This window comes from Euprymna scolopes, chromosome 6 (assembly GCF_053919585.1).
Source record: "Euprymna scolopes isolate OS-2025 chromosome 6, ASM5391958v1, whole genome shotgun sequence".
NCBI lineage: Eukaryota > Metazoa > Mollusca > Cephalopoda > Sepiida > Sepiolidae > Euprymna > Euprymna scolopes.
In genome coordinates this window covers 148,409,975-148,550,455 of record NC_136487.1, presented here as the reverse complement: position 1 = coordinate 148,550,455, position 140,481 = coordinate 148,409,975, and the positions used below count along the sequence as shown (strand labels likewise).

Here is a 140,481-nt window from a genome sequence, read left to right as displayed (position 1 = left end):
TAACCAACTAAAGGCCTATAAAAAAACGGTCCATTAAAAAAAATCCAATAATGTGAGGCTCCTGGCGTCACTCTGCGACTTTTAGTTTCGGACAAGATAGAGTTTGAATATGTCGAAACAGACAAACAGACATATCGCCTTTATATATATATATATATATATATATATATATATATATATATATATATATATATATGACTAGTTCATATAATCACATAAATTAATATACGAAAATATAATTTTATGCGTAAATTTTCAGCGTTTATTTCAACAGTGCTCAATACATAGGTAGAGGTAGATAGTAAGTTATAAAAATATATATGGCAATTAAGCTTCACAGAATATTCCGCCTTTCATTCTTGTGAGAATTCGTCAAGCTTATGCCTGAGGGATTCTCATGGGAGACAGAAGCCTGACGAATTCCCACAAGAATGAAACGTGGAATATTCCGTGTAGCTTAATTGCCATATATATTTTGATAACTTACTATATATATATAGGGGGAACCCCCCCCTCCAAAAAAAATAACTAGAGGCTGTAGAACGGAGAAAAAAGGCCAAAGACCCTAGTGTTTTGATGTGATGTTTTGAATATAATAAACTTGTTATGACCAAAGTTTCATTTAATCCAGATAAAACACTAATAAACGGGGCCTAATTAGAGTTGGGGCCCGTTTTTTTTTGGTCACCCTGTATATATATATATATATATATATATATATATATATATATATATATATGTATATGTATATATATATATATACTCGGGTTTTTTTATATTCAAAAGTAATGGACTAATGAATTCAACGAGGTTGTTAGATAGTGCTCAATAAAAAGAGCTGATAATACTTGTTTATTGTTATATAAACATGCTCACATCCTGCTGCTACAAATAGCCACTTGTTTCAATCAAACAACAGATATCATCAGGCAGCGACTTGACTATTCAAAAGTTCAATGAATAATGGATTTTTATTTTAGGTAGGAACTCTTTCAAAGTTGGAGTTAAAAATCTTAAAACACAGAACTTTAATTATAAAATGTAAAGAGGGAGGGGCAATTTAAATAAAGTTAAAAGATTACAATGGAGAGAGAGTGATTGAAAAGAAAAAAAAGGAATAGAGAAAGAAATAGAGAAAGAAAATAAAGAGAAAAAAATATATATATACATATATACACATATACATATATATATACATATATATATATATATATATATATATATATATATATATATATATATTAAACACACTGTTATAAAGATATCCACACACATAAACACCAGAGACGATCAATAGACGTTATACGCACATTCAAGGAACTAGACGATCACATGTTATAACAAATATATGTGTGTGGATATCTTTATAACAGTGTGTTTAACACTGTGGACATTGACAACTTAGACAGACAATCTTTAACAAAGGGGCAGATAGCATTGTCGATTGGATGACCAACAAAAAAAAAAAACACATATCTTCACAAAGTTTCTTTCGTGTTTCTTGATATTAAAGATGCCTTTCATTCGAATAGTGAAATGCAAAGACGTGAATTATATTTAGATATAATCATTTATTTTCATGCTGGGTCCCTTCTAGGAGTTTGTGTACACGTTGTACGTCTACATTTTCCTATTTCGCCTTTTTGACTTTCATAGGCGTCAAGTCCAAAACGTTCCTTTAACGCGTTGAGTACCAAACTAATCTCCCTAAGCGTACCTTTAAATTATCTCGTTGCGTCATTAACTCCACGTGACCAAAGACACAATTCGGATGATCCACCTTCGTCAGATATTTTTGTTTATGTTAGTAATGAAAACTAATATCTCTTTTCGCCAAGTAAACATTTTTGGGAACTATTTTGGCCTAAATAACTTTAGCTTTAAGAATCTTGCGCCTTGATAACATTCACTCTGTTTATATTTTTATAAATATCAATGACAATCATAATTATAATTGTCCACTTGATTTGAACTTGGATTTGTTCGGTTCAACTACGTAACAATATCAAGGTCAGAAATTGTGCTCCTCCCCAGACGTGGCCACAGAATTCCACCTTAGGGTGTATTTGATAGATAGATAATTGCGTCAGTATTAAGTATTATGGAGCGATACAGTGACCCAACCGCTTTTCCAGCAACTTAAGTGATAAATTTTATGTAAGTCTTTCTTTTATGTTTAAAGTGAAGGTCAATCCAAGAAGCACGTTAAAGCAAGATGCTTCTCCAAGTGAGAAACATTCATTTCAATACGGGTAAAGTAACGATCCGAACGTTAATGGTGAGATAAGCTGGGTTTGGGCTGTATTAAAAAGTACCCAGCCAACTTTTCATCGTAGAACTACTATTCCATGTTGGATCAGAGAGAAACAGGAAACATTTTTGATAATTAATGCACTTCGAGTGGTTGCCAAATATGGTTGTGTCACCTGCATAAATACAAACGAATGATCCTAAAATGTGACTCGTAAGATTAATGTAGAAGGTCGGAAAAAAGAATTGGACACAAAATAGATCCTAAGGACACACCGACGTTGATGGTATCTGCTTTAGGTTTCTGATGATTTACGAATTATTTTATAGGCCTGTCTGTTTGAAAATATTTAATAATTGAATACGTTTCCGGATATACCATAGCTAGCTTTTGAAACAAATTTCTCTGCCACCAACTGCACAAAGACCTGTGATATGTCAAGGGATATTTTGACCGTTATTCAAACACATGAGTGATCAGTAGGGCTGTGACAACAGCATATTCTTTTCATTGTTTTGACTCTTGAGTATATATTCTCACAATGTTCACGGCGTTCACAACGTAGTTTATTACTTAAGTTGCTGGAAAACCTATTGTTTTACTGTAAAAAAAAAAAAGATAAATATAAAGATTAGACATTTTATAAGAAAATAATGAATCATAAAATAAATTATTTTATTCTTTTTTGTGTCTCAAAATCAATTTCTACACGTTTTTCCCCAAACTCTAGTTAAATACGTTTCTACATGTCCTCAAACAAGACCGGAACATTGTCACAGTTTGGTAAGGTGATCTGCCGTCGTAAATCGAATTTTCGACGGTAAGCGCGCAGATTGAATGACCTTTTACCTTTTATTTGAATTCCTTTTACTTTTTTATAAGTTTTTTGCGTGCTGATTCGCACACGTGTGTTTGTCCCCTTCCATCCGAAAGGTGAGCTGTACTTTCAAACGTCACAGCAGGTTCTCCGATTCCCTACATGAATAATGCAACGTTAAATGTCGCCTTCATCGTTCTGCTAGCATAGTATTATATGGAAAAAGTACCCTCCAAAGCGTTCTATAACATCAACACACACACACACACACACACACACACACACACACACACACACACACACACACACACACACATATATATATATATATATATATATATATATATAGTAAGTTATAATATATATATAAATACTCAGTGTAGCTTAATCGCCATATATATTTTATAACTTTCTAACTAGCTCTACCTACGTATTGAGCACTGTTGAAGGAAATACTTAAATTTGACGCATAAATTTATACTTTCGTATATTAATTTTATGTGAGTAAACGAAGTAGTTATATATATATATATATATATATATATATATATATATATATATATATTGAGTAAAATAATTGATAATTTATAATTAAAATAAAAAATAAAAAATCGGTTTCACAAGGAAGAACAAACAAAATCAATAAATTGTACGATCGTTTCGGAAACGATGTTTTTATTGAGACAGACAATAAATCTTGGGCACTGATTTTATCATTTGATTTTATGCGGAGACTTTGTTTTATAAAATCAAATGATAAAATCAGTGTCCAAGAGTTAATGTCTGTCTCAATAAAAACATCGTTTCTGAAACGATCGTACAATTTATTGATTTTGTTTGTTCTTCCTTGTGAAACCGATTTTTAATTTTATTTATAAATTATCAATCATTTTACTCAATATAAAAATAGCTCTAGGATATCAATGCCTATCGAGCTTATTATATATCTACATTACAACGAACAATGTTTTCTTTTAATTATAGTAATGCATTTACTAATAGATTAAAATAAACTCCGCTATTTAGACTGTTGTTCTAATCCCCTTAATGTATATTATATATATATATATATATATATATATATATATATATATATATATATATATATATACGAATATTAGCTGAAGAGAGCTTGATAAGGATACCTTAAACGGGCCTTATTATCGGGCTTGAAACCGACGGTACCAATGATCTGTCTCAACTAACAACTTTCTGTACACAATATATATATATATATATATATATATATATATATATATATATATATAGTGACACACATAAGTATCGAATACATGATTTTTTTTCTGTTATACGAGGTGCCCTCCATAAGTTTCCACACCTTTTGGTATGGACACTTTTATAGATAGTACACACATGGAACTCTAGTGCCCTTCGAAGTAATCTCCTCCGGCTGCAATGCACTTTTTGTACCATTCAAACAACTTATGAATAGCCTCATGAGAATTCTCTTGTGTGAACGTGTCAAGTACCATTATCACAGTTTCTTTTTATCTCCTCAATTGTCTCATAACTACATATTCTAAGGTCTTCTTTGAGCTTAGGGAAAAACCAAAAGTCAAAGGGAGCAAAATCTAGACAATGATGAGGATGAGGAATTGTCTGTGACAAGGATGGAGTTGTGGATTGGCGCATTCGTGCAAATCTTCCACATATGCAGTTCCTCACGAATAATTGTGTACAGTTCCCACACTGACATCAAACTGTGCACTTATTGTCTCTATAAACACACGACGGTCCTTATCCATGAAATTCTTTATTTGGCCAATCAACTCTCATCATCCTTCTCCGACGCCTTACCTTCCTTTACTGCCTTCTGCCACCAAAAAACTAATGATCAATTCATACAAGATTGTTCAAAAGCAGTCTGAAACATTCCATACGTTTCTGTCTCATTTTTCCAAGTTAAAAACATAATATTATTGCATATCGTTCTTCTAAAGTGCCCTCACGCCCAGAAAGCATTTTTGAAATTCACCAACTTTAGTAGGATGTATTTTAATTCCTTCTGTAGCTGTTCATTTGAACCTGAAACAATACAAATTGGTCAGTCATCTCATAAGGTGTATAACAATAACAAACCGAATTTCTAAAAGTCTACGACAATTTTAAGCCTGTACAAAATGTCTCGAAACTTATTTAAGGCACCTACTTTATGTTCACCATTTTGTCCGGATATTAGTGTCATCATCATTATACTGTATGAATCTGAAGATTCTATAATTGGCATTGGTTTCCCCGATATTTTGTACTCAGAATTTTTTTTTTTCCAGAATGATATCGGGTGCTCACGGGAAAACATGCCAAGATTGCCAACATTTTAAGTGAAAGTGATTTTTATAGGACGAGTTGGATTCGAACTTGGAACAGATACGTCGTCAGCTAGTTTCGGGAACCACTAGACAACCATCACTTGTTATTTTATAAACAATATCTTGTAAAGCTGTTTGTGTAAAGAAAATGAAAAAACTCATCGTTGAATTCATTGTTTTTATATTAAAGTTAAAAATTAAGGTCTGCAAAAGTATTGGATATATCAGTTTGTACCATCATTCTTTTTCATCCTCTTTGATCGTCCCCTGCCACTAAATTCAAGCGGAGTCGTTATAGACTCATCAATGTGTATACACCATTTCACGCGCTATCCGTTGTTTCTAGAGACAGAAGTGGTTGCTAATATATAATAATATAATTCTCACCTGTCTGTTTAAATGTATGTATGTATGCCTAAACCTTTCGATTTTCACAGGATTTGTATCGTTTTGAAGCTCGACCTTTCGGACGACAAATATCGAAAATTTGGCCAAAAACATTAATTCTTTCACCCGCAACTGGGCACTTTTCTACGGGGAGGGGGTCGCTTTTTTTTCGCCGATATTTTCGAAAGTCATTCTCTCTTTTCGATTGACTAGCTTTAATTTAAACCTTCCTCCACTTCCGGCTTGGCGATGGACGCAGCGGCAAAAACATCACCTTCTTTTCCTCCTTCGCGGTACGGGTTTGAGCCTGCCTGTCTAGTACCTCCTCCAAACACCCGGGCAACGCCGAGCACCCAGGCTAGTATATAAATATACATTAAATTCGTGTGAAAAGTGATCCTCGCACCAATCGCCATAAATTATGATTTTCGCAAACGTTGACCTCGTCTTTTTTACTTCTTTCTCTTTTAATGGAAGAGCGGAGATGCGGTGGACAAAGAGGGAGACGTTACTCACCTCTGATACCGTGCTTGTTCACGTCGTTGACGGGAGTATTTATGTCGTTGTTGACTGTGCGTAATGTATATATATGTATGAATGTATGTATGTATGTATGTATGTATGTATGTATGTGTGTGGGTGCGTAAAGGTGTGTGTATGCGTGCGCCTTTACATCTATATGCTTATATCAATTGCTCTGTTTGGCATATCACCACTCTTTTGGAGCCCGCTTCTTAAGTAGGGATATACGAATTTTTATGCTTGGCCCCTAAAATCAACAGAGATTAGACTATTCCTATAATGACCTATTCCATATTGATTGCGATGTAATGCTGATTTTGTGCAGTCCTAGGTGGTCCACCCTCCTAGGCTTTGTTTTTCTCTCTTTGAGAAGTGGTTAGTTTGTCGCTGATCACCTGAGGCGCCCTTACTGGGAAATGCCGACAGGACTTCTCAGGCACTTTTTGCAGGTCAGGGTGCCTCTCCCTGACTTCCCAACCCAATGACAGTTTTTGGTGTCACAGTTTTTTTCAGTTAGACAGAACTAAATACCATAAAGTAGGGACATATGAGTTTCTATGCTAAAAGAAAAGGTAAAACAAGTAAAAAAAACAAAAAACAACCAAAATGAAAAGAAGATAGGAGAACAATGACTATACTTTCTTTTCTTTTTTATAGAATAATTGATTATGGATAATTTCGAACAAAAATATATTTGTGGAAGTTACTCCAGACAGTGCATGAAGCCACTTGATGTAGTGAGGTGAAAAAAACGAAAGATAATTTGAATCAGATACTCGTCTAACTGCAACAACTACTAACAACTTTTCTTATCTCTCTATGCCTAAAACTAAAACTACTCGTCTGTCGAACACAATACCGCGGGGTTGTTTCCCCGCTGACTATAACATGGCCGTTTTCAGGTTTAATGTGAGCAATTCATTGTTTAGTTGTTCTCTTTAATAGACAAGCATTTCTCAAGTTCCATCAATACCGATAATCACGCTGAGGTCTAACCTAACACTTATTAACCATTGTGCACGAGTGCCTTTCGGCCTAGGTAAGAGGTGACCTCTCTACTAAAAAAAAATGTTGCATAATAACAAAAAGGGAGAAGGCAGAATCCTTTCAAAAGTAAGTAGTCTTTTATCAAACGGTGATATAAATCCAGATATCGCAGTACTGCCCCACGAAAAACTGTCAAATCTCGCTTGCACTATTATAGAGGTTTTAATTGTTAAATAATCATTTGAGATGCACTTCTCACGTTGTAAGGTGAGCAACCAGTTCTATCTGAAGAAAATATTTTATTCTGAATAAATGTGAGAGCAAAGCGAGTTGGAAGACAGAAGAATCGGTACAATGATAGTGCGCCTCGAAAATCAGTGACGCGCTCAATTGCCAAACGATAACGTATGACCGATTTGTGATGTGTGAATCTCGAATTGGGCTCTCTTCTTAAATAAGAAGCTACGAATGAAACCCCTGGAAATTCGCATACTAGATTCGAGTGATGGCCATGGTGATGATGACGACAACGACGACGATGATGATAATGATGACTATGATCATCACGATGATGACGATGATAATGATAATGATGGCGATGACGACGGTGACGAGTATCATGATGATGACCAGATTTGTTAGGAGTTCAAATAAGCAAACAATGACAAAGACATGTGGCCGAGACCACGTAAAAAACCATTATCGAAGTTAAAAATGGGTTTATCGAATGCAATCGACAGCACAAATCATCAGAACAAACTTAACCAAGTTTAATTAATAAATCTAAAAGAAAAAAAACCCTGATTTCTTTTTTTCTACTGTGCAATCTAGCGAAAAATAGCAGCAGCACGCTGAACGTACAAGGGGAGTCTGTTTTATCGGACTGCAGTGGGGGAGTTTGTTCCAGACTCGTACTCTTTTCTTCCCTCCACTCGATTCACGACTACCGTGCTCTCAACTTCTGTTCTTATTTTTACTGTCGAAATTCGCTCGTGCACGTCATTTTATAGATGGAAACAAACGCTACCGGACGTATACTCCAGCCAACAGGAGATCGCCTCATACGCTTCTACTCGTTTCTATTGGTCAATTGTCAATCTTACGTAAGTATCCCCCGTGGGTAATTTCCAATCGAGGAATTTCTCATGCCGATGCGACTGGTGACCTAGGGGCCATCGTCACTGAAAGCCAAACCCAAACAATATTTCCGATATATTCACCAGTATATTATTGATCCATTGGCAAAACGGTATTTGTATTAAATTTTTATCAAATAACATCCATCCAGCTCAAATTATTTTCCCTTGTTTTCAGTTCAGTCATCAACCAACAAGGTTGATCCAGCAAGGCAATCGGAAATTACCCGGTATTCTTCACATAATGAAAATCATAACTAAGCTCTGTTATAACAATTATTACTGTTAAATCCGCTTTCACAGGGGTTGGGTCACATACACGCGCCCCCCATATATATATATATATATATATATATATATATATATATATATATATATATATATATATATATTCGCGCATATTTTATTGAAGAGGATCTTCGTTCTTCTTTTTATGATCTTTCTTTCGAATTTTTCTTGTTTTCGTACAAGTATTTTTGTTGTGGAATCCAAAGTTCTTATAAAGTTCCCTAGTTTACCGAACGTTTTCGGTCTCAATATACCATCGTCAGGGTTGTTCTTCCTGTGCATCCTACTTATTGATTGATTTGTTCTCTGTCGTTTTACTGTTTTTATAACTAATTTACTATTAAAAGTAAGGCAGATGTATATCCAGGGACTTGCAGAGAGGGTCCGAAGAAGAAAGACGTCTGAACTCTGTTGATAAAATGAACATCACGAGAAATACAGGAATTGTATATCGTCGTTGTCCTTCAGCGTAAAACAAAGGTGCTCAAGTGAAAAAGTAGTGTTTTGGTAGCGCGCAGGCCTATAATACATTCCTCTGAAAAGGGCACTTTTAAAACAGGAGTAAAAGGAACGGATGCTTGGACACCCCTAGCACCCTCTCTGCAAGTCCCTGGATATACATCTGCCTTACTTTTAATGCTAGGTTTATTTATGGTGTCTTTTAGATTTAATAAAAACCCTTTAAAATTTGCTGACGAGGAGACCTTGTTTATTAAAAAACTATATGTAATAATTATTGTCCGTAACTTGATGTCTACCACAATAAAAACACGGTTTTCCGAAACGATCGTACAGATAATTGATTTTGTTGTTGTTCCTTCTTGTGAAACTGATTTTTAATTTTTAAATTATCAATCACATTACTTAATATATATATAATATATATATATATAGATATATAAATCTCTCTATCTACCTACCTATCTATGTATGTATCTATCTTTAAGAAACTAGAATAAACTAATTCATAGCACAACTAATCACCCTGAAATATAAACAAAAATGAGCAGTGCTGTTTGTGTCACTTGCTTTAAAATCTCGGACTAAACACACACATACACACACACACACACACACACACACACATATATATATATATATATATATATATATATATATATATATATATATATATATAAGAAATCAGAATAAACTATTTTGTGGTAAAACCAAACCAGTAAACTAATCACCTTAGAATATAAACAAAAAACGAACAGTGCCGTTTGTGTCACTTGCTTTAAAATATAAGGAAAACTAAATCCCCTAACCCATTTCGACCATCACGCCCAATCCAATGATCTACTGTGCATCGAGAAGTGTCAGCGTTGTATGTAATTTGTTCCTTTCTTGATATCCACGTGTCTTCGTTAGCCACAATGAAAAGATGTCAGCTTCAATCGCCACCATAATATATTGATACTTGTTTGTAACGTGACAGTTGCCAGTATTTTTTATCGTGTTTTCTTTTGTCTTTTTTTTTTTTGTGTGAGCCTGAAAAGGGTTAGTTTTTCAGCAGACGATATATAAACCAGCCTCGTTATCAGATCGGAGCTTTATCCACCCACTCCCCGTAATTTTAACACTCTCTCGAACATTGGAACAGAGTAAAAAAAAAAAAAAAAAAATGGCTCCCATACGGAGACCGTCAGTCAAAAGATGACCTTTAGTTTGAATGAAATATTAGCAACTACCTATAGCTATCTGGCGTTCTCCGGGATGTTTTATTTCTATATTGCTCTCCCTATTTTTATTTAACGTTTATTTGTTTATGTTTGTTTGTTTGCTTCAAAATATTATACATATATATATATATATATATATATATATATATATATATATATATATATATATATTAACCTTTTTTCACTTCAAAGAAGGCATAAATCTACGTGAACATAAGGGGCTACTATTTGGAATAGTGCCTAACAGAGAATTATGTGGAGTTAAGCAGCGAGATGTCTGTTTACATTCCATATAAACTTCTGCAAGAAAGCAGGGAACAGGGTGGGAATTCTAACAGTCTTACAGTTTGAATGAAAATCAATTAGATTATAGGGTTTGGCATCTAGAGACCTCAACGGTGAAAAGCTGAGATTTTAGTGCTAGTTGGGGTTTTCGCGAGTATTGACGTCCACAGGACACAATTCTACGATTCATCACAGCGCATTCCATTAAAGTACTTATAATACAGCACAGGGATGCAACATTGCTGAGATGGGGTAGCGGTTGGAGGTTGGCCGATACTGCAGAGCCTGTTAAATTTGAAACACTGTTTTGGACTCATTCTAAGAGGGAGAGACTAGAGGTAGATATGCCAGTCCAAATAGGCAATAATACTCTATAGATGGGTGAATTGTGGCTTTGCAAAGATATAGGGTACACTCTGCTATGAGTGATTTTCTAGCATGGTAGAGGGAGTCCAGCTTCTTTACAGCAGCTTTGGCAATGTCCTCAGTGTATCGGTTTTAATTTAGATTTCATATGAATGCTAAGCCGACAAGCTTGAAGGATGATCTTTCAGATGAGGTGTTATCTGTCATGGCAATCGGAGTTTAAGAAAAAAAAATTGTGGGTGTGTTATTGTAAAACGAAAAAAGGTTTTTTTTAATTTAAATTGCTCCAGACAAGGCATGAAGCAACTTGATGTAAGCAACTAAAGAAATAGTAAAGTTCTGGATTTTTAGACGAGGGCTGATTGCTTATATTACTTGTATTGCTCGGACTATTGTTCTCATCTTGAATGTTATTTGTGCAAAGTTTCAGCCGGCTTGTCCTTCGACTGTCATTAGACATCCTTTCTCCTTTCTTTTTCAAACAACGACCGACATGCCTGATGACGGTCGAAGGACAATCTGACAAAAATATTGCACTAATAACACTCAAGATGAAAAAAAAATGATCCGATCAATATAAGTAATATAAAGAAATACTACTTTAAGGTCAAAAACTTGCGAGAGATGAGTGTTAGATGGAACAGATCCTGAGCCAAAAAAAAAAACGTTTTTTTTTATATAGAAACATCGCGTACGGCATATGAGGACTAAAGGACAAAATAAGGGATACAATAGTTATGAGACTGTCAGATGTAAACCCGAATATACTTTCTACTCTTTTTCTTTAAAAGTTATGTTTCAATAACACACATAGACCCAATGATTGTTAATGTGCTTTATGTTAGAAAAAACATCTCGTTGTAAATTCTTACTAGGAACGTTGTGGGTGTTTATTTATTTTTTATTTATTTATTATTTATCTTTTGGATGATGATGATGATTAAGGATTTAACTCTCGAGTATATCTATATATTAATACGATAGCGTGTGTGTTCTTTTGTGTGTCACGCTTACATCCGAGTCGTTTAATAGTTATGATCTTCTATTTTTTGTCATAAATGATTTTACCAAGAATTCTTCATGAGTTTTGTTTTCGGTTTCGACTATATTTGATGGCACTTAAATCATTTATTCTTTTTATAAATAATTTTATCAAGAATTATTCATACGTTTTTGTTTCGGTTTGTATTATGGCCGAAGGAACTAAAGTTATATATATATATATATATATATATATATATATATATATATATATATATATATATATATATATATATATATATATATATATAAGCTTAAGCCTGAAGATTCCTAGAGTGGATGAAACGCGGAATATTCAGTGTAGCTTAATCGCCATATATATTTTATAACTATATATATATATATATATATATATATATATATATATATATATGTATGATGATTGCAACGTCTTGTCAGACGAGTGCCAATCCCACAGACATTTAAAACCCATGAGCGCAAATGCCTGAGGGAGTATCTATACAAAGATGATGTTACAGAGTCTTAGCTTTGTACGACAGCTAAGTCTCTCTCTCTCTCTCGGTTCAAAATGTTGAGATCCAGCAACAAGCAAGAGCAAGATACCCCACAACAAATTAAACTGCAGACCAGCTTAATGCGGGTACTGGTCTCCCGCTTTATGGTTTTTTAAATCAGAGATTTGCTTCTCCTAGAAAGGTTGCCTTCACTACGGCTTACGGGAGCCCTCTCCACGCCAATACACATATACACACACACAAATATACACGGTGCTAGTTGGCCGTTGACCCAGAAAAAGAGTTCATTCGCCCTTTAGAAGGTCTTGTTTTTAATCCTCCAGGGAGACTAGCCGCCCTCCTCACCAAAGAAGTCTGGTGGGGGAACCAGTTTAGTCGCCGGTGACCCGACCATGAGGCAGGTAGTACTGGGTTACATGGTACCAGTAGCATATGACATGACCTGACACAAAAATATAATATATATGTATATATATATATACATATATAAATATAATATATATGTATATATACACATATATATACATATATATATATACATACATATATATATATATACATATATATATATACATATATATATACATATATATATACACACATATATATATATACATATATATACATATATATACATATATATATACATATATATAGGCGGCAAAACGAAAGCTGCACTTGTAATTAGAATATTTAAATTTAAAGTAAAACATGAACAGGTAAAATTATAGATGAATAAAAGACGAATCAAACAGTTGCATTAAATTTAGCTTAAATTTGCAGTTTTTGAAAAGATTACAAGTGCGGAATTTCGGTTTCGATTCAAGCTAATGCACCCAAGTTATATGGATATGTTTTTGTATTTTTGAAGTCACAACTTTATAACATATAAAAATCGATAGAAAATTAACTCTATAATAATATATACGAAATCTGCAAGAATTAAAATATCATATTTAAGCGTACTTTACGACCGGGCTTTACCGAGCGTTCGTGCTAGCTTAGATAAATACTTTTGCAGTTTTCACAAAAAACCTGCAATAATATCAGAGCGTCTCCATTTACACTGAACATCTACAGAATGCTAACATCAATATATTACATATGAATGAGTCCCCTGTGGAATTTTCACAGGTCCCGCTAGTATCAATTAATACCTTATATGTTTTTAGATAGATAGTTCTCGGTTGATTTACTGTGTCTAACTGTGTGGGATATATACTCAAGAGTCAAAACGATGAAAACAATATTCTTTTGTCATGGCCCTAATAATGATGTACCTATTTACAATGCCTCCCCACGGGACAGAGTTAGACACCAGCCCTAATAATGATGTAGATGATAGAATTTCATAAGGAAAATCATTTACTTTCGTAATGACCAAAATGCAGTCTACATCTGCTGCTGAAAAAAAATGCTAATATAAGCAACAATAATAACATATAATAGTCTCTATCCCCCCTCTCTCTCTTTCTCTCTCTCCCCCTCTCTCTGTCGATTGATATGAAATTCAATATCAAACTCTAAGTTACAAATACAGTGAACTTGTTGCTTTTTATTATATCTAAATTGCTATTCTGTCAGTAAACGCTTCCGTTAAATTTATTTCGATATTTCAACTTCTACAGCAATTCAGTCTCATAGGGACTGCCAAAACACCACAGAATTACCAAATCCTATATGTAACACGATGTAACTTTATTATAAATTAATATTATCAGTATAACTTTTGTACCATTTAAAAGAAGAAGGACAAAATAAACCAGTAATAATTTTTAAAAATTTTTTTCATCGAACGGAAATAATGAAATTGCGAGACGAAAATCGTGTTTACATAATTGGCGCTTTAAAATAACGTTCCCATGTAGTAGACATTCCGAACGTGAAAACATACCCGTGTTTAATAAATCTAGCAAAAATCAACTAATGGCTAGATTTTCGTGAAATTTTCGATACTTATCCATTTTAGAATTAAATTACATATAAAATGCAGTTTCTGTAAAATATATGATGGGAAATATTTTTTTAGTGCGTGTTCCCCCACCCTATTTATTTTTTTCAAAATTCGAACAAAATAGATTTAAATCTATTGAAATTTCTATTTATTATGAAACATAAGTTTAAATAAGTAAAAATATTTATTTTTTAAAAGTTTAAATACACGTATTGGGCAAAAATTTACCTTGAAGTTGCAATTAAAAAAATGATATAAATTTAATATTATTGTTTTTTTTTTTATAGCGTTTTTTTAATTAATATATACTATAATCAGTTGAGCTCTCAAGAAAAAGAAACTTCGTAAACATTAATTAATTTTTAAAAGATTAAAACAATGAAAATTCCGTTATTTTAAAATGTTCCGTTACAACAAAGATCTTTAATTAATTGTGTTTAAACTTTTATTTTAAATATTAAGTTTTAATATAAACATGGCTCTTGTCAGCTATTTTATCGCCAGATTAAAACCGATTTGAAAATATTATTGCACAAATATTAAGCATTTTGTAGCCCCCCCCCCCCGACTCATATTTTGTTCGTCTCTTTTTACCGAACAAAATATGGAAGCCCGTAGGTAACCAAAAGGACATTCAGTAAAACCGTATTTCATATTTAATATACAAATGTTTATAAGATTATTAATTGTTAAAATGTGTAAATCTTAAAACCTAACAAAATTATAACAAAGATTAATTATTAATTGCAGTTTGAAGAAGATAAACAAAGGTTTTAAAAAAAGCATTAAGTCGCTTCTGCTTTTCCATGGTTCGTATAGTTAACACAAGGCTGACGTCACGGGAACATGCGCTCTGTTTTTCACATTGTTTTGAGGATACTTACAGTCTCACAACTTTTCTATAATTAGCTATACGATGAAGCGACGGTCAATGGCATCGTTGCTACCGAAAGAAGGCCAGCGAACTGACATGACGCATGAAGTAGCGGCATCATGGCAAAGGAGTTTTTTTTTTACCATCGTAATATTTTACCTAAACATTTTATCTCGTGCATGTTTGTCTTGTCTTTTTTTTTTTTTTTGCGTTATTTTCATTTTTCGACAGAGAGTGATAAAGTAAATAATTTTTCTAAATGCATTTAATTAAAACTTTCAATAATCTCATGACCTTAATTTAATATCATTATCAACAAGGAAAGTTGAAAGTGTCAAGTTATTCTTTTAGTTTTTAAAATTCTAAAACAAATAATTTTTAAATAGCAATTTCTTTCAGTCTGTCCTCTTAATCTAATATATAAAAGGCTATATGTGTGTCTGTCTGTCCGTCTGTCTCCTCATTTTACAAACTCTATCTCTTCCGAAACCAAACGCCGTAAAGCGGCGCTAGCGACGTCAACAGATTGGACTTTTATGGACCTTTCTTATATGGGTCGTTAACCGGTTAAAATAGTTTTTAAAGGATGAAAAGTGGGCCAAAATAATAAAAAAAATATCGTTATACATGCAGTACATTCATTATAGTTTATCCTTAATTTTTAATTAGTTCATGTGCGTTGGTTCAGTGGTAACATAACCAGCTTTGAATGTTAGTTTTTCTTTAGGTTTCGATTCCAGCTGAGGCATCAAAATACTTTTTTTTACTTTTGAAATCACGACTCTATAATAATATATACGAAATCTTGATAAAAATAATATTATACCTAAGCATATTTTACGACCCGACAAAGCCAGGCGCACCTCCTACCCTCCAGCAAGTAATTAATAAACCTTTTAAGTTAGTGTTTTGAAATATTTTTTATTTATATTTTATTTATTTAAATAGTTTTATTTTTTTCGAGATCGCGTATTTTTTAAAACGAGTAAACAACCTTTAATCGATAGGTACAAGCAATGGTTTGCCTCAATCAGGCTTAAGATAATAGTTTTATTTCTTAATTGGAATTCATTATTAAGATGAGTATTATTTATATTATTTATGCTGAGAATGCATTTAAGAGATTCAAAGTTCCTATCTCGTTTTTCTTTATTTTCACTTTTTTTAATTATTCCATTTTCACCTCAAGCAAGACACAGTGCCACTTTTAAGTAATGGGCTACTATCGGGGACATAAGTTTCGAGGATATTATAAAGTGGGGGGTGAGCAGCAAGATATCTGTTCACATTACACTTGATGTTCTGCATGTCAGTACAGTTGGGAGAGCAGAATCCCGGAAGAGAGTTCCTGAGTTTAGCTGTTCTGGAAAAGAAACTATTGGAGTAGAAGGCTTTCTTACTCCTAGACATCTCTACTGTGTAGGAGTGGGATTTAGCTGCTTGTGGGGTTGTCGGGGGTATTTACGTCGAAGGGGCACAAGTGCTTGTAGTTCATCAGAGCATTCACCATTAAAATACTTGGGTTTAAGTTGAGTAAAGCTTGGTCTGCACAACCAAATTTCCATACCCTACAACAATTTACTCAACTAAAACCCAAGGTATAGCCTGCAATACAAAAGAACCTAACGCTCCTGAGACATATTGTAAAGACAGTAACATATGAACAATGTACATATACAACAATAAATAGTGAGGTAAAGTAAGTAATGAAAGCGAGACACTCATATGTCTGCACCGATGCTGAGCTTGTTTCCTGCTAGTCTCCAAAACATAAACAAATATGAAAACGCTCGCTAGCGAAGTATGAAAATGTCACAGTAACAACAAAGTTAACCTACAAAACCAATATAACATTCTTCCCTCCTAGAAAGAAAATGATAGCACTGTAGGTATGCGCTGACACAGCAGACCTTAGACAAACTAGAACAGAATTAATAATATACACAAACACATGTATACATCACCCCTCCTCTCAGCCAAAGACATCTATACACCTGATTTAGTCCCAGCCATAGCGTATAGGAGGTTTTGAGATACGAGTAGATTTCCTTGCTTCACATGGAGTGTCATTTTCACACTTCAAGTGTTGTACCTCCTCAGCAGCAGTCTCCTCCTGTACTGAGGCTGTCCGATCCTCTACGTTAGGTACCACAGGTGTTAGATGAGTCTGTCCAAGTTCCTTAAGGTAAGTTCCTTGAATAGTTGAGATGTCAGGACACTGGGCTAGATTACGGACAGATACCGTAGACTCTCGCCCGTCAGAGTACCTGATGGTGGCATAGGTGGGATTGCAGTCAAGAAGTTCAACCTGATCCACAAGAGGGTCATTCTTGCTGCTTCTTATAAACCGTCGCAGCAACACAGTACCAGGTGTCATTAACCAAGAGGGAAGAGAGTTTCCATGAGTCGAACGTCGTTGAAATGTAAAGAACCTTTCATGTGGCGTAGTGTTGGTAGAGGTACATAAGAGTGATCTTAAGGAGTGCAGCACATCTTGAAGAACCAGGTCCCAGTGAATATCAGGCAAGTTACGGGACTTGAGAGCTAATTTGACAGATTTCCAAACTATGCCATTATATCGTTCCACTTGAGAGTTGTCTGTGGGGTGGTATGGGGTAGTGCGACTGGTTGCAACTCCCTTTTGCGAAAGGTAGTCTTTTAGGTCCTTAGACATGAAGAAAGTCCCTTGGTCAGAATAAACGTAGTGTGGCATTCCATAAAGAGTAAAGATCTGCTCCAGACATTTTATCACTGTCGAAGTGTTCATATTAGGAGAAGGGAATGCAAAGGGGAAGCGTGAATACTCATCAACTACTGTTAGCATATAAGGGTTACGTGAAGCAGTAGGTAAGGGTCCCTTGAAGTCAATGCTGAGCCGCTCCATCGGTTGTGTTGCTTTTATTAGCCTCCCTTCTGCAGGATTTTAAAACCGAGGTTTTAAGTCTGCACAGATCCTGCAGGAAGCACAAGTCCTCTTCTGTGGAAAAGGGGATATTTTTTGTTCTCACAAAATGCAGCAGTCTGGTTATCCCTGGATGACAAAGTCCATTATGAAGATCTGTGAGGGTTAATGATGTAAAAGCTGAACAACAAAATACTCGAGTGAGAATATCTGGCACCACATTTTCCTTCCCTGGTCGATATCTTATAGCATAACTGAAGGCTGCAAGCTCCAGTCTACATTCTTGGATCTTGCTATTCTTGATCTTGTTACGTTTTCTACAGTCAAACATGAATGCCACAGAACGTTGATCAGTCACAAGGTTGAAGTGACGACGTGCTAAGAAGTGGCTCCATTTCCTTACTGCTTCAATAATAGCAGTAGCCTCCTTTTCGACTATGTGGTAATGCAGCTCATTCCCTTGTAGTGTCCTGGACATAAAAGCAACAGGTCTGCCTCCCTGGTTGAGTACTGCAGAAACAGCAACATCAGATGCATCACACTCAACCTCAAAGGGCAAGTTTTCATCCACAGGGTGAAGAGTGGCCGCCTCTAGTTCACCTTTGAGCTCATTAAATGCTTGTAGTGCTTTTTCATCAAGTGGAAACTTTCTTACTTTCACCAACGGTTGTATTTTCTGCGAGAAGTTTTGAATCCATTTAGCATAGTAGGCAAACATTCCTAGTGTCCTTTTTAAAGATCCAGCATTTGATGGTGCTGGAAGCTCCTGTAAAGGACGAAGTCTCTCAAGATCTGGCCTTATGACTCCCTCCCCCACACAGTACCCAAGAACATTGATGGAGTTCACAGATTTTATAGTTTTTGACTCATTAAGGGTTATGTTCCTCTGACTGACAACCTTCAAAAAGCGTTGCACATTTTGGTCGTGCTCCTCTTGCTTTTGACCAGCAATAGTAATATTATCAAGGTATGGGAAGGTATCTTGCAAGTGTTCATCCTTGATTAACTTGTCCATAGCCCGCTGAAAAATGGCTACACCATTTGTGACTCCAAATGGCACCTGCAAAACTGGTATAGGCAACCATTGGCTTCAAAGGCAGTGTATTTCCTCTCGGCCTCCTTTAATGGTATCTGATGGTAAGCACTTTTCAGGTTGAAAGTAGAGAATCCACTGTATTTTGCCAAGTTGTTGACCATCTCATCAATTCTTGGAAGGGGGTACGCATCCAGTTCTGTGTACTGATTAATTGTCTGTGAGTAGTCAATACACATTCGTTTCTTGTGTCTGTGTGTGGGATCCTTCACCACTACAACTTGAGCTCGCCAAGGGGATAAACTAGTCTCAATTATGTCTTCTTTGAGTAATATGTTTACTTCTTCCCCAATAAATTCTTGGTCTTCCTTACAGAAGCATCTTGACCTGGAAGCAATCGGCTTGCAATTAGGTGATAAATTGGGAAACAGAGAGGGCTCATCTAATGGTGCTGTAGCAAGAGCACAGTATGCATTGTCTCCCTTCAAGGTCAACTCAGGCCTGGGTCCTCCATACTCAAACTTTACACTCAAATGCATCTGCTAGAAATTCTGACCAAGGATCATGTCTGAACAAAGATCTTTCATTATTCCTAGTCGTATACCTGAATAGTATTGGTTATTAGGGTTGAGTTGAAGGTCTGCTATTACAAATCCTGGAGAACTAGTTGTCAGAGATTTCTGGGCCAAAGAGATACCCCTACTGGTTTTGTGCACTTTCAGCCCTAATTCCCGGGCAATCCGCTCATCAATGTAGCTGTCCGTGCTGCAAGAATCCACGAGAGCACTCACCCTCCGACCACCAATGGTTGCCGAGGCAGCAGCCTTTGAGAGACCCTGGGGAACATTAGTGGCCAAAATATAAGAGGTGGAGCCGAAAGTGTGGCCATTAAGCCTAAGGACACCCTTGACTTGAACTCGCCCGACTTACACGCCCGGGCAAAATGCCCCTTTTTGGCACATTTGTTACAAGTAGCCTCACGTGCTGGGCAGCGATTCCGTCCATGGTAAGGACCACCACAAAAGAAGCAGTTTTTGGTATTACTACAGGTTGCAGCCACTGCTGATTTCTCAGATGCCAGCACTTCCTGAGCTCCATCCTCCTCAGTAGTAGTCGCCAAAGAACCTTCCGAGGTCCGTGAAGCAACTACAGCAGCAGTGTGAGCAGTCCATGGAGTATAGGCATCAGCATTACGCTGAGCCAGGTCTAGTGTGTAGGCTCTGTTGTAAGCAGCCTGCAGATCAAGAGTGTAACTTTCAAGGAGGCGTTGGCGTATCAGGGGTGAGGCAATGCCATTGATAAAAGCATCGCGAATTGATTCCTCACGGTACTTTTCCGCACTCACAGCCTTAAAGTTACAATCCTTGCTTAACTTACGGAGTTCTCTGAGAAACTCGTCAAGGGATTCACCCAGCTTCTGTTGTCTAGTTGCTAAGAGGTGTCTAGCAAAGATTTAATTGGTAGTTTTTACATATAATTTTTGCAGAGTAGAGATAGCAGAATCATAGTCTTCAATGTACTCAAATACATTATGGGTCACACAGTTGACCAACGTCCGGAACGTACCTGGAGCCTTGTCCCCGCACTCCTCAATGAAGTTCTTGAAGGTTCTGTACCAGTGGCGCCACTCCTTCGCCGCTGACGGAGCGCTGGGGTCGATGTCTAAGCGCGTGGGCTGGAGCACTTTCTCCATGGTTGGTCGTAAGTTGAGTAAAGCTTGGTCTGCACAACCAAGTTTCCTTACCCTACAACAATTTACAATTAATATTGAATAAAGTTAAATTTCAGTGTATAGCGTGTTCGTTATTTCTTTAAGTGTTTACAGTATCCAAAAACTTTTCAATCCTTTTTTAAAAGGCTCTCATTCATTATTGACAATCTGCCGGATCGACAGATCTCGCTTGCTTTGCCTATTTTGCATGACGTTATTTTTTCAGTTAACAGGCCTTGTCGTTCGGTAGCCTCGCTATCATCCAGATAAGTTTAAGATATAACAAGTTACAAATATAATATAACTAGCAGGCCGCCTAAGATTGCTCGATCGTAAAATCCATATAAATATGATATTTAATTCATGCAGATTTCGCATTTATTATATTTAGAACAATCATGTACTGATTGTTATATTACACTTAATATAATTAATAAAAAAAAAGGAAAGAAACTGAGACATGTGAACAATGCTTTTTTTTAAATAGTTCATTCTTGTAAATAAATAAAAAATACTCGAGCTGAGATCGAAGCCAAAACCTAAAGATAGTGAGTCAAATACGATAACCATTAGGCCAACCTACCACGTTTTAACGAAATTGTTTATATATATATATATATATATATATATATATATATATATATATATATATATAAATCTATTTACTAATGTATTAAAACTTTCAAGCTTTTGATAAATGAGAATTTTAAAGTTAGTTAAAGATAGATTTTATTCAATTGTTCAAGTATTTATAAATTGCTGCGAATTTTCCAATGCCACTAACAAATTATATTTTTCTTCTAATAAGGACTTATAATGCCTTGATATAGTTCAGAATAGGCTTCGTAGCCTCGTAGGGGATATTCTTTTTCTCTTCCCTACAACCTCTTTCTCACAGAAGAGATGTTGCGAGTTTGTCACTGCTTTATCCTTATTTTCATGGCAATTGCTCGGCTGAGCTCACAACTATGATCCCCCCTCGCCAAACTTTCACAAGAAACACTCGTCTAGCAGAAATCATTATCAATAATTCCCCCACTCTTTATCTGTGCCTAAACTTAAACGTAGATTCCACGAACAAAGCTGCTTTCTTAAAACTGCACGCCTGTGGAATTGTCTTCCGTTTTCTTGCTTTCCAGCTGACTACTATATGGTTGTCTTCAAGTTCAACGTAAACAAGGTCATGATGAGCCTTTCCACTTAAGTTAACAAATTTACCGAGTTTCCATTACTAACGATTACTTTATTGTCCAACTGATTACGGTGCACTCTTTAATCCTCATCCTAGAGTGGCCTTTGGGCCTTGATAAGTGGTGATGCCTATGTAAAAAACAGAATTAATGTCATTTTAAATCTTGACATTCTTCTGACTTATTTTGGATACGATGTCAACCTTTAGATAAAGGATTGGTTGATTGGTCAGCCTCGGTTGGGTAATTTAATGCCAAATAGGGTAATTTCGGATAAAATTTTTATGCGTACAGTTGTTTATATATTCAAGTATGTATTCACAATGTTTAGTTTGGTTGTTTATAAAAGATGTTATTTGCATTTTGGACTTATGATTTAGTGGAGATAAAAATAGCATGCATGTCTGGTTGCATTTAAATCAACATTTTCAAACAGCCTGATCTGGTAGCACCATTAAGAGAAACTGTATTTTACAACAACATATATTTTGGTACAATTTCGTACAATAAAGAGATGGGAAGGTAAAAGGAGAAGGAGAGAACTATAACAAAACACATTTATCTGTAAAAGAGTTATTTGTTATGCATGTGCCAGTTAAACAGGACGTTTAAATGGGGCAGAAGGATCGAAAGTAACAGCCTGTTTCGGGCGTAGGCTTGACTGTCATGTTTTATCTGTAGAAGCACCTGTTTACCGATGTTCGACACAGAAACTAAAACTAGCCGTAAAGTATACTGATAATTTTATCGATTTTGAAAGATTGTCCATAGTTTTTCACCGGTAATTAATCCCTATTCTAGTCATATAAATTCGTTCGGTGTACAAGTCGCGTTCGTGCTTGGCGGGACGTTTGCGTGTTCTTCAAAAGAGAATAGAAGAGAAAGGAGAATCGGATTCGGAATTCTTCTTAACAATCAGTGTTCTATTTCTTCGCCATCGGCCAATTCTCTTTTCGCCCTCTTCCCAACTGATAGCAACCTCACGTGCACGAGATAATCTGTCATGGCCATCTAGTGGGGCAGGTTATTTCAATATTCCATAGGAATCTTTCACTTAGTGATACAAGCACCAAAATTGGCACAAATGACGTTCAAAACATACATTTTCAGAAAAGAACGTCAGCAATCAGAAAATTCAAGGTGGCTTTCAGTTTCCAAGATGGCTGTAGAAGCAAACCTGGCAAATTTAAATTTTGGTGCTTGTATGACCAAGTGAAAGATTGTTTCAGCAATCTGCCACACTAATCGAACAAAAACCAACGTCGTTTTATTCTCCCACCTCGAACAAGGTTAGCGCCTCAATTTGCATTTATATTCTTATTTTTGTATCTAACAGGTTTCAGGTTCGAATGACGGTGCCGCTCTGCAAAGGACACGCGCAAACCGTTGACGCTTAGTGCTGTAGTTCACCACACCGTTATTACAGATTTCTAATTTCTTTCTATACACATTGACTTTAAATGGTTAACTTCATGAAGAGTGCTACTTTTTGTCGCGTACGGGTTGACGATTGACTATAAAACGGCTAACTACAATGTAACTGCATAAGAGTATTTTGAAACGTATTGTATTGTACTGGATCCTGGATATGACCTTAAACTATATCCGATGCTGAGGCCCCAGCTTGCGAGCTTTGGGGAGTGTGGAGCAACCCTTTAATTGTCATTGCTCCCAGGTCCACTCTGACTCGGACTGGTAGTACCTGTTAGGGTCCCAACTATGGGTTAAATAGAAACCGACTTAGAAAAAAAAAATTTAAATCAAATATACTCTATTAAAAAAATTGTCTTTCAAAATCACTTGATTCGGCATTAAATAACCTAAAAAGGGTTGATATGCCATAAAACAAAAACAACCAACTTGTATTGTACTGGGTGTATACTCCCAAGGACATTGAGGAAGACGATGTTGAAAAGGCTAACAAGTCCTTTACATGGACCACTCACTTGACAACCAGGACCATTGTACATGGTTTGGGATATATTGCATGCCAGATAAGAAGCCGTCACAACTCGACCTGGATGATCGCTATTGCAACAACAAAATATATATGACACAATATATACACGACATAAATGAATACATTTAAAAGACCCACGATTAAACAACCCTTGAACTAAGCAATCACACAACTCTGAACACCCGCATTGTGTTTTATGGATGATAAAAAAGTGTTCTTAAAGGTGTTTCATTTTTGCTTTGTTTTATAAATTTTTAAACAAATAATCACGAGACCCATGAAAATGTCAAAAGACAACAGACCTTCTGGGGGTCTTTTAAAAAGACACATTAAAACGAACAAAGACCATTGAACAAAGGAGATGGACATGTATCGGATTACACACGCGAACTTCTTATAAAACGTTTGAATGTTATATAACTATTCAACAAATAAACGATAGCAGAAAGACTGACCATAACCCTAACTTGAACCCAACGGTAATAAATCTGGAACGTGACTGACCTAATGGATACACTCGCGTTTATTGTTTTTGTTTTGTTTTTTGTTTTTTCATTTTCTTTAGTTTTAAAAGCTCAAGAGAGCTAACTCCTGCTGAAGTTAACACTTGATTTCATTAGGATTTGAATTTATATCCGAGTTCTCTTTTACGAATAAACTTGGTCCCCTTTATGTATGCTAGCTGTAGTTCTTCCAGTAAATGTTTCCTGAGATTTTATTTTCATTAGACCACTTGCTCCTATTACAACTGATATTTCTTTCTGAGATTATGTCATTTTAAAATAATATTTGATGTCCGGATATTTTCTTATCCTTTCCTTTTCAGCTCTATTAAGTCCATAGACATTTGGAGCAGTGAGATCAATAGTAAGCGCAGTTCTCTCGAGTTTGTTTCATCTCTTCTCTTCTCTTCTTCTATTCTTCTATCTATATAAATAAAATGAACTCATTTTTCCCGTCGGATTTTGACCTTAATAGGATTAAAAATCAAGATATTTCATGCAAATATAATATGCACAAACGGCAGAACAATATCTGAGGTGTGTTATAGGCTTATTATTTCTCAAATTCCTCGATAATCTTAGATTTCTATACTTTTTCTGCTGAGAAGTCACGGCCAAAATCGGTTAAGATCAATGAAAGTGGTAAAATATTTTCTCTCTAATAAATTCCTCCTCCCCCTGCCACCACTTAACACCGTTTGGGGATCGTTCACAAGGAACAGTTGAGAAGAGAACACCGGTTTGGCTTCGTAGTTCTTTCATGTGAAGTTATTTAAAATCACTAAACTAAGCTGCAGTGCTCTGTGGCGTAGTGGCTAGCGTGCTGGACAATTCACATTATATTTTCACGTTCGCGCCGACCTACCGTAGTCGTTTTTTTTTTGTTTTTTTCCTAAACAACTGGAATGGACTTTTCTTGGTGGCCGAACTGTTAACGTTGCAGATGTTTTTTTTTTTTGTTTTTTTTCACACTTTATTTTCCTACTTTTACTCATGACTCCGGGTTTGATCCTTCCTACTTACCTACCATAACATTTTTTTAAAAATCCCCCCCCGTCCCGGAAACAAACACTCGGGCAACGCCGGGTACCCCCGCTAGTATTAAATATATGTATTGATGGCCTTGTATTTTCTGTATATGCTTACCTGTATATCTTTGTCATAGAACGCTGTCGCCTTTCCGTTTGTTGTTATCGATAATGGTTCATGTCGCGAGATGTAGAATTGGTTGGGCCCTGTTCAAATCCGATCGTTATAATTTACTCATTATGTGGCAATATTGTACGTACAGATATGCGCAAATATATTGTTAAAAAAAAAAATTAAAAAAAAACGTAAGATTATTAAAGCGGAAAACAATGTTTTCTTCATAAATCAGGGTAGATTTTAGCTCGACGTGCACAGGAATTTGCGTCATGGTACACGGTAGAGAAGTGAGAAACGTATTGGTTGGTTGTTTTTGTTTTTACGGCATATCAACCCTTTTCGGGTTATTTAATGCTGAATCCAAAGATTTTGAAGAAAAATATTTTAATAGAATATATTTGTTGTTTTCAAGTCGGTTTCTATTTAACCCATAGTTGGAACCCTAACAGATACTACCACTCCGGTCAGAGTGGACCTGGGAGCAATGGTAATTAAAGGGTGGCGCCACACTCCCCAAAGCCCGCAAGCTGGTGCCTCACCACTGGATATAGTTTAAGGTCATATCCAGGACCATGAGAAACGTATTGTTTCGGTGGAGTTCGACGTAAGGTTTGTCGGGCACCTGTTCTCGATATAGTCATTACCTCCACGCTAGTTGGAAATGTAATTTGGAGTTCACCTAAGTGCACTCTCTGCAAATTGCTGTAAAATTAGATCAACTTTCAACGCAAACAATGAAAACATAGACAACGTGTATCAAAGACTACGTAGTAGCAGTAGTGCATGACAGAAAAACGGGCGGTTCATCTAGATCTGCTTGCTGAAAATTGCTATAAAAATAAATCCATCTAAAAGCATATTAAGGAGACATAGACTAACGTGTATGAAAAAGTTACGTTCTGAAGGAAATTAAGTAACAATGAAACATGGTTCTAATTCATCTAGATGTATATGTATGTATGTGTGTGTAGTTTGTGTGAAACGGCACTAACTCTATTTGGGTTTAACCGGCTTCCTTCGAAGGAGGAAGTTTCATGGGAGTGTGAAATTTACAAGTGATCCCCAGTCGCATGTATATCCCCGTTAGGGGCAGTCGCATGTATATTCCCGTTAGGGGAGATGACAACCTTAGGTTTTTGCAACTCCTGCAGGGAGGTGTCGTCGTCCTCCTATATACAGCAGCTGGAATTCCCAAATTGGTGACCCATTTTAGTAATGACCAGACCCAGCGTAGCTTAACTTTGGTGATCTGACGGGAACTGGCGTGTCAACGTGATTAGACCGTATATCTACATGTAGTTGCTTTAAATTAATGTCAAAAGTAAATTCTAGAGAAAAAAAATTGGGTTCGTTGTTGGTTTTATATTTGTTCTTTTATTCCCTCTGCAAAGAGAAATAAAAGGAAAATAAATTGGTAGGAATTACCGAGACTTAGGGTGAGTACTAGGGTAAGGTAAATTTTTGCTATTATCTTTTAAGCCAAAAATAAAAAACAGCGACTATCTAAAAAAAAACAAAAAAAAAAACAGAAATAATGGACGCCATTTTTGATAGTCTGGTGTTCGGATTAGCGAGGGAAAATTCAGGGAGAGTAAATCTTACTGTTTCCACAATTTAGAATCATACAGGTCGGTGGAATCTGAAAGTCATTCGTTTTTCGATTTCTCTGCTGTTAACTATACAGAAGTATTGCAATTTTTATGTTTGTAAACGTTTCGATTCTAGCTGATGGCACAAAAAAAAGAAGCTTTTTTATACGAAATATGAACAAATTAAAATATCATATTTAAGCGTATTTTACAACCGGGCAAAACCGAGTGCCCACCACTAGTACTTAGTATTAATAAAGATAATTTAAGACACGTGTTTTTTTTGGCTACTCCAAAAGCGAACTTTTCTGAACAGGTGGATCTTTCCCAGCAGAATTTAGAAAAGTGAAACCAGTGGCTTAAAATGTATTCATAATGAACAATTCCGGGGGCTAATCTTACAAAACTGAATAAAATCAAGTTTTTGATGTGTTTTTTTTTCTTATTAAAAAAAATGGTGGACTTAACGAAGCATAAATGAAAGTAGGAAATCATCCGGTGCCAGTCAAGTTAATTTCAAAATTTGTAGTTCTTATTTAGATTTTGTTTAGCGGAAGACGAGCTCTTGTCTTGTATAACATTTCTTTGCTTATGTAAACTTTTTTTTATTATTAATTAAAAATTGTGTATAAAAAGCGTGCGTTTTTTTTTTTCGTATTTTTACACAACGACTTGAGTGGAATTTCCGCTAGAGAAGGGGAAGAAAAAATCAGTTGGTTATATAATACGACAAACAGAACCAGATGTGTCTCTACAGAAGCGTGACGGAATGTCTCCTTTTTATAGAGGAAAGCGAGGACGGATGTTAAAGAGATACGTCTATTCAATCTGCGAATTTAGCGATGGAAAGTATATTTCAAACTATAACGTGACAGGACAATACAGAAAAGTCCCTAAAAGAGATGCTTGGAAATTTTAGAAGAACGCGAAATTTTGCGTTTGGCAGATATTTTAAGGAGAATCTTGAGGCCGTGTTTACGCAGACAAAACGAGGGTTAATAGACACAAATAATATTTAATATATTAAAACCCTACGCCAGTAAATGGAGATTATGGTAACAAGTAGAAATCTCGACGAGAGTTATAAAGTCCGTGTTAGGATGACCCGGTGATAAATAGAAATAGACTCAGCTGCAGATGGCGTGATTAAGGCGGGGGTTTAAATGTTAGAGTTCTGAACACAAACGAAGTGCCGAAATATAGGAAGTGATGACGACACGTTGTCGAGGAGAGAAACTTTTTTAAAAGTTAGTTCGATTCAGGAAGCGGAATAGACAAAATGCACTCAACAATGTCGAAATCTATACGAGTGTAATCTCGAAATTCTGCCCGTGCGTCGCATTTTTAAGATTAAGTTTAAAAAAAACAATTTAACAAGTAATTAGAATTGATTTTAGTTGAGATTTGGATAGTTTTGTTTTGTAGGCGTATATAGGCGTGTACGGGCCATCCCTATATAGAGAGTGCTACCGCCTCTCTGATAAGATATTGGTTTCGCCTTCCATTAAGAATGTATATATATCTCTCTCTTTCTCTCTGAATCAAACATTTGAAAGCCAGCACGTCTAGATTGTGATACCATGCCCGATTAGGTGTGTTCGTCTAATTAAACAGAAAAGGCCCGACATACAAACCCACTATGGGATCAGCAACCACGCACGTATGTAAAAAGGCATTTTCGTTACTTTGTACCTTGATCACTCACTGGAAAAAACAAAAAATACAACAATGCGTGCTTACGTAAATGAACTGTTTGTCCAAACATTAAAATGTTTTCAATGTTCAAATTCATTCATTTTTTTCTTTCCATGTGTGAGGAGAATGCTCCTGGGGCTTAGGATAGATGATGATGATGATGATGATGATGATGATGATGATGATGATGATATTAATAGTGTTGAATAGATCGGAAGGTTGATTTTTTTTTACTAACTGGCCTTATAATGGAAAACTCTAACACCAAATGGTCAGCTAATTGTGAGAAACGACGACTGAAAGAAAGATAGAGAAGTGTTCGTCAGAATATACCGAAAGAAAGTTACTTCACGTCCGCATGTCCAGAAAATACTCTTCCACACTTACCCTATGACCTCTCTCTCTCTCTCTCTCTCTCTCTCTCTCTCTCTATATATATATATATATATATATATATATATATATATACTAGCAAAAGTACCCATCGTTGACTGGGTTCAACAACAGCCTACAGAAAATGGACTCTGATTTATGAAAGTATGATAGCTTATGAAAAGGAAGGGTTGTAAAGAGATAGCTTCGAATTTAGGCGTATCAAAACCAAAGCAAAATATGATGAAAGTAAAAATGAAATAGATAACCCCCATAATTTATTATACCATACCTTTTCACACTCCAACACTTATCACAATGTTCTGTGGATCTATATTAAAAAAAACTTGTTAAACTTTGTGACATATTTCCATTCTATCGAGGCCAGGCGCGAACGAATACCCCATAATTTTGTTATACCATCCCTATTTTAGTTAAAACATACTTATTAAAGTATTATTATCTACATCTATATCAAAAACACTTGTAAACGATTTTTTTTTAATTTTTAAATTTTTTATTTCCATACTTTGTGGACCAGGCGCGAACACAGACCCCACAATTTTAATGAACAACCCTTCTGCCAGATCAAACATACCCATTCTTGTGTCACGATAAATCTTTTATCATTATATGTAATCAGTATTTTTAAATAGTCAACCATATAGGAGCCTATTCGTGACAGACACACACACACATTCAGCTTAATATTATATATATATATATATATATATATATATATATATATATATATATATATATATATATATATCGGATAAAATATTTATTTCCATCTATAAAATGACATCATAGAAAACCAAACACTGGGGTCAGACTCGAATCCAAAATGGCCACGCTAACGATATGTACCTCATGCATGTTTTCTGTCACTAATTACTCAGTTTCATTACAATTCGTAAATTGTTATACTTTCTCCTCTCCAATTAACTCTCCCAATTACGATATCCATAGAGGTAGTAATCGAGTAGCTCACCAACTAATTTTATAGTTTCACTACTTCTGTGATCACTGGAGCCACTATTAGTCTACGCTTATCGTGATTCACTGCAATTATTTGGTTTGACCATTACCCGCTTCCAATATTTAAACATAACGCGTTGCCTATAATTATCGCCTCCTGTTTCTTTGACATTAACATTTCCATTGGCTGAACAGAGATATTCCGTCATTTCAGCTTTCATTATTTCCCGAACACTGGAGAATGCTTCTATTGTTATATTCAATATAGCGGCTTCATTATATTCATTCAGAATATCAACCCCTTTCATTCTATCACGCTTTATTATATTTTAATCGAATCTTTAATGCAGTACCTAGCAGTCACACTACCATTTCCACAAAGGTTTTTATTACAGACACCAGTAGACAGACCGATACACACATATATATATATATATATATATATATATATATATATATATATATATATATATATTGTGACGGAACCAATAAATTGGATTACGTAATTAATTAAAAATTGAAATATTTAATTTCGGACCAACGAGAAATGTATCGTTTTTTGTTATTTTATTGTTTTATCAAAGTCAAATGAACATAGTTTCCAAGAGAGAGAGAGAGAGAGAGAGGAAGAGAGTATAGAAAAAAGAGGGAGAGGCTAAACCTAAAAAGAGAGAGAAAGAGATAAATTCAGCAATCCTATTCGTAGTTATTGATCTCTAATTATATGTGTATGTGAACGAAAGAGAGAGAGAGAGAGACAGAGAGAGAGTTTTCTATGACGTCCAAAATAAATGGTCTGATTTTTTTTAATTTCACACAAATATATTTATATGTCTGGGAGTGCTCTTAGATAGGTTTTGTATCAAGATCCTTTCCGATAAGTATCGAAAATCGATAATCGAAAAAGTCCCATTAAAAAAAGAACAGTTTGATATTAACCAATTAACTTATACAGCCTAACGTCACAAGTCCATTTGATAATTTTTATCACCTGACAGGCAGAAGAATCCGATGTACAACGTCAGCGGCGGGTGCTTTGATATGACAGAGGCACCTTCGAAATGAATGTTTCTATTTAAAACACAACTGATCGAGGATATTTGACTTTTGCATTTTATACTTTAATAGAAACCGTTACATAAGATCAAAATAATTTAATAAAATCCACAGTAGATTCTCTAATGAGCAGTGTAGAATACAATGTATGGTTGACTGCGTCATTGCAGGAAGGCATGTGAAGTTTCCTCCCGGTGAACCAGTGTAGGGCTCTGACTAGCGCAAGCGATTAATCCATTTGCTTGCAAAATGGCCGATTTCACGGCTTTCTATTAGAATAAACGTATTCTAAGTGATCATCATTCAATCCCGGGCAATGTCGAGTCTTTCGGCTAGTTTCAAATAGTTTTTCTCTCGAATTAAATGATTTTTATAGTAAACTAGCGGGGGTACTCGGCGTTGTCCGGTTGTTTGGAGGTGTGTGTGTACGGAGAGGGTTAAAGCAAAGAATAAGCGTAGTAATAACCCTGTTTAAATAAAAATAAAAAATGATCCTAAAATTCTCTACAAAATCAGCGAACAAACGTAAAAATTCTTTAAAATAAAATCGGAAAAACAAAAAGGAAAAATCAGGACAAAAAATAATGATGAACGTGTTCGGGAAAAAAAAACAGCGAAAAGCAAAAAACATAGCATAAATAACCTTTTGATTCGGTTAAGTCCATGCCAGGTGTTTTTAAGAAACTACGTAGTAAAGAAACCCCAAACCGGTGTTCTTTCGTAACTGTCTCTTGTGAGCGATCCCGCAACGGTGTAAAGTGGCGGCGGGGGAAGGAGGAATTTAGTAGAGAGAAAAGATTTTACTACCTCCATCAATTGTAACCGGTTTTGGCAGTGAACTCTCAGCAGAAAAAATATAGGAATCTAATATTATCGAGGAAGCCTATAATCGACCTATAACACACCTCAGATATCGTGCTGCAGTTTGTGTATATTACATTTGCATGAAATATCTTGATTTTTTAATCCTATTAAGGTCAAAATCAGAGGGTAAAAATGAGTTCTTTTTATATATATATTGGGACTATTGCGATATTTTATAGAAGTATTTTATTGCATATGCCAATTTTATTATGGAAATTGCTCTAGACAAGTCATGAAGCCACTTGATGTCAACAGCTTAAAATATATACAACTTTAAGGTAAAAAACCAGTGAACGATGAATGTTACATGGATAGATTCCAACCCAGTAAACAGCAATTCTTTCGTCTTGTTAAAATCATCGCTCATGGAATAGGAAGACGATGAGATCAAATCAGAGAATCGAGGGCTTGGAGGGTGCCGAAAGTAAACGCAAAGTGCACTTTCTACTTCCTTAAAACATGTATTGGTTAACGCGTTACAGTATTGTGAGTTGTTGGTTGATATTAAAATGAGCACAATTGATTTGTGGCTTAGTTCAAATATGAAAGAAAACCTGCAAATAGACAAGGCTCTTTACAGTGGTTCTCAAAGAACATTTAACATAGCGTTCGGTAAATATTGTGAGAAGAATCTTGAGACCGGTTCTGCAATGGTAAATAAACAACCCACAAAAATGATGTTCATATGTATATATATTTCTCTGCATGTGTGATGGGATTTCCCCTGGAGGTTGTTTTCGATATTTATCCACACAGCTTGTCGCTCGGATAGTGTGTTCATCCATATCTCTCGTCTCTGTTTGGCTGATACAAACGTGGTTCTGTCGGGAGTTTTCCTCCGGTCCCAAAGCTTCCAGAATCTAGGTCATTATTTAGATGGGATTTTATATTATTTGGCCGAGGTATCGTCCTGATCTTGTGCAGTGGTAAGAGGTCGATTCGCACAGGATTTTCTGCCCCACCCTTTGAGAAGATGTTAGTTTATTGCTAATTGCCCCTATCAAATGCCTAGGAAGGTTTTGAAAGCTAGAATTCTTTTTTTCTTGAGTACTAATTGTTTGACAATGTTTTCCTTTTCAAGCGACAAGTCACCAATATGGAATGCGATTTATGTAGACACCTTTGCGTCGTTGACAATAACAAAATTAACGATAAAAACATCTAGACGTGTTGTAGTTTATGTTTGAGAACCGCAAGCAATGTGAAATATGCTGGATTTTTCAAAAAATTATGTTCCAAGCGACGTGGGGACGAATGGAGCGGTAACCCCCATGAGAGAAGATTTCGTTAACAGCCTTGATTTATTTAATGACGTACCACGCCGAGGAAAATTGTGAATTTACTTGATTTTATGAGCGCCTTTCCATCATTAGCAGAGCCTGTTTCTGACCTGCCAATAACACATCTAATGAAACTTCCTGATAATTATTTATTGGTTTTAAAAAATGTTGATTAATCAATCATTCTACAGGGTGGAATAATAAAATTGTCGCACTAGAAAAGACGACATGATTCCATTTCCGTTTGATCCAAACTGGTCTTCTTTTTTGTTTGTTGCAGACCATATACTAGCTGACAAGTTCTATACAAATCCCAAGAGCGATGGGAGCCTTCTATCATGTTTTAAAGTGACACCAGCGAGATCAGAACTGCGCCGCTGCACAATTAATGCTCTCTACCGATCCAAGTTATGAAAACAGAACCATTGCCAGCATACTTAAAATAAAAATCCGGACGGTTCATGAAGATTCCGGCCACGGTTATGGTTTTTTGGTGTGATTTCAAGTGAGGGTCACATTATGTCACTTCACATATTCGAAGTTCGGCTTGAAAGCCAACATCAAAGTGTACCTGGATGTGCTGAAGAGTGTGGTGATCCCCTAAGAGCAATCAGGTGGTCGCTAGAAGACCCTGGGTTTGACAGCAGAACTCGGCGCCGATCCACAAATTCAAAGGAACCCAGGCTTCGCTTCAGAAGGAGTGCTACGATGTTGTACCCTTCTCTCACTGGCGCCTCTCTTTCCCCGATCTGAACCCGCTGGACTTCGTCGAGGACATTACTAACATGACCTCTCACAGCACCAACTCAGCCTAATTACCGCCATCCGCTCAGTATTCACCGAGCTACCGTCTGCGCTTGTGGAAAAGGAATGCTCCCAGTTCCGGACCCGTATCGAAACGGTGATTCAGGCTGAAGGCGGCTACCTTGAATAGATGTCAGAGCTATTATATAATCAAGTTACCTGATTGTTTTTTTTAATACAAGTTTTAAAATAAAGCTGTCGTGTTGTTTTCTTTAGGGCGACAAATCTATTGCTCCACTGTGCATATAATATTCTGCTTGTTCCTTCATTATTTAGTCCGTACGTTACATTTGAAAAGGGCCAAATACAAGTTTTGAAGACCAAACTGTTTTTTTTTTGTTTTTGTTTTTTTTAAGGCCAAATCTGCGAAAGTTAGCTTTAGAAACGCCAATCTGGCAAGTCTGGACAAAAATATGAGTGGTTTCCCTTTAATGTAGCCTCCTTTTCGAATATCTTTATAATAATAAATGGTAGTTGTGGTAATTTCGACGTGCAGCGCTTTTTCACCGAAGAAAGGTGTCAATAAAACGTTACGTAAAATAGGGAACATTCAAAAGAAACAGGGCAAAAAAGAACTTTGTCTGCGAATATGTACTGGACTGAAGGAACAAATTCAAAATTGCTTTTACAGTGTGACTTTATTATTTGTATTGACCTATGTAGCACAATATTTCTTTCTGGGTATTTAATAGTATTTATTAATTTATCTCATTTGGGTTAGTTTTACATTTAAACTATAAAAGATACTTTTTTCCACAAAGAAATGTTAATGAACTCATATTTGCTGCGTGTTATTGGTTATTCTGTCTGAAAGCTAATCTCAAGAAAAATATCAGCTTCATCAATGCACATTTGTTGAGTTAATATATTTCTCATTCCATGGAATTTCATGGGTTCTGATAGTTAATTATAATTTGTCGATTATTTATAAAATATTGAAATAAATAACTAAATAAAAGACGGTGTGGAAAAATCGCGTCAAAATAGACCTGGTGCAAAAATAATACTATAGCGAGGTAAAATAACATTGAACTGACAATCTATCACTTATGATTCCGAGGTAGTCGAGAGAAAATGGGTCAACGGAATTTGTTTTAGTTTTATATAAATTCAAACTTTTTTTTATTTTTTATTGTAGATTACTAGCATTATTTGTGTTGACGATGGTGAAGTGGGAGAGCATGTTTTGTTTTGGCTGATGGCACACCGCTAGAATTAACTCTCTATCTGTCCATGGAACAGAACCAACTGCTTTCAACTCAATTCAAATCTATGCTACGTAATTCGCTGTGACTTTTTTTTACAATTGATTCGCCTGTTACGTTTGATAGCGTCAGCTCACAACAAAAAGTTCAATAGCCAGGACGAATCATTCTCATTGTTTTCTTTTTCCGATTCATTCTGAATTCTCAGTTTTGGCGTGCACCCGATGTTGATTATTTAACAGATAGTATGTGAAATGAATTAAATTCATGATCCAAAAAAACTAAAAAAAAGCAAAAAAACAAAAAACAAAAGAAGCTTTGCAAATTGAACCATCAAGAAATAAAAGTGACGAATTAGCTTCTTTATCCATAGTAAACTTTAGGGCTGAATGAATATTAAAATACGAAAAAAAAACGTCAGTTTCCGTCTTATATTGAACAAACAAAAGGTGTCGTTAACATAACGAAAGTCGACGTCTGGTCTTTTGAAACAAGATAACTTCTTCATGAAACTCTACACATCTATTGGTCAATGCAGAGGTTAAAAGAGATCCCATTAATCTGCCTGCATATCATATTGTCCAAAGTGAATTTAGTCGACATCGTAGCGAAGTGTGGGCGCAACTGCAAACGGTCTATCGAGCCTCATTTAGTTAAATTACTTGTTAAGCAAACCTTATCGAAGAGATAGAGAAAGAGATAGAAACAAACTAGTGTGATATACCAGCTCCAATGTGGCAAAAATAATATATATATATATATATATATGTATATATATATATGTATATATGTAAATTATTCATTTATACTTACAGACACTTGTGTCTTATACTTACGCAATCATCAGCGTATGGTGACAATTGCTGCCGGTTATCACATTCGAACCCTTTTCTCCATTTTCTGAGACACTATCATAGAGCCATCAAACAATTGACACGTCAATGAAAGGAATTAAAAAGGATTAAACGCCGAATTCAGGCGAATACAATGACAATCTAGAGTGTTCGCACGAGCAGTAGTCGTGATAATTGCATAGTAGTCGTCATAATTCCGCGAATACAATGACAATATGCTCGAGTCAAAATCAGCTAATGTCATCGAGAATGAGACACAGGCTTTTTTTGTGTAGCTTACCTGCCATAAATATATGCTTATATTAATATTAAGCTTTACAGACGTTTAACCATGTTAATGTGTATACAAGATGTTTTAATATAGATGTATATAGATAAAATAGTAATATATATATATACGCATGTATATATATATGCGTGTGTGTGTGTGTGTGTGTGTGTGTGTGTGTGTGTGCGTGCGTTTATGGCGTTTATTGCGTGTGTCCAATTCCAATTAAAATCTGAAACCTAATCTTTTCCTTCTTGAAGAGAACCAGCCTCGAACGTATTCTTATTCTCTTCGGGCACAGAATGTTGACACAAGACTTCCGGTACGAATTTGCGTTATGGAACCACTCGAATTAATTTCAAAACTGCGTCACTGACCTGCCGATGCCGAATGTTGGGCGAAACGCCCAGACCACCCCAGCCGCCCCCATTACGCCAGAGACGCACCCCTGACCAGGATTTGAAGAAAATTCTTCAATTAAAACAGACACGAAACAGACATACTTAACCTACGTCCATACACGCTGAGCGCTTATCGCGTAAAATGATAACGTCTATTATAATGTAGTCGAGAGACAATGACTAAAAGTGTAGTATCTGTTCTGGTAATATTTTTCATCTTCTCTGCTCTCGGTTTTTAGAATGAAGCAATTATTATTTTCGTTTCAATCTAAATATCCTCACATTGAAAACCGAGAATTAACTCTTCCCTCGTGGGAAGGCAAGTTAATAAGAACGACTAAAATATTGAAATACTATTAAAAACTTAAGAGTGGACGACTGACAAATTCCCTTATTTTCAACTTAAGCGTGACAGATTAATAAAATGTGGTGCTTGAGAGGGTCATGCTATTTTTAGATAGGATTTCCAAGTTAAATTCAAAATGGTATAGTATCTTTTGTTTATTAAATTGTTAGGCGAAAGTATAGAATAGTTTAAAAAAAAGACCCTCTCCCGTATTAAGAATAGGTTTCTAAATAATAAAATTATTATTTCAGCCCGGTCCGTAAACTGCGTAAGTACCGAAAATGTAATTTCTTACTTAAGCGTGACAGACCTATTAAAATGTTATTTTAACCTTAGCCTGATAAATTCATCTAAATGTTATTTGAAACTTAAGTTTGACAGACCAATAAAATGTGATTTCAATTTTAAGCTTGACAGACCAATTAAAATGTTATTTTTAATTTAAGCATGGCACATCAACGAAAGCTTAAATGTGACAGACCAATGAAACTGAAGCGTTACATGCCAATAAAAATGTTGCTAAATGCATAAACGTGAGAGACTTCCGAAAATACGACCGACAGACAGGGATTCTAACTAAATTGCTTAGACCCATGTGAAAAAATATGCCTATTAAGTCTACACGTTTTACGATATAAACTGCTATTTTTTAATAGAAGTGTGATATATCAGCCCACATACCAGGCTATGTAAACTCTGACGGACCAAACCACTATAACCGATGTATGAGCGCATTAAAAAAGAAGCTTACTTCCGCATTTAAATCGAGGGTGGTGTGGGGCTATGATACTCCTTGCTAGAGGGTCAGGTTATCCTAAGAAAAGGGGTGTTGTTAAAGAGAGTTCAAAGAAAGAGAAGTGAAAATTGGAAGCAGTGGTGGGGGATATACACCGGTGTGAAAGAGTATTTTTTTGACAGAAACAAATTACGCCTACAGTTTTTCCCGTTATACGAACGTAGATATCATCAAACTTTTCTACGCGAAGATAAGGCAAAGAAAACTGCCCTTAAACCAAAAAAAAAAAAAAGGTAAAGTAAAATGTACTTACTATCATTCTTTTTTACCTAGTGTGTTAATACTAATCAAGACCCACAAGCAACTCCAGAATAAGGGTTAATGGGGTTGTTACTTGGTAGTAATCAGTATCGAGGATTCAACTGTGCCAAAACCAAAACGTAGATTCCATGAACAAAGCTTCTTTCTAAGAAGTGCACGCCAGTGGAACTCTCTTTCGTCTGCCTGTTTCCCACCTGAATACAACTTGGATGTTTTCAAGTCCAACATAAACAAATTCCTGATAAACCGCCCCCTTAAGTAAGACACTTTATCAAATCTTCAATACTAACGATTACTACGATACTCTCCCATTGATTACTGTACACGCAGTAACCCTTATCCCCGAGTGGCTTCCGGGCCTTGGTAAGTGGTGACTTCCATGTGAAAAAAAAAGATGGGTTGATAAGAATCTGTTGAACATTGGACTTGAAAACGACTATGCTGTAGTCAGCTAGCAAGCAGTCCCAAGGGATGCTATTCTACAGATGTTTGCTACAGAGGGTTGAAAGGTGTATGAAGGTGCTAATCAAGCTACAACTCATGAAATAGACATAAGGCAAGGAAAGTGATGGCAATAACAAAGAAGGATGACATAGATGTTCAATTAAAGACGATAGGATATCATATTCTATTGTTTACCAAGAAAAAGGTAACATATACGATAATGGATAACAGGATCAACGCAGTGGGCAGTGGAACTGGTATCTAGACGTCAGTAGGCACTGGAATTGGTAGCTGGACGTCGGTTGGCACTGGAATAGGTAGCTACACGTCAGTGGCCACTGATACGAGTAGCTAGACGTCAGTGGCCACTGATACGAGTAGCTGGACGTCAGTGGACACTGGAATAAGTAAGTGACCTTTTTTTGGTATCAGAACAGGTAGCTGGACGTCGCTTGGCATTGGAATATGTATCTAGAGGTTAATGGGCACTGGTACGGGTAGCTGGACGTTAGTGGATACTGTAATAAGTAGCTGGATGTCATTTGTTACTGAAACAGGTAGATGGACGTCAGTGGACAATGTTAGCCGTAGTTGGATGTCATTGAGCACTTATACGCGTAGTTAAATGTCAGTGGGCACTGGTATGGGTAATTGGATGTCAGTGGGCGCTGGTATGGTAACTGGATGTCAGTGGGCACTTGAATAGGTCACTGAACGTCAGTGGACATTGAAACGAGTAGCTGGACATCAGTGGGCACTGGTACGGGTAGCTTGACATCAGTGACCACTGTAATAGGTAGCCGACGTCAGTTGACACTGGAGCAGGTTGTTGGACGTCAGCGGGCACTAGAACAGATAATACGATGGGAGTGGTTAGCTGGCACATCGCTAAAAGTTCTTGAAAAAAACTTTTTTCCTGAAAGTTCCGTTCAGTTTTAAGTACACATACACAAACAGAAAACTTATTTACATTAGTGATACAGGGGGACTAGCGATTGGAGCTCAGTCGAGCATCATTAAAATAGCGAAATAGCAGAAATAGACCAACGTCTTTTCTGTGGTAAAGCGGCTACAAGTAATAAGTGATCACTTCAATTAGACTTTAAGTCGATTTTGTACTCTGTCAAGGAAGAAAAGATACCGCACTTTTCTATAGATACATTTCATCTAATGACAGGTACAATAGTCGTTCAAAAAGTAAGGCCTTCTAATTTTTAAACTAAAACCTATAACGTTGAAGTGCTATGATAACAGGAGTGATACTATCAAAACGAGCGACATTTATTTTTCTACATAGTCACCACCATTCTTAATGCACCTTTACCAGACACTTTTGATGCCTCGGTCGTAAAATACTGAATCGGATTTGTCACCTGCATCTGTCATGCAACTCTGAAATCGACGAACCAATCTCATAATTGTGCTGACATAAACTGCATCGGCATCGTAAGAATTCAAGGAGCACCGATGAGTGTTGATCGGTTCAATTTTTCTGCATGAAGGAATTCAATGACGCATCTCTGCTTCTGATGCATGTCCATGACAGTGGTTGCTTTCTTAGAGTCTCAAGCCGTCAATATCTGCAACAGAAAGATGAAACTTTTAAATTATGAATGCATAAGTTCAGTCATCATAACAATGCAATTTCAATCCCCTCGGATAGATTCGGGTGGAATAAAAAATAGGAGGTATTACTTTTGAACGATCGTTCGTCTTTTTTTTCTATTACAATCATATAGATCGATTTACGACAATATAATGTGATACAATATGTGTACAGGTGATATAATGTGTTTCTATTGTTTTTTATGTTGTTTTGTTATTTTTTGTTAATATTAATAAATAGGCAATTTTTTTGAGTTAAAATCTAGTTATTATTGCGCATGTAATCCAATGAAACATACGTGTAAACTGTAAATATGCTGTACAAATCGAATCGAACGTTTACAAAATCGAACCTAACCAACCGGAAGTACTGTCATATGTAAAAAAACTGAGCAAGGTTAAGTCTGAAACGAAATGGAAGTTTGTAAATTTCTGCCATTTCCTTAGATATGTATTCATTGTTTCCTGTCGTGCCTGTTATAGAGTGTTGAGTCATCAGCATAGATACCCATCTAAGAGGCAACGATAACCGAATCCTTAATCATAATGAGGGAATAGAATAAATAAGTTCAAATGCAAGGAGCACGTCTTTCTAAGGAGAGATAATGGCATATTCTATATTATGTCTAAGAATCTTTAAAAATACGAACAGGGTACGCAAATGATTATTTTATTTATTTATTTTTTGCAAATATTATGCGCCCTTGTCAGTAAGGAATTTGCAGTGGAGACGAGTGGAGCGATAGGCCCCAATACGCGCGACTTTCTCGCCAGCCTTAGTCTAGTAATGACGAAAACATCGTTAATTGACGTAAGTTTGATGAGAGACTCTCCATCGCCATCATTCGAGGGAACAACTCCAGCCTATTCTCGGCCTGACATGCCAACAGATTTTTATTGCTTTAATTTGCCGCGACAAACATTTAAGAAGCGTAGGTTTTGCAAAAAAACAAATTTGCTTTAACTAATGACAAGTTGCTAGCGATAGCTATGTACATATATATTATATAATTGTATGCATAAGAATCGAAGTCATAATGTGGGATATAATTAGTTTAATCTCATTTTAAGAAAATCCAGGCATATACAATCAACAGTAAGTTTTAATATGACATGGACGCCTTCGAAATGAAATTTTTCTGTCTTGAACACAACTGAACCATGATACTTGGCTTTTGCATATTAAACTTTAGTTCAACCCATTATATATACACTATTAATAAAATTCTAAATGTTTATTTACTTATATGTGTGTGTGTGTATATATATATATATATATATATATATATATATATATATATATATATATACCAACAAAACATTCGAATGGATGCACCGAATTGAATTTTTTCCCCCTGAAAGGTGTGAGTCCCTATATTTTCTTTATCTACATATGGTTCGTAACGAACAACGCCGAGTCACACAAAAAGCCCGAAATAAGGGTTTTTGGGCCGTTTCGTTTTTGTCTAAAAAGTTACCTGCCCATGTCAACGGAATTTAGCACTGTCTGTACACAGTCGCGGTAACATCTTTCGGCATACGGGCAGGACTTGTGGCGCAATGGATAACGCATCTTATACATATCAGAAGATTCCAGGTTGGAATCCTGGCAAGTTCGTAATAATTTTAACATCATTTTAGTCAATGTTTACTCACTATCCTTACCCTTAGGGTATTTTTGCTTTTTCAGTGATTTTGTTTTGTGCATATTAGAATTTCCCATTCTCCGAGTTCACAAGGTAAGCGTTGATGGCAAGACGATGTTGAGTGTACTTGGTTTTGAGTGTACTCGATTTTGTGTTTGATTCGGCGTTGTGTTGCCGACGCGGCGCAGCCGATAGTATAAAATATAATTTTATAAAACCAAAAGTAGGTACCGTGCAATGTAGACTACAATGTATTGTGAACTAAATCTGTTCGCGGATGCATGTGATATTTCCCCCCTCATGTGCACTGGAAAATAGGCAATCAATCGATCTGATTAAAAAATAAAAGGTTTCACCGATATCGGTGAAAATAAAAATATGAGAGTGTGAAAAACTATAAAACATTCGTTGATCATCATTCAATCCTGGGCAACTTAGGGTTTTTTTTTGCTAGTGTTTATATAGTTTTATGCATAGGAATCCGAGCCATAATGTGGAATACATTTAGTTTAATTATATTTTAGGCAAATCTGGTTAAAAGGTGGTGAAATACTGTGTTTAAAATGCAGATAACTCAAATTTTGTAAAATGTTAACTATTGTTATTAAATACCATGAAGCGTGTCTTGATGAGAAGTAGCTTAATTCACCGACCCCTCTCTAGGCCAGACCACAGTCGATAACCTTCTACCCGGAAGCTCGCCCTGGCTACGAACACTTGGTCGTTGGGCTCATCTGGTAACTCCTCTGCCCTAGCCGGTGACCTAATAACGGAAGTTCTTTTGACTAATGATGCAATGTTAACACAAACACCTCACATACTTTATCTCTCTTGCTTAAACATTTTTTTTGTTTCCTGAACATCATTCATGATGATCCTGTTGACGTACGTTTCTCGAATATCTAAGAATGTAAAAATTTCCTCCAAAAGGATATCGGGTACTTACGGGAAAGATCGCGTGAAGTTTGCCAACATCTCTAAGTGAAAGTGTTTCTGTGGAACGAACTAGATTCGAACTTGGCACATCGAGCTACCGTCATCTCACTGCTAAAGCTGTTGCTTTGGTTTAACACTTAGAGCCACGTATGATATTTAGATGACTGGGCGTGTAGCAATGCTGTTGGTCTATTGCGCTGAAATAGATTACAACAGCTAGATGTAAACTGAACTACCTCTACTCAAACATCCTACACCTTCATCAAGCAGTGTCTCTACAGCACTGACAGCTTACGGGACGGACCAGTAACAATATTAAACATCAATCAATAAATATTTCCTAAATATCAGTTTATTTAGTGTATTTAAATAGTTTTAGGAATATAATAGTTGCGCAACCTCCTGTTTGATTGATAATATTTATAAACCAATTAAACAAGATTCCATGAATTAAAAAATTTTTTATAAGACCCCTACAGCTAAAACGTTAGATGTTTAACATATTCTTGAATAAAATTCATGCAATGTTTTTTCATCAAAATTGAAATAAGAATTCTAGAAATAAGGTTTAGTATAATGGAGCTTAATCTTAATAAGGGTGCATAAATCATACTGTCCCCAACGGTCGTTGCCTTCACCAAACGCACATGGCCTCTTACTAGCTCGTTTCATCATTTGCTCGACACGACATACTTCGTTTCCATTAACAAGTCTAACTCCTTCCTCTGTTTTGTCTTCTAAATATATATATATATACTTTCGATAGGAAATCCTAAGTGTCCACTATTTTTCTTAACCCAGCACAAGAATAAGCCACGTTTACTTTCTCAATCATCATCCACCCTAATGCCATGGAACATTATTTCGTTAGGAATTTCAATGGATTTCCAGTCGATTTATTGTCCTCTGAGTATATTCTTCTTTATTTTTTTCGTATTGTAAACTACTTCCTAATATTTTTCGGTGTTCAAATTTGTCATTTATTACATAAATTAAAAATCAATAAATTATACATTCATATTAAATGCATTGCAAATAATCATACATTCATATATAAATTTTTCAAAAAAATCACAAACGAACAAAAACATGAATAATAAAACCAAACAATTGGTTTACCTACGAAGGGAAATCACAAGAACGAGTTATACTTTCTCACCGTCAAACACATATTGGAGTACCCCTAACAAATTTATATAAAAAACGATTATTCCTGATGGACTACTGTTCACTGGTATGTGCTTCACGTACCAGAGAAGGAAAATCAATATAGTATTTCCCTGGACATTTTTGAATGCAACCCAGAAATTCTTTTAATCACCTCTTATACATGCAGACATTCAACCCTTCTACTTTAGCATCTCTCGTCGCCGAGCAACTGAAGGAATTTTTCATTTTTCAAGAATAATCATCACTTTTTAAATTTTCTCACATGATGAACAAATACACAGACAAACAAACATAAATATAAAGCAGTGTCCTTTTACTAGAACACAGAATGTATTTGATGTGGGATCGCAATACAGTATTGGCAAGACAATTAGATTTCTTCGAGGAAAATAAATCTGCAGCTTATAAAAATGTATTTTTCTTCTTACATTTAGTGTTTTTAAATATAAAGTGAGGTAGGGTTCTTTCTTGACATCTCGCAAATCATCTAATTAACTTCCTTTGCATCTCCTTCTATTACTTTTCTTAAGTCTCACGAACAACTCTTTAAATGGTAAAATACCTGATTTATTGCTGTTAGAAGCCTCGGCTCTAAAGCCAACATAATATGGGCCATGGTTGGAACGGCGCTTTCTTTGTTAAACGCACTGTGCAGTTCTAGGAAGTCTACCCTTTTAGGCTGATGTATCCCGACTTTCGTGTGGAGTAAGTTTATTGTAAACTTACGCTTGAGGCCCCTATCGGGAAATGTCGACAGTGCTACGCAGGTAATTTTCAAATGGCCAGAGTGCTCCTCTTTTGGTGGCGTTGGCTTCACTTTCCCCACATTCCTGACCTTGTGTCACATCTTTCTGCGGGTGTGAAAGAAGGAAATAACAGCTCTGTTAATAGCTACGACAACCATAAATTGAAATAACTTTCATATAGTACGCTACGCTTTTATATTCTTTCCTGATACTATATCACACATTCTATTTTCCTTTTCCTTTCCTAAGTCCAGAATTATCACCCATTCTCCGATTACCATTTGTTCGTAACACTGGCTGCACATCCCGTGCGAAATGTAGGACAGTTTCCATTCCCGTTATAAGCGAATTTCCGAGTCTCCTCTGACCAAGTCAAGAACCATGGCTTCAATGCAGAGTTCCTCATTGCATTACTCATAACCTTTCTGTAATATCTTAAACAATAAAGGGAGATAACCTCTGGTGTCACAGGAGTTACGGCCCCTGGTGACATCCGGGGATAATCAGTCTGTACTTCTTTCCCAATACGCAATGCAACATTATAATACTGGATCGCAAACCTGTTGAAGACCTTGTTAGGTTCCTTAATAAATCACATATAAGGTAAGTCACGCTTTATAAAATGTGTTGTTTTTCTAGTAAACAATCTAAAGCAGCAGAATTTAGTCTTAAAACCATCAGAAGGCATCTGAAAATGAAGGGTTTCAATCATTTAAAACGACTGCAGAAACCACTTCTTCTTGAACAGCATAAAACTAACCGACTTAAATATGCCGCCAAATACAAAATATAAAAATGATAAAACTACAAAATGCATTGGAAACTATAATAATTGCAATAAACCTACTAAAAACATAACCTATACGAATGGCAGAAAATAATCCAAATACAATACAAAACCAAATTAAACCGCAAGCATTAGCCACTAACACAGATAAACCACAAAGCAAAATCCGTAAGCGTAAAAATAGACATAGGGAAATCCTATGGTTCAACCCTCTATATTCTAAAAATGTTGAGACAAACATAGCCAGGGAAAAAAAAACTTTAAAGGGCCTCATAGACACAATAAAATCTTTAATAAGCACACGATCAAAGTGTCTTACTCAACTATGCCAAACCTACATCAAGAAATAATTACTTCTAACAATAAAAAAATAGTAAGATACAAAACGCAAATACAGAAACTATAGCAGGCTCTAACTATAGAAGAAAAAATAAATGTCCTCTACAAGGTACCTACAAGATAAAAAATGTGATTTATAACTGCACAGTGTCACAAACCCCAAATATAAATTATGTTAATAGCAACCAACAAATCCCTTCTCACATTCTAACTCTAGCACACAGTTAATAACAACACCCACATAAACCGATCAACCAATCAAATTCAGCCAAACCTATTACATACCAATACCACTCCTAATCTAGCTGACACCAACCAAATATATAATACAAAATATAATTTACTTCGGTTCCACATCTGGATTTATTAAACATAGGATTTCAACCCACAAGCACACCTTTAAAAATCCTTCCTTAAAAAACAGACTTCTTTATCACAGCATATTTGGTGACATATTCCCTTCAATCAAAAATGGAAAATAATAGGATCTTATAAAGCATATATGCCGGGGGACAGATTCTGTGGACTTTTTAGATATGACGCCTTTAAGATTTTAAAATACAACAAAAATAAAACCATTCTCTTAAACTTAACAGACGAATTTTTTTCGGGATGCATTCATAAACGTTGGTTTAGGTTCGACAAATTTAAGCCACCATAAATCATAAAAGTTTCTTATTACTAATCTATCTTAAAATTTATAATTTATAAATTGATAACTATTATTATTACAGTTTCATTACTATTATTTTTTATTATCTTATCTGATATTTTACAATTATTTTTTATTTATTTTATTATCTATTTAATTTTGAATTTATATGTTACTATTTTTATTAATATAAATAAACTTATTATTTAATTACTACCATTAAGATTCATTTATTACTATTATTAATTTTATTAATATTAATATCTCTAAACCATTATATAAAAATTAACTTATGACTAATTAGTGGTTATCTCCCTTTGAACAGTAAAATTATTTATTTTTCAATTTAACTATAATTATCTCCCTTTGTAATTGAAATACTGAAGTTTAATTCAAATATAGCGTTACTAACGAGTTTAACTGGTAATATTATTCTGTTGGCGTTTCCTTTGGAAGTTTGTATATATGAACTTTTTCAAGCATTCATAAACTAAATTTGACCTCCCAATGAATGCACTGACGATGACACTTACGGGCTTTAAAAGGCGAACCATTAAAAGGCATATATATATATATATATATATATATATATATATATATATATATATATATATATATATATATATATATATATATATATACTAGAAATATTTTAAAATATCCAATCTTAACCTTAACTTTCCACCGGATTTTATTTTACTTTTGTTTTTATTATTATTTTCATTTAATTTTACTTTGTTTATCAACATCAAAAAAGTATCGATTTTTCTTTATATTTTAAATATTTTACAGATACATCTGCCTTACTTAAAAAAAAAAATGCTAGCTTTATTTTTGGTGTCTTAAAAAAAACCCACGTAATATTTTTGCTGATGAGGAGACTTTGTTTCAAAAAACTAAATGATAAAATTATTGTCCGAGACTTATTGTATATCTCAATAAAAGCATCGTTTCCGAAACGATCGTACAATTTATTGATTTTGTTTGTTCTTCCCTGTGAAACCGATTTTTAATTTTTAATTTTAATTATAAATTATTTTTTTATTTTTATTTATTTATTTTTTTACACGGTAGTCACCACTTATCAAGGCCCGGAAGCCACTAAATTATCAATCAACTTACTCAATTATATATATATATATGCATATATATACACATATATATGTGCATATATGTACATATATATGCACATATATGCATCTATATACACATATATGTATGCATGTATGCATAAAACGAGATACATATAAGGATGGATTTTGTCTAGAAACAACATGCATATAGGCTCACTTATATATCGGATACATATACCTAGAAATGTGTTCGTGTGTGTTCAAACTTGATGTATTATGTTTCCTCGTTATGTTATTAGGGCGTTGCCATATATAATATAATTGAAGGTTAATCCATCATCATTACCCCTTCCTGCACGATGGTGTTTTGAGCCAACCAACATTTCCAAACACCTGGTTCCGTTTATCCGTCTCCGTCGTGCGTCGGAGGAGGTTGTTCAACAGGTCTTGAAACATAACACTCAGACGGCCGGTGCAGGTTGCTCTCACTGGATGTCAAGATCAAGTATTGCGTGAGACGTGCGACGTGGTCGGCCGGTGAATCAATATTTCTGCAACAAGACAACAACTGCTTTGTGTTTGTTGGTGAATCTTATCGATGTGTCGTGACTAAAGTCAGTCATCAAACTTCTATTGTTTCTAATGGACCAATGTTATCTACTATCCTGTATGCATCTGGGACTCGGCATCTTAAACAGTAGGTTGAAGTAATAGTTCATTCACCGTATTAAAATACTGATTTAAAAAAATACTCTTGACTCCAAATAATGCATTTTGTTACTAAGGTGTAAGGAGCTACTGTTTGGGATTGTGACTAATTTAATTCAATTTAATATTAGCGAGATGTCTGTTGACAGGACATTGCAACTTATGTGGGTAAGTACACTTTATGAAGCAGAAAACAGGGATGGAATTTCAAAGTCTGGCAATCGGAGAGAAGAAACTATTAGAGTTTAATACTTTCTAGCATCTAGGGTTTCAATTTTTGAAGAAGTAGGTTTTGCAAATTGTCAGGTTAATCGGGAGCATATACGCCGATGGGCATAAGTGTTATGAGTTTACCAGGGAACATTACATTAGAATTCTTCTAAAACATGTACAGCGGTGCAAGATTGAGGCGATGGGGCAGAGGTAGGAGCTTGGCAGATAATATGACATCTATTAGATTTGAAACTATTTTTGACCCTTTCTAATAGCAAGAGACAAGTGGTAGATGTATTAGTCAAGACCTGGCAACAATACTCCATGCGTTGAAGAATCGTGGTTTTGTGAAGATATAGGATGCTTTTTGGTATGAGCTGATAGTGATATGATGTATTATTCGAGAAAAATCTTGAAGTACTTAGCCTTCAGAATAACACCCATCGTGCTGCACAGCATTCTTCAAACCACCTACAAACGTTACGATTTAATAAACGTTATAATTGTTCTGCTTTGAAACGAACATTTTTAATAGATTATTTTACCTCCACCTATACAGTCCAATGATTGCCCTTTTCGTAAAGTACCATTCAGCGCAAACCTCATGCATAGAGGCTTTAAAATATTTTCACACTAGGATTTGGCTCTTCAAGAAACTGCTCCTTTTGTCTCAATAAGATATATTTCGGTCCGGTCCTAGTAAATCATCCTTCCACGCATGATCGTCTCCTTCATAAGGGGTTACAGCCGATCAGTTAAAGCATCCCTATCGAGGACCGTTAACAAATGTATTTTCGGCTTTTTGTTTACCCTTTGGGAGCGGCTAATTTTGCTGCAATGGGAAGCAGGTACCCCCACGCTCACTTCATATACAGAGCTGGATTTATCGAAGTTGACCATAGACAGATAAGACAACGTCTGCACACAAACCTATTCCTTAACTTAGTAACAGGTTCGAAAATTATTCGAATGTTTGCTACGTTATTTTTTTTTTATTTTACGAGCGTAGTAAAATTCAAATTTTAAACTTACAAATGTGGTTAATAACATTTTATTGATACGTTTCTTGCGAACACATTACTAAATCTTTCTCATTTATTCATATAAATAGACAAGAAGGGTTACTACGCGTTGCCCGGGGCAAAGGTGTAATTCATTTCTATAAAAAATGGCACATATTCTATTATAATTCTCATCTCTTTACCATCGCTCTTTCTCTTTTTCCCACTCCTTGTATTCCTCTCTCTCTCTCTTTCTTTCTCTCTCTCCATTTTCTTTTTCTCCCAACCAAGCCTACTCCTTTCGATAGACACACACGCCCATATATACACACATACACGCGCACCAACTTTTATATACATTCCTCAAGGAATGACTTGGTATAAGGAAACTTATTCCTTAATCAAAAAATTAGTGTTATATATATATATATATATATATATATATATATATATATATATATATATATATATATACATACATACATACATACATATACACAAACACACACACATATATATATATGTGTGTGTTTGGAAAAATGGAAACGGCACTAAGCCCATGCGGGTTTATCCGGTTTCCTGCAAAGGTAAAAGTTCCATGGGAGTATGAAATTTCAAAGCGGTTCTCAGTCGCATGTATATCCCTGTAAAGAGAGATGGCGACGTTAGGTTTTTGCAATTTTGCAATCGCTGTCCTCCTACATACAGGCCTGGAATTTCAAAATTGGTCACCCACCGGTACAGACCAGGCTCAACGTTACTTAACCTCGGTGATCTAACGATATATATATATATATATATATATATATATGTATGTATATATGTATGTATGTATATATGTATGTATGTATATATGTATGTATATATAAATGTATGTATATATATATGTATGTATATATATGTATGTATATATGTAGTATGTATATATATGTATGTATGTATATATATATATATATATATATATATATATATATATATATATATATATATGTATATATATAAAGGGCGAATGAACTCTTTTTCTGGGTCAACGGCCAACTAGCACCGTGTATATTTGTGTGTGTATATGTGTATTGGGGTGGAGAGGGCTCCCGTAAGCCCTAGTGAAGGCAACCTTTCTAGGAGAAGCAAATCTCTGATTTAAAAAACCATAAAGCGGGAGACCAGTACCCTCATTAAGCTGGTCTGCAGTTTTATTTGTTGCTGGCTATCTTGCTCTTGCTTGTTGCTGGATCTCAACATTTTGAACCGAGAGAGAGACTTAGCTGTCGTACAAAGCTAAGACTCTGTAGCATCATCTTTGTATAGATACTCCCTCAGGCATTTGGGCTCATGGATTTTAAATGTCTGAGGGAGTGGCACTCGTCTGACAAGATGTTGCAATCATCATGTAATATATATATGTATGTATATATATGTATGTATATATATGTATGTATGCATATGTATGTATGTATATATATGTATGTGTATATATATGTATGTATATATATGTATGTGCATATATGTATGTATATATGTATGTATGTGTATATATGTATGTATATATGTATGTATGTATATATGTATGTATATATATATTTATGTATGTATATATATGTATGTATATATATGTATATATATATGTATATATATATATATATATATATATATATATATATATATACTTTTTATTGATATTTAAATAAACATTTTAATATCGCTCATGGCAATTAGTTAAGACCTCGTCAGGTGATTTTGCTTTTAAAAATTTCAAGCCTTCGATAAAATGGGAAGAAACTAATTTGACAAAAATTGCAATTTCAAAACGTCATAAATTTGTGAATTTTATCCTAAAGCCATTTCATAATATTAGAGAAAAAAATAGCAAATAAAAAAAATAGCAAATAGATATGACTAGCTGGTCAGATAGAATACCCCAATCACCTCACCTCGTCCTCCTTTATAACTAATATAAATGTCGCGTGTCTGGGTAGCCTCGAACAGTTTTGGCTTTTTAGTTAGCCTGATTTCTCTTCCATGCCACCGGTATTGGTTTAAGAACGTCCTTTTGCGTGGGCGTAGACAAAAGAATCTATTTTTTCTCTTTTCACCATTGTCGTCTCTTCATTATTTTGTTGTCCCTTTCTTTCTTTTTGTCTTTTATAAATATGTCTTTGTTTGCTTTTATTTTGTTTTTGTTTTCTTTTGTTTCATTTTATTTATTATATATACTATTTTTGTCTTTCATCTTTATATTTTATTTTTCATTTCATTGCTGTCTTTCTATCACTAGGAGACCATGTGACCGTTTAAAATTGCACTTTTTCAGAAATTCGTCCCTCCCCCCATTTTATTGGCGACTTGATCATTTTAGAAGCAATATCACCTGACAGGATCTGTATTTATTCATATTTGACCGAAACATTTTCACAATTGTGTAGCGATATAAAAATGTTTATTTAAATATTAATTTGAAGACAAGCAAATTTTATTCAGCTGGGAAGCAGGAACACGGAAGAAAATTCCACAGGCGTGCAGTTCTAAAAAAGAAGCTGTGTCTATGGAATCTACGTTTAGGTTTAGGCACATATAAAGTGGGGGGATATTGATAAGGTTTTCAGCTAGACGAGTGTTTCATGTGAACGTTTGGCGAGGGGGGGTATAGATTGAAGCTCAGTCGAGCACTCGACATGAAAATAATGATAAAGCAGAGACAAACTCGCAACATCTCTTCTGAGATAGAGGTTGCAGGGAAGAGAAAAGGACATCTCTTACGAGGTTACGAAGTCTATTTTGAACTTTATCAAGGCGGGATAAGTCCTTTCTAGCAGCTTCTGCCCAGATGTGGCAATAGTACTCCATCCTTTGACGTACCTGGCTCTTATATTGATAAATAATTGCATTAGCAATGAGGTATCTGCTAGATCGATAGAAGGATTCCGCCATTTTTCCAGCGACCTTGGCAACGGATTTGATGCACGTGTTCCATTTCAGATCAGGAGTAAAGGTCAAGACCAGAAGCTTGTCAAAACATGAGGCCTTCCCAAGACGAAAGCCGTTCATTTCACTTGATGCCAGATGGGAATCAGAGCGTTGATGATGTAAAGATAAAAGCTTGGTTTTAGATGCATTAAAAGTAACCAGACACTTCTTTCCCCATTGTATCACGTGCTCAAGATCAGAGGAGAGAGAATCGGACAGAAGTTGGTCGTTTACGGTCTTAGATGTGCTACCATAGATAGTAGTGTCACCAGCATAAATGTCTACGAATGATGTAAGGGTGTGATTTAGAAGTCATTAATGTAGATCAGGAAGAGGGTTGGGTTCAGATGGAATCCTGGGGGACTCCAGCATTAATACTGTGAGCTTCTGATTTTTGCCTATCAACTACTACTTTTATGAACCTATCAGAGAGAAATGATTTTAATAATTCAGAAGACATTTCCAACTATACCATAGCTGGAGATCTTGTGAAGTAAACCTTTATGCCATACCCTACCAAAGGTCTTTGATATGTCAAGAGTAATTGCCCTAGAAAGGTTAAAGTAAACAAATTTCCCGAATAAAGATTAGTGTGTAATGCGTAAATATACAAAGTTACAAAATCTATATATATTTTTTTAATAAAGATTAAACGGAACAGATGAAATAAACTACTTGATCAAACTTAAACTTTTTTAATGACTTTTCTGCATCGTCGACCACGTGATCTAATCAATTTCTTGCAAAAATCAGCAGTAATTTCCGTCTAATTCGCCTTTCAATTACTCCCATGCATAATTCTGTTTTTGTTTTGGTTTCTGTTTCGGTTTTATTTTCTTAAATTATCTTCTGTTGGATTGTATTCGAGGGTTGCTCTTCGAATAAAGCCATAACTTTATCACTATCCTGCATGAAAATATCAGATACATAAAGATTTTGGTGCAATCATTGTATCAAATGCAGCTGAAAAAGCCTTTTTGTAAATTTCAGGATTGATATTGCTATGTATGCAGATGACAGGGCCAACCCTGCAGATGAAATCAATTCCAAAGCCATCATACTGCCGACACCAAAACCAGTAAATTCTGGATGTATTAGAAAGATACTTTTTTACCGGTACTACGGCGTATATAACCTTTGCCGTCAGAACCAAATATATTAATCCTTGACTTGTCACAGAAATAAGTAGAAAAAGTTAGGTACTGATCAGCCTCACTGTAGCTTAACTTCGAGGGTTATGTAAGCAACATATATATATATATATATATATATATATATATATATATATATATACACATATATATATACACATATATATTGCTTATGAAAAAAGAATTACACCTTTATTTAATCGTCAAATCAAACGTTAAAAATACATGTCTAAATATAGTTTATTTAGTCCCCTCCAGGCATCCATACTTAATTTTTAACTATACTGAAATTTTATTTTTTTATTAATTTAACGTTTGTTTACGCGAACATATAGAGTGATATAAATGATTGGAATTAATTGAAATTCATATATTTATATTATCATATTTTTGCATATTCTCATAGTTAATTAGTCTTAGACAAAAAAAATATTTGGTTCAAAAACTTTTTTTTAAATTATTTTAATGTTTTATCGATCGAGACAAAAATGGCGGTGAATGGTGTGGTTTTGGGAATTTTTTACATTTTAAATTCTATTAAAAATAGTAGAAGTTTATACTATTCTGTTTTTTTATATGATAAAATTTAGGCTTTTACCTTCCTGGGAAAAAAAGGTTGCTCAAGAATAATGGATTTTAATAGATTTTTATTTGTTTTACAAATAAAAATATATTTGTTTATTTTTCTATTTTTTGGCCTGCCTTGTTTTGGAGGTTTTCTTGTTTTGTATTGCATCTAACGTTTTATCGGTTATACCTGCTAATTACGTGATAAATGACACGTTTAGACCAATGAACAATATTAGAAATTTCTGAAATTCTTTTTTGTATAGTTACCGTTTTTTTTCAAAGCAAAGCATTATGAATGTTGATTTTACCATATTGCGTACGAATAAACGTTTACACTTATTGTTGGAACGCTTCATTGAGCTTCTTAATAATGTAAATGTAGATTAGTAGATTATTTCCTATGTTTTTATTTAATCTGTATTTCTATTTATTAACTATTAAATAAAATCTGGTAATGTTTGTTTTTGTGTTTTTTTAAATCCTTTAAGATGAGGTTTCACAATTTGTGTATTTATTTTTTGCGGATTTTTTTTTACATACGTGTCACAACTTATCAATGTCCGGAGGCGACTCGAGGATAAGGATTAATGAGTGTACAGTAGTCAATGTAATTATAGCGTAGTAATCGTAAATAGTGGAAATTTTGTAAATTGGATTACTTAGGGGGACGGTTCATCAAGAACTTGTTTACATTGGACTTGAAGACAATCAGATTGTAGTGAGCTGGAAAGCACGCCAACGGGACAGAGTTCCACAGGCGTGCAGTTCTAAGAAGGAAGTTTTGTTCATGGAATCAACGTTTAGGTTTAAACACAGATAAAGAGTGTTGGGAAATTATTGATAGTGGTTTTGGCTAGACGAGTATTTTTCGTGAAAGTTTGGCGAGGGAAGGGGCATAGATTGGAGCTCAGAAAAGCACTTGCCATGAAAATAACGATAAAGCAGAGACAGGCTCGCAACGACTCTTCTGTGGAAAAGAGCTTGCAGGGAAGAGAAAAAACATCCCCCACTAAGCTACGAAATCCATTTTGAAATCTGTCAAGGCAGGATAAGCTGCTTCTAGCAGCTCCTGCCCAGATATGGCAACAGTACTCCATTATTGGACGTACTTGGTTTTTATATAGGTAGATAATTGTATTAGGCGTGAGATATCTACTGGAGCAGTAGAATATTCTACCATTTTTCCAGCGACCTTGGCAACAGATTTGATGTACGTGTTCCATTTCAGATTTTTTGAACTCGTCTATATAGTTGTTGTTTCACTACATTTTCTCGGCTTACAGTTACAAGACTCAGTATTCCTATCCCGTCGCGGTTAATCACCTAAAGAAGGTCAGAGGATGAGTTGGTCGAATAGTGGTGAAACACCAACTATGAAGATGGAGACAAAAATCAGCAAAAAGATGAATACAAAATCTTGTAAATTTATATAATATTTGTGCATTACACCCTAATCTTTATTCGGCAAAAAATATTATTTATTATGCCTTACTTTTTTTTTTTTCATTTTCTTTCTTTGAAGATTACTCTGCTTTTTACTGAAACCAACCGAGAAATATTTTTAGTATGCTCGCTGTTCCCTTAAGTGCAATTGTCTGGATCGCTTTTGCATTTGGTTTACCAGGAATATTATTGCAGGACTTCATGTTCTTATTCATAAGCCCCGTAGCACCCATAATATCTGGTATGATTGATATCTCTCTAAGATTCCAGTTTCTTTTCATATCATAAATGAGACCTTGGTATTTGGTCTGTTTCTCTCTTTCAGCTCTGGTCAGATCTCCATCATTAGGGACACTTACTTCAACCAAGGTTGCCACTCTTCCTGACTTATTCCATACTACTATATCAGGTTTGACAACAGCATTTCCAACGTAGGTGACTGTAGGTATTACATGGTCATGTTTTTTTCAGGTTGATGTTGCCAGGACTTGCTGCTACACTGGATGTTAATTTTTTTACAAATGGTCCAGTGGATGTACTGTACATACTCCATCATGTCTCGCTATATAGTAGCCGTCCCCTAGAAGAACTTTGCAACTTGATATCAGATGACTCACACTTTCTAATTCTGTGTGGCAAAATCTGCATTTATTGTCATTACTGATACCTGCCATCTTCTTGAATGCATTGGTCATCAATCCCTGGTCTTGAGCAGCCATTATGACCCTTTCCTTATCATGGTGGAGGGCTTCCCTCTTGAAATGCACATATTTATGTCTTTGTTGTTTCCGTTCCAGGTATATCAATCGTACGTGGAATAAATCTCCCATACACCTCGTTGTAGTAGCTTGGATCTAAGTGCGGTTTCGTCCGCATATGAAACCTCTATTTAATTCCTCTTAACAAAGCTGTTACATAGAATATTTTGTATTTTTTTCTGATAGCATTATAGAATGTTTTACCTTAGTGACATGTGATAATTCAGCAAATAATGTTGATAATATGATACAACATCAAGTGGTTTAGCGTATAAATTATACAGGAAAAAAATTACAGAAAAAACAAAAGCATTAAACCGAAACAAATATTAAAACTACCTATTTTCAAAAGCAACGGATAATGAGTTTTACTTAAATACATTCAAATCTGACCTACAGAAGATAGTGGCAAAAATTATAGGAGGGTCGCTCCAAAATTAAGTTCTTCCATTTTTTTTTAACTTAAAATCCTAAGGAGCGTAGTGGTTGGCTATCGGATATTGACAACGATCAATTAAGAGCCTTAGTTACAGCCGATCCACGCACAATCGTTCGAGAACTTCTGACTTAGACGTAACGTGTACGACAATTTCCGACCACTTGAGAGAGGTTGGAAAGATTTTTAAAAAAACTTGATAAATGGGTTCCCCATGAATTGAACGACGACCAAAAGAAATGCCGTTATGAAGTGTCATCTTCCCTTCTTTTACGCAACAAGAACGACCCGTTTCTCGACCGGGTTGTGACTTGCGATGAAAAGTGGATTGTTTATGATATCCGGCGACGCTCAGATCAATTGTTAGACGCCGACGAAGCTCCACGACACTTCCTGAAATAAAAAAAGGTCATGCTGACTCTTTGGAGGTCTGCAAACGATCTAATTACAGTTTTTTGAATGCAGGCGAAACCATTACGACGGTAAAGTACTGTCAACAAATGGATAAAATTCATCAGAAACTTCGACAACAACACCCAGCATTAGTCAACAGAAAAGATCCAATTCTCCTCCATGACAATGCCCAACCGCACGTTGCTAATCCCACCCTGCAGAAGTTGAACGAATTGGGCTATGAAATTCTGCCTCATCCGCCATACTCTCTTGACCTCTCACATACTGACTACAAATTTTTTAAGCTTCTCGACAACTTTTTGCGTGAAAAATGTTTCAAAAACCTAAGCGATATCAAAAACGCCCTTATCGACTTCATTGCCGAACGCAAGATATTTACGTTACTCGCATGAATATGCTTGTTTTTCTTTGGCAAAAATGTTTTGATTCTGATGGTGCTTATTTCGATCAATGAATTTTTGTTGCTCATCTGAATCTAGAAGTTAAAAACCGTAAGAACTTTCTTGTAAACTTGATATATAAACATAGATTATATAAACATTCTAAAGAGTTTACGCGGATCGATAATGTTTCAACATTTCCATATTTGTAAGGACCCCCCCCCCCGTCAAACACTGGGGCTACCAGATCAGGCTGGCTTAAGATATTGGCTTCCTGAGACGAAATGCACCCAACATTTTTTTTTTTTTTACACAGTGATCACCACTTATCAAGGCCCAGAAGCCACTCAGGGATAAGGGTTATTAATGCTTTTTGTTTTTCTACTTCCTTTTGCCAAATTTATTATGTTCTACAAAACTCAAGAAAAAAACAACAACCCACCTTTTCCTCCTTTTCCTTCTTCCCATTTCCCTTTCTACCCACATCCCACTTCCTGGCTGGTTCCTTAACTTAAAATGTACCAATCATTAATACTGTAACACTTTTCCCACTCCCATTGCAAAACTCATTCATGTTCTGCAGGACAGGGAACAAAAACTACAAACCAGTGACTGACGATACAAAAAGATTGAAGAATAAAAAAACTATCTGAATGCTACATACTATTTCTAAAAAAGCTGGATTCGACATTAAATGACCCGAAAAGGATTGATATGCCGTAAAACAAAACAACCAAACCAAACCCCCTCAAACAATGTTTGAGTCCTGACGAGATATGGAAATGAAATTTTAAGACGTTGATCGATCTGTGTAGACTTACAACGTTTACATAATTTTATTTATTGATAAACTCTACACACGCATTGAAAAAATATTGGTTGTTAGTTTATGTTATAATAAGCGTATATATTCTGTTGTCTAATCCAAGTATCATCCTCCCCCACCGATATAAAACTGGCAAACATAGAATTTATGAAGCTAAAAAAGGTTAAAAAAAAAAAAAACACTCCCTACTTTAAACAAACGTAACAACAACAATAATAGCAACGCGGAGCGGCAGCGGTCGATAGTGGATGCGTTTTGTCAACGATGGATGACCTCTTAAATTATAGGAGCGGCGTAGGGCACGGGAAGAAAGAAGAACGGGGTCATGGTTAATCTCTTCCGAGGGTCACTGCTCGTCGATAAACTGGAGAGGAAATAACAGCCCGTGACGTCAGTGCGACCTTGACCGCAAATAACACTCGTTGATCACGTGATGTCCGTCTGCTTTCGCGCTCGTGTCCGGTGGAAATAGTTTGACTGGTTTCTTTGTCTCGTTCTCTACGTGATTCGGAGTTGTTTTTTGTTTTTTTGTTTTTTTTTGTTTTGTTTTTTGACAATAACCAACGCCATTATGTTTTAAATCCGTTGTTTCTTTGTTTTTCTCCAGATGTGCATTTTATAATCATTACTATACTATATTACCAATTTTATTTTTAACATAACTATTACACATTTCTTGGGGTGTTGTTATCTAGGTCGGTAACGACACGAACTGAATACCTAGATGTTATAAGTTCGAATGTTTTTAACATCTTAGAGAGGAGGTAAATAGAATAATAATGTATTTTTCCAACTATTGGGTCAATACTTTGCAGTTCCAGATTCACACATATTATAAACTCGGCAAATATTTAAATCAAACTTAGTATTAGAAACAATATCGTTTTTTTATTTGTTTGTTTTTTTTGTTGTTTTTTTTTCCTACAGGAGAAACCCAGTTTCCTAAAGGGAACTCTGGATTGGTGCAAACTTTAAAAAAAATAATTACCTCAGTCTAGAAGGATTTCATCGACCGGGAATCAAAATGATAAAAACATAGTATGAGAATACATACTACAATTTAACATTAATTTTATTTCGAAAAGAAAAATAAAATTGTCACATTTGGGCTGATGCATCTGCTACTAGTCTCTCCCTCCTGGATAGGGTTCAAAAGAGAGTCACCAACCTTAGAGGTCCTGAACCGTCATGTAAGCTTCAGCCTCTATCCCGTTGACGAAATATTACATCCCTCTGCTTGTTTTGCAAGTATTTTAATGGTGAATGCTCTGATGAACTACAAGCACTTATACCCCCTCGGCGTAAATACCTCCGACAAACCCGACAAGCAGCTAAATTCCACCCCTACACAGTAGAGATCCTTAGATGTAAGAAACCCTTCTACTCCAACAGTTTCTTCCCCAGAACTGCTAGACTTTGGAACTCCCTTCCGAGATTCTGCTTTCCCAACTGTACTGAATTGCAGAAGTTTGAGTGCAATGTAAACAGGCATCTTGCTGGTCATCTCCCTTCATAATGCCCCTGCAACTTATGTTTCACATAGTAGGCCCCTACTTCAAAGTGGCACTTTGCATTGTTTGGGGTGAAAATGATTTTTTTTTTAAAATACTCTGAAATTAATAATATATTGTAAAATCGACCGTATCACCATGCAGAAACTTAAAGGTAACGTGAACAAGTATCTCGCTGTACAACTTGCTTAAAACGTCCCTATAAATCTGGTTCTTAATTCGCAGTAGTCCCTTAAATCTCAGTGGGCGTATGTGTTATTTAAAGCGAATTGAAGTAAAAAAAAAAAAAAAAAAAAAAAAAAAAAACTTTTTTTTATTATTAAAAAAAAAATGGATAACTGGATAAAAAATTTTAAAAAATCGACATCCAGAGCACAGCCTTCCACTCTATCCTTTGCCACCCATGGTAGCTTTGAGTTACGCCACCTCTACCCACAACCGTTCTTATATCCCATGAGGCCAATAACAAATTGTAAGAAACATACATTAAACTATATCAATAGTAGCCGGTAAATGTTTCAGATCTTAAAACCGTATTCATTTGGGTCTCGTGTGAATAGCCTAGAGACTAGACATTTCTGTAAAAGCACTTTATTTACCCTTTTCTGATGTTAGTATTTTTTTTAATGTTATTTCATGATAGCCTTTAAGAAACAAACACTGCTGATGATTTTCGAATGATTACAAATTCCTTATCTTCTGACATTCTCGAATTTCAATTACTAATATATGGGATTTGTTTTCAAAGAATTTCAACCGAAATAAAAGTTCACAGAGGAAATCTTGTATGAAGTTGCCATAACGTGCATTTCGCGATTTAGCAAAAGTGTTTACATATAAGGGTTTTTTACGTAACACCCACGTCAAGCTAAAGTAATTCCAATAAACACTCAATACAATTGCCATTTCTCTCCATCAACAATATTAAATTTTATTTGCGTTGACTTAAATAAGTCCGGCACTGTCTGACAAGCTAGAGACTCTGTCGCATCGCTGCCATGTTGCATCCCTGTGTTTGTTTAACATGTATTTAAGTAGAGTAGCAAGTTCGGCTTCCTTTAGTTCTCACAGTCAGCAAGTGATGTTTCTGACAAAGAAGGAAGAATTGCTGTTTCCTGGGTTTGAATCAATATCAAACATTTAGCGTTGATCTTGGAGTATTTATATTCTTTTTACTCACTAGGAGTTCTCACACAGGTCAACATCAGAGATTACTCCCTGATAAAAATCGGTATCAGTGTGGAATCTCTGATGATGATTTGTGTTTGAATTCCTAGTGTGTACGAATCATAATAATACTAAAAACAGTAATTCTTTCCCCTTTGTCAGAAACATCGCTCATGGAATTATTCTTATAATAATAATAATTATTATTATTGTTGTTGTTGTATTTATTGCTGTTGTTGTGGCGTGAAGTGTGCTGGAAAGTGGTTTGAAGAGTTGCTTGATAAAAAGAGAACAAGTGAGGATGGCAATGTACAGTGTACAAGAGATACAGTAGGACAAAAGTGTCATGACAGCCAAGCAATTGAAACATAATCGTCCGGATTTTGTCGTCATTGACAATATCTGAAAAAAGTGGCAAATTGTAGTCTTCTCGGTACCCTGGTACAGGAATGTGAGAAAGAAGGAGAACGAGAAGTCGAGCAATTATGCTCCATTGGCCTTGGAGACAAAATGTATTAACAGCGGTTAAAACACAAATAATCCCTGTCGTAGTCGGTACGCTAGGTGTAGTATCGTCTGGAAGGACATTTGAAAAAAAAAACTACGGATCCTCGATGTTTTGGGCGGCCTTCAAGTAATCCCAATATCCTTAGGAAAACTCTTGATCTTTGAAGCTTTTGGTTTGGGGCTGGAATTGAGGTAAGTCCTCTGAAAATGAATCCAATCTTTTTTCAGGAAGTCGTTGGCAAACGAAACCAGAATTATTATTATTATTATTATTATTATTATTATTATTATTATTATTATTATTATTTTAGCTCCTTATATTAAATGTCTAAGACGCCCTCATCATAAAGGAGGAGACCACACAATTCAACTTGGTGTAGTGAAATGAGTTATCCGTCTAGGGATCTGTCTGCATTTCACCACCACCCCCACACACACACACTTTCTCTCTCTCTCACTCACTCACTCACACACACACACACACACACACACACACACACACACACACACACACACGGGTACGCAAGTAACTCGTCATTTTGTTTTCTTTTCCTGTAGCTTTTCTTCTCTTTGTTATAAACCTTTATTCAAAACTGAACATCGAGTGATTGTATTACCAGAGGATCAAGAACCTGAATTTCCTGAAAATAACGCGGGTTCGTAGTGTTTTTTGTACACGCACAAGTAAGTGAAAACCGTACACTTACGAAAACAAAACCATGTGAAGGTTGCCAACATCCAAAGTAAAAATGATACTTTGGAACCTCCAGAACTCGAAATTGCTACACTTAAGTCGTCATGGTTGATATCCAGATCCTTCCATCCATCCACCGTGTAAAAATTTGTGACGCGTGTGGTAACATTTCTATAAAGTAATAAACGCTTTGGGGATGCTTTTACAAATTCGGCTGCATAAATATTAATTTAACAGAAGCAAAGCTCAATGAAGGATTTTTAGTAATAAATGACGGCCTTTTGTTTGCACCTTACATCATGCTTTTCAATCACCTTGTTGTAGCTGAGCGTTGAAATCAGACTTTATATTGGGAAAGTATTATGTGCGTGCCGTACAGATCATCCATATTTACATCATACTGTTAGTGAGTAGATAATGTATCGTGGATGTATGTTCGACAGTCTGTAACGTTACCTACGTTTACACACGGGACCGACATATTGTATGCAGTCTACTTTGCAAGGAACATAGGACAAGTAATAACTCGATTTTTTTTTGTAACAACGATGTTTATTTCTTCATTCTCCAGCCACGCGTGGCTTCTCGTTATGGCTATGACACCTCTCACGTGGTCGTCCTCTATAACGCGCTCTCTCCTTTTTATAGTGGTTTCCTTGCAGTGACGTTATTTTGCATTTCGTATGTATTTGCATACGCGCGTTCGTCCTCTGTTATAAGCCTCGTAACTTTTGTTTAGACCACTTTGTCGCTTAATCTTCACTTTCGAAGACGGATATTTATGACTAACGTCGAAGAAAATGTTGCCTGAGTCGGTTGCTGGTTAAGTGTGGGAAATATGTAGAGATAGCTTCATAAAATTACAATATTTATATCTTTATTGCTATATGATTAATAATCCAAGCAAGCGTGTTATTTGTTCTAACGTTAATCGCCCGATGGTCTAAGGATATGAACCCTGGAGTAACCCTAAAGAAACTCCTGTCACCAGGTACAATATACTCCTATCAGCAGGTACAATATATTAGTATTTGGTTAATACAGTAGTTTCGCTGGGCCCTCTCGATGCCATATTAGTGAGAAATTTCCTTTCTTCAATGATTCACGAATATAATATGCTTATTCATTCTTTTTGTTTCCTCTTAATTTTTTTATTCATATTTACAATGGCTCCCCACGGGACAGAGTTAGATACCAGGGCCCTTTTTTAACGTGGAGAAAAGGAACTAAGAATAAAACTCGTCCCAGACGTGGATGATTTCTCCTCCACTGAGAGAGAACAAGAAATTGAAATGCAGCATCTTAAGAACAGAGACTACACTTAGATCTTGGCTAATTCAAGCATGATAGGTCCCGAAACAAAACTCCAGACCATGCAGTAGTTCTGTGGGACACCTCGACGCCATATTAGTGAGAACTGATACGGCTTTTTTCTCTTCAGTGGTTTACGAAGATAACCTGTTTACGCATTCTCTCCACGTTTCGTACAAACTCCTCTTATAATAACTTTCTACACAAATTTACAGATTCCATCAAGAAAAATCGCAAAGTAAAGATAAGAGTAAACTTAGATCCCCAACTTCAAACGAGGATATCTATTAAATAATCTTAGTCTTACCATCTCATCCATCTTTTTTTTTTACATCTTCTCCGAGTGTTCTTCATGACAGACATACTCATTAGCGTTTATCCTGAAGTTGTTATATTGTCAATTATCACTATGCTACTGGTTGTGAAGAGGGCGTAGCGTTTGATTTTGGTTGGTTAATAATTTCATTTTTTATGCTCATTGTAAGGCCTTCGGTCTTACATGCATCAGAGAAACTATTAAGGGTGTTCTGCATGTCATCAAGACTATGGGTGCCAAGAACACAGTCATCAGCATAAAGGATATCAAGAACAGTCTACACAGAAGTCTTGGTTTGGGCGTTGAACCGTTGCTGGTTAAATAATCCTCCACTTGATCGATACTCAACACCTAAACCTTCCGAGGTGTTCTTGAAAACTGTCTCAAGCATCACCAAAAAGAAAAGAGCAAATAGGACCGGGGCGAGGACAGATCCTTGCTTAGTTCCATTTGACACTTCAAATGGTCAACTTTGTTCACAGCAAGATCGTACTGTCGCTACCGTTTCCCAATGAAAGGAGACAATCACATTTAACATCCTCTTTGGAATACCGAGCCTCCTCAAAAGAGTCCACAGGGGATCCCTGGAGACTATACGCTCATGATGTCGTTGTAAACCCAGATTCACACATATTTACGAATACAAACCCGTTCGGAAGCCGATGTCGATTTTTTGGAAGGTTTATTAAAATTTTACGGTATAATCACGTTGACAAAACCGGTTCTCGTTAGATCACCGAAGTAAAGCGACGTTGAGCCAGGTCAGTACGAATGTTATAGAGCACGGACCACGTGTGCAAATACATGCGAAATGACGTCACAGGTAAAGAAAAAAATATAAAAAGGAGAAAGAGGACGATCAAGTTAGAGACGTGGAGCACGTTCGAAAACAAGTTAGAGATATGGATGACGTTCGCGAGCACGTTCGAGAAGACGGTCAGGCGAGGGGCGTCACAGCTGTAAGAGAGAATGAGAAAATAAATGTCTTTGTACAGTAAAAGCAATTGAAGTTTATACTATTCTTGGTTTCTTTTGCGGCTGAGGCTACAGCGTGTCGGTTCCCGAACAACGTTGCACTAAATGGGTGACAATTTGGAGCTACCATTTGCTGTTTGTGCTCTCCGCTTATCTTGGGATTGTCTCCAGTCATTTTGGATTTCTCCTTGCCATCGGAATCACGCAGTGCGAATTCAGGAGAGATATGGTGGAGATTGCGCAACTTCTGCTTCACAATTACACGCTCAGCTACTTTCGCAGGAGGTATCCGTAGTCTATTAAGACAAATCGGAGACTATTAATCTAGTTAATAATAATAATCAGCGTTACCTAAAAGGAATTGATCACAGTTAGATAACCCTTTAAAAATTGCGAAAAATATTTTTTCCTTTTATTTTTGAAAATATTTTTCTCCCCAAACAAGGCACACTGTCGTTGAGGCTTAAAAGGTAACTGTGAATTTGAGACGATACTTATATGGACATCTTAAGTAGGGAGTTGAGAACAAGAGATGTCTGTTCATATTGCCTTTAAACCTCTGCATGTTATATATTATTTTAATTGGAATTCATTATTGAGATGAGTATTATTTATATTCATTTACTTATTGCGGATTATTATTCTCATCTTACTTAGATGTTGTTTCACGACGTTTCGGCCAACTATTCCTACCACCTGACGAAGGTCAGAGGAATAGTTGGCCGAAACCTCGTTAAACAACATTTAAGAAAGATGAGAATTATGCATGTTGGTATGATTAAAAATTAGTACAAAACTGATTTTTGTACAGGATGCAGTGATCGCATCATGGAAGGATAATAAAGAAAAAAAATGGCTGCAGTGTTTACTTATAGGTTGGTGATCTCATGAGATAATGAGACTTCTGGGAATCTAATATTCACATGAAAAGCAGACGGTTTCAATAAAAAAAGCCTGTTGATCAGAGAAGGGCATTCTTTTTTGGCAGAAGTGAGTTGTGTTATACAAGGTGACCCCCCCCCCAAAAAAAAACAGAAGACATTCAATTGTTTTTCTGAGCATTTTACAGTCAACGGAAAAAAAGGGCGAAAGACCCGAGTGTTTGATGTGATTTTTTTGATGTAATAAACTAGTTATGACCAAAGTTTCATTTCATTCGGAAAAACACTAAGAAACGGGCCTAATTAGAGTTGAGGCCCGGTTTTTTTTTGGGGGGGGTCACCCTGTATATATATTGAATTTTGAGACTGGGAATTGTGAGAAAGGGAAGATTAGGTGTGTATTGAAATTTCGATACCGAGAATTATGAAGAAGGTGAAGAATAGTTAACATAAATTGTTGGGAGACTGCAGAATATTTTACAGCAATCAATACAGTCAGGGAAGCAGAAAGCGGGGAAATAATTTCAAAAGCTGGTATCTGGAGGAAATAAACTTTCCGGCATCTAGAGACCTCAAGCGTAAAGGGGTGGGCTTTTGCTGCTTCTTGTATTGGTTGAGGATATCTAAGTCGAGGAGGCATCATTGCTACGTGTTCATCGGAGCACAGTGCCTTTTAGTTTTCTCTATCATCGTCAGCCATTTTATGTTTTAAGCATATCTCTTCTTCCAACTTCCCCTTTGTACGCACCCTCTCTTTCTTTCCTTTTTCTTCCTCTTTCTATCTCGTTGAAAACTGGTTCGGTATAAGAGAAAAAAAAAGAGAAAATAAACTATCAACAACTCATGGATATTGGACCTAGTTTCAGCATTGTTTTTGAACAATACTAGTAAAAACGAAAGAATATAATTTTCTGATACCTTACGTCAAGAGAATAAATATTAGCAGTATAATTTAGCATGACAAGGTAGGCGTGAAATTGAATCTAATAAATGAAAGCTGTGTAAATGTATATTGTGTCGTTTCTGACTTTTACTCAGACCAACACAGAGATAAAACTACGATTTCTCTACTATATATCTCTTATTCTGTTTGTCTGTCTGTAGTTTGGTATTGCCGTTTGTGAAAAATTGTAGTGAACTAAGTATTATAGCATCCGTGTGATGCACATTAAGATATTAATAGGGGGAACTACTGAACTGCTCTGAGTGAAATTTTGTATAGACCTTTGTCATGATAAGGTCTAACGAACTATGCCTTATGGTATTTGTTCAATTCAATTTAGGGATTAATAGAGAATAATAGCTATTAGAAATTAATGAAAACATGAGCACAAATTTAACCATAGTTAACCATCAATTTGACATAAAGCACTTATTTGAAGTCAACAGGCCATAACTTTTGCCAGTTTTAAACTGGTTAAAATATCTAATACATACATCATGCTTACATCTGGGTCGTTTAATTGTAATGTTCTTCTATTTCTTGTCATAAATAATTTTACCACGAATTCTTCATAAGTTTTGGTTTCGGTTTCGACTATATCTGATGGTACTTAAATCATCTATTTTTTATAAATAATTTTATCAAGAATTCTTCATAAGTTTCGGTTTCAGTTTCGATTATGGATGAAGGAACTCAAGTAATATATATATATATATATATATATTATTTTTTAAATGTAATTATCCACTGACACGTGTTTCGTCGTCTACGACTCGTCAGAGTGGCTGTATGCATATATTTTTTTCATAAGTTTTTATTTCGATTTCGATTCAAGCTAATGCACCCAAGTCATATGAATATATTTCAGTTTTGAAATCGCACCTTTATAACATGTAAAAATCGATAGAACATTAACTCTATAATAATATATATGAAATCTGCATGAATTTAAATATAATATTTAAGTGTACTTTATGACCGGGCTTTACCGGACGTTCGTGCTAGCTTAGATAAATACTTTTGCAGTTTTAACAAAAAAGTTAAAATAATATCAGAGCATCTCCATTTACACTGAACATCTACAGAATGCCAACATCAATATATTACATATGAATGAGTCTCCTGTGGAATTTCCACAGGTCCCGCTAGCAATAGATGAATACAACTGCTGTTCAAACCTATGCTTCACTCAAAACCGTAACTTATTTTATGGTTATTCCTATTATTGGATTCGATAACCACACTGAAGTAGCTCAATTATTTCCGGGATTTTTTTCCGACTGAGTCGAGATAAATTTCTTTCGGAAATGCTGATGCATCTTAAGAAAGATAAATTGATTTAACAGATACGAAATGTTGAAAGTCTTCAAACTAGAATTGAGAAATGGATTATTCTGCAAAACCGATTTAATGCATTCTTTTCGGAGATTCTTGGCTTTTTTTCTCTGCTATTTCGATTCTAAAATCTTGAGACATTTTAAGTACATTCTTGTGTCGCAAGTAAAGCTAAATAACACATCACCAGACGACATCGTCGACATTTCATAATATGATTGGATTTACTTCCCCTTTCAGCCTTCTCTACATAGTCTCTACATAGTTAATACTAGTCTATATATTAATACAATAGCGTGTGTGTTCTTTTGTGTGTCACGCTTTCCGGCAGATTTCATTGGTTGAGATTTAATTCATTTTTTTAATTGTTTCAGAGAGAGATAGAAACACACACACATACACACACATACACACACACCGATCTATTAATTAAGGTTGATTCTCAGGTTAAGATTGAATAGGGAAAGAAAATACCCACAGTAAACACATGAGCACTATCTATATTTTGATATGAGGCGGTTATTATTCATTGCGAAGAAAATAAACTGAACGATATGGACAGGAGGACAAGGAAATCAATGACAATAAATAATGCTTTTTACTCAAAGATGTCGATAGATTATATGAGAAAACAAAAGAGGATGGATGAGGACTCATAGGTGTAGAATGATGCGTAAAAGAAGAAAATAGTCTGGAAATTCATGTCTTTAACTGAGAGAAATCTAATAAATGGTGTGTCAAATTTTATAAAATTGTAAGAGAGCGAACTAATATGGAGCAAAGGAATGAACAAAACGCGAAAGAGAAGTGATTTGAAAAGAAAATGCATGGTCAATTCAGTAGGGTTCTACCAGAGGTAATGTACAAAGGAAAATGGCTGACAATAGCTGGTAAACTGTGACTTTAAAGTTGGGATAGAAGCCTTAATATGTGCCGCACAGGAGCAATCGTCGAGACAAGTTATGTGGCGTATCACTGATAAAACTGATAAAAGTCCCCGGTGTCGATTGTGTGAACAGAAATATAAGAGTGTATATTACATCATCAGTAGTTTTACGTAGTTAGCTAAAGATTACAAGAGGCGCCATGACAATATTGTGAGAAAGAGTCATCGGGATATATGGAGGAAAAGAGGATTAGAATACAGCGAAAAATGCCATGAGCATGTTCCAAAAGAAGTTGTGCAAAATAATAAAATGAAATTATTGTAGAAGGATATTTATTAGCGAAATATTGGACTTACAAGAACAAAAAAGTAAATAAAAAAAATGATTTTATCCGACACTTCAAAGTTTTACAATTTCTCATTTATATATATAAATTATGAATATCCAATGTGAAAATTTGCTTGAAGCATGGAAACCAAGTTTAACTTTGTAAGAAAAAGGGAAGACACGGCAATAACCATTGATATAGCAGTATCAGTTGATGTGAATTTGGAGGAAAGGACACTTGGAAAGAGAAACGCAATCGCTACTGACAGCTACACAGAATTATGCGATTTTACCAACAACAACAACCACTAACAGCAGTAAAACCTACTGACAACTGCATAGAAGTATACGATTATACTAACAACATCAAAGCTAAAATAGATAAAAGTCTGTATACTATGTATAAAGAAATAAATAAGTAAATCCCACAATCTAGAGTAAAAAGAATACAAAAACAGACACAACTTTGCATTGAAACTACCGAATGCGTTTTGAACATGCATACAAATGGTACAGACATAAACCAGAGAAGGAAAACCACAAAATCCTCTGAGACATGCAGTCAATAACAGAAAAATTGATCCAAGCAAATTAACAAGAAAGAAAATTAACTGCTAGATTTATAGATTTTACAGTCACGATCGATCAAGGGCGAAGATCATGGCGACGGAAAAACGAAACCAATACACGGACATTGTCAGAGAATTGGAGGGAATAAAGATGATGAAGAAAGTCAATATATTACCAATAATTGTAGGAGCACGAGGAACAACCAAGAAAAAAAAGTTTAAAAAAAAAAGACTAAGAGAAAAGGAATCAAGGGAACGATAAAGGACAGGATACGTTGATGGTTTGGTCACAGTGGACAGAAATAATAAAAAATAGCCGAAATCTTAAAATAAAACACTAATGAGGAAACTACATACGCTGGCCAGTCACATGGATACTACAACAGAAATAAAACAATGATGGAAGGATACCGTATGAAGAAAAGCAATCTGAAACTGCTAGAAATCTTATAAATATTGCCCCCTCCCCCGCTAAAAATAAGAAAGTGCATCAGTCTCGGCTGATACCATAGAAAATTAGTGTTAAAAATCAAGTAAAATGGAAAGGATTGAGGAGGAAAAGCACAAAGCAGACCTCTACTGGATGAGTGCGAATAGTACTTGAACTTTGGGAGACTTATTGCCGCATAACTCCCATTAAAAACGAAACTAGCAAAAAGTCAAAGGTAAACAGCTGTTGCGATAAGGCAACTTTACTTGCAAAGTTATTGAAAGAGTGGAAAGTTCTGGAAATCTGTAGAGTTGTTTTCACCCAGACTCCAGGAAGAATCACCGGTTATTATCAGTGAGTAATCGGTGTGAGAACTCCTAGTGAGTACAAATAATAATATTGGATTATGTGTTTGAGTGTTTGGTTTGGTCGTCTGTTAATTCTACTTTTTCTCCTTCTTCTGAAACGAACGATGCGCGGCAATCTCGCTGACTCTGAAACAAAATATTGGCCACGCAAGAAAATTCAACGCCAAACATGGCATACATGCCTCACTTTGAATCAGGGTGCGCACGGGTAGTGCAATTTTTGCATCGGCCGGAAAGACATTCGCCTCGGCACGCAATGTCTACAGATGACGAAAAGAAAAACTAAGGGAACCACTCGAAGCAAGTAGATGCCTCCGTTTAGTCTCGAAAGACAAAGGATACCCCTGTAGGGGCAGCCGCGCGTGTAATTATGTGGCAAAGGTTGCGCAATCTCTAACCACACCACCCCGAATCGGCACTGCTTGAATTCAGTGGCAAGGAGAAGACCAGGACGACTGGAAACAATGGTGAGATAAGCGGAGATCATATACAGCACCTGAAAATCCCAAATAGTCACCCATCTGGTACTGGCAGGCTCATTATTGCTTAACTTCAGTCATCTGACAAGAACCGGTGTGTAAAACGTGGTTATGCCTAAGCAAGTAAAGACCAATAATCTGCCTCCCAGTCATGTGGAAAATCCTGACAGCATAACTTAGAGAACAATTTTACCATTCTCTTAACTACTCCCGGGGGGGGGGGTAAAAGATGATAGAAAATGAAAAGAGACAAAAAATGATCTAAATTTTTTTTTTTTTTAAATAGAGCATGACCATAGAATTAATTAAAAGAAATTCTACGAAAGAAATACACTAGTATATATAATTAAGTCCATAAATATATGCAAGATATTACCCCAAAAATCAATCTTATAAATTAGAGCAATGGAAATGTGAAAACTGGAATTGGTTGCTGGAGCTCAACACCTCAGCTTAGATATGAACATAGAACGACATTTTCAAGTAAGATTCTCTGTCACCACTACAATTTATTATAGCCATGCTGCCACTCAACAACATGCTCAGGTAATGCACTACTTGGTACAAATCCACAGTCATAGAAGAAATAATAAACTACCTCATGTATATGGACGACCTGAAGCTATTTGGAAAATAATAATGATAAAGCAACCAGAATTGTCGGTTATGGCCGTTCGACTGTGTGTACTACTTGATATGAAAAGGTCAGGTTTTTGAGGCCAATGGAAATTTTAAGAACATGATAGGTACAAGTATTCGGAACTTCTGGAAGCATCATCAAAGCAACATAAATTAAAGAGAAGATGAAAATACGACTACCCAATGAGGGCAAGGACACTCTTAAATACCATATGATATGGTAGAAAGCTAACCGCATGAATAAATACCTGTTCGTAGTAAGACAATTTGGACTCTTCATAGGCTGGACAAAAGAAGTCGCGCACAAGTCAAAACGGTTAGAAAGTTAAAGATTATGCATAATGTACTATACCTGAACGATGATGCTGATCGATTCTATATAAAAAGGAAAGAAGGAGAAATAAGATTTGATATAGCAGACTGTGTGGATCATGCTAGAAAAATCTTTTAAAAAATTGCAGCAAGAGGCACCGACTAAGTAAACAACACGGAAACAAAATAAAAAGACTAGAAAAGAAATAAGGAAAGAGGTAACTACATGGACGATTTATAAGACTGACCAGAACTGACTAAAACGGAAAAAAAGAACAGAATCGCTATTGACTACAGAATGAGACGATGAAAGTGTCGCCCTAAAGAAAACAGCACTACAATTTTTTATTTTAAAACCTTTTATTGAAAAAATCAATTCATGTAACTTGCTTATGTAGCAGTCTTCAGTCACAATCACCGCCTCAATACGGGCCCGAAACTGGGAGCATAACTTTTCCATAAGGGCTCGGCGAATATTTGGCGGGTGGCGACAATCAGGCTCGCTTTAGTGCTGTGGGAGTTTATGTTGGTGATGTTCTCGACGTATGACCAAACGAAGTAGCCCAGCGGGTTCAGGTCGGAGGAGGGGGGGCAGTGAGAGAAGGACGCAATATCGTAGCACTTCAGAAGCTACATCTGGGTCTCTTTGGACTTCTGGGCCGGTACCGAGCCCTACTGCCGCACCCATGGTTTGCCAGCGGCCACCTGATTGCACCAGGGGATTACGACACTCTTCAGTACATCCAGGTACACTTTGGTGTTGACCTTCAAGCAGATATGCAAGATGTAAGGTGGCATTATGTGGTCCTTACTTGAAACCACACCAAAGATCATAATCATGGCCGAAAACTTTGTTTTTATCACCCGCAGCACGTCCCTGTTATTTGTTGCAATGCAGCGATACATTTTTAGGGTGCTGTCAATGGTTCTCTTGTCATAACTTGGATTGGTAGAGAGCATAAGTTGTACAGCGGAGCTTCTACGATCTCGCTTGTTGAACATTGTGTCACTTTCAAAAATGATAGAAAGCTCCTATTGCTTTGGGATTTGTACACAATTGGACAACTAGTAGATGGTCTGCAAAAAAAAAAACACCAAAAAAAACCGGCTTTAATCAAATGGAAATGGAATCATGTCGTCTTTTCTAGGGTGATAATTTTATAATTCCAACCTGTACTGTACAGTTCTAGGCAATCAGAAAGACTATATAAAGCTAATATAGACAAAAAGTAAAGATAAATCCTCTGAACAAAAAGAAATAGTAAATTATATAAGTGCGGTAAAGTAGTCCCAAAAGAACACAATAACTAATAGAACTGGTAATCCACTAGGAGCGTTAGTATTTTGAATATACATACAAATGACAGTAGTGCAAACTGGAGTCAGTATTGAAGAATTAAAGCGAAAAATTCTCTCGGACATGGGAGTATAAACGGACTAACTAATCCAAGCAAGGGAACCGGACGTAAAGATAATTAACAAGAAGGGTTAGCATACAAAATCGTAGATTTCGCAGCCCCAGCAGTTCAAAGGATGAAAAACAAGGAGACGGGAAAGAAAGGAAAAGGCATGCAGCTTGCCAAAGAATAGAAAATAATATGGATAATCGTTATAATATTACGAGTGGCCTTAAATTAGTTTCCAAACTATTTTTGTACAGGCATTTAAAATTGTCGTAGGCTCTTAGAAATTCAGCATGTTATTGCTATACAGCCTATGATTGACCAATTTTTATGACTTCCGGTTCAAATGAACAGCTACTGCAAGAATTGGAATGCACCCTACTAAAGACTGATTGTCACAGGTGGATTTCAAAAATGCAATTTGGACGTGAGGACACTTTATCAGAAGGATAAGCAATAAAATTATGTTTTAAACTTGGAAAAATGCCATGACATGCTTCAGACTGATTTTGGACTATCTTGCATGAAACAAGCATCAGTTTTTGAGTAGCATAAGAGATTCAAGGATAGAAGGGAGTCTGTAAGGGATGATGAGAGGTGTAGGAAGAGTAAGGAAGTCAGAAAACCATAGTTGATTGGCCAAATATAGAATTTCATGGATAAGGACCGTTGTGTGTTTATAGAGACAATAAGTGCACAGTTTGATGTCAGTGTGGGAACTGTAGAAACAATTATTTACGAGGAACTGAAGATGCGGAATATTTGCACGAATACATCAGTGCACAACTCCATCCTTGTTACAGACTATTTGACCAAGACAGTTCCTCGCCCTCCATATAGTCTGGATCTTGCCTTTTATAACTTTTAGTTATTCCCTAAGCTGAAGGAAAACCTTTGATGCTGTTGTTATGAAACAACTGAGGAGATAAAAAAAAAAGATTGGAGCGAGTGTCATTAACACGTTGACACAAGAGGACTTCCATGGGGCCTTCCAGAAGTTGTTGGAATTGCACACCAAATGCATTGCAGCCAGGGGAGATTACTTCGAAGAGGACTATAGTTTCGTTCATATTCATTATCCGAAACCAAAGAAAAAAACAGGACAACATGACGGGAAAGAAAAAGAGAGGAAGGTGACAGCGAGAATTATAGGTACCGTATAGTAAGATTAGAGAATAAAACAGCATATAAAATATGAAAATTTCACGAAATTTACCTATCAACTGACCACATCGTTCGTGCGATTTAACCCTATTATATTATTTTCCGCAAGGGATATGTAAAGTCATATGTCTATGCTAATAAACCAAATCCAATAGACCACTTAGAAAACAAAATTCGATGAGGTTTTGAGGAAATACAGTCTAATTTAATGCGTACAATTTATGAAAATTTGACTTCTAGATTACGCCACACACGCGAGTCGTGGGGCCATATGCCCGAAATTGCATTCAAATTATAAATGCGGAAAAATAATCCTCGGAATAAACATATGTGTATGATGAAAATATTTTTATGTAATTTATTTTAATTTAAAGTTCGCTACCTCTAAAAATACTATAGGTATAGATTATTATTTATTTTTATTTTATTATTTTATTTTTTATTTATTTATTTATTTTATTTCATTTTTATTTATTTATTTTATTTTATTTATTTATTTATTAATTTTTTTGTAGTTTAATTTAATTTGAAAATAAATGCTGGTAAAGAATTTAATAAATTCTTTTCCGGCATTCTTAACGCCTTCTAGTTTTTTCTAGACTGCTTTTTCGATTAGGAAACCTTGAGATATTTTAAGTACCGTCTGAGCCGCGACAGTTGATGTACAAAAACGCCATCGTATGATCACCTTGACATTTCAAAAATGGCTTTGATTTGCTTAGTGAATAAAACAGACACGTGAAAACTTCCAGTTCGTCTGTACGAATACCAATTCAACTAGACGTTTTGGATCGTTAAAAAGAGATAGGTATTAAACGTAACGTTAAATCCGTTTAAAATAAATGAATTAAAAAAATGGAAACTGATACATATGCATGCAAGTATAAAGTTTTTTTCTTTCTAAACAGTTCACTTCCTGTAAGTAAAATACAGAAAAAACCTACTTGAGCTGAGATTGAAACTTAAATACAACGAATCAAGTACGATAACCATCATACCAGCATGACACGGTCTTTAAAAGGGTGTTTTCAAACTACTTATTCTTAACATAAGTAATCTGTAATGTGAACTATTCACGCATGCGCATTCGTGAATCAGTTAGCAAACAGATAAAAATCTAATCACCCCCCCGGTAACAATTTTTCAATTTTGACTCCCTAGCAGCCCTATTTTCCGAATGAAAATGAATAAAAATGTTTTCCTTATGTCCGAATATCGTATACACCAAATTTCAAGTCTGTAGATAAAAAAAACGTTGACTATATAGGTTGAGAAGTGTCCTCATACGCACACATCCTCACTTTTATAGATAATAAATTATCTTTACGCAAATTAAAACGTGTTTCTTATTTTAACAAAAAATAAAATCAGACACTGATTAATCCCATCTGGGAAAGAAGATATCGCAAAGTTGTTTTTCAACTGACTACAACATGATGTCTTCAAGTGTAATATAAACAAATACTTGATGAGCCGTCCCCTCGGATAAACAATTCATCTTAAATAATCGTCTGTACATCTTACCCGTTGTTTCCGGTTTTTCGTGTCATTGTTTAAGTGGCGTATCTCTAACCTTATCCTCGAGTTGCCCACGGGCCTTGATAAGCAGTGTCCCATTAACGAAAAATACTTAATGAGATTTAATATATTAAATTTTGTCTTTTTTCATTTTTAAATTGAAAATATATATGAACAAATCATAAAACCAAACATAAATGTAATGAAAAGAATGAACTATGAGTTAAGTTTTTTTTTTTTTTGGTTTTCTTTTTAAGTCTATGAAGGTACGGAGTGGTGAATAAAAGATGGAGCAGGGAAAGTTTTCAAACAAAAAATTACCTTTATACTTCCAGTGGGCGATAGGGAAATAGTTTAGTTTCAGCTGCGTAATATCCTCTGTATCTACATATACATATCTATAAAAGTAAAAATGTCTGTCTGTCTGTCTGTCTGTCTGTGTGTCTGTCTGTGTACATTTCCCTACCAAATAACTGTCAATTTTCAGTCTGGAGACTCGAAATTTGACATAAGGAGTATTGAGATTTAGGAAAATCTTTTTCGTGGGGTTTCGGCCAGAAATTTGGCTGGAAGGGGGTCAACATTCAACGATTTGACATTTGAAAACTTTATCAAACTCCTCCGCTAATTTTGGGTCTAAACACTTGAAATTTTAAATGTAGGTTACTTGGACAGAGATCAATTTTTTTTCATTTGATTTGAGCCCCAAAATATAAATGTTAATAGGTCAAAATTGGGGTAAAAGTAAAAAAAAAAAAAAATGACCTCTGCAGTCTCTACCAAATTATTCAGCCAATATCTGGGTTAAACATTTGAAATTTTACATAAAGTGTATTAAGAGATAGGGCAAGCTTTTAATCGGTTTGGGTCAAAATTTGAGCTGTCAAGGGGCCAAAGTTAAAAGATTTGACCTTTGCGATGTCTAGCAAACTACTCAGCCAATTATGGGTCGAAACTTTTGAAATTTATATATAACGGGTATTCAGACATGTGGCAAGCATTTTAATCAGTTTGGGGGCGAAAATTTGGCTGCAAAAAGGTCAAAGTTGAAAGAGTTGACCTTTGCAGATTCTACCAAATTCCTCCGCCAATTTTGGGTCTAAAGACTTGAAATTTAAGATGTGGGTGACTTGGACATAGGTAAAACTTTTTGTTTTGATTTGAGACCAAAATAATAAATCTTAAAGGGTCAAAAATAGGGTCAAAGTTTTTAAAAAAATTAACCTCTACAGTCTCTACGAAATTACTCAGATAAATTTTTGTCTAAACATTTAACATAAAGTGTATTCACATGTAAGGTAAGTTATGAACAGTACATAGGGCCTGAACAAAGCCGGGCTGAACTGTTAGGTTGCAAAAAAAAAGGAAGAAAAAAAACGGTAAAAAGAAAAAAATCGTAATATTTGCAAAAAAAAAAAAAAAGAAAAAAATCTGCACAACATCAAACAGTATTACACCGGTGGAAATGAAAGGCGAAACTAATCGCAAATATTTTGCAACCATTGCAGAGCTGAAATGTTAACGATATCACAAATGGAGCCAAAGGCAAAAAAAAAAAAATTCTACTTAGATTCAATACTACTGAGAGCAAACCTCTAGAAATTGAGAGGTTTAACTTTATTACATAGATGAACAGTTTTTTTTTTTGTTAGCATTAAAAAAATATACACTTTTCAATTTCAGCGAATATTTTCAATGTGTTAGCTTTTCTGTTTATAATTTGTTTAATGTGAGATATTTATCTTAGAATCAAAATCAAGGCGAACATTGCACGGTGAACTCAGTTTGAACTTGATGGACAGGTGATAAATTCCAAATTGGCGGGAAGGTGCGTAATAGCCACGAACTAAGGTAAAGAAAGTTTTGTTGTTTTTTTTATATCGGGTGTGTGCAAGCTTGTGGTCTTTTGTCAATAACTGCTAAGACATGACACGTCTTAGTTTTCGCCATTTGCGATTCCCGCTCACTCACCTCGCCCTCGACTATCACCATCTCCTATTTCTTTATCTTGATCTGCTTTATCCTCGCCATTTTCCCTTCTTTTTCTTGTCATCTGAGTCAGCAGTGAGCATTATAGGGTCTCTCTTTCTACCTTCTTGTCCTCTTCATATATTATCCCCCCTCTCTCTCTCTCTCTTTCTCTCTTTCTCTCTTTGTATATACGCGATGGCCGCTAGAAAGGCGGGAAATTTGAGGTTGTAAATTTTATTTTGTTTAACTTTCATTACATCTGCCTTTGACTTGCACAGACGACATTTTGAGCATCTGTGTGTGAATTATTTGCATTTTAAAACATTGAAAAAAATAATCATTTTACAATAAATTTTCCCATTTGCTTGAGACAATCCCGTATATATATATATATAGTAAATATACAAACTACTAACTATAGTGGGGGTGATAAGTAGTTAAATGGATTAATCCAAATCTTATAAATACAAGAATGATAAATTAAAAAATTAAAAAATGTATCCATTTTAAATGTGGAAATTGATGAATCGCACAGGTAAGAAATTCATTTTTATACTATGAAAAGGTTAGTAATTACAATTAAGAATAGGAAATTGGGAAAAAAAAAAAAAAAAAAATTTTTGTAACTTGTCTTCTTCCTAAGATTAAGGGTGGTGGTGTTTGATCAACACTGCTGGGGAGCCATGATGTAATACACTGTTTTGTTTTTAAATCCCCGAAACAGTGTTTCATGGTAAACAACTGATGATCCCTTAAAAAATATAAAAATTGGTATTATAGTAAATTTGAGAGTTGATGCAGTGATTGCAGGTGATTAAATGACTTACTGACTAGATGTTTTTTTTGATGAATGATAAAAAATAATTTTTTGTGTGGTTTCAAATGTTAAAAACTTCAAAGACTATATATATATATATATATTCGAGAGCGAGTTGATGCAGTGATTGCAGATGATTAAATGACTTACTGACTAGATGGTTTTCTAACGAATGATAAAAAAAAAAATTTGTATAGTTTTAACGGTTAAAAACTTCAAAGACTATATATATATATATATATTTATATATATATATATATATATATATATTAGCATGGGTGCCCGGCCTTAATTGTTTATGGCTCAAATCAAGTTATAAAGTTGGATCCATATCCAAGGAACCTATATCTAAAATTTCAAGTGCTTAGACCAAAAATTGTCGGAGGAGTTTGATAGAGTTTTCAAAGGTTAAATCGTTGAACTTTGACCCCTTAACAGCCGAATTTCTGGCCGAAAACCGATCACATCGATTTTTCCTAATCTCAGTTCCCTGTATATCAAATTTCGAGTCTGCAGACTAAAAATTGACTGAGTTATTGCGTAGAGAAATGTACACAGACACATAGACAGACAGACACACGCAGACACACAGACACGTTCACTTTTATAGATATATAGATAAGTGAAAACGTGTGTGTTCGTGTGTGCGTGTGTGTGTGTGTGTGCCTGTATGTCTATGTAGACTTCCCTACGCAATGACTCAATTTTTAGTCTGCAGACTCGAAATTTGATATAAAGGGTACTGAGATTTGGGAAAATCTTTGTAATCCGTTTTCAGCCAGAAATTTGGCTGTTACGGGGTCAAAGTTCAACGATTTGACCTTTGAGAACTCTACCAAAATCCTCCGCCAATTTTGGGTATAAATACTTAAAATTTTAGATATAGGTTCCTTGGACATGAATCTAACTTAGTAACTTGATTTCAGCGCAAAATAATAAATGTTAAGGGGTCATACGAGGGGGTCAAAGTTAAAAAATAGACCGCTTTTTTTTCTTTTTTTTTTTTTTGCTCACCATACACCTCCAAACACCCAGGTAACGCCGGGCTGAAATGATAGTATATATATATATATATATATATATATAAGTTTAATGATTAAAGTTAAATTGTGTAGATTAAAATATATACAAATATATTTTAGTTAAGAATTTATTGTTTGAAACAAGGAATATATGGAGAAAAATTATATTTATTTCCTTAATCCATGGATTTTTAATAATGGCTCATGTCATCAGAGGAAATGAAATGCAATTAGCAAAATGTTCAGTAATGAATAAACAAATATTTTGCTTTTCAGCACATATATTGAAAATGTTATTTGAATGGTGAATAAGAGTCATACAAAAAAGATTTCATACAACACTATATCAAAGAAGAACTCGATCAAAAAATCTCTTACTCTACCATGCCGAACATACACAAACGATAATAACGTCAAATAACCGGACTAATTCTAATCATTTTTTTTTTTTGTATATTCTTCCAATCACACAACCCACGTTTGTAAAAAAATATCTATTTTTTAACGATATTTACTATTTTTTTTCTGTTTGTAACCGACTTAGTCTACACTACATTGTAGTTTATATTGCACTGTAGAGACCATGCTACTGTTCATTCTGCCTCAGGTTTATTCGATTATTGATTATCGATACTTATTGAAATTCGGATACAAAACCTATCTGAAGAGACCACCAGATAGCATCCTGTCTGGTACAAGCATTGACAGCTATGTCACTCCATCTATTTCTATCTCTCAAGATATTCGTGAATTCGTTGTTGCTCATCATTTTTGATGTTGCCCAGGTATTCAGACTCTCAACGTATGTCTCTCTCTGTGGTCCTTTTCTACCCATGATCTTTCCTGACAAGTTAATCTGTTATATTCCGCCTTTTCTGTAGACATAACCCATGAGTCTTATTTGCATTTTTCGTACTGTTCTTATTAGAGACCTTACTGTGTTTACTATTTCTAAAACCACCTGGTTTGTTTGTTTTTTTTTGTCCAGGATATCTTCAAACTTCTCCTCAGAAACCAAGTTTCAGTTGCCTCAAGTCTTTTCCTCGTGCTGTTGGTGATTGTCCAGCGCTTATAACTGTATAATAGAACAGACCATAAATACATTCGGAGTATTTTGAATTTTGTGTCTATTTAAATATTTCTGATGGTCATGATTGATGACAATCTCTTGAAAGTAGCTTTGGTTGCGGTTATGTGATTTTGTATTTCAGTTGTGCACCTTCCATCAGATGTGATTCAGTAACCCAGATATTTGAGTTTATAGACTTGTTTAACTGGTACATAGCTTGTATGGTGGTGCTTGGAAGTTCTTGGATTCTGTCCTGCTTACATCTCAAAAACGGTAAGCATAACAGTATCCAAGAAGAAGATATACACGGTGTCCACAAAGTCTGGCTACATTATGTAGCCAAACTTTGTGGAAGCATCCTGTATATTATGTAGCCAGACTTAGTGAACACCCCGTGTATATATATATATATATATATATATATATATATATATATATATATATATATATATATATATATATATATATAATGTAGTCAGACTTTGTGGACACCCTGTATAAAATACATTTATTTGAAATTTCATAAAATCAGCCTTTCCGTTTTAGAATACCTAAGGAACGAACTCACACACACAGATAAAGTTCCTTTCATATAATAGATCTCTGTTTATTTATATTTATATCTCTTTTCATCTCTGCCGATCAGATTGTTTGAATATTCTGTTTTCCTGATCTAATATGCACCAAACATTGATGTTATTGTTTTCCATTTTTCTATGCGCAAATCGCAATCATGTCATGCAGAATCAAAAACAAATACAGCAGTTTTCCTTATATATATATACATATATATATATATATGTATATATATATATATATATTCATAAGTTTTGGTTTCGGTTTCGATTCAAGTTGATGCATCATTCAAGCCATATAGATATGTTTATCACAACCTTAAAATTAGGGCTGGGGCAACAGAATATCCTTTTCATTGTTTTGACTCTCGAGTATATATCCGACGCAGTATGACAAAGTTAATCAACCGAGAACCATATCACTCTATAGAAAAAAACCATAAAAGGTATCAACGGATACACACTCGAAAGTCCAAACACGTAAAAAAAAAATGCTGTTGTCCTAGCCCTACTTATAATATATAAAAACCGACTCTATAATAATATATACGAAATTCTCTTATTTTATCATATGACAGGAGACTTCCCGGTTATACACACTGAGAACTGAGCCTTCAACTTACGGGAGAATATAACTTTTTACAATTGATTTACCAAGCATTCTGCTCACTGCACCACGGGTCTTTGCGGACAGTTCAAGAACGAATTTTTGGAACTTTAAACCTACTTTATTTTTAGTTGTAAATATCATTATTTATGACTTATTATTATTACTATGTGTTAATATATGTACATTATTGAATATAAATATATATATATATATATATATATATATATATATATATATATATATATATATATATATATAGGAGAACAATATTGTCCAGATAAGTCTCCTCTTATGGAATTGAGATCAATCTTTTCTTCTACCGCACTAAGCTATATATATATATATATATATATATATATATATATATATATATATATATATATATATATATATATATATATATCGCTCCCCACTTAGTGGTATCAAATTGGTCAAAAAAAATCTTATTCCCAAGCCGCATTTAGGTAAAAATACACTTTCATATAAATAATTGAATTCATTCAAAACGTATCGCGAAAACCAAAACAAATAAAATAACATATACATAACGTATATACAGTGCGTTACTTGCTTTATTGCAGATCATATTTTATTTAATAACTTTCTTAATACTAAACATAATTAATTCAAATTTTGTACAGCCATTGAACACACTTTGACAGGTTAGTCTATAAAATTTTATCCAAATATTCTTACTAGTTCAAAAGTTATACCAATTTTTGAAAAAGATGAAATTTTTACTGTTTCTCGCTTTATTGCAGGAGTTCTAAAAATGCCTAAAAATGGACGATTGACTGCACCAGAGAAGAACAGGATAACCGCAGGTCTTGCAGAAGGTCTTACAATTCTCCAGTTTTCAGAAGAACTTGGTAGAGATAAGAGAACTGTGGCATCCTTTGTGGAGAAGCCAAAGATTTCACCACGTAAGGATAAGGGCAAAAGAAAGGCCATTTCTCCTCGTGACATGCGAAAAATAAGCAAAGAAGTCAATAAGGACCCAAATGACACCAGCAGGTCTATTTTTATAAAAGCTGGCGTTGCTGCAATGTCAAGAAAACAAGATGTAGTATTTTAAACGAAATTGCAAGAAACGTAAAACGCATTTCAAAACCTCCTTTGAACCAAACCAACATGAAAAAACGCATAGCTTGGGCACAAAAATACATGAAAACAGACTTTCAACAAGTTTTATTCACGGATGAATCGAGAGCCACGCTGGATGGTCCAGATGGATGGGCTAAAGTTTGGAGTCCTAAGGGAGATCCTATGCCATATCGTACCAGGCGTCAACAAGGAGGGGGAGGAGTTATGTTTTGGGCTGGAATCGTTGGAGATGAACTCTTAGGACCCTTCAGAGTGCCTGACGGCGTTAAACTTACCAGCCAAACATACATCCAGTTTTTGGAGGAACATTTGTCACCTTGGCTGGACGACCTTCCACTTCTTTGTCGTAGACGCTTTACTTTTATGTACGATAACGCTCCATCTCACGCTGCAAAAGCTACCAAATCCTACCTTGAGTCTCTGTGGATCAAAGACGCAACTCTCATGACCTGGCCGCCTTGTTCTCCTGACCTGACCCCAATAGAGAACTTTTGGTCAATTCTGAAAAGAGGGGTTTATGAAGGAGGACGGCAATTCACATCAAAAGATGCCCTTTGGAATAAAATTCTTGCAGTGTCTAGGACCATAACACCTTCTCAAATAAAAAAAACTAACCTCATCTGTTGATAATAGACTGTTTAAGGTGATTGCAAGGAAGGGAAATTATGTTGATAAATAATTCGTTTTTCGTTAAAATGTCACGCTTTGTGGGTTGTATTTGATTTCTATATGGTTATATATCTGTTATTGTTACTAATTTGAATTAAATTAACACATAAATTCATACTTTTATTACCTTTAAACTGTATTTTCAATACGTTGCAATCAAGCGAGAAACAGTAAAAATTTCACATTTGTATAAAATTGTTATAACTTTTGAACTAGTAAGAATATTTGGATAAAATTTTATGGACTAACTTATCAATGTTTTCTATAGCTGTACAAAATTTCAGTTAATTACGTTTAGTAATAAAAAAGTTATCAAGGAAAATGTGATCTGCAATAAAGCAAGTAACGCACTGTATATATATATATATATATATATATATGTAACCTTCGACCTTCTTCAGGCATATATATATATGCATATACATATATATATGTATATACATATACATATATATATATATATGTATATACATATACATATGCATATATATATACATATATATATATATATATATATATATTCTCACGGAACATTCACGTGTTCGATAATGATACACATAAAAAAGGTCGGAGGTTACATCGACTTAACTGTTGGGAAAATGACACCTTAGATAAGAAAAAATGTCCGATGAATCAGAGTAATACGAAGAACCAGTCCTCATCTCCAAAAATTCAGAAACGTAAGTCGTAAAAAGATGCTATACCGTTAAAACAAAATAACCAAACTAAACCAAACCTTCGCACTCTCACTCACACTTGTTCCTATATTTTTCTCCGCCTCTTTCTTTTCCTCTCCTTCTTCCTTATTGGTTTTCCACCTTTCTTCATATCCTTATATTTTCCTCCCTCTCTTTTTATCATCGGGGTAAAGGGGCTGTAATCTGCGCCTTTACTCACTCCGCCTTCCCTGCAGTTATCTACTCTATTTTTTTAAATCTCAATTCCTTACCTCTCACTACACCCACTTCCATTTATGTTGACACTCGCGGCAGCGAAAGGGTTACCTGCCCCTCATTGTTGATGTAGTCACGTAGAAGTTGTAAACAAATGAATGAAAACCCGCCACACCGCCACTGTCGACGGCCATTGTTTGGTTAATCTTCAGCTGTCAATTCCATAAGGAACGGGAATAAAGAAAAGAAAGTCTTGTCTTTTTTTTTCTTTTTTTTTTAATTGACCAAAATTGCAAACTAAACCCCATACAATCTCACACTGTCCACCTTCTCCGTAAGCTTGTTTAAGGGGGCTCGATTCAATGTCATAATGGAACACAATCTATTAAAACAGGTTTAATATCTAAAAGAAAAGAAAACTTTGTATTTTTAAGAGGCAATTTTTCAGTCTATGCGTTTTGTGACGGAAGGGATGTTACAAACGAGGGACGGACACTAAAATTAACAGTAACGTGTCTGGAAAAAATATCAGAAAATTATCCGATATTAAGGAAAGGTTCGGTAAAACTTGCAGAGAATGCTCTGTTTTACGGTTGTTACAAAAATGGAACGGAAATTTAAATTTTGTTCCGTTTTAAATTCTGTACATTTTTACATTGCGTCCAACTTATCGTTCAAATTCGACAAGTCAACTTTTATAGGTTTTCGGGTATGCTGACAAGGTTGAGGGCTGTTTATTCCGAAAGCCGTTCTTAACATGGGGAGGTTGTGGTGTCTATTCCGAAAGCCGTTCTTAATATAAAGAGGTTGTAAGCATACCCGAAAACCTATAAAAGTCGACATTTCCGATGATGAGTTTGACTTATGTAAAATAAATACAAAATAAGGTATACCAAATTGATTTTTTTTTCGTTGCAAAATTAAATTATTTTGTTTTTTTAATAAAATTTTATTTTATATAAAAATAATCTTTCGTTTTTTTTTGTTGTTTTTTTTTTTTTGTCGAATGTTATTCTTTTGAATATTTTTATTTTTTAGGGTCACAATAAAAAAATTTTGTTAGGGGAACAGTAAAAAAAAAAAAAAAATTAAAACTGAACGCAATTTAAATTTCCGTTCCATTTTTACAACAACCGTAAAACAGAACATTCTCTGCAAGTTTTACCAAAATTTCAAAGTCTTTTAAAAATATAATTTCTTTTTTGTTTAATTTGTTGCCAATTACTTTAACATCTATTCAAGTACGGCCAGAAACAAAATATTACCAGTCCACACGAGTTTCATGAAATTGAAAATACTGACCATCAAATAAAGAGATCTTCTTTAATTTACTTCTGAAACCCTTCCTCTGCAACTTCTCTCTCACAAACGTGGCGTTGCTAGTCTCAGTCTTTTCCATGAATACTATTATGGCATGGGTTCTTCAGAATTGTCTGATTTATTCCCTGCTTACATTTGTTCCAGCTTGTTTGACTTGTTGCTCTAGTGGTCTTCATCGATTCGCTGCTTTGATACCTCATAATAATACAGCTTTCTATTTCAGCCGTTCGTTTCCAAGAACTGCAGTCTTTTGGAAGTTTTCCCCTCCTTACCATTTCATCCTACCAATACTCTCGATTTTGTTTCAAGACTAAGATCAATAGACATCCCATGTATTTGTGACAATAATGTTTCGTTCCTGTTAGCTCCTTACATCAAGTAGCTTTCTGCCTTGTCAGGAACGATTCTTCTTAAAAAAAAACCTACCCTGGGGGAAGTGAAATTCCCAGCTAACGGACACACAGACACAAAGACACAAAACGGTACTCTTAAGCTAAACTCGAATATCGCCGTTTAACCCTGATGACACATGCCTGGCCACCAGAGGGCAAAGGCAGATACGTCACTTCCTGTTCTGTATATTTCTATCTCTTTTCGCTGAACTCTCGAAGAGTGAAGATGTGACGAAAGCGCACTCCGAATTGGCATGGCCAGTCAACCAACCCTCCTGACTAACCCGTCAACCAATTATCAAATACTAACCGCAAGTAATGTTACTCTCATTTCAATGAACACTTAATATCAATATTTTTATTCTTTCTCATGTATTTTATGTAAATGAATCTACATTCTTTCACTATCATATATCGGTATGTTTCGTCTCTTCCTAATGCGACCCATGCTTCTAAATCAATCTGGTTCTGGATATGACCTTAAAATATATCCGATGGTGAGGCCCCAGCTTTCAGGCTTTGGAGAGTGTGGAGCCACCCTTCAATTGCAATTGCTCCCAGGTCCACTGTGACCCGGAATGGTAGTAGGTTGGTTGGTAGTTTTTGTTTTACGGCATATCAACCCTTTCCAGGTTATTTAATGCCGAATCCAAAGATTTTGAAGAACATTTTTTTAATAGAATATATTTGTTGTTTTCAAGTCGGTTTCTATTTAACCCATAGTTGGGACCCTAACAGGTACTTCTACTCCGGGTTAGAGTGGGCCTGGGAGCAATGGCAATTAAAGGGTGGCTTCACACTCCCCAAAGCCTGCAAGCTGGAGCCTCACCACTGGATATAGTTTAAGGTCATATCTAGGACCGGAGTGGTAGTACCTGTTAGGGTCCCAACTATGGCTTAAATAGAAACCAACTTGAAAAAAATATATAATCTATTAAAGAAATTGTTCTTCAAAGTCACTGGATTCGACATTAAATAGCCTGAAAAGGGTTGATATGCCGTAAAACAAACAACCAACCAACCAATCTCAATCACTTTACGATTCATTAATAACATGGAGGATTGGACCAAAATTGCATAAACAGATCAATCTGTCCTCCATATCTCACTCCATAATCTTTTGGCAAATAGCTTTGTTGCTGGTATCCCATCTTTACCGGCATTTTTTACCCTACTTCAATTACAACGGTTGATAAGTACCGCTATCCCTTAACCTGCTCAAAGTGTGGCGCAATGGCTGTTTGATAGCGAGTACACTGCTTCTTTCGATGAAGTGCATTATGTATAAAAATGTTATTTAGTTAGAAATAACTGCAAGATAGGAAGCACAGATACTATATTATTATTATTATTATTATTATTATTATTATTATTATACAAACCATACGAGAGTTACACCCAGTACGCCTAATATATCGTGTCCACAAGAGAAAAATCGTTGCTCTTTGTCTGCAAACTTCTTAAGTTCAAGACTTATACAGATCAACTATCCACCGAAAACTCCTTTTCATCTCCAGGACTTATACAGGTTAGCTACCCATCGGAAACTCTTCTGAAATTAAACATAGTTTTCAATTCGAAAGGAGACATGCGAACAAAGATCTTTGGGGGGGGCTGTTATTTGCACTCAATGGTGAGTTCTTCATCTTGGGCAAATTTGTTTTCGCCAACAAATCGATCTAATGTATAATATTGCTCTTTGGATAAGAAAACAGGTAAATAAAAACATACGACTTACTAGCGTCTAGTCTGAACGCGATTCAGCCGCAACGCCTTCGCAATTTCGTGACAAAATAATCCTTGACATTCCAAGGATTCTTTTCTTTTCTTTTTTTAATCAAGTGTGACAATAAGTGATTTCAAACAACTTACCCATCGAGTGAACAAATCGTTTTGTGCAATGCAAGTTGTTTTATTTTCTCATATGTAAAAATTTCCATCGCAATTGCGCAGCTGCACAAATTGAAATAAAGAAATAATATATATATATATATATATATATATATATATATATATATATATATATATAGAGAGAGAGAGAGAGAGAGAGAGAGGTGGAGAATAGCATGTGTGTTATTTATTTTGTGTGTCACGCTTACATCCGAGTGACTGTCGTTTAACCAAGTATACTTCATAAGTTTTAGTTTCGGTTTCGATTATAGTTGAATGAACTCAAGTTATATATATATATATATATATATATATATATGTATATATATATATATATATTCATAAGTACTAGTTTCGATTTCGATTCAAGCTGGTGTACAAGTCATATGAATATATTTATTTATTTTTTAAATCACAAATTTATGATATATAAAAACCGATAGAACATTTATTCAATAATAATATTTACAAAACTTGCAAGAATTAAAATATTATATTTAAGCGTACTTTACGATCGGGCTACGCCGGGGGTTACTGTTAGCTTAGATAAATACTTTTGTGGTTGTAACAAAAGAGCTAAAGTAATAACCGAGCGTCTCCATTCACACTGAACATCTATAGCATGCCAACACCAATATATTACATATGAATGAGTTCCCTGTGGAATTTCTAAAGATCCCGTAAGTATATATATATATATATATATATATATATATATATATATATATATATATATTCCGTTTTTGCAATATTTTCATTCTCTGCGACATTCTATTTGAGTTTTTCTAACAAAAAAGAGATGTTAATCTCGAAATAATTAAACATCAACCCGTTTACATGAAAAAGTAAGTTCATAAAAACATCCTTTTTGAAACCAAATTCGATCTTAATTTTTTTTTCTTTTACAGTGAGTCACAATCATATACATCAGGTATTTTAAACAACTCAGCACTTCATTGGTAAGTTAAAGGCATTGTTTTTTTTTGTTTTTGTCCAGCCACCTACAACGACAGATTCGACCTCTCTTGGTGTTAAATGGGAAGGTGGTTTATATTTTTGTTTTTTCGTAAAAAAAAAAAAATAAAAATAAAAAAACGCTAATCGCACGTGTATACGTAATATATTCAATATTTATACATCAGAAAGCACTGTGAAATGAAAAGATATATGAAATCATTTTGAAGCTAAATTCTATGTTAGAAAATGTTTTTGAATAAACGCAAACAATATAATATATCCATAAATTATAGACATTTAAATTTTTCTTCATTGCCGAGCAATAACGACGTACGTCGAACATAGCCGATCTCTTTTGGTGTCAAATTAAGACGTATATTAACGTCTTGATTTGTAAAGAGAACCCCCTGGTCACGTGTGTATAGGAATAGCTGCGGTATTTCCGAGGAAAGCATCATAAACTGAAAAATACAAGTAATCAGTTCTGAAACAAAATTAGATGCTAGTAATGTTTTCTCAACAAATGAAAACAGTACAAAGAAATCTTTCGGCCAACTCAGGCCTTCGTTACTGAGTTATAAACATTGCTTTTTTTCTTTATTTTTATACCAGCACGACCCCTGGAGATTCCACAGCAGCATCTTTCATTTGTAATATATTGCTGTTGGGCATTCTGTGAATGTTCAGTTTAAATGGAGACCTCGCGATATTATCGTAGCCCTTTTGTTAAAACTGTAAAAGTATTTATCTAAGTAAGCTGGTTAATGTACTGTCAGAATATATCTGGTTGTTGCGGTTTATCTCCAATATTTTTACAGGAGTTTGTGACCTATTTTCATTGTATGGGCACTATGCGCAAACGTAAACCCCACGATGTCATTATACCATCTTTAGACAGAACAGATACTACCCTTGCATCCTAGCTAGGAGACTAAAAAGGAATGTTTTAGTTTCACGTTCGGCCCAAAAGCGACATCAATTTTTTTTTTTATTTAATTGTTTGTTTACATTGCGTTTTCAGTGAGCGGGAGATCCTATTTATCAAAAGGGATGATAGAAAGTGATAACATACCAGGAAGATTAAATTAGCATAGCTATATACTAATTTAATGTTCGTAGTATGCTGTTACCTTCTATCCTCCTTTTTAATAAATAGGATCTCCCGATCGAATAATTTATAATAAAGAAAGAGTGCCACACGTGCCACACGTACGCATGTTAAAGGTGTTATATATAGATATAGGTTTGTGAAAATATATTTTTCCAGTATATTTCTTCTATATAGAAATCTATTGTAATAAGAAGCTCTGTTTGTATTAGTTACATTTTTTCAGACTACTGCTCTCGTCTTGAATGTCATTTTCAACACGTTTCGGTCGATGTAACCTCCGACCTTATTCAGGGGTATCTTGTCAACTTGGGGAATATTTATGTTGAACTCGGAAATTTTGACGGAATTTCGAATGGAACTCTTTATTTGCTTTACTGGGGAAGCATGGTCTTGTTCCGTCAGCCATGATTGGATAGGAGTCCTCCTTAATGTGCAATTGTATTGTACGATCGATTACATTTGGAACTGAACCTTCTGGAGAATATCACTTTTACAATTGATTTTTCCAACTACTTTAACAACTGGACCACGTGGACGGCCGAAAAATGCAATTGTGAAACATTTAGAACTTCTATCTAATGATGGCTGACGGAACGAGAGCATTCTACTCCCTTAAAATAAATAAAAGCCTGCGTTCGAAATCCCGTCTAAATTTCCGAGTTAATAGATAGAAATATTCCCGAGTTTGACAGGATACACTTGAAGAAAGTCAGAGGTTACATCGGCCGAAATGTTGCAGAAAATGCCAAACAAGATGAGAACAGTAGGCCAAATAATACGATTAACCAATCCTCATCTCAAAAATTCAGAAAAGTAAGAAGCTCTATGTTTATTAAGATATGACAACAGAGTATATATGTAAATCTAATATATAAAACGCGCAATGTCTGTCTGTCTGTCTCCATATTTTCAAACTCTATCTCTCCCGAAAGTTAAAGTCGCAGAGAAGCCCTAGGGGCCTAAAATGATTGGATTTTTTATGGATTGTTCTTTTACGGGTCTTTTAGCCGGTTGAAATAGTTTTAAAGGTGGCAAAAAAGGGATCAACATTGAACATTTTGTTATACATTTTGTACATTCATACTAGTTTATTTTTAATCTGTTCATGTGCGTGTCACGTTGGTACAGTGGTAACGTCACCAGCTTTGCATGCTACAGTTTTGTTTTCGGTTTCGATTCCAGCTGATGACACCTAAATCCTTCTTTTTTTTCATTTTACTTTTGAAATCACGACTCTATAATACTATATACGAAATATTAACAAATTAAAATATCATATTTAAGCGTATTTTACGACCGGGTAAAGCCGGGGGCATCTACCCCCGCTAGTAAATATAAATTTTGCTAGTCCAAGTTTTTATTCATCTTACCAATTTTTTTTTAAACAAAATTTTCGGCGTAGATCTGTTTCATACATGATGGATGAGCCTTTATTTCTATATCAATACTGAATATTTCATCCGTTGACTTATCAGAAAAACAAAACGTTCCCCCAAAAAAAGAAGAAAAACGCTATCAAAATACGACTAACCAAAACTTATAAAACACACACACACACACACACACACACACACACACACACACACACACACACACACACACATAGTCAAACAACGTCGCAGCTCACAATGGCTCTTGTGATCTGCGACGTTGTTTGACCGTGGAAAGAATTATATAATCTCTCACAGTCTGAAAAATTTCCCCCTCTCTTTCTCTCTCTCTCTCTCTCTCTCTCTCTATATATATATATATATATATATATATATATATATATATATATATATTGTGTACAGAAAGTTGTTAGTTGAGACAGATCATTGGTACCGTCGGTTTCCTTATCAAGCTCTCTTCAGCCAATATTCGTCTAATAATAATAGTCGAATATTGGCTGAAGAGAGCTTGATAAGGATACCTTAAACGGGCCTTATTATCGGGCTTGAAACTGACGGTACCAATGATCTGTCTCAACTAACAACTTTCTGTACACAAAATATAATTACGCTCTTACAATTTGGATTTTCCTTTTAATTGAGCACTCTGCTGGAATTCTTTATCCAAATAAAAACTAATCATATATATATATATATATATATATATATATATATATATATATATATATATATATATATATATAATTATTTACTATAATAATTATCAAACACTACAGACACTAGTATTTCATCTATTCGGGAATCTTCAGTGCAGGGTGTCACGATAAACACCAGTCGATAGATTCAAACCCGGTGACAGAAGCCATTAGCAAAGATCATATCCACTCGGTTACCGTTAAATGTTTAATTTTCAACATTTATTTTATTAAATGTTTTTAATGTCAGTCAGAGTGATCTAATCATTATAAGATGATCAGCGCATGTGTGTATGTATGTATGTATATATAGTAGGACAACAAGAGTATGAAATGAAGACATAAAACTATATATTGATAGATATAAAATTGATCATTTATCTAATAATGGAATACAGGAAAATTGGGGGATAGAAGGGACACTTTACGCCAGCGCATTTTGAAGCCTAATGCGTCTCATCAGAAGAGTAGAGAAGGTGCTAGGTAGCATGGGGAAGATGCGGCATCTAGCGTAAGGTTCATTAGGGTCGAAAGAGATTAAGAGAAATTATAGAATGTTGGGGGAAGCTTTATTGAATTCTACATAAATAAGGATAAGCTTATTGTATATAGTATGATATATAAGATTATATATGGTCTTTAACATAGTATTGAGATTCAGGGATATATGTATTATGGCTAAATAGATGTATTCTTGCTGCGTGGTAATTTATTTTAACGGTTTGTTAGGTGTCTATTTTCTATGGAGTGGGTAATTTTAATTTTGATTGGTGCCATCTAAACGGCAAATGGCGGCTATAAATTCGCTTCTAATTTGGGGGAGGGGGTAAAACTGAAAGGTAATATGCGGCAATACATATATAAGTTTCTACTGTTATGATATAGGGAGTATGATCATAAGGGGGCGGTCGGAGATTAGGGTTGCAATGACTATGAGTGCGTTTAACTTGATGTAAAAGGTTAAGTATACCTATTGATGTCAAAGTGGAGGAGTAAGAAAGTAACGATCACTATCAAATGATAGTAGGGTAATTATAAATAGTACGAAAGATAATAGTAATGAAGATTATAATTATAATAATAGTAGTAATAATAAAGCTGAAAATAAAAGAGAAGTAAAATTGAAGATAAAAATAAATATGAAGTAAAGACAAACTTAAAGGTAAGCATTAAAGATAAACATTAAAGATAATATTACCAATAGTTGTGGTAGGAGTAAATGCAAAATTGATATCAATAGTGATAATGGTAGCGGTTATGGTAGCAATGACGGGGATAATAACGGGGATAATAATAATAACAATTATAATGATGATTATAATAATAATAATAATAATAATAATAATAATAATAATAATAATAATAATAATAATAATGTAAAGCGGTTCAAAACAAAGCAGTAATAGTAATGATAATAATAAAAGCAGTAGTAATAATACTTTGTGGAATTGAACTTTCTCTTTTCCTTTTAAATTAAGATATATATATATATATATATATATATATATATATATGAGTTCCTTTCGTTATAATCGAAACCGAAACCAAAACTTATGAAGAATTCTGATAAAAGTATTTATTACAAGAAATGAAAGGTCATAACAATTAAACGAGAGAAAAATGTGTAAGCGTGGAACACACAATAACACACACGCTATCGTATTAATATATAGATAATCATATATATATGATTTGGTTGGTCGGTTGTTTTTGTTTTACGGCATATCAACCTTTTTCAGGTTATTTAATGCTGAATCTAGTTATTGTGAGGAACGATTTTTAATGGAGTATATTTTTTAAGTCAGATTCTGTTTAACCCATAGTTGGGACCCTAACAGGTACTCCGGGTCAGAGTGGACCTCGGAGCAATGGTAATTAAAGAGTGGCTCCACACTCTCCAATACCCGCAAGGTGGGGCCTCACCATCGGATATAGTTTTAGGTCATATCCAGGACCATATATATATGAGTTCCTTTCGTTATAATCGAAACCGAAACCAAAACTTATCAAGAATTTTTGATAAAATTATTTATTACAAGAAATGAAAAGTCATAACAATTAAACGAGAGACAAAATGTGTAAGCGTGGAACACAAAATAACACACACGCTATCGTATTAATATATAGATAATCATTTTTCTGGTGATATAACGCCTTAATCAGAAGTGAAGTCAGTTTATGTTTTTTATTTTTATTTTTTCATAATCGTTCATTGTGACATGATGTAATAAGAAAATAAAGTTCATATATCGTTTCAACGGTATTTATTTTTTCAAGTGTTTTCATCAGGAGAAAATTTCGTGGCTGCGAGGAATAAATAAATGAAACAAAGCTTACATAGAGGGAAAATTCGCTTATACGTTATTTTTTTTTTCTGTCCGAAAGGGTCTCTAGGGAAGATAAGAGTTCAGCGCCACTAGATTTTGAAGTAGATTTTGTTCTCTATTAAGACAAGGAAGAAAACTTTGAGCGGCATTTTTCTAGATGTGACAGAATGTTCAAAATAATTGGATTAATTAGGAGTAGCGATGGGAAGGAGGCGCCCGGCTTTGCCCGGACGTGAAATACGCTTAAGTATGATAATTTAATTTGTCCAGATTTCGTCTATTTTATTATAGAGTCGTGATTTCAAAAGTAACAAAAACGTATTTGGGTGCTATCAGCTAGAATCGAAACCGTAGCGTTCAAAGCTGATGAAGTTACCACTGTAGTAATGTGACACGTATATGAACTGATTAAAAATTAAAAATTAAAAATAAACTAAGATGAATGTACAAAATGTATAACGATTTTTTTAAATTCTGACCCACTGTTGACCTATAAAAACTATTTTTTCATAAAAGAACGGTCTGTAAAAAGTGAAATCATTTGAGGGCCCCTAGTGTCATTCTGTGACTTCTAGTTTTAAAATATGGCGACAGACAGACAAATAGCTTTTTTATATATTAGATTTAAAATTAAAGATTAGTTTGTTTTTTTATGTTAACTGTAATCCTTGAAATCACAAAAGACATTTTTTTCTCTTTTTCTTTCTCCAATGCGAGAAGTTTTTTTTTTCTATCGATTCTTGCGTATTGAATAAGAAATCCATTTATTTCGTGAAAAAACGGAAGGTTTTCATTTTCCCAGATGTCAAACATTTCTTTTCACAGATGCACAATTGCACAAAAACATAATAAAATTATAAGAAATAAATCTATAGAATCACTAAAAGAAAAGGAAAGGAAAATAGTTAAAAATAAAAATAAATAAAAACGGAGAAAAATACGAAATATGATAGAATAGAAATATAAAAGAGGTAAGAACATAAAAGAAAACGTGAACAGTAAACAGTAAATAAATAAATAAAAATACGTAAAAACGTAAATGTATGAATAAAAGAAAGTAAAATAATAAATAAACAAATAATAAATTTTAAAAAAGTAAAAAGAAAATATAACAAAAGATGTGTTAACGACGCCAGAAGAGATTATAAAATTAAAAAATAAATAAAAACAAAAACAGACAAAGAAAATTAAAATAAGTAAGAGCTAAATGAATATAAACTGAAATAAATAAATAACAAAAGCATTCAACATATATATATATATATATATATATATATATATATATATATATATATATATATTTAAAGGATATTAGAACAATAGTCTAAAGAGCTGAGTGTATTTCAATGTAACAGTGAAATTACTAGTTTAATTAAAATACAGGAAGGAGAAAGTGCTCGTTGTAAGTTAGATATATAATAAGTTCGATAGGTAAATATCCTAGAGCTAATTCAATATTAAGTAATGTGATTGATAATTTAAAATTTAAAAATCAAATTATAATTAAATTAAAAATCCCGTTTCATAAGAAGGAACAACAACAAAATCAATTATCTGTACGATCTTTTCGGAAAACAATGCTTTTTATTGTGGTAGACATTAAGTTACGGACAATAATTATTACATATAGTTTTTTAATAAGCAAGGTCTCCTCGTCAGCAAATTTTGAAGGGTTTTTATTAAATTTAAAAGACACCCTAAATAAACCTAGCATTAAAAGTAAGGCAGATGTATCTGAAAAAAATTGAAATAAAAGGTCTGGATTTAAAATTTATAGGAAAATTAATATGGGTTAGAGATAGAAAAGAAATAGAGTAAAATATAGATTTGAATTTAAATTATAAGTTTGCTTTAAGTACAACATTACAAATATATGCATGCATATATATGAAAAATAGACACATATATACATATACATAGATATACAGGTATATACATAAAAATATATAGAAATTTACCTTTTAATTTTTCGCTATTTGAAATCAGGAACTATGGTTAAAATACTCATTTAGATGTTTGCTATAACTTTTTATCTTATTGAATGATGAATTTTAAAAAGGGGGGACGCCCGTGCAATAAATATTTTCCGTTAGCGTACTTTTGATTTAAAGACGCTACGGTTTATATTTCGAATGTTGTTTGTGTAATTACATAATGTAAGGGGGGATAATTAGTCATATTTTCTTTACTTTTTTATTTAAAGGGTCTAAGGGGGATAATTAGTCTAACTTAATTTATTAAAAAAAAAGTGTAATCTATTTTTACTAATAAGTAATTTTTAATGATTTAAGGTGGTTTATATTTATTAAATTTAAACCAACGTTTATGACTGCATGTGAATATTAGTTCCTGTCTTGAATTTAATAGTGTGGTTGCATTTTTAATATCTTCATATTTTAACATTTTTAGGGTCTCTTTTGTACATAGTGCACAGAATTTATCTCCTGGTTTATATGGTTTGCAAGACTCAATTACCGCCATTTTAAGTTGAAAGAAATATTGCTATTTTTTAGTTGCCAAATATAGTTGGATAGAGTAGTTTGGTTTGACAGAGAGTTATTTTTAAAAGAATGTTTGTGCGTTGAAATTCTGTGTTTTATTAGGCCAGATGTGGAACCAAAATATATTGCCTCTTGCTTATTGTGATTATTTTCCGTTAGGTCTGGTGCTGGATTATTATATGGTGGGTTGATTTGTAATTGATCGGTGGATTGGTTTAAGTTGGTGTTATTATTTAATCTGGTAGTTGAGTTATGGCTGTTAATAGGTTCATGTAGATTTTGGGTTTTTGATACTGTGCAGCTATAGATAACATTTTTAATTTTACATGAGCCTTGTAGGGGACATTTATTTTTTCTTCTACAGTTACAGTCTGATATATTTTGTATAGTTGTATTTTGTAGCTTATTAATTTTCTTATTATTAGAGCTAATTATTTTTTGATGAAGGTTAGGCATAGTAGAGTAAGAGACTTTGATAGTGTTCTTATTGAAAATTTTATTATATCTATGGGGGCTTTAAAGGAACTAATATTCACATGCAGTCATAAACGTTGGTTTAAATTTAATAAATATAAACCACCTTAAATCATTAAAAATTACTTATTAGTAAAAATAGATTACAATTTTTTTTTAATAAATTAAGTTAGACTAATTATCCCCCTTACACCCTTTAAAGCTCATCAGTGTGGCTAGACAGGCAACTACCTCAAGCCAGGATTGAAACCCGACCGTCTGTACGACAGTCAAGGCTCCTAACCATTACGCTATTGGCAGCTGCTGAGCGAATAGTGAGTTTAACGATGTTTTGACATCGTCCGAAATACCTCCGCTCGATTTGTTTACACAAAGAGTGTCGCTTATATGCTAATGGTAATTCGTGTATTACTTCTCAGTATGCTCAACTCAAGATGAGGAGCATTATATGACGTAAATAAACATTTAAAATTAAAATGTTTGAATTCAACGTTATTTCACGCGGTTAATTGTAGCCGAATTGATATGGTCTTCGCTAATCGAGCCAGACACGTCTCGTGTTGCGGGGTGCGAATCGTTCGGTGTTAATCGTGACACCCTGCACTGAAGATTCCCGAAAAGAATGAAACACTAGTGTCTGTAGGTATTAAATTATTATAGTAAAAAAATAATTATGACATCCCCTTTAAGAAATTCGTTTCTTATCGTTGAGCACTTTCAGTTGAAGTAAAATAAGTCAATTTAGCTCTTATGCGTAGATATAATCGTATAACGATTAGATCACTGTCTGACTGACGTAAATGAACATTTAAAATTAAAATGTTTAAATTCAACGTTATTTCACGCGGTTAACGGTAGCCAAATTGATACAGTTTTCGCTAATCGAGTCAGATACATCTCGTGTTGCGGGGTTCGAATCGTTCGACTGGTGTTAATCGTGACACCTGCACTGAAGATTCCCGAAAGGATGAAACACTAGTGTCTGTAGGTATTTTATTATAGTAAAAAAATAATTATATATATATATAGATATATATACATATGCGTGTATATATATATATACACACATGTATGTATGTATGTATGTATGTATGTATGCATATATATATATAAATAAAAATACAAAATTTAACGGTTTAAAATACAAGACACGTTCAAGATAGTTTTAATAAATATATTTTTTTATTAAAATTAAATTGTAATTTTAGACCCATAAAAGAATCTTTGCGAAATAGTTCTGCGTCTATATCTTCTATATCTACTTGACAAGATATCCAGCTACGGCATCGCTGGATATGTCTTCTCAGTTATCCAATCATGTCTCTCTGATATGGTTCTAAGAGAAGTGGTTGCAGACATCAGAAGCTCACAGTATTAATACTGAAGTCCCTCAGGGGTCCATCCTGGGCCCAACTCTCTTCCTGATTCGCATCAATGACCTTCCAAATCACATCCTTACATCATTCGTAGACATTTATGCTAACGACACTACCATCTATGGCAACACATCAAAGGCCGCAAGTGACCAAGTTCTCTATGATTCTCTCTTCTCTGACCTTGAACACGTGGTACAATGGGGAAAATCCAAAGAAGTTCTTGACGAGCCATTCCCCTTAAATAATACAATTTACCAAATTTCCACTACTAACGATTACTGCGATTTTGTCCCATTGACTACTGTACACTCATTACCATTTATCCTCTAGTTGCCTTCAAGCTTTGATAACTAGTGATTCCTATGTATAAGAAAAGCTCTTTTCCTACATGTTGCACTTTGAAATTAATCTACTTGGGATCATTAGTTAAAAATTATTAACATACATCTGGCTAGATTTGTGATTAAGGCAATAAAGTTGCTGTTACAGTAACAGTAAATTGTGTTTTGCGTATGACGCTAACATTTGCTAACCTAAAGCAAACGCCAATCATTTTAGTGGACTTATGAACTTACTGATATGCTCTTTTTCGTGTGCATTATAGCGCTACATCATCTATCAGCTTTTACATGAAAGAATGTTTTCAGGAGACGATTTACAAAAATGAACTTAAAATTTGTGGTACTTGTACAGTCTAGTCAAGACATTCCAAAATTTAAAATATCGAAAAAAGGTTATATTGTACGTATTTGTTTTGGACAAGATCTCCGAACAAAAACTTCATTTAATTTGATCGAGTAGTTTTTATTTTACAGCAGAAAAACACGTTTTTATGAGAGCGCGTTGAAGTCAGCCATTACAAAATTTGTTGAACTCGCCAAAGGGAGATAACTCCAGTTAAAGCGCTGACACTCCCTCCCCATCTTTAACACTAGCTTTTCTTCCTAAAAATCGAACCTTTTGCTCGGTATCTTAACAAATTCTTTTTTCGCTGTAAAATAAAAACTACTTGATGAAATTAAGTGAAATTTTTTTTTCAGAGAACTTAAGACTATAACGAGTACGTACAATATAATTTTTTTTTCAATATTTTCATTTTTTAATGTCTTGACTAAACTGTATAAGCGCCTAATTTTTAATTATCTGTACGTGTGAACTTGAACTGTTTAAACTGAAACTGATATCTCCGTTTCATTACCAGTCATGTCATGTGATTATAAAAAAAAAACGATGAGTAATCTAACCCAATAATAAAGGTCATAGTTGACCTTGAAACCATACATCGTCAACCACTCCTAATTGTCAGTCAACTATCTAACATTACATCTAATAAATATATGCTCCCACTCACAATTGCACATTTTTGGAAGATGGTATCATCACAAAGGTTTGGTTGGTTGTTTTTGTTTTACGGCATATCAACCCATTTCAAGTTATTTAATGCCAAATCCAGTTATTTTGAAAAAAGATTTTTAATAGAATTTTTTTTTTCAAGTCGGTTTCTATTTAACCCATAGTTGGAACCCTAACAGGTACTACTACACCGGGGCAGAGTGAACCTGGGAGCAATGGCAATTAAAGGGTAGCTGCACACTCCCCAAATCCCGCAAGCAGGGGCCTCACCATCGGATATAGTTTAAGGTCATATACAGGACTCATCACGAAGGAACCTATGCTAAGTTATCTCGAGGGCTATGGCAACAGCATATTCTTTTCATTGTTATGACTCTCGAGTATATATCCGACACAGTTAGACACAGTTAATCAACCGAGGACCACATCACTCTATATAAAAGCATATAAGATATCAACGGATACACACTCGAGAGTCAAAACAATGAAAAGAACGTGCTCTTTTCCTAGCCCTAGTTATCTCCTTCACAAAAGATTAGGAAATGTCCGGGAGAATAAAATTATGACATTAGAAAAGATATAATATTATCATCCAACGTATAGGGGCAATGCGTTGGGGGATAATAGTATAATAACAAAACCGATTATACCTCCCTAATAATAATAAATCCCTGGGGTGGTGGTATCATAATTTCTGGACAGATACTATACTGCCATCTATTAAATAAGAATATAGAATGATAAAGAAGGAACATATCCTAAACTTTTCCCAAAAGAGAAAGTAATATGTGAGATGCTGGTCTTCTGACAACAGAACAGATACTACACTCCTCTCCAAACAAAGATGTTATTGCTCGAAGGACTCCTAAAATGTGTGAATTAACCGATTTTCTTTTTTCATTTACGAAAAAGAAGGTAGTAAGAACATGTACTTATGCATTTACTGTACCGTGTTGAAATAATAACGTTATTATTTAGAAAGCCATTCTTAACATGTTGAGGGGAGGGTGTTTTGTAACTATTCTATACTTTCAACTGGCAATTGAATAAACAAAAAAGAAAACATGGTAAATTTTGAATTTAACTTGAAAATACTGCTTAAAAAGTAGCGCGGTAAAATAACTGCATAAGCAGCCATCACCACAAGGTCGTCTATTGAATAACATTTGCTTCTGCATCGAAGCGACATCAAACAAATGAATTCAATTTTCTGCATAAGTCTCTTCAGATTTGAAACTTGATATGTAGGGTATTCAGACATGTGGAAAAAAATCGGTTTGTTATTCATCGGAAAAATAGCTGCTAAGAGGTTTAAATTGAAAATATTGGCACTTGCAGGCGTAGTTCCGCGTATTGTGTATGCTCTACGCATGCGCAAATATACATTTATACGTTCAATTGTTATTGATATGCATGTGCCGTTAGCTCAGATGAGGAAATAAATGACTGGGAAGATGGTATATTAAAAGTGATAAAATATTTTTTTCATATATATATTACCTGAAACTTTATACTATTTCAGTTTATACTACAATATTTTTTATTCTATTTAGCAATACATTTGACTTCAGGCAAACAGATACACCTCCATCATCTTTACTTGTTGCATAAAAGGAACTTTGTCTGTATGTCTGTGTTGTGTGCGTGTGAGTTCGTTCCATATGAACTCGAAAACGGCTGGATCGATTTTATGAAATTTCACACGAAGGTAAATTTATGTGGCTGGCATGTTTTGTATCAGAATGTCTTCAATCAGTATTAATAATGAATAATTGAAATAAACCGATGAAAGAAAAAATTGGTGGTTTGGAACAAATAACACCTTACACAGAATAACACCACCAGTGCATTTCAGAAGTTTTATAACCACACAAGTCGAAAACGACCAACATATAAAATCAACAGTATGTTCTTTGATATGACAGGTGCGCGTTCGAAATAAATTTTTCTGTTCAAAACACAATTGCACTTGACTTTTACATTTTAAACTTAAATTCAAGTTATTATATAACAATAACAATATTTTTATAAAATGAACAGTACGTTCTTTGATACAACAGAGGTGCGTTCGAAATGATTTTTTTTTTTTTTTTGCATTTTGTACAATTGAACTTTTGAATTTTAAACTTTAATCCAAGACATTTTATGAAATTAATTCTTTAAAATCAACCACAGGTTCTTTACAGTGCAATGTAAATTACAATGTATCACGAATTAAGTCACTGTGGGAAGGCATCTAAAGTTTTCTTTGCAGTGGGTTCTCAACTGGAGCAGACAATTTAAAAAAAAAGGGGGGAATTTCCCCGATTGGACGACAATAATAATATGGGACCGTGAAACATTCGTTGATCATCATACAATCCCGGGCAACGCTGGGTCTCCCTGCTAGTTCTAAATAAAAACGTAAGTTTGTATGAGTCATCATGGCATGAAATTTTGATCTATTCGATCATGTTTGTTGGTATTGGTTACCACGTTTCTTCTTAGAATTATGTACGTACAGGAGGGACTACCTGTCGGTTGCCTATACCCATAGTGAAAGTGGTGTCCTGTAATGGGCAGGATTCAAACTTGGCACAGCAGGTTGTCGTCCGTCCACATCGACAGCCACGTCAACACCTCCATCATCAAGTTTCTAATTCAACTGTGAAAGAAACACGCGATAAAAAAAACAAAAAAACTTGCCTGTCAGGTTAAGAGAACAAATAGTTTTGTGCAAGGCGAGAGCTTTCATTTTCCCCTTGCACAACTGCAAAATTGCATAACTCTAAATTTAGATACAAAACATAGGTCTTAATAGAAATACATAAATAAAAACAAAGATAGCAGAAATAAAACGGCTATTTTGTTAAGACTCGTCTATTTAAGTGAACATTTACAGATGCAAATACTATTTCAAACTTAAGCGTAATAGACTGACAACAAAATATATTAGGTTGAGAAGAAAATTCTTGCGAAATTTTTAATTTGGATTTCAAATGATGTATTTTCAAATAAGTTCTCGTTATAAAACCTTTACTTTATGTATCATTTTTAAAGGGCGTTTTCCGTCTATCTCATCGTTTATATTACAATCGTTTTAAAACAATTATGCCGTTTTTTAAGAACGTTGAATACGAGATGAACAAGAAGGAAATTCGCATAATTTTCTTTTTTCAATTCAAGCTAGACCGAAAAGCTTCTGAAACAACTCGCGATATCAACGAAGTGTTTGGCCCAGGAATAACTACTGAACGTATAGCACAATGGTGATTTAGGAAATTTTGTGGTGACGACGAGAGTTTTATAAATGATGAGCGTAATGGTCGGTCATCGGATGTTGACAACGATCAATTAAGAGTCTTAGTCGAAGCCAGTACACACACAACTGTTCGGGAACTTGCTTCTGAATTAGATGTAACGTATATGACGATTTCGAACCACTTGAGAGACATTAGAAAGACAAAAAAAACATGATAAATGAGTACCTCATGAATTGATCAACAAGCAAAAATAAAAAAAAAAAAAGCCGTCATGAAGTGTCATCTTCCCTTCATTTACACAAAAACGAACCATTGCTCGACCGGGTTGTGACTTGAGATGAAAAGTATTTGCTTTTTTTTTTACGAGAACGGGCGACGCTCAACTCAGTGGTTAGACGCCGACGAAGCTCCTCGACACTTCTCGAGGCCAGAATTGCACCAAAAGAAGATCATGCTAACTGGTTGGTTATATGTAACAGAAAAGGCCCAGTTCTCCCCCACGACAATGCCGGACCGCACATTGCTAAACAGACTTTGCCTAAATTGAACGAAGTTATTAAACTCTGCCTCATTCGCCATACTATCTAAACCTCTCACCTACCGACTACAACTTTTTCAAGCATCTTGATAAATTTCCGTGTGAGAAATGCTTCAAAACCAAAGCGATATAAAAGAAACGCATCCAGCGCCTTCATTACCACCACCAGGACGCAAGGTTTTTACGTTACTGGCATAAATACAATAGTTATGCGTAGACAATAGGCTGTTCATTCTGATGGTGCTATTTTCAATCAATACATTTTTGTTGGAGCCGAGATATGTTTATCTCAATTTAAAAGTTAAAAACCACAAGAACTTTCTTGCCAATTTTATATTATAAAGTCAAGCCAGTCTATTTTTTTTACTTTTGTTATCCTTAACTTTCGGTTTATAAAATCAATATTAGATTCAAAGTAACCATTTTATTTGGTTTAATATTAGTCCATATAGTTATAATGTTACGTATCATAAAAGTTTATTCGATTTAATTTCCTTGGAAATATACTTTATTCTGCTATGAATATTTATTATCAACAGCAAATATAAATTATAATGACAGCCATATTTGCTCTCAATAACAAATGTAGCTATTAATATAAAATACTGCTAATAATCTCTATCTTTAAAACGTTAGTTATGTTTAAATCAAATGTTTTCTAGAACCAAAATAATGTTATGGATTTGCATCAAAATTAGAATAAGATTTCTAGACAAAAATATTACTATCATTATATATTTATTTTAATCTCCGTAATCAGACATAGGGTTTACTTTTACCCGCACTGAGACGGTTATTCTTCTAGTTATATATATATATATATATATATATATATATATATATATATATATATATATATATATATATATACTTCAGAATAATTTTATTTAACAATCAGTTGGTAGGGAAACCTGTGATTATAAGATGTACAAAATATTCCTGGCGGTAATATTCTATAAGTTATCCCATCTAAATAAGAATTGCTCTATATGCAAGATAGAGCAAATAAATTAAATTGTGATTCAATGAATTTCTAAAAACCCTTATTGAAATAAAGTGGTTGAGTTTCATATCAAAGATTTTTATTATTCTAAGCAAGACAAAGAATACTTTTGAAAATTAATCTCCTTAACCTGTAGAGTTTCGATGTCTACCATCTCATCAGAGGAGAGAAAATATTAGCAAATATTTATAAAGGTATGTACCCTATTTGCTAAAGTCAGTGAGACATGGAAAGTCAAAGTCAACATAATTAATTAATCAGAAGTCTTGTAACAAGAGGATTCGAAGACAACTATTATTTATTAAATGTAGCATTGTTAATGCTTCCGTTCAATCTCGATAGACAATGGATACCTCTGTAAGTGTAGCTGTGCGTGTAATTGTGAGGCAACGGTTGCGCAATCCGTTACTACACCTCTCCTGAATCGGCACTGCTTGAGTCCAGTGGCAATTAGACAGTCAAGACTGACTGGAAACAATGCCAAGATAAGCAGAGAGCACATACAACACCTGGTTTATGAGTGTACAGTAGTCAATGGTTGGTTGGTTGGTTGGTTGTTTTTGTTTTACGGCATATCAACCTTTTTCAGGTTGTTTAATGCCGAATCTAGTTATTTTGTGGAACGATTTTTAATGGAGTATATATATTTTTTTTTCTAAGTCAGATTCTGTTTAACCCATAGTTGGGACCCTAACAGGTACTACCACTCCGGGTCAGAGTGGACCTGGGAGCAATGGTAATTAAAGGGTGACTCCACACTCCCCAAGGCCCGCAAGGTGGGGCCTCACCATTGGATATGGTTTTAGGTCATATCCAGAACTAGTAGTCAATGGGAAAATGTCGTAGTAATCGTTAGTAGTGGAAATTTGGTAAATTGAATTACTTAAGGGGAGGGCTCATAAAGAACTTGTTCACGTTGGTATTGAAGACGACCATATTGTAGTCAGTTGGAAAGCAGGGAAACGGAACAGAGTTCCACAAGCGTTCAGTTCTAAGTAAGAAGATTTGTTCGTAGAATCTACGTTTAAGTTTAGGCACAGATAAAGCGTGAGGGAAATTATTGATAGTGGTTTCAGCTATACGAGTGCTTTCGTGAAAGTCAGGTCATAGGGAACCATAGATTGGAGCTCAGATGAACACTTGCCATGAAAATAACGATAAAGCAGAGACAATCTCGCAACGTCTCTTCAGTTGAAAGAGGTTGCAGCGAAGAGAAAAGCGCATCTCTCAATAGGCTATGAAGTCTATTTTGAACTCTGTCAAGGCAGGATAAGCTGCTTCTAGCAGTTTATCCTGCCCGGATGTGGCAACAGTACTCCATCCTTAGACGCAGTTGGCTCTTATACAGGTAGAGAATTGCGTCACCAGTGAGATATCTACTGGAGCGGTAGAATGATCCAACCATTTTTCCAGCAGCCTTGGCAACGGATTTGATGTACGTATTCCATCTCAGATCAGGAGTAAAGGTCAAACCTAGAAGCTTGTCAAAACACCGAGCCTCCCCAAGACGAGGGCCATTCATTTCAATTGATGCCAGACGGGAATCAAAGCGTTGATGATGGAAAAATAAAAGCTTTGTTATAGATGCATTAAAATCAACCTGCCACCTTTCTTACAAAAAACTAAAGCATAACCAGTTCCAATCGATGTTTTTAGTACTTCACGCTTGCAGAAGCCTTTTTTGCACAATACTGTAAGTCTGTATTTCTATAGCAACTGCTTTGGCTACTTTAATAACCCTAGAGTTGTGTCGCATCCTAAGTCATACAGAAACGATGATCATAAGTTAGGTACAGGCAAAAATGGACGGGCAAAAATAGGGGGGGGGCTAGTTTTGAAAGCCGATTTATCAAAATTTTTTTGTAGGTTTCCGACTACTTTTTGATTGTATTTGAAAGATTAAAGACTAAAGTTAATTTCCAAAAAAGAAAAAAAATATTTGTACGCGTGAAAAAAAACAAGTCATGAAAAATGTTTTAACGGCAAGCTAACTAATTCAGCTAAATTTTTAAGATTAATAAATTCATTGTAAATATCCTTTAAAAGATAAATATTAGTTTTTTGTGTCTATTTCAAAGATAATTAGTAAAGTCCTAAGATATTGAATGAAATAAAAAAACACCTTGTTTGTGCCAAAATAACTTAATTAGCCCCCCAAAAGCAAGTAATTTACCGTTCGCCAAAAACGCAACAAACTAAAATGTTGTAAACACGAGTAGAAGGAGGCCCATCGAACGCTGTTTCAAAATGAAGTCATGATAGTAAAAAGAGGTAGGGGTGTCAGATGCCCCCCCTCAGACCTGCCTCCATACATTCTTATTCTGAACGTTTGTATCAATTTTTATCATTTTAATTTAATTATTGTTTATGTTCCTGTTTTTAAATTAATTTTTTTTAATTATTATTCGAGATTATATAAATATTATTGTTTATGTTCCTGTTTTTAAATTAATTTTTTTTAATTATTATTCGAGATTATATAAATATTATGTTACGCCGAAAGTTTCACATTCTTGCGATCAAGGAAATTATTAAAATCTGGCATATAAAAATTATGCGAAATCTGTAATTAAAAAAAAAAATGTACAAATATTTTTGCTATTATAATTTTATTGTGTGAAAGCATTGAATAAACAATGCTTAATTCAATGGTAACATCGGTAGTTCGAGAAATTCCTTTTTCTTCGAGTTATATCGAATTCATTTATTCGGACTTTAGAGGCTTTTTTCATAATGTTCCTGAAAAAATTATTTTTTATTGTTACAAATTACGATGCTTTATTTATATAAAAAAGCAAAAATAAATTCTTGCGTTGTTTATTTACTACTGAAAACCATAACTTTAATAAAGGTATTTTTATTTAAACAAAATAATGCATTTCAATTTTACAAAATAAAAATAATTAATTCATTATATTCCGCGATCATTATTTGATAAATATTGAATTTTTTATTAAAATTGGATAATTTCCTGATTTTTGGTGAATTTTTAAGTAAAGAGAGGGGCCAAAATGTTTATACATTTTGAGCATCAGCATTCATGTTGCCCGTACCTGTCATAATTACACGCTGGTACAAAGAGTAGATTTGAAACACGGTGTATTCCAGATATTTTGTGAGGCCCTCTTTCTTTGATTCGTACAGCCTTGAAACAATTTTAGTATTTGAATGAACATGGTTAAAAAAACAAGTATGTCTATATAAGCATTAACGAAAGGGAGACGGCAGTAGCTAAAGTGGGTTGTGACACGAAATGTCAATCTGTGTGCGTTAGGTTCGAATCCAGTTTGTTTCACACGGAGAGTTTAACTTAAAGATGTTGGCAATATTCTTGTAGTCCTTCCTGTAAGTCCTCTGTGTCTTTCTAGAAGGAATTCTAACTAGAAAGATATCGGGGAAACGAATGACAATGATTAGCATCTGATTCATTTGAAATGAATGGATGAGGCTCAACAATGAAAAGTAACAACGCATTCCTTGATGATTAGCAGCATCAGCAACAGTTTTAACAATAAGCAAGTTATCATCATCATTGCTATAGGTACAATGCAATTCTGATCATTCGAAATATTCTAAAAAAAATAAAAAACCTATTTGGTAATATACAGAATTTACTCCGCTTCTCACTTGAGCTGGTAGTCTCTCACTTTTAGACAGGGTCAAAAGAATTGATTTCTCTCACTCTTAGACAGAGTCAAAAGAACTGCTGGTCTCTCACTCTTGGACAGGATCAAAAGAATTGATTTCTCTCACTCTTAGATACAATCAAAAGAACTGCTGGTCTCTCACTCTTGGACAGGATCAAAAGAACTGATTTCTCTCACTCTTAGACAGGGTCAAAAGAACTGCTGGTCTCTCACTCTTGGACAGGATCAAAAGAATTGATTTCTCTCACTCTTAGATACAATCAAAAGAACTGCTGGTCTCTCACTCTTGGACAGGATCAAAAGAATTGATTTCTCTCACTCTTAGATACAATCAAAAGAAGTGCTGGTCTCTCACTCTTGGACAGGATCAAAAGAATTGATTTCTCTCACTCTTAGATACAATCAAAAGAAGTGCTGGTCTCTCACTCTTGGACAGGATCAAAAGAATTGATTTCTCTCACTCTTAGATACAATCAAAAGAACTGCTGGTCTCTCACTCTTGGACAGGATCAAAAGAATTGATTTCTCTCACTCTTAGATACAATCAAAAGAACTGCTGGTCTCTCACTCTTGGACAGGATCAAAAGAATTGATTTCTCTCACTCTTAGATACAATCAAAAGAACTGCTGGTCTCTCACTCTTGGACAGGATCAAAAGAATTGATTTCTCTCACTCTTAGATACAATCAAAAGAAGTGCTGGTCTCTCACTCTTGGACAGGGACAAAAGAACTGATTTCTCTCACTCTTAGATACAATCAAAAGAAGTGCTGGTCTCTCACTCTTGGACAGGATCAAAAGAATTGATTTCTCTCACTCTTAGATACAATCAAAAGAAGTGCTGGTCTCTCACTCTTGGACAGGATCAAAAGAATTGATTTCTCTCACTCTTAGATACAATCAAAAGAAGTGCTGGTCTCTCACTCTTGGACAGGGACAAAAGAACTGATTTCTCTCACTCTTAGATACAATCAAAAGAACTGCTGGTCTCTCACTCTTGGACAGGATCAAAAGAATTGATTTCTCTCACTCTTAGATACAATCAAAAGAACTGCTGGTCTCTCACTCTTGGACAGGATCAAAAGAATTGATTTCTCTCACTCTTAGATACAATCAAAAGAACTGCTGGTCTCTCACTCTTTGACAGGATCAAAAGAATTGATTTCTCTCACTCTTAGATACAATCAAAGAACTGCTGGTCTCTCACTCTTGGACAGGATCAAAAGAATTGATTTCTCTCACTCTTAGATACAATCAAAAGAAGTGCTGGTCTCTCACTCTTGGACAGGGACAAAAGAACTGATTTCCCTCACTCTTAGATACAATCAAAAGAACTGCTGGTCTCTCACTCTTGGACAGGATCAAAAGAATTGATTTCTCTCACTCTTAGATACAATCAAAAGAAGTGCTGGTCTCTCACTCTTGGACAGGATCAAAAGAATTGATTTCTCTCACTCTTAGATACAATCAAAAGAACTGCTGGTCTCTCACTCTTGGACAGGATCAAAAGAATTGATTTCTCTCACTCTTAGATACAATCAAAAGAAGTGCTGGTCTCTCACTCTTGGACAGGATCAAAAGAATTGATTTCTCTCACTCTTAGATACAATCAAAAGAACTGCTGGTCTCTCACTCTTGGACAAGATCAAAAGAATTGATTTCTCTCACTCTTAGATACAATCAAAAGAACTGCTGGTCTCTCACTCTTGGACAGGATCAAAAGAATTGATTTCTCTCACTCTTAGATACAATCAAAAGAACTGCTGGTCTCTCACTCTTGGACAGGATCAAAAGAATTGATTTCTCTCACTCTTAGATACAATCAAAAGAAGTGCTGGTCTCTCACTCTTTGACAGGATCAAAAGAATTGATTTCTCTCACTCTTAGATACAATCAAAGAACTGCTGGTCTCTCACTCTTGGACAGGATCAAAAGAATTGATTTCTCTCACTCTTAGATACAATCAAAAGAACTGCTGGTCTCTCACTCTTGGACAGGATTCAAAGAATTGATTTCTCTCACTCTTAGATACAATCAAAAGAACTGCTGGTCTCTCACTCTTGGACAGGATCAAAAGAATTGATTTCTCTCACTCTTAGATACAATCAAAAGAACTGCTGGTCTCTCACTCTTGGACAGGATCAAAAGAATTGATTTCTCTCACTCTTAGATACAATCAAAAGAACTGCTGGTCTCTCACTCTTGGACAGGATCAAAAGAATTGATTTCTCTCACTCTTAGATACAATCAAAAGAAGTGCTGGTCTCTCACTCTTGGACAGGATCAAAAGAATTGATCTCTCTCACTCTTAGATACAATCAAAAGAACTGCTGGTCTCTCACTCTTGGACAGGATCAAAAGAATTGATTTCTCTCACTCTTAGATACAATCAAAAGAAGTGCTGGTCTCTCACTCTTGGACAGGGACAAAAGAACTGATTTCTCTCACTCTTAGATACAATCAAAAGAACTGCTGGTCTCTCACTCTTGGACAGGATCAAAAGAATTGATTTCTCTCACTCTTAGATACAATCAAAAGAAGTGCTGGTCTCTCACTCTTGGACAGGATCAAAAGAATTGATTTCTCTCACTCTTAGATACAATCAAAAGAAGTGCTGGTCTCTCACTCTTGGACAGGATCAAAAGAATTGATTTCTCTCACTCTTAGATACAATCAAAAGGACTGCTGCTCTCTCACTCTTGGACAGGATCAAAAGAATTGATTTCTCTCACTCTTAGATACAATCAAAAGAAGTGCTGGTCTCTCACTCTTGGACAGGGACAAAAGAACTGATTTCTCTCACTCTTAGATACAATCAAAAGAACTGCTGGTCTCTCACTCTTGGACAGGATCAAAAGAATTGATTTCTCTCACTCTTAGATACAATCAAAAGAAGTGCTGGTCTCTCACTCTTGGACAGGATCAAAAGAATTGATTTCTCTCACTCTTAGATACAATCAAAAGAAGTGCTGGTCTCTCACTCTTGGACAGGATCAAAAGAATTGATTTCTCTCACTCTTAGATACAATCAAAAGAACTGCTGGTCTCTCACTCTTGGACAGGATCAAAAGAATTGATTTCTCTCACTCTTAGATACAATCAAAAGAAGTGCTGGTCTCTCACTCTTGGACAGGATCAAAAGAATTGATTTCTCTCACTCTTAGATACAATCAAAAGAACTGCTGCTCTCTCACTCTTGGACAGGATCAAAAGAATTGATTTCTCTCACTCTTAGATACAATCAAAAGAAGTGCTGGTCTCTCACTCTTGGACAGGGACAAAAGAACTGATTTCTCTCACTCTTAGATACAATCAAAAGAACTGCTGGTCTCTCACTCTTGGACAGGATCAAAAGAATTGATTTCTCTCACTCTTAGATACAATCAAAAGAAGTGCTGGTCTCTCACTCTTGGACAGGATCAAAAGAATTGATTTCTCTCACTCTTAGATACAATCAAAAGAAGTGCTGGTCTCTCACTCTTGGACAGGATCAAAAGAATTGATTTCTCTCACTCTTAGATACAATCAAAAGAACTGCTGCTCTCTCACTCTTGGACAGGATCAAAAGAATTGATTTCTCTCACTCTTAGATACAATCAAAAGAAGTGCTGGTCTCTCACTCTTGGACAGGGACAAAAGAACTGATTTCTCTCACTCTTAGATACAATCAAAAGAACTGCTGGTCTCTCACTCTTGGACAGGATCAAAAGAATTGATTTCTCTCACTCTTAGATACAATCAAAAGAAGTGCTGGTCTCTCACTCTTGGACAGGATCAAAAGAATTGATTTCTCTCACTCTTAGATACAATCAAAAGAAGTGCTGGTCTCTCACTCTTGGACAGGATCAAAAGAATTGATTTCTCTCACTCTTAGATACAATCAAAAGAAGTGCTGGTCTCTCACTCTTTGACAGGATCAAAAGAATTGATTTCTCTCACTCTTAGATACAATCAAAAGAAGTGCTGGTCTCTCACTCTTGGACAGGATCAAAAGAATTGATTTCTCTCACTCTTAGATACAATCAAAAGAACTGCTGGTCTCTCACTCTTGGACAGGATCAAAAGAATTGATTTCTCTCACTCTTAGATACAATCAAAAGAACTGCTGGTCTCTCACTCTTGGACAAGATCAAAAGAATTGATTTCTCTCACTCTTAGATACAATCAAAAGAACTGCTGGTCTCTCACTCTTGGACAGGATCAAAAGAATTGATTTCTCTCACTCTTAGATACAATCAAAGAACTGCTGGTCTCTCACTCTTGGACAGGATCAAAAGAATTGATTTCTCTCACTCTTAGATACAATCAAAAGAAGTGCTGGTCTCTCACTCTTGGACAGGATCAAAAGAATTGATTTCTCTCACTCTTAGATACAATCAAAAGAAGTGCTGGTCTCTCACTCTTGGACAGGATCAAAAGAATTGATTTCTCTCACTCTTAGATACAATCAAAAGAAGTGCTGGTCTCTCACTCTTGGACAGGGACAAAAGAACTGATTTCTCTCACTCTTAGATACAATCAAAAGAACTGCTGGTCTCTCACTCTTGGACAGGATCAAAAGAATTGATTTCTCTCACTCTTAGATACAATCAAAAGAACTGCTGGTCTCTCACTCTTGGACAGGATCAAAAGAATTGATTTCTCTCACTCTTAGATACAATCAAAAGAACTGCTGGTCTCTCACTCTTTGACAGGATCAAAAGAATTGATTTCTCTCACTCTTAGATACAATCAAAGAACTGCTGGTCTCTCACTCTTGGACAGGATCAAAAGAATTGATTTCTCTCACTCTTAGATACAATCAAAAGAAGTGCTGGTCTCTCACTCTTGGACAGGGACAAAAGAACTGATTTCCCTCACTCTTAGATACAATCAAAAGAACTGCTGGTCTCTCACTCTTGGACAGGATCAAAAGAATTGATTTCTCTCACTCTTAGATACAATCAAAAGAAGTGCTGGTCTCTCACTCTTGGACAGGATCAAAAGAATTGATTTCTCTCACTCTTAGATACAATCAAAAGAACTGCTGGTCTCTCACTCTTGGACAGGATCAAAAGAATTGATTTCTCTCACTCTTAGATACAATCAAAAGAAGTGCTGATCTCTCACTCTTGGACAGGATCAAAAGAATTGATTTCTCTCACTCTTAGATACAATCAAAAGAACTGCTGGTCTCTCACTCTTGGACAAGATCAAAAGAATTGATTTCTCTCACTCTTAGATACAATCAAAAGAACTGCTGGTCTCTCACTCTTGGACAGGATCAAAAGAATTGATTTCTCTCACTCTTAGATACAATCAAAAGAACTGCTGGTCTCTCACTCTTGGACAGGATCAAAAGAATTGATTTCTCTCACTCTTAGATACAATCAAAAGAACTGCTGGTCTCTCACTCTTTGACAGGATCAAAAGAATTGATTTCTCTCACTCTTAGATACAATCAAAGAACTGCTGGTCTCTCACTCTTGGACAGGATCAAAAGAATTGATTTCTCTCACTCTTAGATACAATCAAAAGAACTGCTGGTCTCTCACTCTTGGACAGGATCAAAAGAATTGATTTCTCTCACTCTTAGATACAATCAAAAGAACTGCTGGTCTCTCACTCTTGGACAGGATCAAAAGAATTGATTTCTCTCACTCTTAGATACAATCAAAAGAACTGCTGGTCTCTCACTCTTGGACAGGATCAAAAGAATTGATTTCTCTCACTCTTAGATACAATCAAAAGAACTGCTGGTCTCTCACTCTTGGACAGGATCAAAAGAATTGATTTCTCTCACTCTTAGATACAATCAAAAGAAGTGCTGGTCTCTCACTCTTGGACAGGATCAAAAGAATTGATCTCTCTCACTCTTAGATACAATCAAAAGAACTGCTGGTCTCTCACTCTTGGACAGGATCAAAAGAATTGATTTCTCTCACTCTTAGATACAATCAAAAGAAGTGCTGGTCTCTCACTCTTGGACAGGGACAAAAGAACTGATTTCTCTCACTCTTAGATACAATCAAAAGAACTGCTGGTCTCTCACTCTTGGACAGGATCAAAAGAATTGATTTCTCTCACTCTTAGATACAATCAAAAGAAGTGCTGGTCTCTCACTCTTGGACAGGATCAAAAGAATTGATTTCTCTCACTCTTAGATACAATCAAAAGAACTGCTGCTCTCTCACTCTTGGACAGGATCAAAAGAATTGATTTCTCTCACTCTTAGATACAATCAAAAGAAGTGCTGGTCTCTCACTCTTGGACAGGGACAAAAGAACTGATTTCTCTCACTCTTAGATACAATCAAAAGAACTGCTGGTCTCTCACTCTTGGACAGGATCAAAAGAATTGATTTCTCTCACTCTTAGATACAATCAAAAGAAGTGCTGGTCTCTCACTCTTGGACAGGATCAAAAGAATTGATTTCTCTCACTCTTAGATACAATCAAAAGAAGTGCTGGTCTCTCACTCTTGGACAGGATCAAAAGAATTGATTTCTCTCACTCTTAGATACAATCAAAAGAACTGCTGGTCTCTCACTCTTGGACAGGATCAAAAGAATTGATTTCTCTCACTCTTAGATACAATCAAAAGAAGTGCTGGTCTCTCACTCTTGGACAGGATCAAAAGAATTGATTTCTCTCACTCTTAGATACAATCAAAAGAACTGCTGGTCTCTCACTCTTGGACAGGATCAAAAGAATTGATTTCTCTCACTCTTAGATACAATCAAAAGAACTGCTGGTCTCTCACTCTTGGACAGGATCAAAAGAATTGATTTCTCTCACTCTTAGATACAATCAAAAGAACTGCTGGTCTCTCACTCTTGGACAGGATCAAAAGAATTGATTTCTCTCACTCTTAGATACAATCAAAGAACTGCTGGTCTCTCACTCTTGGACAGGATCAAAAGAATTGATTTCTCTCACTCTTAGATACAATCAAAAGAAGTGCTGGTCTCTCACTCTTGGACAGGATCAAAAGAATTGATTTCTCTCACTCTTAGATACAATCAAAAGAAGTGCTGGTCTCTCACTCTTGGACAGGATCAAAAGAATTGATTTCTCTCACTCTTAGATACAATCAAAAGAACTGCTGGTCTCTCACTCTTGGACAGGATCAAAAGAATTGATTTCTCTCACTCTTAGATACAATCAAAAGAAGTGCTGGTCTCTCACTCTTGGACAGGATCAAAAGAATTGATTTCTCTCACTCTTAGATACAATCAAAAGAACTGCTGGTCTCTCACTCTTGGACAGGATCAAAAGAATTGATTTCTCTCACTCTTAGATACAATCAAAAGAAGTGCTGGTCTCTCACTCTTGGACAGGATCAAAAGAATTGATTTCTCTCACTCTTAGATACAATCAAAAGAACTGCTGGTCTCTCACTCTTGGACAGGATCAAAAGAATTGATTTCTCTCACTCTTAGATACAATCAAAAGAAGTGCTGGTCTCTCACTCTTGGACAGGATCAAAAGAATTGATTTCTCTCACTCGTAGATACAATCAAAAGAAGTGCTGGTCTCTCACTCTTGGACAGGATCAAAAGAATTGATTTCTCTCACTCTTAGATACAATCAAAAGAACTGCTGGTCTCTCACTCTTGGACAGGATCAAAAGAATTGATTTCTCTCACTCTTAGATACAATCAAAAGAAGTGCTGGTCTCTCACTCTTGGACAGGATCAAAAGAATTGATTTCTCTCACTCTTAGATACAATCAAAAGAAGTGCTGGTCTCTCACTCTTGGACAGGATCAAAAGAATTGATTTCTCTCACTCTTAGATACAATCAAAAGAACTGCTGGTCTCTCACTCTTGGACAGGATCAAAAGAATTGATTTCTCTCACTCTTAGATACAATCAAAAGAAGTGCTGGTCTCTCACTCTTGGACAGGATCAAAAGAATTGATTTCTCTCACTCTTAGATACAATCAAAAGAAGTGCTGGTCTCTCACTCTTGGACAGGATCAAAAGAATTGATTTCTCTCACTCTTAGATACAATCAAAAGAACTGCTGGTCTCTCACTCTTGGACAGGGACAAAAGAATCTCAAATGTAATAGGCCCCGCACTATCGGCAAAGCTACAACCTCTATTCCATCGCAGCAATGTTGGATCCCTGTGCTGGTTTCATAAATACTTTAATGCAACGTGCTTTTATGAACTCATAGCACCTGTGTCCCTTCAACGTACATATTGTAGACTAACTCATCAAGTAGCAAAATACCACTCTTTCATCGTTGAAGTTTCTAGATGCTGGAAAGCATTCTAGCCTTGCAGTTTCTTCTTTCGCACTGCTAGATTTGGAATTCCTTCCATTTTCTTTCTTCCCTGGCTGTACTGACCTGCTGAAGTTTAAATTTATCGTAAATAGACATCTCGCTATTCAACTCCACATATTTTCTCTTTTGGACACGACACTAATAGTAGCCCCGTACGTTTCAAATGACAATATGTCTGGTTTGGTGTAAAAGACAAAAAAAAAAAAAAAATAGAAATAATAGTAAAATAATAAACGATGTATTATTTTATTATAATACTACCGGTACAGACTGGCTTTGTTCGGGCCCTGTGTACTGTTCATAACTTGTCTTATGTGTGCATACACTTTATGTAAAATTTCAAGTTTTTAGACCATAAATTGTCTAAGTAATTTCGTAGAGACCGCAGAGGTATTTTTTTAAGTTTGACCCCTATTTCGACCCCTTAATTAACATTTATTATTTTGGTCTCAAATCAAAATAAAAAAGTTTACCGATGTTCAAATTATCAACATGTAAAATTCCAAATCTTTAGACCCAAAATTGGCGGAGAAATTTGGAAGAATCTGCAAAGGTCAACTCTTTCAACTTTGACCTTTTGGCAGCCAAATTTTCGCCCCAAAACTGATTAAAATGCTTGCCACATGTCTGAATACCTGTTATGTATAAATTTCAAATGTTTAGAACCAAAATTGGCTAAGTAGTTTGCTAGACACCGCAGAGGTCAATTTTCTTTTAGTTTTGATCCCAATTTTGATCCCTCAACATTTATTTTTGGGGGCTCAAATTAAATTTCAAAGTTTGATCCATGTCCGAGTAACCTATATTTAAAATTTCAAGTGTTTAGACCCAAAATTGGCGGAGAAGTTTGGTAGAGTTTTCAAAGGTCAAATCCTTTAACTTTAACCCTTTGACAGCGCAATTTCTGGCCAAAAACCGATTAAAAAGATTTTCCCAAATCTCAATACCCCTTATGTCAAATTTCGAGTTATTTGGTAGGAAAATGTACACACACAGACAGATATTTTCACTTTTATAGATATATAGATAGATTTATCTTTCTGGGGTTATAGTGTTAAGTGAAGCATTCGTAAAAAAAGATGACAAATATTTCTATTTTATATATCTATAAAAGTCAGAATGTGTGTGTTTTTGAGGGCAGTTCTCAGCCTATATACTCAACGAATATTGGATCTACAGGCTTGAGATTTTGTATATAGGGTATCCAGGCTTGTGGAAAACTCCTAATCTGTTTTCATCAAAAAAAAAAACATTTGCTAAAAGTTTAGAATTGAAAAATTGGTATTGAGGGTTGTCGGATTTTTATCTGTTTGTCAGCTGTTTTACTACTGCGCATGCGCGATCAAGAAACCTGGCAGCTTCCTTATGTTAAGAATACGTAGGTTTGAAAACACTTTTTAAAGGCATGACAAGCTGGCCTAATGGTTATCGTACATGATTCACTGTCTTTAGATTTGAGTTTCGATCTCGAGTATTTTTCACTTACAAGAAGTGAACTGTTTAGAAAAAAAAACGTAATATTCGCATACTTTAAGTTTTTTTTTCCATTTTTTAAAGGAATTTAACGTCAACGTTTATTACCTACGGTATTTCTGTTTATAATAAATAAGAAATTCGTATCAATTAAAATATATTATGCGTATTTTCTGACCGGGCAACGACAGGCGGCCTGCTAGTATATTTATAAAAGACATAAGTAATTATCTTCAAAGATATTGTTTATTTCGTTCAATATAAAAATTACAATGGTTTATTGTTTTGTTTTAAAAAGTCGTGAGAAAAGCAAAGTAGTTAAACGATTTTGTTTGTGATCGTCGCAATTCATTTAAAAAAAAACAACAAAAAAAGCATATCTTTAAAAGATACTTTGGCCGGTCGTAATATACGCTTAAATATGATATTTTAATTTGTCCAGATTTTGTATATCTATCTATCTATCTATCTATCTATAAAAGTGAAATTGCCTGACTGTGTGTGTGTCTGTGTGTGTACATTTCCCCACCAAAATATTCTGTCAATTTTCAGTCTACAGACTCGAGATTTAACATAAGGATTATTGAGATTTTGGGAAAATCTTTTTAATCGGTTTTCGACCAGAAATTTGGCTGTCAAGTAGTCAAATGATTTAACCTTTGAAAACTCTACCAAACTCCTCCACCAATTTTGGATCTAAAGACTTGAAATTTTAGATGTAGGTTACTTGGACATGGATAAAATATTCTATATTGATTTGAGCTTAATAAAATAACTCTTAAGGGGTCAAAATTGACGTCAAAGTTTTTTAAAAAATTACATCTGCGAACTCTACCAAATTACTCAACCAATTTTTGGTCTAAACATTTAAAATTTTACATAAAGGTTATACAGACAGGAGAGCAAGCTTTTTGATCAGTTTTTCGGCGAAAACTTAACTGTCAAAAGGTCAAAGTTGAAAGAGTTGACCTTTGCAGATGCTACCAAACTCCTCCTCAAATTTTATGTCTAAACACTTGAAATTTTAGATGAGTCAAACTTTTTAATATGTATATATATATATATATATATATATATATATATATATATATATATATATATATATATACATATGCACACAAAGTTCTGAACAGTACATAGGCCCGAGCAAAGCCGGGCTGAACTGCTAGTATACCTATAAAAGTGAGAATGTGTGTATATGTGAGGACACTTTTCAACCTATGTACTCAACGAATTCTTGATCTACAGGCTTGAAATTTGGTATATCGGTTATTCAGACATGTGAAAAACTCAAAAAATAGTTTGCTCTAAGTTAAAAGTGAATATTTGGTATGGGGGGGCTTGTCATTTTTTTTTTCTGTTTGTCAACTGTTGTTACAATAACAGAAGCCTTTCCTTGTGAGTAAATATGAAATAGGATAGTAAAGGATTCGAACTTGCGAAGCTACATTTGGAATTGAAAATTCCAATTATAAGTTAAAATATATACAGAATGTTATTGGAAATAAGGAATGTGGAATCGCAATTGTTTAGCTCACACAAAATAGTTAGATATCTGTTTATTGAAAAAGGAATCTAATGATGAAATTTTTTCTGTGAAAATTAAAATAAGGAATTTAATCGTCAATTGAAATTATAAACATATTTTGTAAAGAGGTTATTCGAAAAATAGGTTACTGAACTCGGGGTCATGTCAAGTTTTGCAACGTGACGCATGTCAAGGCAACCTTTAATTATGCGATGACGTGAAGATTTCTCAATATAGGTAGTGTTTTAGATGCAGTCTGAGAGAAAGAGGGGAGAGAGAGCCGATAGAGAGAGGTCATAGACAGCCGCTGAGACCAAACCTTGGAAGCGAAGGTTAAAGAAAAGCCATGTAAAGAAACTTTGAATTCCTCGAGCGAAATCAGGACCGGTCATGAAATAAAGGACGTCAACATGTGTTTTGGTATCTGCATCTCCGACAGAAAAGGTATTGTCCATTTATGTTATAAGAACCTTGATAAAATCATCATCTAAAAATATGTGTTAGAAAGTATACGTGTCAAAGTATAAATGTTATAGAAACACTCCCGTTCACAGAACTGTCAAAAGTATAAATGTCAAACCCTCTGTCTATCTATCTATATATCAAGTCTCCTCTCATTGTGTAGTAACATGTACACTGTCTATTATATATATACGGAACTGTCAGCTCTCTTTATATATACCTGTCTATATCTCACCAATGTCTCCATCTCCCAACAATATGAACACTCCTAAGACTGTCTCAAGATAAAACTCTAAGACTCTTGCTAAAACGAACAACAACAACAACCCAGAATATACGTCATCTTAATAATAACACCCAGTATATAACAATGTTTCACAACTTCCTTTACGCCTTGGTTTCGATGTCAGCTCTGTGTTTTTTTTCATTTACAAAAACTGCTTAGAAAAAAAGATATAATATTCGCAGACACATGTCTCAGTTTCTTTCCGTTTTTTTTTTAAATTTCATTTTTTAAAGGAATTTAACGTCAACGTTTATTACCTACGGTATTTCTATTTATAATAAATTAAAAAAAAATGCATTAATTAAGATATAATACTTATGCGTATTTTCCGACCGGGTAACGGCAGGCAGCCTGCTAGTATATTTATAAAAGACATAAGCGATTATCTTCAAAGATATTGTTTATTTCGTTTAATATAAAAATTACAATGGTTTATTGTTTTGTTTTAAAAAGTCGTGAGAAAAGAAAAGTAGTTAACCGATTTTTGTTTGCGATCGTCGCAATTTATTAAAAAAAAAACATGTCTTTAAAAAATACTTTGCGCGGTCACAAAATACGCTTAAATATGATATTTCAATTTATCCAGACTTCGTATATATTATTAAAGAGTCGTGGTTTCAAAAGTAAAGAAAGTATGTAGGTGCCATAATCTAGAATCGAAACCGAAAGAAAAACTGTGGCATTCACAGCTGGCGACGTTATCACTGTGAATTTAGGAAAACTCGTCCCTGAAAATTCGCTTACGGAAAATTCGTCCGCGGAAAAGTCGTCCTCCTTTAAGCTAGGTAGAAAAATTGGTCCATTATTGAATAAATATCGATTGAAAACACATTTTATGACCGTTCTTGAAGGAGATATTGTTCTTAAAAGAAAATACACATACCATAATATTTTTTAAATATTTTTATTCGTTTACTGTTGTTTTAAAAAAATAAAAATTTTGTAAGTGTTCGTTTTCTACCTAGCTTTGAAAATTTTTAGTGGTCCAACTTATATTAAAGAGTTTATTTAGTTAAAAAAAAATAATGTTCAGTGTTACTTTTGAAGAAAAATATCCGACATAAGAGGATCACGTCTTATGAATCTCAATATATATAATTGCTCAAAAATAAAAAATTAAAGAAAATATTGAGGTATATATATGGTTTAAAAAGATAAATTACTTCCCTTAGTCTAAGAATCCATTGTTAATGAGATTTAAATTGTTCGGTAATTCATTTTCGTAATCCGATATTCTATGTATTCTTTATTGCCTGACAGCACTGTTGAAATGAGACCACTCAGATATTGCGTTATTTCCTAAATGATGGCAAGTAGAAAGTTAAGAAATGTTTATCACATAATTTTGAGAAATTGTATAGTATGCAGAGAATAGTACAAATAAACAAATAAAAATGGTTAGAAATAATTATAGCTGAAAGGAATTAACACGGTGGTGTGAGAAGGGTGAGAGAACTTAATGAATGGCGAGTGAAACTTTTTGCTACCTTTTGTGGGAATATATATTTTAGAGAAGCTGTTTGCTTGGAATAAATGTAATAATTTGTTTACATCGGACTTGGAAACGACCACGTTGTAGCAAACTAAAAAGCAGTCTCTAGTATTATGTTCCATCGACAAATAGTACTTATAGAGGAACTTTACATGTGGAAGTTTCGTTTAATTTTAGGTGCACAGTTGATGAAAGAAACATCATTTACACTAGTTGTAGATTCTTTCGTTTATCTCCTTCCTTTTCTTCTTCTTTTTCCATATCACCAGCTAAAAGTTACGACAGACTCTAGCGAATGCTGACTTTGTTGTTGCTGATGCCAAGCTATTTGAATTTCTATGAAGATTGCCTGGTCTGTGTGAAGTCCTCCTGGTTGCTCGTAACAATTATTTAAGACTGCACAATGGTGTGTTTTTACAAAAATCCGAAAACAGCCAGGCTAAACGGTTGCAAACAAAGTCAAGGAAGGTTAAGCCCAGAATGCACAAAGGTTAAACAAAGGTTACACAACGTAACCATTGCTACTCTATTTGCAGTTCTGCACCTCACGCATATTTGCTTGTTAACAGAGACGATCAGACGGGAATATTCGAAAGAAATAGAAAAAAAGGAACATTGTCTGCCAAAAAGTGATGTACTGAAAGGGTAAATTAAAAATTGTCGCCTACAATGTTTTTTTATTTGTATTGAACTATGTAGCACAATATTACTTTCTAAGTATTTATTAGTATTTAATAATGTATCTCATTTGTGTCAGTTCTCTAATAAAATACAATGGACAGTTTTTGCATACGAATGTTAATAAACTCATATTCGCTGTATGTCATTAGTTTTTTCTGTCTAATAATAATTTGCGGTACATAGAAAAATATCAGTTTTATCAAAACATTGTTGATTAACTATATTTCTTAATCCGTTGAATTTAGACGAGTTCTGCTAGTCATTATTATTTTTTATTTATTTTTTTTTATTCGATTTTCACCCCAACCAAGGCACAGTGCCACTTTTAAGTAGGGGCTAATATCGGCGACATAAGTTGCAGGGATATTATGAAGGGAGATGAGCAGCAAGATGTCTATTCACATTAAACTTGAACTTCTGCATGTCAGTACAGTTGGGAAAGCAGAATCCCGGAAGCAGCAGCAGTTCTGGGAAGAAACTATTGGAATAGAAGGCTTTCTTACACCTAGTGATCTCTACTGTGAAAGGGTGGGATTTAGCTGCTTGTCAGGTATGTGGGGGTATTTACGTCGAGGAGGTGCATGTGCTTGTCATTCGTTAGAGCATTCACCATTAAAATACTTGTAGAACAGGCAGAGGGATGCAACATTTCGTCCATGGGAAAGAGGCAGAAGCTTAGATGAATGTTCAGGATCTGTCAGGTTGGCGACTCCCTTTTGAACCTTGTCCAGGAGTGAAAGACTAGTAGCAGATACACCAGCCCAAATGTGACACAAGTGCTTCATACATGGGTGAATTGTGGCCTTATAAAGGTACAGGATAAGGTCAGGCATGAGTAGCTTTCGAGCACGATAGAGAAAGCCCATTTTCCTTGCAGCAGCCTTGGCAATGCTCTCAATGTATGTGTTCCAACTCATGTTTCTTGTAAACTTTAGGCCGAGGAGTTTAAAAGTAGTACTTTCAGGTATGTGTTTTTGACTATTGCTATTGATGGTAAAGAAGGTTTCTTGTAATTATTGAAGAAAACAACTAAGTCTTGATAGCATTGAATGTGACCATCCATTTTTGTCTCCAGCAGTAGTAGTAGCAGTAGTACGGAATAATCACCTTGACACACCGGTTCACGTCAGCTTACTGAAGTTAAGCAATGTTGAGCATAGTCAGTACTAAAATGGGTGACCATTTTGGAACTCCAAGTGGTGTATGTGCTCTCAGCTCGTCTCAGCCTTGTGTCCAATCACTATTTGGGCTTCTGCTTACCACTGGATCCAAGCAGTGCCGATTCAGGAGAGGTGTGGTTGGAGATTGCTCAATCCTTGTTTCACAAGCATACGCGCAGATATTCTTAGAGGAGTGTCCATTGTCTCTTGGGACCGAACGCATTATTATTATTATTAGTAGTAGTAGTAGTAGTAGTAGTAGTAGTAGTAGTAGTAGATTGGCCCTGTTTCCATTCTCCGGTTCCCTTTTATATGGATCAGAATTGAAATAGCATTTCCCACGCTGAGCGCGCGGATTAAAAGGATTCGTCTTGAGAACATTTATTCGTTTTATCTATTAATATATTTTTTATGTCTTCGAATGCACTTTATTAATCACGATGCGGCAAATTCCACCTGTGCTCGCTTTATTGTGTGTAGTCGTATGATAACAGAACGAGTGGAGGCGGTAAAGTAAAAAAAGAAAAATCAGATCATTTTCTCTGAACATTAATTTTGGTATTTACCTATATAAAAAATGTAACGAGGGATAAATAAATAAAAACAAACAGAACAATTTTGAGGTAAACGCTTCTTGGTTTTGGTGATGAGGATAACTTTGATGGTGAACAAATGAAGCCTGCATTGTCCCTGTGAGTGCACTGTGAACGAGGCATAAAGAATGAATAAGTTCAGCATTTGCCCCTCTTCCCCCCCATTTAGCTTCAAAAGTCCCCCAGGAGACGTCAAATCCTGGTGAAAATCAACCAACGGTGCAGTTTTAAGCCTTAACATATGTAAATTTGAGTTCGGCACCATGTAAAAAAACGAAATGACTAAGTCCATCATTTGCCCCCTTCCCATTTAGACTCAAAAGTCCACAAGGCCTTAACATATTTAAATCTGAGTTCACCACCATGAAAAACTGCTAAATAGACATACAAATAAAATTTTGGACAAATATGGTAAAATAGTCCCAAAAATGGCGTGTTTCTATTAGCCCTCAAAGAGCCCTTAGGGCACATTCAAGAGCTATCGCGAAGTATAGAAAATTATAGAGAAATCGGTTAGGTACAACTTTTCAGGAAGTTTTCTAAAACTCCAAGGCATCAATTTTTTTTTACTAAGCACAAAAGTTTCAATTTTAACCATTTTAACTCGAAAGCCATCCTTTGGGGGGGGGGGGGGGCAACCAGAGTTTTCCCGGAAAATCCGTTCTGTTACATTTTTACTCATATCATGTTCAATGTTTGTGCAAAATCTGAAAAATTTCCACGGCATAGTTATTGAGAAAAGTGGGGACAGACGAACGGGCGGACAGACGGACGAACAAACGGACGAACAAACGGACGAACGAGCGGATAAGGGTTAATTTACAGGTCCACACTCCTTTATATTTTCTTTTTTTTTATTCAATTTTCACCTCAAACAAGGCATTGTGCCACTTTGAAGTAGGGGGCTACTATCGAGGACATAAGTTGCAGGAAGATGAGTAGCAAGATGTCTGCTCACATTACACTTGAACTTCTGCATGTCAGTACAGTTGGGGAAGCAGAGTCCCAGAAGGGAGTTCCAAAGTCTAGCAGTTCTGGGGAAGAAACTATTGGAGTAGAACGCTTTCTTACACCTAGTGATCTCTACAGTGAAAGGGTGGGATTTAGCTGCATGTCAGATTTGTCGGGAGTAATCACGTCGAGGAGGCACAAGTGCTTGTAATTCGTCAGAGCATTCACCATTAAAGTACTTGTAGAACAGGTAGAGGGATGCAACATTTCGTCGATGGGAAAAAAGGCTGAAGCCTAGGTGACAGTTAGGTTGGCGACTCTCTTTTGAACCCTGTAAAGGAAGTGAGAGACAAGTAGCAGTTGCACCAGCCAAATGTGACAACAATACTCCATACATTGGCAAATAGTGGCCTTATAGAGGTATAGGATACTTTCAGGCGTAAGTAGCTTTCTAGCACGGTAGAGAGAGCCTACCTTCTTGCAGCAGCCTTGGCAATGCTCTCAATAAATCTATTCCAATTTATGTTTCCTGTAAACGTTAGGTCGAGGAGTTAAAAAGAAGTATTTACGTGTACTGAATTCTTGGCCATTGCTATCGGTGATAGAGAAGGTTTCTTGTAATTATTGAAGGAAACAAGCTTAGTCTTGGCAGCATTAAATTTGACCATCCATTTTCGTCCCCATTCCACTACAGATTGGAGGTCATTCTCTAGCGTTTCTGCCATTTCCTTAGATATGTGTTCATTTGTTTTACCCTCGTGCTTTTTATAGAGCAAATATACCCATCTCAAAAACAATTTTATCAGGGAGGTAATTTATGAATATCAAGAATAATAAAGATCTAAGGATAGACTCTTGAGATATATATTTATATCATATTGTTTTGCTTAACGACCGTCGAGGACAATCTGGAGTGTTATCTTACTTAAGAAGGATTTAATTACATTATGTATTCTTCCAGTGGTACCATATGATCTAATTTTCCTTAGAAGATCATCGTGCAATAATCTGTCAAAGGCCTTAGATATATCGAAGGATACCGCTCTACCCTCCACTATTATTCCAGTGAACGGTATGTACGTTCAGAGATTAGTTAGGATATCTGCTGTGGAACGGGCTTGTCTAAATCCATATTGATTGTTGGTCAGGAGTTTAGCAGCTGTAAGGTGATGGACAATAGCTTGATTAATTAAGGACTCAACTATTTTGGAGAAAAGCGGGAGAAGACGAATGGGGCGATAATTTAATGAGTCAGTTCTTTCGCCAGAATTCTTGAAAACTGGTACCACAGAAGCGGTTTTCCAGCACTCAGGAAAGCAAGATTCGTTAAGGCATTTGTTGTAAAGTTTGGAGAGAACTGGAGCAACCTTAGCGGAACATTGTTTTAATAGTACAGCCCGGATGAGATCGTATCCACATGCTTTTGAGGTGTCTAGGTTTTTTATGATACCATGTACTCGAGAAGGAGTGATTTTCGAATATATCTTCAAGTATTTCTAACTTCCTGACTTGGTTTCGTTTCTCTTACTTCAAAAGCAGGGGAATATATATATATATATATATATATATATATATATATATATATATATATATATATATACCCACAAACGTTAAGACATTTAAAAATAAATTTAAATTTCAACGTTATTTCTCACGGTTAAGGTTGACCGAGATAATTTGTTCCTTTTTAATGGAGTTAGAGGTGACTTCGTTGCCGGGTTCGAATATCCCGACCGGCAGTAATTGTGTCACCCTGCACTGATGATTTCCGAAAAGATGAAACACTATCGTCCATAGGTTTTTAATAATCATTGTAGTAAATAATGATGTTAGTCCCTTTCAGAACCTGGTTCGGATCGTTGAGCAGTTTACAGTTCAAATAAAGTCGGTCACTTTAGCTCGCATGCGTCAAGGCTGCTGCAAAGAACTTGGTCTCAATCTACCGTGCTTAAACATTATTAAAAGCAGAGAGTATCTTATATGTTACATGGTCACAATTCGCCCATGCATGGAGTATTGTTGCCACAATTGAGTCGGTACATCTATCACTTGTCTCACTCTTAGACAATGTTTAAAAATAGCCTCAAATCTAGTAGTTTCTGCGCTATCAACTAAGCTCTAACCTCTGTCCCATCGATGCAATGTTGCACCCCTGTGTTTGTTTTACAAGCACTTTAATAGAATGTGCCGTGCTGAACTCATAGCACTTGTGCCCCCGCAACGTATATATTCTAGACTAACAAAAGCGTACCTCTTTTTTGTTGAGATCCATATTTGCCGGAAAGTTTTCTATTCTAATAGCTTAATACACTCGAACGGTACGAATTTGGAATTCCTTCCCTGTACTAACCTGCAGATACTTTGAATGTAATGTTGACAGCCATATCGCTTCGATACTTCCCAGATTTGACACAATCCTAAATAGTAGCCCGTACATTAAAGTGGCAACAGTCTTCAGTGTTTCATCTCCGTAGGGACTTGTCAGGAATTTTCATCCTAAGGAATCTATACAGGGATGAAACGCGAAAGAATCTGTGTAGCTGAATTGCCATTTGTTACATGATAAGGGCTGTCCCCTTTTCATGTAAGTATAAAAATAGAGAGATTTAGTTAAAATGAAAACGAAATAGCAATAGACGAAATTCGAACCTCGTAATTTAGGTTTAGAAATAGATTACGTGTGAGAATTAAAAAGAAGGAATGTAAAACAAACGCTTGTATAGAATAGAGATAAAATATTTCAAGAAAAGAATGTGCACTGTCAAGTTTGTTATGAAATTTTAATTGAAAGAATGCAGCTATAAGATAATGTTTTTAACATATTGGAAAAATAGGTTACTGAGTATAGGTTAAAATTCCTTCTGTAGAAAAAGGAAAAGTTTTGGACACGCATGTCCAGAACACGTGAAAGAAGGCACATGTTTTAACATGTGTATGACGTCACGGAAAATAGAAAGTTCTAGGGATAGAGAAAAACTTTAGAGTAAAAAGAAAACAGAAGCTAGGAGAAACTCAGAGAGTCTGGAGTTTAGAATTCGAACGTCTAGAAGCGAGACGATCACTTTTAAACTTAATATGTGAAGCTTTGAATTCTTGATGATGAAAATCACGGCCGGTCGTGTGAAGAATAAACTCATCTGTGTTTTTGTAAAACGTCGTCTTGTCTTATGATTCTACAAAAAGGTAAATTTAATTGTTATTATATGTCTGTGTTATAAAATGTCGTGACATACACATCTCATATCCACAATGTGAATCAGTGTTCAGACAGTCTTAGTGTAGATATGAAATATTGATTCACATTGTGGATATGAGATGTGTATGTCACGGCATTTTATAACACAGACATATAATAACAATTCAATAGTGTTCAGACAGTCTAAGTGTAGATATGAAATATCCCCTTCGCTGAAAGAGCTTCCCCTTCTTCTTCTTCTTCTTCTTCTTCTTCTTCTTCTTCTTCCATAAACACAATTAAGGAATGAACATTTAATATATAGGAATCGTTATAACATGAATAATCTCTCTTACAACAACATACATCTCTCTCTCTCTCTGAGTCTTTCAACATTGCTCTTAATAAAACTCTCTTTCGAAGCATCTCTCTCTCTCTAAGACTCTCTCTTTTAATGAAACCCCTATATAATAACTTGCTACCTAGCTTTACACATATTGTTGAAGTAAATACTTCACATCGATAAGCAAATATTTTCTTCTCATTAAATTTTATGAGCATACATAAAATAATACACACATACATATATATATATATATACATACATACATATATGTATGCACGCTCGAGCGCGCGCGCGTGTGTGTAGAAATGTTTCTTCAATTATATTTCATATTTTATTTATACAATCCTTTAATTTATGAAGCTCAATGTAATTGCAGAGCATATAAAAATAAATGACAAAATGTTTATATTCCAAATTTCAAGATGTTGACCATTTTACAATTTATTCGTTTAAATAAGTTGACATGCACAATTCTTGACAACACTTATAATTATTTTGCGCTGCGAAACAGATGCTGTTTCGAATTGTGCATGCCACCTTATTAAAAGGAATAGACGGTAAGATAGTCAACATCTTGAAATTTAGAATTTCGGCCATTTATTTGTTATATATATATATACATATATATATATATATATATATATATATATATGTATGTATATATATATATATATATATATATATATATATAACTACTTAGTTTATTCACATAAATTAATATACAAAAGTATAAATTTATGCGTAAACTTTACGTATTTACTTCAACAGTGCTCAATACGTACGTAGTGCTAGGAAGATAGTTAGGAATATATATGGCGATTAAGCTACACAGAATATTCTGCTTAATCGCCATATATATTTTATAACTTACTATATATATATGTATATATATGCATATATATATATATATATATATATATATATATATATACGCATCAAGTGCGCTTGAAAGCGAAATACAATGTAATATTAGGAAAATAAACAAATATTTTACTTGTTTGAAATTCATCACAAATATATTTCAGCGGTATCCTCCATCTTCAGTGTGTTGTTTCTTTTCTTCTTTTTTTCTTCCTTGCCATGTTGTAAATTTGGAGAAAGAAGTCTGTAAAGAGTCGCGCGTTGTTTCCATCGGTTGTATTTTGAAATGTTTGAACTGTGCGTGAGCAACGCGAGAATAACGTTAAAGAATGAAAGTTCATATAGAAACGTTGTTTTAATTTGAATAAAAAATTTCAGAGGTATCCTCCATCTTCTGAAATATATTTGTGATAAATTTCAAACAATTAAAATATTTGTTTATTTTCCTAATATTGTGTTGTGATTTGGCTTTCAAACGCACTTGATGCGTATTTTATTTTATTCAAATAGAAACAACGTTTCTATATGAACTCTCATTCTTTGACGATATATATATAAATATGCGTATGTATGTATGTATATATATGCGTATGTGTGTATATATATATATATATATATATATATATATATATATATATATATATATATATATATATATTGTACTCGTAAGCTAGTGTTAATTTTGCAGGTGATATTATCAAAGCTTTAATCTAATCCAATATAGAGCCAATGGGAAATAAATACGTTGGCGTCGACAAGGATTCGGCGAAAACAATATGAAATATGACGAAAAATAACGTTCATAATTTATTATCGTCCTGTTAAATAGCATGTCTATTATTGATGGCTTTTTTATTCCAAGTCAGATCAGAATCAGTTATCCGGTCAAATATCGGTTTAGTTCTCTGCACGGCTCCATCCTGATTGTTCACATGAAAGCTCGACTTTCCAAGCGTCACTTTCATTTCGTCGAGTTTATTTTATCTTTATCACGCATTTTTATTGCCCGCGCATTTTTCTTACATTCCACTTAATAAATCCCGATGCCTAACTAATAAAACTACCACATTTAGACAAATCTGACTTGTATAATCAATATTTCTTTTACAAGGTAGTCACCACTTATCAAGGCTCGGAAACCATCCAAGGATAAGGGTTATTGCGTGTACATAATCAATGTGATAGTATTGTAGTAATCGTTAGTAAATTTACCGGAAGCGGATACGGTTGATTATGTCACGAAACCGAACGGAAGACACGAAAACCGAAACTATATATTTATTAAAAAAAATTACTTTATTTTTTAACATTTCTTGTATTAAGAAACAAACAAACAAACAAAAAAAGAGAAAGCATCTTGCATTATCAAATAATAAAACAAATATTTTATTTAGAAAAATTAATTCAGTTTTAACACTTTTTTGTGTTCACGAAACAACATAAGACACTTGTGCAGTATACGGACGACGGCCATCTTTGCTTGGTGCATTTCACTGAACTTTCGCCAGGTGGTGCTTTCAGTCAAAAAACATTAAGGCTTTGTATTACTATACAAATAGATTGGAAACAGTTGTCAAATAACAAATATATAACAAATAAATATTACCAAAGGCAAAATAAGTTACTTTTCTACTTAATTGGATAATTTTTTAGTGTTTTTATTTAATGTAACATGTATATTCAGCTCGAAAAACATACAGTGTTTACCGATGTATTTGAAATTAGAAATGATGCCAGACTCTTTGTTGAACACGGTAAGTTTAGGAAAAAGAGTTAAAAATAAAATAACTTACTGTTAAAAATCAACCGAATATATGTCAGCTTGTGTCAAGATGACATATATTGAGCGAGTTTCTAACAGTATTTTGTATAGTTTTTTTTTAGCGTTATAATAAAAATACACAAGTACCGTGTTTCCACGATATCTTTCTAGTTAGACTTATTTCTGGAAAGACGTCAGATACTTACGTGAGAAACCACGTGAAGGTTGCTAACATCCGTAAGAGAAAGGGTTTGTGTCACCTCACTGTTGTTACTGATGATATGGGCATACCTGTTTTTGTTTCTAGCATATATATTCAAATAGTGAACCTGTTTTAATGCTGTACGAGTCAAAGAAAGGGGACGTCACAATAAATCTGGAATACATTGTGTTTCAAGTTTGCTATTAGCCTTATCATGTACTTACGAGGGACGTGCAATAAGTAATGCCCCTGACCCACTTCCCAAAGAAGTAGAGCAATGAAACTTGGCACAGTTATTAGCCTTTCTCTACATAGGAACCACTCAGAGTTATGCATTTCTCCCATCGTTTGATGCAGCTCTGGAGACCGTTTTTGTAGAACACCCCAGGTTGGTCCTCCAACCACGACGTGACTTCAGAAATCAAGGCTGCATCATCTGGGAAAAGCTTTCCTTTCAAAAACAACTTCATGGCTGGGAAGAGGTGAACGTCAGAGGGTGCAAGGTCATGAGAGTAGGGAGGATGGGGAAGGATTTATTAACCATATGCCCGTGCTTCTGATCTGACGACATGCGAGTTGTGGACCGGAGCGTTGTCCTGCAGGAAGAGGGTAGCTTTGCTTATCTTGTCCCGCCTCTTGATTTTGATAGCGTCCCTTAATTTCCTCAAAAGTGAAGCATAATAGGCTCCTGTAGTTGTGGTACACTTTGCCAGGAAATCTGTCATCACTACCCCGTCCTGATCCCAGAAAACTGTGAGCATGACCTTGCCAGCGGAGGGCTGCACCCTTGTCTTCTTTGGAGGTGGTGAGTCCAAGTGCTTCCACTGCATTGACTGAGCTTTGATCTCTGGATCATAGTGATTAACCCAGGTTTCATCCTGTGCAATCAGTCTTTTGAAAAACTTTGACTCATCTTCTTGGCACATCTCCAAATTCATCCTCGAGCACTCGACGCGTTCTCGCTTCTGAAATGGTGTAAGCAACCTGGGAATCCATCTGGCAGACACCTTATGCATATGCAAATGGTCAAGAATGATAGTTTTCACAGACCCTGTACTAATCTTGACATCTTGGGCTATTTGGGGAATAGTAATGCGCCGATCTTCCAAAATGGCAGCCTCAACTTGACGAACAGATGCCTCATCAATTGCAGAAGGGAGGAGCGACCAGGTATGGGAGCTGTTTCCACAGACTTCCGGCCATGTTTGAATTCACAATGCCAGCGTTTTACAAGGTCATATGATGGGGCATTATCACCATAAGTTTCTTCAAAAGTCTCATGTTGTGTACGTCCATTCAAATACAAAAACCGAATCACTGCTCGACATTCAACAGGCTCCATTTAACACCTGACTCAGTTCAAACACCTGTAAAACAGAAACCACAATTAGTTCAGAGTTGTAATTTGCCACATAATCCGTAGACATATAAATCATTGCACATGCAAAATTTTAGCTAGATCAGACAACTGGAAGTGGGTCAGGGGTATTATTATTGCACGCCCCTCGTACGTTTACCGTTTCTTCATGACTTACTTGGATGTGAAACAACTCCAGGCTTATTCCATGTAGATAAAGTCAGAAAAAGATCGGTTACTTACGAGAGGAACCACGTGATGGTTGACAACATCTGTAAGTGAAAGTGTTTTTTTGTGGAACGAACTAAATTCGAACTTGGCACACCCATGTCTGCGTTTTCAGTCACATTGGACAGCTTTACCCTGCTGCTGTTCCTTCAGTTGACTGTTAACTTGACTTCGACGTAAAATGGTGGATTCCTGTCACATATTGATGCGAAAAAATCTAATCGTTGCGTTGAAATAGTTGCAAATAACACTCTGAGTCTTTGACGATTTGTTTTGGATCGATTGTGAGCAAACGCCGCACACTATTTGAACACAATTTGTCGTTAATAAATGCCTATAAAAATGGCGTATAAACATATGCTCTGATATATTCAACTCTTTTCATATTTCAAGACACTTCAGTTTACGATTGGCTCCAATGAGGTTGTGTACTTTTTGATACTTCTGCACTTAAGTGCCCGTTTTTTTCGTGAGTATCGCTCGACAATTACCGGCGGACAACGGAAACCGTCAAACAGAAGTCAATTAAAATCGAACAAAAAAGAAAGAAAAGAAAACAAACAACCTACCGTAATAATTTCACAAATTTTACTGTTCTATTTTTTTATCGTTTTATTTTGGGAGGGTATAAAAGTTTTGTTTCTTTAAGCTAGTGAACAAATATTTTTGTTGTTTTGTTGTGTATGGAAAGTTATTTTGGTATTGTATTCATTAAATGAATGAAAAAGTATTTACAATTTTTTTTTTATTTCGAGGTATATAAATATTTTTCGTTAAATATTTTTTTTCAAGGCTATTTCCTTAAGGATATTATTTTTTACCGGTTGAAGAAAAGCAGATGACGAAAGTAAAGTAGTCTGAGAAAGGTTTTTTTTTTTTTTTTACATTTTCACCCCAAACAAGGCAAATTGCCACTTTGGTGTAGGGGGCTTACTATCAGGGGCAACAACTACTGGGGTACTAAGCAAGATGTCGGTTCACGTTACACTTGAACTTCTGCACGTCAGTACTGTTGGGGAAGCAGGGACCTGGAATGAAATTCCAGAGTCTAGCGGTTCTGGGGAAGAAACTATTGGAGTAAAAAGATCTTTTACATCTAGGGATCTCTACAGTGTGGGGTGGGATTTAGCAGCCTGTCGGGTTTGTCGAGGGTGCTCACGTTTGTTAGGGAATGTAGAGGGAGGAAGTTCTTGAACAGGATAGCTTTCTGCTGTATGCTATATGATAGAGATAGAAGTATGCTTTCCGAACTTTTGTCTCCATATAAATTCACTAAAATAACATTCAAGCAGATCGCGGTTGGTTCCGCTCTCTTTTATTTCGTTGTTTCGCCTCCTTCCACATCCTCTCCACATGATTTGTGGTAGCCCTTGTAATGCCTGCGGTTAACTGTAAGATGTTTTAAACTCTTTCCTGTTCTTTTCTTTTTTACCGTCTGCTCGCTCACACGCGTCTCTGTTTACTCAGTATAATCCGGTGGTTTCCGTCGTTCACCAGGCGCTGATGAGTAATACTACAGTGCTGAAGCCCTACTTTTTTATTCTTTCCTTGACAGTTTCCTACTTGGGTCGATCTGTGCATTCAGCATCATTTGTGTTCGCAAAACGGCGTTTTAAGTATGAATCCCACCCCTTCACTGTTGTTTCTTACCAAGCAAAGGCAGAATATCACTTACGAAGCCATCGCTTTGCTTGAACCGTATTTTTTCTAATCAGAAACCAATTACTTATTTTCAACACATGAATTTTAGATTTTTCCATTGGTTTGAAATTTTTCGAAATAGCTTCACATACTTAACTGTCATTGGGTTCAACTTCGATCATTTGTCATTTGAAGGTTAGTACTTTATACAAATCATATGGATGTTTATTTATTACGAGCACATTGGTTTCAGATGGCTTTGCATACTTAAGTGTTATTTGTAAACTAATAATCCGATTAGGTTCAAATTCGATCATGGGTCATTTGAAGGTTAGTATTTTATAGAAATAGCAGGAATGATTTCATCTACTTGTTGGGCCAAGCCCTGATTGAGTGATGTTTTATCTTTATAATTATTGTCATTCATCATTTTTTCGAAAATTCTCAAATCGGGTTCAAGGTCAACTGAAAGAGACCTAATTAAAATGCCGCATTACAAAGTGGGTACTGTGAGAAAATTTCCGTTGTTACCCACTAAAGAACTCAGATAGCACCACGTGTCTCTAGTGCGTGCGTAGGCATGAACTATCTCGGTATAATTTGGTCACAAGCCTCGAATAAAGAACTGACAGTAATTTTGCATAATAAGCGATTTCCATGGCTGAAAATTTTAGGTGCCAGAATGTTGGTACAGGTGCGGATTGCATAAGCGTGATTGCTATTTGAAGGCTAGTATGTTTTTTTTTTTTTATATAAATCATATAATTTTCTTATTGGCGCCATTATTGTCAGGCATTAAACGTCTGTATCTTCCATTTTGGTAACTATATAAATCAGTCGAATTATGTCAACGCCAAGGAAGGAGATTTTCCCTTTCATACCAGTCGGGGATCCGTGCACAACAATCAATTCGACAGAAAGCGGGTTGTTGTGATATCAGTTGGATTTATAAGACACACCCTTCAGGTTTTACTTTCCTTCATTGATAAGGACGCAGCATGATCACGTACACACACTCGTTCCCGTTAGATCACTGAAGTTAAGCGACGTTGAGGCTGGTCAGTATTGAAATGAGGGACCATTTGAAAATACCAGGTGTTCTATGTTTTCTGCTTATATTGTTATTGTTTAAAGTCGTTCTGGATTTCCCCCTGCTACTGGAATCAGGCAATATGGATTCAGGAAATGCATTTTTTGAGGATTGCGCAACACTTGCTTCACAATTACAGACGCAGAAACCCTTACAGGTGACTTTTCATATCGCACATCTCTGAGATTTGTGCCATGTTTTCCCGGAATGAAATAACGAGAGAAAATTTGATTATTAATGTAAGGAGTGCGTCCACACACAAAAAAGAAGCTACAAATATTCGAAAAAGCAGAGTCTGCCGAGTATCTGACATCGTTAAAAAATAACCCTTGTCGTTTTGTGCGTTGCCTTTTTATCATACTACCAACGGTGTATAGAACCCGTTGTACAAAGGTCATTATAAAAGTAAAGCCTTCTATTTTTTTTTAAATAAAAATGTTGAAGATCTAAGAAAACGGGAGTGGCGCTATTAAAACGAGCAATATTTTGTTCTATAGAATTTATTTTTCTACATAGTTATCACCATTCTCTATGCACTTTTGCGAGGAATTCAATGCTCCTGAGGCATGTCTCTAACAGGAGTTGCTTTCTTAGATTCTCACACCGTCAATATCTGCAACAAAGAGATGAAACTTTAAGGTCATGAATGTCGTATTTAGTCATAATAACAATGGAATTTGGCATCCCCTCCGATCCATTCGGGCGGAATTTTCTAATCAGTTCATTGGTTTTTCACAAAACTTTGCAGGAAATTATGAGACTACAACTGCAGAAAACCAACATATCCAGAGTGTTTGACGAAACACGTGGTTGTATAACACGATCAGCCGGTCACTGGTATATGACCGACCCACGTGTTACACTAAATGTCTTAGAAACGGTCCCATGATGATGTGACGATGGGCCAGTCAATAGGGTATGAGTATTAAGAGGAAAAGCATACCTGAGATGTAGGATGAGGGTCTGTGGCTCCTTCGTTCTCTCAAGATGACATCTTCACTCTGGTGGCATTTTGGTTGGAATCTTCTTTCTCATCAGGTCTGCTTCGTTCGACTTAAGACAGATATTCAATACAGGCACAACAAGGCACGACACAATTGTAATATATAAGACCTTAACTATTTTATTTTATATTTATATTTATACAATATATATTACAATATTAACATACAATGAACAGATAATACAATTTATTTTCACCATTATTTCTTTAAAACTAACTAACCTTAACTAATGTTGAGGAAGAGAGGATGCCCCCTCGCGTTTACAGAAAGGGAAAATAATACTTGCTTACCCCATGCAGTCCGGACGAAAAAAGGAAGGGAATTATGGGATTGTATTTTTCTGTGTATACCTCCGCTTACGACCAAATTAACACCTGGTCATGCTGAAGGGGTAGCTAACAACCACCACAATCGAGGCACTAAGATATAGTGTCAAAGTAATCTGCAAGGGGGTATGGTTAGAATTAGGGTTAGATATATATCTACAATACAACTTTTAAAGCAATATAAATAGTAAACCTAGCGTCGCATGTCCTATAAATTATATAAGTAAAATCGAATAAAATTACATAATAAAAGTGATGTAGGCTAGAAACAACATGATTATTCAGTTTAAATATTAAAAAAAGAATTATTTCGAGAGGTATATTTGGAGACGTGAAAATATCTATCTGGACATGCATTTGTGTTAGCATGATATTTTCTAAATGTATAAAATGTTTGCTGAAAAGTTTGTTTACAAGCGAAATGTATAGACGAGTTAATCAAAGATAGCAATTTAGCTGTGGTATTGAATTTTTCCTGTGTTTCTGTACGATAGGTATCGAGAGATTCTCGATCAAGTTTATGATAAATATTTTTTTTTACACAGTGATCACCACTTATCAAGGCCTGGAAGCCACTCAGGGATAAGGGTTATTGCAAGTACAGTACGTTATTGTGGAGATTTGATGAAGTGTTTACTTAAGGGGGCAGTTCATTAGGAATTTGTTAACATTAGACTTGAAGACATCCAAGTTGTAGTCCGGAGGGAAGCAGGTAGACGGAACAGAGTTCCACAGGCGTGCAGTTCTAAGAAAGAAGCTTTGTTCATGGAATCCGCGTTTTGATTTAGGCACAGATATAGAGTGGGGAAATTTTTCACAGTGGATTCAGCTAGACGGGTGTTTTTCGTGAAAGATTGGCGAGGGGGGGACCAGAGATTGGAGTTAAGACGAGCACCTGCCATGGAAATAACGATAAAACAAGGATAGGCTCGCAACGTCTCTTCTGTGGGAGAGAGGTTGCAGGGTAGAGAAAAGGGCATCCCCCACTAAACCACGAAGTCTATTTTGTACTCTGTCAAGGCAGGATAGGCTGTTTTTGGCAGCTTCTGCCCAGATATGGCAACAGTATTCCATCATTGGACGTACTTGGCTTTTATATAGATAGAGAATTGCATCAGTAGTGAGATATCTTCTGGAGCGGTAGAAGGATCCCACCATCTTTCCAGCGACCTTGGCAACAGACTTGATGTACGTGTTCCATTTCAGATCAGGAGTAAAGGTCAAACCCAGAAGCTTGTCAAAACACGGGGCCTCACCCAGACGAGAGCTATCCATCACAATTGATGCCAGCTGGGGATCAGAGCGTTGATGATGTCAGGATAGGAGTTTGGTTTTGGATGCATTAAAGGTAACCAGCCACATCTTCCCCCACTAAACCACGCGCTCGAGATCAGAGGAGAGAGAATCAGAGAGAACTTTGTCATTTACAGCCTTTGATGTGTTGCCGTAGATGGTCGTGTCATCAGCATAGATGTCAACGAATGATTTAAATATGTGTTTAGGGAGGTCATTGATGTAGGTCAGGAAGAGAGTTGGGCCCAGGATTGACCCCTGAGGGACTCCAGCATTTATATTGCAGGCCTCCGATTTTTGTCCATCTACCACTACTCTTATGAGCCTATCGGAGAAAAATGATTTAATGATTGAGAAAACATTTCCAGTTATACCGTAGCTGGAAATCTTGTGAAGTAGACCCTTATGCCATACCTTGTCGAAGGCTTTTGATATGTCAAGAGCAATTGCCCTAGAAAGGAAGCTTTTGTCAAGAGATTCACTAATCCTGTGGGATATAACCGTCAGCACATCTGCGGTAGATCTTGCAGAGCGGAAACCATATTGTGTGTCACTAAGAAGGTTATTCCTTCTGAGGTGATTGCCTATTTCTTTATTTAATATGGATTTCAGCAACTTACTCATAACACACAGGAGACTTATAGGTCTGTACTGAGAGGGAGATGACTTATCACCTGAATTCTTAAATACAGGGCAAACTTATGAGGTCTTCCAGTGAGTCGGAAAGCACTTCTCCTTAA

General features: G+C 35.1%; 1 protein-coding gene across 1 annotated transcript; it reads right to left on the bottom strand.

Annotated features, from left to right (window-relative positions):
* Nucleotides 1–20,118: 20,118 nt before the first annotated feature.
* LOC145278273 (uncharacterized) lies at nt 20,119–85,535 on the bottom strand. Its single transcript, XM_080130565.1, has 2 exons — nt 85,453–85,535; nt 20,119–20,773 (listed from the first exon to the last, which is right to left on the bottom strand). Exons 1-2 carry the CDS (start codon nt 85,533–85,535, stop codon nt 20,119–20,121), a joined length of 738 nt encoding a protein of 245 aa, XP_079986691.1.
* Between the last annotated feature and the right edge of the window lie 54,946 nt (nt 85,536–140,481).

Coding starts and splice junctions, on each gene's coding strand:
- LOC145278273 (XM_080130565.1), bottom strand. CDS start 85,535: ATGGCCGTCGACAGTGGCGGTGTGGCGGGTTTTCATTCATTTGTTTAC. Junction 20,774..85,452: donor ACATCAACAATGAGGGGCAG/GTAACCCTTTCG, acceptor AATCTTTGCTAG/ACACCTCTTAGCAACTAGAC.